The sequence below is a fragment of the Somniosus microcephalus genome, chromosome 6 (genome assembly GCF_052327205.1).
Source record: "Somniosus microcephalus isolate GS21.2 chromosome 6, FLI_Smic_1.0, whole genome shotgun sequence".
Classification (NCBI taxonomy): domain Eukaryota; kingdom Metazoa; phylum Chordata; class Chondrichthyes; order Squaliformes; family Somniosidae; genus Somniosus; species Somniosus microcephalus.
Window position 1 is genome coordinate 5,497,827 of NC_140992.1, and position 132,274 is coordinate 5,630,100.

Genomic DNA, 132,274 nt, shown 5'->3' on the forward strand with positions numbered 1-132,274 from the left:
AACCTGTCGTCCTTGTTTCCTTCCCTATCTATCCTGAATTCCTTGTAACTAGAAACATTACATTCCCATTCCTCCCGTTCTTTGAGCCATGCCTGTTATTGCCAGTATATCCATAGTTCCATGTGGTTACTTGTGGCTGGACCTCACCTACCTCATTTACCACTCCCTGTTCATTTATGTACATGCAATCTTAAACCAGAATGGACTGTTTTGCTTTTGCCCCTTTCTAATTCCTCCTACTTCTGGACTATTCTTTAAATGTGGTGAATAAGGTTGATGGGCTACAACCTCAATTAGCCGTGTGGCAATATGATGTTGTCGCAATAACCGAAACGTGGCTTACAAACGGTGAGGACTGGGCACATAATACTCAAAGGTACAAGGTGTTCAGAAAAGAGAGGGAAGGAAAAAAGGGAGGTGGGTGGCAGTGCTGATTAAGGAAGACATGCTAGTTTTGGAAAGGGAGGATGTTCGTGAGGTGACAAAGACAGAATCCATTTGGTTAGAGTTGAGGAGCAAAAAGAAAATGATCACGCTTTTGGGGGTATTCTTTAGGCCTCCAAATAATGAGAGAAATGTAGAGGAGAAAATCTGCAGGGAAATCGCAGAGATATGCAAGAGCTATAGAGTACTGATATTGGGGGACTTTAGTTACCCAAATATCGATTGGGATAATGCTAGGGTAAAGGGAAAGGAGGGGGAGGAATTTTTGTAATGTGTTCAGGAGAATTTCCTAGACCAATATAAATTTGGCCCAACTAGAAAGGAGGCATTGCTGGATCTTGTGCTGCGGAATGAGTTGGGTCAGGACGCCCAAGTGTCTGTGGGACAACACTTGGGTACGTGTGATCATCATACCATAAGAGTTTGATTAGCAATGGAGAGGAGAAAGGAACAATCTATAGTGGAACTTCTAACCTGGAATAGGGCTGTCTTCAATGGGATGCCCCTCAACTACATCATCCCTCTCCCGTGTTTTAATGCCAGAGTAAAATGGAACCAAAGACAGACTGGAAAAACTGTAACAGAACAATGAGTCATCTTTAAGGAGGAGATGTTCTGAATACAGGCTAGGTGCATTCCAGCAAGAGGTAAGGGTAAGGGAACCAAAGCAAGGGCTCCATGGATGATGAGGGAGATAGAGAAGATGATGTAAGAAAAAAGAGAGTGTATGATGCATCTCAGATGAACTCTTCAAGGGAGAACCAGACCAAATACAATAAGTTGAGAGGGGATGTGCAGATGATAATAAGATTGGCAAGAGAAAAGATGAGAGTAGAAAGGTTGTTAACATAAAAAGGATCCCAAAAATCTTCTACCTGCATGTAAGCAGTAAGCGGGTAGTAAGAGGCAGTGTGGAGCCTATTAGAGACAAAGAAGGTGATATGTGCTTCGAGGCGCAGGGCAAGGCTAGACTACTCAATGAGTCCTCTGTATCGGTGTTTACTGAGGAGGAGGATGCTGACAAAATATCGGTAGAAGTGGAAAAGGTAGAAGCAATGGAAGGTGTGAAAATTGATAGACAGAATGTACAAGAAAGGCTGTGTATGCTTAGAGTGGAAAGATCGCCTGGTCCAGATGGCTTGCATCCCAGGTTGCTAAGGGAATTGGAGGACAAAATAATAGAAGGGCTTGCCATAATTTTTCAATATTCCATAGATGCGGGGCAGGTGCCTGAGGATTGGAAAGTGGCAAGTGTGACACCATTGTTCAAGAAAGGGTGTAAGGACAATTCAAGTAACTACAGGCCGATCAGTTTAACATCAGTGGTGGGTAAAGTTTTAGAATCAATAATCATTGAAATAATTATCGTGCTCTTGGTGAGGTTTAAGCTAATTAAGGAGAGCCCATACGGATTTATAAAATTCAGATCATGTGTGACTAATCTAATTGAATGTTTTGTTGAATTAAAAAGGAGGGTTGATGAAAGGAATGTTATGGGTGTTGTCTACATGGGAAGGCGTTTGACAAAGTACCACATAGAAGGCTGGTTAACAAAATTGAGGCTCATAGAATAGATGGGTCAGCAGCAGCTTGCATAAGGAATTGGCTTAAGGACAGTAAACAGAGAGATGTGGTAAATGGCTGTTTTTCAGACTGGAGTGCTGTTCTTAAGGGTCAGTGCTGGGGCAACTTCTTTTTTGATGTATATATATATAAATGACCTGGATATTGGAATACAGAGTAGAATTTCTAAATTTGCCGATGACAACAAACTTGGTGGTTTGGCAAACAATGACGATGATAGCAATCGACTGCAGCAGGATATAGAAAGGGTAGCAGAATGGGCAGATTAATAGCAGATAGAATTTAATACAGAGAAGTGTGAGGTGATGCATTTTGGCAGAAGGAACAGGGACAGACAATATTCACTTAATGGCACAGTTCTAAAGAGTGTGCATGGACAGAGGGACTTAGGAGTTAATGTGAATAGGTCCCTGAGGGCGGCAGGACATATTTAGAGATTGGTTACCAATGCATATGGGATCTTAGGCTTCATATAATAGATATTGAGTGTAAAAGTAGAGAAGTTATGCTGAACTTTTATAAAGAGCTGGTTAGGCCACAACTGGAGAATTGCATCCAGTTCTGGTCACCACAGTTTAGAAAGGATGTGAAGCACATTGAGAGGGTGCCACGAGATTTACCAGCATGGTTCCCGAGATGGAGGATCTTAGTTACAAGGACAGGCTGGAGAAGTTGGATTTGCTTTCATTAGAGCAGAGGAGGTTGAGGGGTGATTTGATAGAGCTGTAAAAGAGAATGAAGGGTTTGGATAGGCTAGACGGGGAAAGGCTGTTCCCATTCGTTGTTGGTACAGGGACTAGGGGATAGAGATTTAAGGTATTGGGCAAGAGATACAGGGGGGATGTGAGGAAAAAGTTTTTTATGCAACGAGTGTTGAGGAACTGGAATTCGCTGCTGATGGAAGTGGTGGAAGCAGACACACTCAATGTTTTCAAGGAGAGACTGGATGGGCACTTGAGGGAAATAAACTTGCAGGCCTATGGGGATTGAGCAGTGGGATGGGACTCACTGGATTGCTCTACAGAAAGCCGGCACGGACTTGATGGGCCGAATGGCGATCTTTTGTGCCGTTATGACTCTATGACTCTATAATCAGATGCTATTTATCTCTCGCGGACCTTTGTGCAGCTTTTTATCTCCTCCCTCATGTTTGATTCTGGTGCCAACTCCACTGCCAAAATAAGTTCAGACCACTCCCCACAATGCTAGTTAAACTTTCAGCTAGGACATTGGTCTCATCTCTGTTGAGGTGCAACCCGTCCACCTTGAGCAGGTCCCTCCTGCCCCAGAACCAGACCCAATGCCCCCAGAATCTGAAGCCTTCCCTCCTGCACGGTTTTTATCCTACTATTCTTATGCTCACTGGCGCCTGGTACTGGGAGTAATTCAAAGATTACTACATTTGATGTCCTGCTTTTTAACTTCCTTCCTAACTCCTGAAACTCTGACTGCAGGACGTCATCCCTTTTTTTCCTATGTCAATGGGTCCCACGTGGACCACGACTTCTGATTGTTTCCCTTCCCACTTCAAAATATTCGGCACCCGCTCAGTGAAATCCGTTACCCTGGCATTAGGGAGAAAACGCTGCCTATTGAGTCTCCTATTCTCACTGGATTTCTAAATTTTGCTCTGCCTACTGTGCAGTCATTTCCCCTATAGTGCTGTGGATGTGCTGTAGACTGCACTCTACCAAGGTCTCTTCGCCCTCTCTGGTATTCAGCGCCGGAAACCGATTTGAGAGCACCACAATCCCGGAGGAGTCCTGTGCTGCTTGCCTCTTCCTACATTGCCGATTGGCCACCCGCTTAAGATCCTCCTGAACTCTCTGTAGCTGCCGGGGGACAACCTCCTGCAACGTGCACTTCAGGAAATGCACAGATTCCTTTATGCTCTACAGTGACTTCTGCCGCTCCTCCAGCACAGAAACTCTGAATTTGAGCAACTGGAAGCAATTCCTGGACACGTGGTTACCCAGGACACAAGAAGCGTCCTGGGGTTCCCACATATCACAGGAATTGCAGACAACGAGTCTCATCTGTTCCGTTATTTTGCTTATCAAATCCCTTTCTATCTAATTGATTACTTGATTATTTATATATTTCAGATTTGTGTTTTACTCTCGTCCTTTTTCATAGCTGCGGTTACAAACCCAGCTGTGAGTCTGGAATTCCCCCTTGTTTATGAGTGGTGTTACCGACCTTTACCCAATTATCAGAACTGACTTTGGAGCCGTTGCCACGAGCAACTAGTTATCTGAACATCTTTGGTTGGAGACTGACACACTATCGATCGCTGAGATCTTTCTGAAGCCATGCTTGCAGCAGCAGCACAAGTTGCAGTGAGCAGGAGCTGTGTGCAGGGCAATGGGTTGAGTTAAAATGCAGAGCCTTATCTGATTTGTACCTGGGCTTTCAGTAATGGTGCAATGTAAAAAACAAGAAATTAAAACCTGCTCAGTAAAACCGCAAGCAATCTCATTTTACAAGTGGAAAATTGTTTAAAAGTATAAGATTGCCTGCTTGTGTCTCTATATCCTGAATCAAACGGTCTTACCATATATGCAACAAAAACAACAATTTGCATTTGCATAACGCCTTCAATGTAGTAAAACGTCCTAAGGCGCTTCACAGGAGCACTATTAAACATAATTTTACACCGGGCCACGTAATGAGTTGTATCTATATATATAGATGAGTCTGTCTGTCTGTCTGTCTGTGTGTATGTCCGTGGTAAACTCAAAAGTTGTAGAGCGTACCTACACATATGTTATGTCAAAAGAAAGCTTATGATTAGGGGAGTGTCATAGGCCTATTTACTTTTAGGTACAGACAAAAATTGCACCGACAGTATACAAAAAACTTTCAAAAAACGGACAAAATCCGCTCATTTTAGCGTTAAGTGGCGTGATGGTTGACCAATCCTACGGGGGAAGCGCGGTGCGTCACGGGGGACGTTTCATGCGTGTGTGAGCGGGGCCTCTTCCTGTCGCCTGCCGTGAGTGCGGGAGCAGGAAAACCTGCCGTGAATGCTGGAGCGGGGAAACAGATACACAGACATCGACAGAGACAACCACGCGGCCCGAGAGCCCGAGAGACAGCGAGCATACACACACAGAGACACATACACCACGCGTCCACCCCCTCTCTCTCCTTCCCCCCTCCCTCTCTCTCTCTCCTATTTATCTACACAGAGAGAACAGCGCGGCCGAGAGACAGCGAGCGGGCGACGCGCCGGAGCGTCAGCTGAGCTGGGGTGACTCGGGCCGGGCCTGAGCTGCTGCGCTGTGCACGGCGCCTCCGGGTCACCAATGCCAGGCTCTGAGTCCAGACCCTTCCCCGGGGTGTCTTCTCTCTTCTCTATCTCCTTCCCTCACTCTCTCCTTCCCTCTCTCCCTCTCTCTCTCTCTCCTCTTCCCTCTCTCTCTCTCTCTCCTACCCTCTCTCTCTCTCTCTCTCTCCTCCCCCCTCTGTCATTCCCCCCCTCTCTTTTGCCATGAGTGCGGGACCGGGAAAACAGATACACTGGGCGGGAGCTCAGCTGAGGTGAGTCAGGCTGGGCCAGAGGTGCCAGGTCATGCACGGGGGCTCTGGGTCACCGCGGCCGGGCTCTGAGTCCAAACCCTTCCCCGGGGTCTCTTCCTCTCTTCTCTATCTCCTTCCTAACTCTCTGCTTCCCTCTCTCTCTCTCTGTCCTTCCCCCCTCTCTCTCTCTCCTTCCCCCCTCTCTCTCTCCTTCCCCCTCTCTCCCTCTCTCCCTCCCCTCCCTCTCTCTCTCTCTCCTTCCCCCTCTCTCTCTCTATCTCTCCTTCCCCCCTCTCTCTCTCTTTCCTTCCCCCCCTCTCTCTCTCTCCTTCCCCCTCTCACTCTCTCTCTCTCCTTCCCCCTGTCTCGCTCTCTCTCTCCATCACCCCCTCTCTCTCAATTCAATTCAATTCAATTCAATTCAAATCGCTTTATTGGCATGACAAGTTACATCTTATGTTGCCAAAGCATCAGAAAACATTCATGTTTGTTCACAAAAATACAGATCTATCCATACAGTGTATAAACAGATATATCCCTGAGTGTATAAATATATACTTTCATATAATTTATATATACTCTTTTCTTATATTTACTGGTTGTCCCTCTGTTTATGGCAAGCTGTAACATAGTGTGCCGCTAGTGTTATGCTATTTCTCTCTCCCCTAGTAGGTATGGGAGTTTTTGGTCGTCATTCAAATTTCTGAATTCCGGCACATTTTTGTGAATTTTGGGTAGAAATTCTCCCTTATGCCCTGATATTTTCTACAAGCTGTGAGGAAGTGCACCTCTGTCTCCACCACCCCTGACTGCAGTGAGAGCATATCCTGTCCTCTCTTGGTAGCGGGTCTGTCTGTGTCTACCTTTTTCGATCACCAGGTTATGTTCACTAAGTCTGTACATTGTCAAAGTTTTTCTCAGTTTGCTATCCATTACCATGGTCAGGTAATCAGCCATGTTGTATTGTCTGTTTAGGGCCAAGTAGCAATTGAGTTTGCTTTGGGTTTTTGTTGTTTCTGCCCAATATGACAGATATTTTTTCTTTTGCTTAGCGACGATTGTGTTCGGTCGAATTCTTTGTGTTACGCTGTCACTGTCCTGGGGCTGGTTATTGTTTTCACTGAGTCCCAGGACTAGTTGACTGAGGGTATTCTTCTTTATGGTCCTCTCTTGTCATTTCAGGGCTTCGTAGTGATAGCATTGGGGTTGCTCATTTCTAGGTGTTTCCAAAATTGGTGGCTCTTTTTTGGATAGTGATTATTAATGGATATTGACCTAGTTCTGCCCTGCATGCATTGTTTACGGTTTTCCTTTGAGTCCGGAGTATACTTTACAGAATTTTGCATGTAGGATCTCAATTGGGTGTTTGTCCCATTTTGCAAATTCTTGTTGTGTTAGCGGTCCCCACACCTCACTGCCATAAGAGTGCAATTGGTTCAATTACTGATTTGAAAATTTTGAGCCAAATGCTAATTGGGATTTCTATTTGGATTGATTTTTTAATGGCATAGAAAGCCCTTCTTGCTTTCTCTTTCAGTTCATTCACAGCCAGTTTGAAATTTCCCGTAGAACTGATTTTTAAGCCCAAGTATGTGTAGTTAGTGGTTTGTTCAATTTTGGCTGTTCCTAGTGTGAAATTTATTTTGGGTCCCTGATGTCTGGATCTTTGCTGGAACACAAGGACTTTGGTTTTTTGGGGATTTATTGTCATGGCCCAAGTCTGGCAGTATGACTCCAGCAGATCCAGGTTCTGCTGTAGACCCTCCTTAGTTGGTGACAGCAGAACCAGGTCGCCTGCATAGAGGAGGAATTTAACTTTGGATTCATATAGGGTGAGGCCGGGTGCTGTAGATTGTTCAAGTAGTTTTGCCAATTCATTTATGTAAATATTAAAGAGTGTCGGTGAGATTGGCGAGCCCTGCATCACCCCCCGCCCCTGTGGGAAGTATTTTGTTTGTTTGTCTCCAATTTTAACTGCACATTTGTTGTTTGTATACATTGATTTAATTACATCATATGTTTTTCCCCCTACCCCGCTTTCGATAAGTTTCAGGAATAAACCGCCATGCCAGATGGAGTCGAAAGCCTTCTGGAAATCTATAAAGCATGCGTAGATTTTGCTTTTGTTTTGATGAACGTGTTTGTCAATTAGGGTCTGTAGGGTAAAGATATGATCTGACGTTCTATAGTTTGGCAGGAATCCAATTTGGCTTTTACTCAAGACATTGTGCTCCTCAAGGAAGTTTATAAGTCTTTTGTTTATGATGCTACAGAATACCTTCCCCAGTTTACTGCTTACACAGATGCCTCGATAGTTATTTGGGTCGACTTTGTCCCCACTTTTGTATATGGGCGTTATGAGTCCTTTGTTCCAGATATCAGGGAAGTAACCGACACTCAGAACCAAGTTGAAGAGTTTTAGGATAGCCAGTTTCATTTTATCGTCTGTGTGTTTAATCATCTCACTTAGTATGCCGTCTGCCCCGCAAGCTTTTCCTGGTCGCAGGTCCTTGAGTTTTTCAAAAAGTTCTTTTTCTGTTATTATGGAGTCTAGCGGGTTTTGGTCATCTTTTATGGCCATTTCTAGCTTTTCCAGGTTTTTTTGCATATTTGGTGTTGCTCTGGCCTTAGTGTGTTTTTCTGGTATAATTTTTCAAAGTGGTTTTCCCATGTGTCTCCATTTTGAATGGCCAATTCGTCGTGTTGTTTTTTGTGTAATGTATTCCAGTTGTCCCAGAAACAATTGGAATCAATGGATTCCTCAATGGAGCTGAGTGTATTCTTAATATATTGCTCTTTTTTGGTTCTGAGTGTGTTTCTGTATTGTGTTAGTGTCTGACAATAAGTAAGGCGTAATTCCTCGTTTTCTGGATGTCTGTGTTTTTGGTTTGATATTTTTCTAAGTTTTTTCCTCATGTTATGGCAATCTGGGTCAAACCATTTTTCATAGTTTTTTGTTTTGGGTTTGTTCTTGCGAGCTTTCAAGTTTGACCTTGTTGCCAAATTATCAAAAATATTGTTTAGGTTAATCACTGCCCGGTTTACGCCTTCTTTATTGTGAGTGTATATGTTATCCAGAATGGTGTCCAAGAGAACTTGAGTTGATTCATTGCTAATTGCTTTCTGGTATTTTTCTGTGTCGTTTTTGGACCATCTGTACGATTTTTTGGTGTTGTACAGTTTACTGGGTTGTGTTTCTGTGTTGTTTTTTTCTGTCTTTTTAAGATACATAGTAATTTGACTGTGATCTGACAGTGTTGTTTGTGGTTTGACTGTGAATGCTCTGAAAGAGGATGGGTCCAAGTCCGTAATCATATAGTCTACGGTGCTGCAGCCAAGAGGTCTCCTCTGAATCTACCATTGACAATGTACAGACCCAGGCTTCGACAGAGCTGCAGGAGATGTTTTCCGTTGGTATTTGTCTGCTTGTCGCAGTTATGCCTGTATGGAAGGGAAGGGATATCGAAGTGGTTATTTCCGAATATGTAATTGTTTCCCTGATTATTGGTGAAATCTGGTTCTTCTCCAGTTCTTGAATTGAGGTCACCACAGATCAATACGTTCCCCAGGGCCTGGTATTGGATAATTTCCCCCTCAATGATGGAGAAGGTGTCCTCTTTAAAGTACGGGGATTCCATTGGGGGGATATAGAGTGCGCAAATGAAAACATCTTGGGTGTTAGAGATAATCTCCCTCTCAATTTTGAGCCACATGTGGTTTTCGCCCTTTTTTTATAAATTTGATGTAATTCCTAAGCTCTGTTTTAAACCAAATCAGTATGCCTCCGGAGTCTCTGCCTTGGGTTACTCCTGGTAATTTATTGGAGGGGACCACCAGCTCTGTGTACCCTTGGGGACGGCCAGTGTGTCCTTTTCCTTTATACCAAGTTTCCTGTAAAATGATAATGTCTATATCTTTAGTTTCATCTATGAACTCTGGGGTCCTACTCTTCATGTCGAGCACCGAAGAGCGTAGACCTTGGATATTCCAGATCGAAATATATATAATATAATATAATAAATATCTCTCTCTCTCCTTCCCCCCTCTCTCCCCTTCCCCCTCTCTCTCTCTCTCCTTCTCCCTCTCTCTCTCCTTGCCCCTCTCTCTCTCTCCTTCCCCCTCTCTCTCCTTCCCCCTCTCTCTCTCTCCTTCCCCCCTCTCTCTCTCCTCCCCCCTCTCTCCTTCCCCCCTCTCTCTCTCTCTCCTTCTCTCTCTCTCTCTCCTTCCCCCCTCTCTCTCTCCTTCCCCCCTCTCTCCTTCCCCCTCTCTCTCTCCTTCCCCCTCTCTCTCTCTCTGTTTTTCTCTCTCTCTACTTCCTCCTATCTGTCTCTCCTTCCACCTCTTTCTCTCTCCTTCCCCCTCTCCCTCTCTCGCCTTCCCCCTCTCTCTCTCCTTCCCCCTCTCTCTCCTTCCCCCCTCTCTCTCTCTCCTTCCCCCTCTCTCTCTCCCTTCCCCCTCTCTCTCTCCTTCCCCCTCTTTCCCTCTTTCCTTCCCCTCTCTCTCTCTCTCCTTCCCCCTCTCTCTCCTTCCCCCTCTCTCTCTCTCTCTCTCCTTCCCCCGCTCTCTCCTCCCCCCTCCCTCTCTCTCTCTCTCTCTCCTAACCACACTTGGAGTTACTGCAAACGGTTCCGGTCTCCATCTATTTCGTTCTGCCCTGCTGCTGCCCGTCAACCTGCTCGACGCCAATACTACCCTCCTCCTTGGCAGCAACTTGCATTCATCTGGCACTTCTCTCGACCGGGGTAGGGATGGGCAGCAAGGACAAGGACACTGAAGGCACAATTGGAAGAGATAGAATGTTAGGAAGGTGAGGGAGTGACAGAGAGGGGGAGGCAAGGGGAGGGAGAGAGAGAGAGGGGGAGGGAGGGAGAGACAGGGGGAGGGAGAGAGAGCGGGAGGGAGGGAGAGGAGAGGGGGAGGGAGTGAGAGAGAGGGAGAAGGGAGGGAGGGAGAGAGAGGAAAGGAGAGAGAGACAGGGGGAGGGAGAGCGAGAGAGAGGGAGGGAGGGAGAGAGGGAGGGAGAGGAGAGGGGGGAGAGGGAGAGAGAAGGAGAGGGGAGGGAGGGAGACAGAGGGGAGGAGAGAGAGCAGGGAGGGAGGCGGAGAGGTGAGAGAGAGAGAGGGGAGAGAGAGAGGGGAGAGAGCGGGGCAGGGAGGGAGAGGGGGAGGGAGAGAAAGGGTGAGGGCGAGAGAGAGGGGGAGGGAGGAAAAGAGTGAGGGGGTGGGAGAGGGAGGGAGGGAAGGAGTGCGGAGAGGGAGAGACAGGGGGAAGGAGGGAGAAAGTGAAGGGGAGGGAGTGAGAGAGAGGAGGAGGGGGAGAGAGGGGGAGGGAGGGAGTGAAGGGGAGGGAGTGAGAGGGAGGGAGAGAGAGGTGGAGGGGGGAGAGTGAAGGGGAGGGAGTCAGAGGGAGGGAGAGAGGGTGAGGGAAGGAGGGGAGGTAGAGGGAGGGGGGAGTCAGAGACTCCTGACCAGACTCAGGCACGGCAAGCTGTTGACCAGACGAGACATACCTAAGCCAGAGCCTCAGAGACTCCTGACCAGACTCAGGCACGGCAAGCTGTTGACCAGGTGAGATATACCCAAAACTGTAAAACCTGGAGTATATGGCTACTGGCGATCCCCATTAACAAAAAACGAAGTTAAAGAACCACCTCCTGGATGCTTAGGAAGAGTTCTTCAATCCCAACAGTTTTATAAAAAGTTTGATAAACATGGCAGAGGATTCTTCAGTTCCCTCGGCAATGCCAGGGACTCCAGCTAGTACAGGGATATGTGGGTCGTAGTGAAACACAGTGCAGCCAGGAGCTACCGATAATTCAAGAATTGAGCTTGCTGGGTGTTCCGATCCTCAGAAAAAGCAGATATATTTGCCATGGAGCCAAACTCAGATCTTGTTACAGAATCATAGAATCACGGAAGGGGGCCATTCGGCCCATCGTGTCTGTGCCGGCTGTCTGACAGAGCTACTAATAAGCCCCACTATCCCATTCTTTCCCCATAGCTCTGCAATGTTTTCCTTTTTAAGTAGGGATCCAATTCCCTTTTGAAAGTTACTGTTGAATCTGCTTCCACCACTCGTGCAGGCAATGCATTTCAGATTATGACAACTAGTTCCGTATAAATTATTTCTCTGCATAACCACCTTCCTCTTCTGGTCAATTACTTTAAATCTGTGTTCTCTGGTTACCGACCCTCCTGCCAGTGGAAACAGTCGCTCACTATCTAAACTATGAAAAAGCTGCATAATTTCAACACTCTATTAAATCTTCCCTAAACTTTCTCTGCTCTAAGAAGAACATCCCCAGCTTCTCTACCATCTCTATAACTGAAGTCTCTCATACCTGACACCAGTATTGTAAATCTCCTTTACACCCTCTCCAAGTCCTTGACATCCTTCCTATGGTGTGGTAACCAGAATTGGGCACAACACTCTAGCTAAGGTCTAACCAGTGATTTATAAAGTTTAGCAAAATGTCCTTGATTTTGTACACTATGCATCTATTTATAAAGCCATGAAACCCGTATGCTTTTTTAACAGCTTCATCAGCTTGTTTTGCCACCTTTAAAGATTTGCGATTGGGGACACCCAGGTGTCTCTGTCCCTTTACACATTTGAAATTGTACCATTTACTTCATATTACCTCTCCTCATTCTTACTTGCAAAATGCATCACTTCACACTTTTCATTAAATTTTATCTGCCAGATTAACAAGTTCTCTGGTATTATCCTTTTAGCTTTTGCATGGTATCTGCTACTTCCTTTATTGAAATGACTTGTTTTAGTCCTTCACATAGCAGGTTAGCAATTTAAATGTTTATACAATACAGCAGCCCTTTCAGAATTTCAGCCATTGCCCCACCATGCTTTTATAATGATTCAACGACGACTGATTGCCAATCTGCACATTCTACCTAACCATTCTCCGATATATAGAAACATAGAAACATAGATGATAGGAGCAGGAGTAAGCCATTTGGCCCCTTGAGCCTGCTCCGCCATTCAATGCGATCATGGCTGATCATCCAAATTCCATACCCGGTCCCTGCTTTCTCCCCATACACCTTGATCTCTTTAGCCTTAAGAAATATATCCAAATCCTTCTTGAATATATTTAATGAACTGGCCTCCACCACCTTCTGTGGTAGAGAGTTCCACAGGTTCACCACGCTCTGGGTGAAGAAATTCCTCCTCATTTCTGTCCTAAATGGCCTACCCTCTATCGTTAAACTGTGTCTGTTGAGTCTGTGCTTTCCAAATGTAGTTATGCTGAATAACTGGACACAGACAACAGAATACTTAAACAGGTCTTTAGTAACTGAGGGTCAGGGCTGAACTGAAATACAATTTGCTCCACAGGGTTTATATACCGGTGTGGTCACCACCGGTACTACAATATACAGGAGCCATCAGAAAGTAGTCCATCACCTTAAGGTAGTCTCTTAAGGTGGTACAGGTTACATACACTACAATTCCTCCCCTTTTAGCTTAACAGTGTACATCCCAATTTAAACATAACATGGATAACATATATACAACTTTCATACAAAACTGTTCAAAGATTCAGTCTCTGAGGAGGCCTCCTGATCCGGGCTGGATAACGCCTTTCAGGGGTCTCTGGTTCTCGTTGCTGGGGTGACTCATCCATTTGATCTCTTATGGATTGAACATCATCATGTACGTTCGAGTCTGAGGTAGATGCTACAGGCTCAATAACTTCTTCAACTGGTGTCTCTGCCGTAGACATGGGATCGACCCTTGTTCTCGATTCCACAAGTTGGTCAGCATGACGTCGTATTACGTTCTCACCAACGTCTACCATGTACATCAAGGGTCCTTGTCGGGCACGAATAGTTCCGGATTGCCATTTATCATTCCTATAGTCCCTGGCCAACACTGGTTGTCCTATTTCGAAACTCCGAGTGGCCTTGTTATTTACATGCTGGAATTGTTTGTTTTTGACTTCCCTACGCACATTGGGTTTTAACAAATCCAACCGGGACCGCAACCTCCTGTTATAGAACATTATGGCAGGGCTTTGATTTGTCACTGCATGCGTGGCGTTTCGATATGCCATCAGGAAATTGTCCACCTTGTGTTGTAGTGGAATATGGTCTTCGCTCATGGCCGTTATCGCCTTTTTGAACGTTTGTACAAATCTCTCGGCCAACCCATTGGTAACCGGATGATATGGGGCAGATGTATAGTGTTTCACCCCATTCTTTTTCATGAATTTCTGGAATTCTTCTGACACGAACTGTGGTCCGTTGTCTGAACATATTTGTTCCGGCAACCCATTCCTTGCAAATATGGTTCTTAGAACTGCGATCGTCTTTTCAGAGGCAGTGGTCGACATCTTAATCACTTCTGGCCATTTAGAATGTGCGTCTACCGCTATCAAAAACATGGAATCCATGAATGGACCTGCAAAGTCGATATGCACACGTTGCCATGGGGTTGAAGGCCATTCCCACGGATGCAGTGGTGCAATTGGAGGTGCGTTTTGAACTTTTTGGCACCCTGAGCAGCTTTTAGTCAGATCCTCTATTTGTTTGTCGATACCTGGCCACCACACATAAGCCCTAGCAAGGCCTTTCATCTTGACTCCCCCCAGATGACCTTCATGCAGTTCCTTCAGAACTCTCTCCCTTAATTTAGGAGAAGTCACACAACACCAGGTTATAGTCCAACAGCTTTATTTGAAATCACAAGCTTGTGACTTCAAATAAAGCTGTTGGACTATAACCTGGTGTTGTGTGACTTCTTACATTTGTCCACCCCAGTCCAACTCCGGCATCTCCACACCTTAATTTAGGAGGAATAATCACCCTTGTTCCATACATCAATGTTCCTTGACAGACGGACAGCTGTTCTCGTCTGGCTGAGAATGCAGGTAACAGTGGTTCGCCATGTGCTGGCCATCCCTTCACTGTCAAATCGTAGACCCGAGACAGTGTCGGGTCGTTTCGGGTCTCTCTCTCAATACTCGCATTGGTGACTGGTAAGCATTCGATGATGGTCGAGTGAAATATCTCGACAGGGTCAACTGCTGGTGCCTCTTCCGCTGTAGGTAGTGGCAGGCGCGGCAGCCCATCAGCATTACCATGTTGCTTTGTACCTTTGAATTCGATATCATATTGATGTGCCGCTAGGAAAAGGGACCATCTCTGAAGCCTCTGTGCCGTCATAACCGGAACACCCTTCTTAGGGTTAAAAATGGAAACCAACGGCTGGTGATCTGTCAGCAGCGTAAACCTTTGGCCTTGCAGGTAATGGTTACATTTCTTAACTCCCCACACGAGGCTGAGAGCCTCCCTATCTATCTGAGCATAGTTGCGCTCTGCGGAGATCAATGATCTGGATGCGAACGCGACTGGCCTTTCCAAGCCATTTGGCAACTTATGTGAGAGCACTGCCCCGATACCATATGGAGAAGCATCACAAGCTAAACGAATAGGCAGCGTTCGGTTAAAGTGAGCCAACACTTCCTTAGAGGTGATCAGTGCCTTGCTTTTTTGAAAAGCCCGCTTACAGTCCTCGCTCCACTTCCATGGTACTCCCATTTGCAAAAGAGTGTTCAGCGGGTGTAACACCGTGGATAAATTTGGAAGAAACTTGTGGTAATAGTTAATCAACCCAAGGAACGACCTCAACTGGGATACATTTTCCAGAGCGGGAGCTTTCACAACAGCTTCGATCTTGTCAGGTGACTTATGAAGCCCCTCCTGGTCAATGACGTGACCGCAGTACGAGATTCGCTTCTGAAAGAACTCACATTTCTGGCGATTAACTCTGAGTCCATATTCTTTCAATCTGGTGAGCACCTGCTCCAAATTCGCGAGGTGTTCCTTATCATCATCTCCTGTAATCAGAATGTCGTCCAGGTAGCATTGTGTGCCTGGAATTCCCTGTAATACCTGCTCCATGGCCCTTTGCCAAATCGCTGGAGCCGATGCCACTCCAAAAACCAGTCTCTTATACTGATATAAGCCCTTATGTGTGTTGATCGTGAGATACTGGCGTGACACTTCATCAACTTCCATCTGTAGGTACGCCTGCACCAGGTCTATCTTGTTGAAGTGTTTCCCGCCAGACAGCGAAGCGAACATATCCTCAATCCGCGGAAGCAGATATTGCACCGTGTGAAGAACCGGATTAACAGTGATCTTGAAATCATAAGAACCTAAGAACATAAGAAATAGGAGCAGGAGTAGGCCAATCGGCCCTTCGAGCCTGCTCCGCCATTCAATAAGATCATGGCTGATCTGACCCTAACCACCAATCCATTATCACAGAACCATCTCCTGAATCTAACCGAATTAGACACACGAAATAGGAGCAGGATCAGGCTACACGGCCCCTGGGCCCGCTCCGCTACCCACAGGGCCATTACCGATCTGAACCTAGACCCTTGGCCAAATTCCTGCCTGCTCCCCGTAACCCTTAATTCCCTTTACTTCTAGGAAACTGTCTATTTCTGTTTTAAATTTATGTAATGATGTAGCTTCTACAGCTTTTGGGGGCAGCATATTCCATGGACCTACCACCCTCTGGGTGAAGTAGTTCCCCCTCATCTCAGTTTTGAAAGAGCAGCCCCTTATTCTAAGACTATGCCCCCTAGTTCTAGTTTCACCCATCATCGGGAACATCTTCCCCGCATCCACCTGATCCGACCCCTTCACAATCTTATATGTTTCAATAAGATCGCCTCTCATTCTTCTGAACTCCAATGAGTAGAGTCCCAATCTACTCAACCTCTCCTCATATGCCCATCCCCTCATCCCCGGGATTAACCGAGTGAACCTTCTTTGTACTGACTCGAGAGCAAGTATGTCCTTTCTTAAGTATGGACACCAAAACTGTACGCAGTATTCGAGGTGCGGCCTCACCAATACCTTGTACAACTGAAGCAATACCTCCCTATTTTTATATTCTATCCCCGTAGCAATGAAAGCCAACATTCCATTGGCCTTCTTAATCACTTGCTGCACCTGCATACTAACCTTTTGAGTTTCGTGCACCAGGACCCCCAGATCCCTTTGTACTTCAGTACTTTCCAGTTTCTTGCCATTAAGATAATAACTTGCTCTACGATTTTTCCTGCCAAAGTGCATAACCTCACACTTTCCAGTATTGTATTCCATCTGCCAAATCTCTGCCCACTTACTTAGCCTGTCGATGTCCCCTTGCAGGTTTTTTATGTCCTCCTCACTCACTACTTTCCCTGCCATCTTAGTATCATCTGCAAACTTTGATATGTTACACTCGGTCCCCTCCTCCAAATCGTTAATATAGATTGTAAGGAGTTGGGGACCCAGCACTGACCCCTGCGGAACACCACTAGTTACTGATTGCCAGTCTGAGAATGAACCATTTATCCCAACTCTCTGCCTTCTGTTAGATAGCCAATCCACTATCCATGCCAGAATATTACCCCCAATCCCGTGATTTTTTATCTTCAGCAATAATCTTTTGTGTGGCACCTTTTCAAATGCCTTTTGGAAGTCTAAATACACTACGTCCACTGGTTCCCCTTTATCCACCCTATACCTTACTTCCTCAAAGAACTCCAGCAAATTTGTCAAACATGACTTCCCCTTCATAAAACCATGCTGACTTTGTCCTATTAAATTATGATTATCCAAATGTCCTGTTACTGTCTCCTTAACAATGGACTCCAAAATTTTACCTACCACAGATGTTAGGCTAACCGGTCTATAGTTTCCAGCCTTCTGTCTGCTGCCCTTTTTAAATAAGGGTGTTACATTAGCAGTTTTCCAGTCTGCCGGGACCTTTGTCGAGTCCAGGAAGTTTTGGAAAATTATTACCAATGCATCCACAATCCCTACCGCCACTTCCCTCAAGACCCTAGGATGTAAGCCATCAGGTCCAGGTGATTTATCCGCCTTGAGTCCCAATATTTTACCGAGTACCACTTCCTTAGTGATTTTGATCGTGTTTAACTCCTCCCCCCCTTTAGCCCCCTATTTGTCCAGTGTTGGGATATTCTTAGTGTCTTCTACTGTAAAGACTGATGTAAAATATTCATTCAGTGTTTTTGCCATCTCCATATTTCCCACCATTAATTTCCCGGTCTCATCCTCTAAGGGACCAACATTTACTTTAGCCACCCTTTTTCTTTTTATATAACTATAAAAACTCTTACTATCTGTTTTTATATTTTTTGCTAATTTACTTTCATAATCTATCTTCCCTTTCTTAATCAATCTTTTTGTTATTTTTTGCTGTCTTTTAAAGTTTTCCCAATCCTCTATCCTCCCACTAGATTTGGCTACCTTATATGCCCTTGTTTTTAGTCGAATACTATCCTTAAATTCTTTACTTAGCCACGGATGGCTGTCTTTTCTTTTACACCCTTTTCTTCTCAGTGGAATATATATTTTTTGGAAGTTGTAAAATAACTCCTTGAATGTACACCACTGATCATGTATCGTCTTACCCTTTAATCTATTTTCCCAATCCACTCTACTCAATTCCGCTCTCATACCTTCATAGTCTCCTTTATTCAAGCTTAGCACGCTTGTTTGAGATCCAAACTTCTCACCCTCTAATTGAATATGGAATTCAACCATGTTATGGTCACTCATTCCAAGGGGATCCTTTACTAGGACATTTTTAATTAATCCCGTCTCGTTACACAGGACCAGATCTAAGGTTGCTTGCCCCCTGGTCGGTTCAGTTACATACTGCTCAAGAAACCCATCCCAAATACACTCAATGAACTCATCCTCAAGTCTGCTCTGCCCAATTTGATTTGTCCAATTAATATGATAGTTGAAATCCCCCATAATTATAGATGTTCCCTTATTACAAGCCTCAACTATTTCCTGATTGATACTCCGTCCAACAGAGTTGCCACTGTTCGGAGGCCTATAGACTATGCCCACTAATGTTTTTTCCCCCTTATTATTCCTTACCTCCACCCAAACTATTTCATTATCCTGATCTTTTGACCCAATATCATTTCTCTGTATTACAGTGATTCCTTCCTTTATTAACATAGCCACCCCACCTCCCCTTCCTTCCTGCCTGTCCTTCCTGATCGTTAAATAACCTGGTATGTTTAATTCCCAGGCATTGTCACCCTGCAGCCATGTTTCTGTAATGGCCACACGATCATTCCCATATGTAGTTATTTGTGCCATTAACTCGTCTATTTTGTTACGAATGCTACATGCATTCAGATAGAGAACTTTCAAAGATGTTTTGTGACACTTAGTTCCTGCTTTTGCCCTTTTTATTACTTTACCTTTTACTCCATACCTTCTGCCCCTTCCTGACACGCTCTGGTTTTTAATTTCCCCACTGCTACCTAAGTCTATTACCTTCTCTGTTGTCATTTATATTATTTGATCTCTAGGAACCTCCCCCCCACTAGTTAGTTTAAAGCCCTCTCTACAGCCCTAGCTATATGATCCGCCAGGACTCTAGTCCCAGCACTGGCCAAGTGAAGCCCGTCCCAATGGAACAGCTCCCTCCTGCCCCAGTACTGGTGGCAGTGTCCCAGGAAGCAAAACCCATTTCTCCCACACCAGTCTTTGAGCCACGCATTTAACTCTCTAATTTTATTTGTCCTAGCCAAATTCGCTCGTGGCTCAGGTAATAATCCAGACCCTTGTGGTTCTGCTTTTTAATTTGGCCCCTAGCTGCTCAAACTCCCTCAGCAGAACCTCCTTCCTTGTCCTATCTATGTCGTTGGTACCAACATGGACCACGACAACTGGATCATCCCCCTCCCACTCCAATTTCTCTCCAGTCCAGAGGAGATGTCCTTAACCCTGGCACCGGGCAGGCAACACAGCCTTTGGGACTCTCGCTCTCGGCTGCAAAGAACTCTATCTATCCCCCTAACGATACTATCCCCTACCACTACAACATTTCTTTTAACTCCCCCCACTTGAATGGCCCCCTGCTCCACGGTGCTGTGGCCAGGTTGCTCATCCTCCCTGCAGTCCCTGCTCCTGTCCCCACAGGGAGTAAGAGCCTCGAACCTGTTGGACAAGTGCAAGGGCTGCGGCTCCTCCAACACTACCTCCTGGATCCCCGTACCTGCCTCACTTCTAGTCACACCATCCTGACCCTGGCCACGGACTACATCTGAATTAATTAATCTAATTGGTGTGACTACCTCGTGATACACAGAGTCCAGGTAACTCTCCCACTCCCTGATGTGTCTCAGTGTTTGAAGCTCGGTCTCCAGCACTTCAACACGGAGCTGGAGTTCCTCAAGCAGCCAACACTTACTGCAAATGTGATCACCGTGAGCATCAATGGTGTTCACCAGCTCCCACATATTGCAGCAGCAACACATCGCCTGATCTCGCATTCTATGTAATTAATTAAATTTATTAATATTATTCTTAAATATCCTCTGCCCCGATTCTAGATGGTGTATATCACACCTTAGAAACTATAAATCAAAGAGATTTAAGCTTAAAAGGGAGAAATACTCACCAACCAATCACTTTCCCGCTTTCTGGTGACATCACACTTGGATTAGTTTTTACCTCTCTCCTTCCCTCCGAGTTCAGAGACTGGTACACCTTACCTGGTCTCTGGGGACTTTTATACACCGCTCTGCCGCTCAGGTTTCCCGCCGATGCTGTGAGACCTTACCTGGTCTCTGGGGAATTTTATACCCCGCTCTGCCGCTCAGGTTTCCCGCCGACGCTGTGAGACCTTACCTGGTCTCTGGGGACTTTTATACCCCGCTCTGCTGCTCAGGTTTCCCGCCGACGCTGTGAGACCTTACCTGGTCTCTGGGGACTTTTATACCCCGCTCTGCCGCTCAGGTTTCCCGCCGATGCTGTGAGGCCTTACCTGGTCTCTGGGGACTTTTATACCCCGCTTTGCCGCTCAGGTTTCCCGCCGACGCTGTGAGGCCTTACCTGGTCTCTGGGGGCTTTTATACCCCGCTCTGCTGCTCAGGTTTCCCGCCGACGCTATGAGACCTTACCTGGTCTCTGGGGACTTTTATACCCCGCTCTGCCGCTCAGGATTCCCGCCGACGCACTGATCGCCACAGATGCGAAGCTTCCCAGGTTCCCCCGGCTTGTTGCTCAACGAACGCTTCATGACGGGAACAATGGGTGTGGCCCATTCACTCCAGTCCACCTTTGACAGTACTCCTGAACGTTCTAGTCCTTCCAGCTCTGCTTCCACAGCAGGTCGTATCGCATAAGGTACCGGTCTGGCTTTGAAAAATTTTGGGTTTGCATGTTCTTCAACCTTGATGTTTGCCGTAATTCCTTTCAGTTTTCCCAGTCCCTGTTGGAACACCTCCTTAGCATCGTCCAATATTTTGGACAGTCATTTAGGTTTGACGTCGTCCTCTTTACAGGAATCTACAGTTAGTGCTTGTAAGGAATGCCAGTCAATATTTATTCTCCGGATCCATTCCTGTCCCAGTAGTGGCGGACCTCCCTCAGGTAACACATACAAGTCCATTCCCTGACTTTCTTTACCATTGTAGACCACCTTTACCTTTATCTTTCCGATGGGGTATACTCTTTGCCTCGTGTATGTTTTCAATACAATCTCCGTATCCCTCAGGGGAATGTGTGAGAATAACCTTTTGTAATCTTGCTTATTCATGACCGTCAATGCCGATCCAGTGTCCAATTCCATCTTCACTTGGACTCCTGCTATCCGAAGCATGACCCAGATAGTTTGGTGGTCTGCTGTGTTACCCACATTATGTATTTTTAGAAAACCCAGTTCCTTACTGCTGGAGTCTGAATCCGTCTTCTGTTCATCCGATCTGTTCTCTGTCACCTTGTGTACTTTTTTGTACTTCTCCTGCGGCGACTTTTTGTTGCTGGTCTTCTTTCCTGACCGGCATACTCTCACTATGTGACCAAGTTTGCCACATTGCCTGCATTCTTTATCTTTGAACCAGCACTGGTTCTGATCATGCGTTGTCCTTCCGCAACGATAGCACTTTACTGCGCCCAATGCCATTTCATTGGTGCTGAATTCCGATGGCCTTTGCTGCATTTCTGCAGTGCCTCGTGCTGCTGCCTCGTGCGATGCTGCAATGCTGAAAGCTTTGTCCAGCGTAAGATCCTTTTCCTCTAGCAGTTGCTTCTGGGTTCCTTCCTTTAGTAGCCCACACACGAACTTATCTCTCAGAGCGTCTGCTAGTCCTGCACCAAACTGACAGTACTTTGATAACTTGCGCAGTTCGATTAAGAATTCAGCATTGCTTTCCTCTTTAAGCTGAATTCTTTTGTAAAATTTAAATCGTTCCGCTATCAGCAGTGGCGTGGGGTTTAAATGCTCTTGCAGGATAGTAACAATATCCGCAAAACCCTTTCCTACCAGTTTATCTGGTGTTACAAGGTGCCTTAATAACCCGTACATCTTCGCACCCATCGAGTTTAATAGGGTTAGTGCTTTCTTATCCACCGGTACCTCATTCGCTGTACAGTAAACTTCAATGCGTTCCACATAAGTGGCCCAATCTTCTACATCGCTATCAAAAGCAGTGATGTTACCCGTTTTTGGCATCCTTGTTGAGTTTCCTTTATTTTATTTTATTTTTCAAAATGGCGGCTTCCCGCGCTTGGTGGCTTTTCCCGCGCTTGTCTTCTTCCCCCGCCGACTAAAATGGCGATTACCGCGCTGTTGCCATTCTCGCCTCCCAGCGGTCCTTTATTTTCCCCGACGCTGCTGCTCTTGTTCCCCGCCGCTCCCGCGGTCCTCGTGGACATTAACGCTTTTCTGGCTGCTGCGCGTCTCTGCCCTGATTGCAGTCCGGCCCCTGACACTGGCTGCGGTCATGTTCTCCGCCCTTTCCTTCGTTTTCCGTCCCCTTCTCCCACTGACAACTCGGCCGACTTCCGCTCCGTGCCGCTCGATCGGGCTTACCCGCCGCTGTCGTAGAAGGGATGATCACTGCCTGTTGCTGATGGTGGACTTCGTGGCCAGCAAACCAAACCGGGTTCCCGATGGCCTCTCGTGCGATGCAGTGCTCAGCAGGATGATGAGGGCGGATGCCCCTTTTCGACGCCCGTTCTGAGGACGAAGCTTCCTTGGATGCAAAACTGCCGCTAGGTACGATCAGACTCGTCGCCACTGTTGAGTCTGTGCTTTCCAAATGTAGTTATGCTGAATAACTGGACACAGACAACAGAATACTTAAACAGGTCTTTAGTAACTGAGGGTCAGGGCTGAACTGAAATACAATTTGCTCCACAGGGTTTATATACCGGTGTGGTCACCACCGGTACTACAATATACAGGAGCCATCAGAAAGTAGTCCATCACCTTAAGGTAGTCTCTTAAGGTGGTACAGGTTACATACACTACAGTGTCCACTGGTTCTGGACTCCCCGACCATCGGGAACATTCTTCCTGCATCTAGTCTGTCCGGTCCTGTCAGAATTTTATAAGTTTCAATGAGATCCCCACTCATTCTTCTAACCTCCAGCGAGTACAAGCCCAATCGACCCAATCTCTCCTCATACGTCATTCCTGCCATCCCAGGTATCAGCCTGGTGAATCTTCGCTGAACTCCTTCCAAGGCAAGAACATCCTTCCACAGATAAGGCGAACAAAACTGCACACAATACTCAAGGTGTGGTCTCACCAAGGCCCTGTACAACTGCAGCAACACATCCTTGTTCCTGTACTCAAACCCTCTCGCGACGAAGGCCAACATACCATTTGCCTTCTTAACCGCCTGCTGCACCTGCATGCTTACCTTCAGCGACTGGACCACAAGGACACCCAGGTCTCGTTGCACTTCCTCTTCTCCCAATCTATTGCCATTTCGATAATAATCTGCCTTCCTGATTTTGCCACCAAAGTGGATAAACTCACATTTATCCACGTTATATTGCATCTGCCATGTTTCTGCCCAATCACCCAATATGTCCAAATCATCCTGGAGTTTCTCGACATCCTCCTCACAGCACACACGCCCACCCAGCTTTGTGTCGTATGCAAATTTGGAGATATTACATCTAGTTCCCTTGTCTAGATCATTAATATATATTGTGAATAGCTGGGGTCCAAGGACCCCACTAGTCACTGCCTTCCACTCGGAAAAAGACCCATTTATTCCAACTCTTTGCTTTCTGTCTGCCAACCAGTTCTCTATCCAAGTCAATACCTTGCCCCCAATCCCATGTGCCTTAACTTTACATGCTAACCGCTTATGCGGGACCTTATTGAAGGCCTTCTGAAAGTCCAGATACAACACATACACTGGTTCTCCCTTATCTATTTTACCAGTTACATCATCATAAAAATTCCAGTAGATTAGTCAAGCATGATTTACCTTTTGTGAATCCATGTTGACTTTGTCCAATCCTGTCACTGTTTTCCAAGTGCTCTGCTATAACATCTTTTATAATGGATTCTAGCATTTTCCCCACTACTGATGTCAGGCTTACCGGTCTGTAATTCCCCGTTTTCTCTCTACCACCTTTTTTGAATACTGGGGTAACATTGGTACCCTCCAATCCAAGGGTATTGTTCCAGATTCCATCGAATGTTGGAAGATGATCAGCAATGCATCTACTATTTCTAAGGCCACTTCCTTAATTACCCTAGGATGTAGATTATCAGGCCCTGGGGATTTATCGGCCTTCAATCCCATCAATTTCCCTAACACCATTTCCCTAAAAATACTGATTTATTTCAGTTCCTCCCTTTCATCAGACCCTATGTTCCCCGGCATCTCTGGGAGGTTATTTGTGTCCTCCTTATTTCCTCTGTCATTCAAAATTGGAGGCCATGAATCGTTTAAATCTCTTCCTGCATTTCTCTGATTGAGATCATGCACAGCTTCCGGGATCATAATAAAATAGTCAGCACAGTGATTGTCTGGGAATGCAACTAACTCACTGTAAAACCAACTGACATAAAGATGCTAATACCCTAAATTCACAGGCATGATGTGTACAATTAAGTGCTGTGACTTCTACCAAAGAGATTTTAGCCTAATCGGATCTAGGCTACTCATCTGTAATTTAAAATCTATAGGTTAAATTTCCCAGCACTGTTTGTGAATGCATAGACGTTTCCCCAATTTCTAATACTGCCATCTTAATTGCCATGGCCACACTATAAAAATACATAAATCGATGGGCTCCATAATGGAAATACTTGTAGCCTGAGGAAAAGCAAAACTGTTCAAACAAGCCGAAACCATTATTTGATACATTACATTAGCACTATTGTTCGTCCTCATATTTATGTATTTTTAACTCAATCCTGTTTAGGAAGATTGAATTTTAGTTTGTTTATTTCATTTAAAATGAAAAGTAGTGTTTCCAAGCCCTTTCTCATACACACGCACCACTCGGAGTCAAAGCAAGTCCACCTTAAATCTCCCGAGATTTTGGGGGCACCATATTGAGCGGAAGGTAATCCTCCAGAGCCATAATTTTATTAATATCTTGTATTTAATCGAGGTATTCTAAGATATCAAATATATTCATGTTGCACGACAATAAACATAACAACTCCACTTATAAGTCACTACCGATTTACTCTGAAATTACTCAATGTCTGTTCTAAATGATTAACTGAGAAATGCAAATTGTTACGTGACAAACCCAGTTTGGTGAACCATGTTCTCGGTGTTTACTGAAATAATTGGCTGCAGTAAATAGAAACAGAAAAGCAGTATTCATAATTTCATTAATGTGGTCACACACTCGAGTTGTGAACTGAAGTTAATCAGCATCAATTGCTCTAAATTAGTTCACGTATAAAGAAAATGGAAATCAACAACTAAAAATAACACTGATATATAACAATTGTTAGGACAGCTTACAAACACCTAGGTTACAAATTATCATCTTCTTTCTTAGGCAGTGTAGATAAACCATAAATCAACTGAATATAACTGATTAGCAGAAACCAGAAACACATCTGGCAAGATAAAATATTAAAAGTTTTGTAACAACCTGAACGTCAATTAAGCTAAGGCCTAGAAAAAGGTAAAGATATGCAGGTTGAGCAGGAGCGCACACAATCAGAGCGTGCAAGCTCCAATTTAAAGAATAGCAAAGAAATCCTATAGCCGGTAACAGTAGAAAAGCGACACGTTCCCGCCTCTTCTTTTCCTGTCTGAGATTAACCCTTTGCTCTGGTTTGAATTTTATCTTTCAATATCTATTCCAGTTTGATACTTAATACGAGTTGTTACTGATTTGAAACCTCATTCAGATGTATGAAATACTCCTTCTCAGGCGTGTAGGTGGAAGGTAGGAAATGGAGAAGCCCATGTTTGGTGAAGGCGACATTTCCAAGACCACACTGAAGGCGAGAATCCCATTTGTCGCCCAATATTTACACTGAAGGACCGGCCGACTTATCACTCTACAGCTAAGGATGAACTACAGCACTTGCAATCAATTTAGTAATTCTGTACACGTTGACATCGTTTTCTTCATTTCTGTAAATAAGATGACAGTTAAAATACCGAGACAGAGTCTGGTAACCGGAAATGGTCAAATAATTACAGAGCGACATTGTGGAGGCGAAATAAATGATCGTCTTTTCGTTGCTGAGGTGTTAAAGTGTCTTTAGAATTAAAGGAACACTTGCATGAGAATACACGATATCCGCACCCAAGATGAATTCGTAGTCTGATGGAGAGAGAGTCTGGTCATTACCCCAGGAGAGGGCACGGACTTTGACGCGGGGTCTGCAGGAAGAGGGGACATTGACAGAGACGTTCCGTTCTATTTGCTTCAGAACCTGCGGTTTGTCTGTAATGGTGACGTCTCCACCTGAAACAAGAGAAAGAATGACCCATCTCCGTTACTGGAATCCCAGGGAAAGCGCTCACAACCTAAACTCTGGTTCAAGCGAGCACCAGGTATCGCATTGTCTGGAGGAAAAGGTCCATGTACGGTCCGGTAACATTGCAGGTTGAAGGTGACCCATGAAGAGCGAATCCTGAGTCATGCCCTCTTGCCTCCACCAGAAAATATCCTTTGTGATGCCTTATCGGCCCGGCAGTATTCGGAGATCCTACGGTTGGACAAAGGCAAAGGCATTTCCAGTGGAGTGTTCCTGTCTAACGCTGAGGTGTGTGTTTGGCGGGGGTGGGGTTGGGAAACGAGAGGGGTACTGGCAACTTTCGACCGTTGCATAATTCCACCTTTTCATCTTTGCTGTGGTTGGCAACACAATACGGGTCATTAATACACGCGCGCACAATAGTGATTCATTAGTTCTAATTTTCTGCTGCTAGAGAAAGTTAGGCCTTGCTGCATCCCACTCCTAATCTGACTTCTCTGCCCTCGCTCTCCTACACTGGTTCAAAGAAGCTGAACGCACGCTCGAGGGACAGCACAGTCATCTTTCGATTAGGCTCTTTAAAACCCTCTGGTCTTAAAAATGAGTTCAACTTCTTTAGATCATAACCACTGCTCTTATTTCTCTGACAGCAGGGGCTGGAAATGCGTCTGATGCTGCCATTTGCACCTCTTCTGGAACCACCTTTTGTTACTTTGCAGTTCCCATTGTCATCCCCTCTTGCATTGCACCGTCACCCCTATTGTCAGTTAGCAATCCTACCCTCTTCTCTATCACAGGCTTTCCCCTTAGTTCTTTCGCCCGAGCCCACCACACTTCCACCCCCCACCCCGTTTTGTCCTTGGCGTATAAACTGCTAAATATCTAGCTTCTTCCACTTCTGAAAGTTCATAGACCTGAAACATTGGTGCAGAACTTGCGGTCAGTGGTGAAGCAGAGGCGACCGCCGCGGCCCTGAAGAAAGCTCCGCACGATCTCTGTGGTGAGAATGTATCTTTTTCGATGCTTAAGTGATTTCTGCGCAGTACAGTGGGGATTCCCTAGTGCGATCTGTTGTGACGTTAACAGTCTGTCTAAGCAGCCAAACTCTGCATTATTCTCACAGACAGGGAACCAGGAAATGAGAACGTGCTTTAGTCCCAAATTTTAATAAAAATGTTACAGTGAGCAACGTAAAACTTGGGGCTCACACATGGAGATAAGGTAGAATCTGAAATAGCAAGGACAAACATAATATTATATATATAATTGCTTTCTTAAATATTGTAATCTGTAACTTAACAGAGAAATTAGACAATCCTCAAAATTAAAATTAGTTTTTCAGGACCATAACTTTTGTTTCGCATTCATTACAATGTTAAAATCCCAGTTACACCTAATCCAACATGGCCTAACTTTTAATGGGGTAATTAAAAGCGATATTAACGCGAGAAAGACTAAGTTTTCATCAATTTCACTGATTTCCCTGATTACACAGATTGCCGGCTATGTGGGCGGGAGGCTGCAGGTGGGGCATGGCGCAGCCTGTGTTGGAGCAGTGAATGACTGGCCGCTACTTCAGGATTCCCACGATGCGCATGCGTTACATCCTGAAGTTGCAGTAAGTTTCAAAGTGGTAATAACGGCGAACGCTGCTACACTGCCACCGCAAAGCCCGGCCATATGATCCTCCCTCCAAATATGCTATTTGACCTGCTGAGTGATTTATTAATTTATAATTTTACTTTAAGCTTTGCTGCTCCCGTAAGTACACAGATTCCCCTTTACTCACCTAGAAGGACTGTTAGAATGCCCAAAATTTCAGTGCCTGCTCCCAGTTCAATCACTTTCCTGGGCGAGAAACTCAGATTATGTTCATCAAAGTACTGAAGCAGAACAGGAGCCTTTAAAAACAGACACACACTTAATGTTACTAATGATACACACAGATTATGCGAAGCGTTGAAGCAACGAAACAGCATCAGTAGATATTTTGCCAATGACACCTAACGCGCGACCAAACACGTCCCTGCAGGTAGCAAGGGACATATGTGGGGCCCAGTTGTCAGGTGGGCGGAGGGGTCACACTCACACACCACACAAATTTTGAGGAGGGAGCTGGTTTTCATGGACGAGAGCATCTGGTGTGACGTTGCTCCTGGGTAATCAATGAAGATTGTTTGACAAATAGGACCCGCCGATTTTATCAGAGTATCTTGGAGAAGTATGATGGAACCGATGACACACTTCACTGTGTACCGGCTGCCACCCGTTTCACAGTGAGTTGGGCTGTCCGCCTAAAATGTGCCTGGCGTATGTGGCTGAGCAGACGCAAATTAGATGGAAAAGAAGAAAATATGGGCCTAGAAATTCAGTATAGCCACTTTTGGGGCGGTAAAGTCGGGCGGCCACTAAAGTTTGCGCCCGGCGCAAAGTCGAGCCCCCTTCGCCGATATTCAGTTGCATCGCCCTAAGAGGTTGCTGCTGCGCTAAAACAGGCGATGCACGACTATCATTAGGCGCTAAGCCGGCAGCCTGGGGCGCTAACACCGGAAGTTGGGCGCAGGGCAGGTGCGGCGAGCTGCTGATTGCCGGCAGACACTCTGGCTCCGGTGAGCTCTTAAAGGGGGAGGGTGGATTTGTTTTTTTGAAAGGCCGAGACTAGTGTATTTGTGTTTTTGGGGAGGGCTTCTCTCCATCAGTTTGTTATGTGGTACCGGTCTTCTTCTTCTTCTTCTTCTTCTTCTTCTTCTCCTTCTTCTCCTCCTCCTCCTCCTCCTCCTCCTCCTCCATCTACTCACAAAGAAGGAGTGTTGCAAAACGGCTGCCATTTCTACTGCAGGAGTGCCCTTTAATTTGCGCTCCCCGCGGCCCGCCTCGGCTGTGTACCGTTCCACTTCACAGTCGTTCGGGCCGCCAGGCGCACAATGGGGCGGCGCGAGTGAAGTTCCGGTTCCGGGTGCACAAAGGGCGTTGCACGACGAAATGACGTCATGATCTGCGCGCGCAGATGAGCGCGCGCAATGACTTTGCGCCAGCGCTAAATGTCTACTGAAGTTGGGGTGAGGCGCAGATCACGCTGCGCCCAGGCGCTAAGCGCCTAGCGCTCGAGATCTACTCCTCCTAAGGCGCTAACGGCTGGCGCAGCCAACTGAATTTCTAGGCCATGGTCTCTGCCATATTACCGGTGCTTTGATGACATTAAATAATGGGCGCTGCTGCTATCTGTTTAGCCCCGGCATCTACTGTGCGGAGCTTGACGGAGGAGAAACATGTGGAAGAATCATCAAGGGACGTGTGCTCGGGCCCTCATGAGATCGGCGGTGTACGGGCCCTAGTCGTAGCAGTAAAATGTTCAAAGAGGAATGTGTGATTTTTTTCTTACAAGCCAATCAGCCGCTGCCAATTAAATGGAGTAATCTCCTGTGACAGGTATTCTGAAAGTCTAGCTTTTTGGGAGGCTGTAGCTTCATCCTGTGGAGGAAAAAAGAGTTGCAGGTGTTACCACTGACGCTCCCGTTTCCATTACGGCAAAGGACGGGAACGTTCATGTTACCAAATTAAATATTATAAGTCTGTAAATATATTGAATCGTTATTCCCGCTCGCAGGCCCTGTGTTTTTTTTAAAACTATTATTGTTCTTTGTAGTAGAATCTGCCTATATAGAAACATAGAAGATAGGAGCAGGAGTAGGCCATTCGGCCCCTCAAGCCTAATCCACCATTCAATGAGATCATGCCTGATCATTCATACTCAGTACCCGGTCCCTGCCTTCCCCCATATCCCTTGATCCCTTTAGCCTTAAGAAATATATCTAACTCCTTCCTGAATATATTTAATGAATTGGCCTCAACTGCCTTCTGTGGTAGAGAATTCCACAGGTTCACCACTCTCTGGGTGAAGAGATTCCTCCTCATCTCTGTCCTAAATGGCTTACTGCTTATCTTTAGAATGTGACCCCTGGTCTGGACTTCCCCACCATTGGGAACATTCTTCCTGCATCTCGTCTGTCTAGTCCTGCTGGAATTTTATAAGTTTCAATGAGAGCCCGGCTCATTCTTCTAAACTCCAGCGAGTATAAGCCCAATCGACCCACTCTCTCCTCATACGTTATTCCTGCCATCCCAGGTATCAGCCTGGTGAATCTTCGCTGCTCTCCCTCCATGGAAAGAACATCCTTCCTCAGATAAGGCGACCAAAACGGCACACAATACTCAAGATGTGGTCTCACCAAGGCCCTGTACAACTGCAGCAAGACATCCTTGTCCCTGTACTCGAACCCTCTCTCTACGTAGGCCAACATACCATTTCCCATCTTAACCGCCTGCTGCACCTGCATGCTTACCTTCAGCGACTGGTGCACAAGGACACGCAGGTCCCGTTGCACTTCCCCATCTCCCAATCTATTGCCATTCAGATAATAATCTGCCTTCCGCATTTTGCCACCGAAGTGGATAACCTTGCATTTATCCACATTATGCTGCATCTGCCACGCATCTGCCCAATCACCCAACCTGTCCAAATCATACTGGAATTTCTCAGCATCCTCCTCACAGCACACATGCCCACCCAGCTTTGTGTCGTCTGCAAACTTGGAGATATTACATCTAGTTCCCTCGTCTAGATCATTAATATATATTGTGAATAGCTGGGGTGAGTATTTCTACAGTCCAGTCGTTAAAACAAAAGTAAGGCCTCTAGTTTGGAGTAAGTTGTGTTTAAAGGGTAGTAAGGACCCTAGTGTTATTATATTCTTTAATTTAAAGGAAGTAAAGGGAGTAAATTAAGGGTTGGACATGGCAGGGCATCTTGGCAGCGTGGAGTGCTCCTCATGTGCTATGTGGGAAGTCAGGGACATTTTCGGTGTCCAGTGCGAACACATGTGCAGGAAGTTTCTCCAGCTGCAGCTACTCAAAATCCATATTTCGGAGCTGGAGCTGCGGCTGGAGTCACTGTGCAGCATCCACGAAGGTGAGATCTTTGTGATATGACGTTTAATGAGGTGGTCACTGCTTTAAATCTCATCATTCAAGAAACTGCTCGTGAAATAACACTGGACGGCCAGCTGGTGGCGCCATCCAAGGAGTATAAATACTCGGGCGTCGGCTCCAGCCTACAGGGACATTTTGTAAGACAAGGAACTAGTGAAGTACAACTAGACCTCCAAGTTCTGAAACAAGTTGATTAAAGCCTTGCTTTATGCTCAAACCAAGTGCGTAGTGAGTTTTATTACATCGATCACACAGCAGGTAAAGGGCTAGAAATTGACTTTGGGGCGGCCAGCTCGCTTGCGCCCAGAAATTACCGCTGCGCGTGGAGCCACTTGCGCCCGCCGGATATTCAGATTCAGCGCCCCAAGTCGAAGCCGGCCGCAAATCAAGGGTTTTGGCGCCCCTGCTTGGGACGCTGAAACTGAATATCGGCGCGCTAAGTGCCGCAGCGCCACCCACTGCGGAGCGGCAGGCTGTGGTACTGCAGGCCTTCCTCCCTCTCTTAAGGGGGAGGTGCCTGCAACAGCGCGATCGCCGCTCGCTGGTGCCGGCAAATGAGCCCGGCACCACGGAGAAGTGCCGGGCTCCCAGAAAGCAGCCAGCAATGCCATGGGGGGGCGGTGGAGGAGGCCGGGGAAGGAGGTGCGGGCAGGCGGCCGCCTAAAAAGCGGCCGGCCGCACACCCGCCTTAACTCGCCCCACTACCGCATCAGGTAGGCCCCGTTTTCTGGTCGCTGTTTGCGGCCGCCACGGAAGAGGCGGCCGCAACTCAATATGGCGTTCGGGGCGGTAGCGGGGCGGTAGCGGGGCACTGCGCACACCGATGACGTCATCGGTGGCGGTGCAGCGCTACTGGCTAACGCCGCTATTACCGCACCGCTGAATATCGGGGGAAGTTTAGCAAGTGGCGCAAAAGCCCTCTTTGGGCGAAAACTGGGCGCAAAGCCAGCCGAATTTCTAGGCCAAAGAGTGCACAGGCAGACAGGGAATGGGTGACAGCCAGGCAGAGTAAAAGAACTAGGAAGGTAGTGCAGGAATCCCCTGGGTCCATCTTCCTCTCCAACAGATTTTCCGTTTTGGACACTGCTGGGCGAGATGATTTTTCAGGGGAATGCAACAAGAGCCAAGTCTGTGGCACTACGAGTGGCTCAGCTGCACAGGGGGGAAGAAAATTAGTGGGCAAGCAATAGTGATAGGGGTTTCTATCATAAAGGGAATAGATATACGTTTCTGTGGATGCAGACGAGGCTCCAGGATGGTAAGGTGCCTCCCTCGTGCCAGGGTGAAGGATGTCAGTGAATGGCTGTAGGGCGTTCTGAAGGGGGAGGGTGAACAGTCATAGGTCGTGGTTCACATTGGTACCAACTACATGGGTAGCAAGTGGGATGAGGTCCTGCAACAAGAATTTACGGAGCTAGGTATCAGATTTGAAAGCGGGACCTCAAAGGTTGTAATCTCTGGATTACTCCCAGTGTCACGTGCTAGTGAGTATTGAAATAGCAGGATAGAACAGATGAATGCGTGGCTAAAGAGTTGCTGCAGGAGGGAGGGCTTTCGTTTCCTGGATCACTGGGTCTCCTTCTGGGGAAGGTGGGAGCTGTACAAGTCGGACAGGCTGCACCTGAAACGGAACGGGATCAACTACCTTGCAGTGCGTTTTGCTAGTACTGTTGCGGGGGAGGGGACCTGTCACCCCTGATCCCCTCTAACTTCTACCGCTGCACAATAGAGAGCATCCTGACAAACTGTATCACAGTATGGTATGGCAGCTGTAGCTACTATGACCGGAAAGCCCTGCAGCGGGTAGTCAAAACTGCCCAACGCATCACCGGCACCCGGCTATCGACCATAGAGCACATATACCAGAAACGATGTTTACGGAGGTCACGGTCCATCATCAAAGACCCTACCCACCCCAGCCACAGTCTGTTTGCCCTCCTGCCATCTGGGAGATGCTACAGATGCATTTGCACCCGTATGACCAGATTTAGGAACAGCTTCTTTCCCAGGGCTGTCATCCTACTGAACTCCACAAATAAACTCTAAAGCCTGCACATCTGCCAATGCACTTTATTATGGTTATGTTTATGTTAATGTATTACAAGCCAAATGTATGTTGAATGTTTAAATGTCTTAATCTAAATGTACACTCTCAGGAGTCGCAAGCCTACATTTCGTTGTACTGCACTTGTGCACTAACAATGACAATAAAAGTTGATCTGATTTTGATTTGATTTGATTTGATTTGATTTTGATTTGATTTGATTTGATTTGATTTGATTGCTTTGATTTGATTTAGATTTGATTTAAACTAGCTTGACAGGGGGATGGGATAAGGAGTGGAGCTATAGTAGGGAATGATGCACAGCCAAATATAGAGGAAAAAACAATTCAGCCTGGTAGGCAGAGCAAATATGTAACGGCACAAGGGAGTATGGAATGGCTGGATGACATTCATTTTAAAGCAAGGAGTCTTGCGAGTATTGCAGATGAATTGAAGCTCTTGATGAACACATGGGAGTCTGATATTGTTGCTATCACAGAGATATGGTTGAGGGAGGGGCAAAACTGTCAGCTCAATATTCCGGGGTATAGCATCTTCAGGCGAGACAGAGGGATGTGTAAAAGAGGAGGGGGTGTCGCACTATTAATCAAGTAGTCAGTTACTGCTGTAAGGAGGGATGATATCATAGCAGCTTCCTCTAATGAGACCATACAGGTAGAATTAAAAACAAAAAGTGGCCAAGCACTTTGCTGGGAATGTACTGTATGCCTCCAAACAGTCAGGGGGAGAGAGAGGATCAGCTATGTAGGCAAATCTCAGAGCAGTGTAGAAATAACAGGGTAATAATAGTAGGGGATTTCAAATTCCCCAATATTAACTGGGATAGTCAGAATGCGAAAAGCTTAGAGGTTGTGGAATTCTTAAAGTGCATCCAGGAGAGTTTTTTGAGACAGCATGTGGAAAGTCATACAAGAGAGGGGGCGGTACTGGACCCAGTTCTAGGGAATGTAACCGGGCAAGTGATAGAAGTGTCAGCAGGAGAGCATTTTGGTGACAGTGACCATAATTTGGTGAGATTTAAGGTAGTCATGGAAAAGGACAAAGATGGACCGGAAATAAAGGTTCTAAATTGGGAGAAGGCTGATTTTAATATGTTAAGACAGGATCTGGTCAAAGTGGACTGGGATCAGCTACTTGTAGGAAAATCCACATCAATGCAGTGGGAGTCTTTCAGAAAGGAAATAGGGAGAGTACAACGCCAACATGTTCCCATAAAGGTCAAGGGAGGGAACCACAAGCCCACAGGAACCCTGGATGTCAAGGGATATACAAGGATGGATTAGGGAAAAAGGGGGGCTTTTGGCAGATATAAAGGACTAAAAACTGTGCAAGACCTAGAGGAGTATAGAAAGCGCAGGGAATACTTTAAAAAGAAATTAGGAGAGCGAAGAGGGGGCATGAAAAAACACTGGTGGGCAAAATAAAGGAAAATCCCAAGGTATTTTATAAGTATATTAAGTGCAAGAGGATAACCAGGGAAAGAGTAGGGCCCATTAGGGAACAAAGTGGCAATTTGTGTGTAGAGCCAGAAGGTGTAAGTGAGGTTTTAAATGAATATTTTGCAACTGTGTTCACTATGGAGAAGGTCAATGTAGGCATAGAAATTAGGCAGGGGGATTGTGATATACTTCATCAAATTAGCAATGAAAGGGAGGAGGTACCAGCGGTTTTAGCGTGCTTAAAAGTGGATAATCCCCAGGCCCAGATGAGATGTATCCCAGGTTGCTGTCTGAGGCAAGGGAGGAGATTGCAGGGGCTCTGACACTAATTTTCAGAACCTCTCTGGCCATAGGGGAGGTGCCAGAGGACTGGAGGACAGCTAACGTAGCACCATTATTCAAGAAGGGCAGTAGGGATAAACCAGGGAATTACAGGCTAGCGAGCCTAACATCAGAGGTAGGGAAATTATTGGGAAAAATTCTGAGGGACAGAATCAGTCTCCACTTGGAGAGGCAAGGATTAATTAAGGATAGTCAGCATGGCTCTGTCAGTGGGAGATCATGTCTAACCAATTTGATTGGATTATTCGAGGGGTGTGTGGATGAGTGTTGTACAGTTGACGTAGTCTACATGGACTTCAGTAAGGCTTTTGGCAAATTCCTGCATGGGAGACTGGTCAAGAAGTTAAGATCCCATGGGATCCAGGGCAATTTAGCACATTGGATGCAAAATTGGTTAATGACAGGAAGCAGAGGGTGATGGTCGAAGGTTCTTTTTGTGACTGGAGACCTGTGTCCAGTGGTGTAGCGCAAGGGTCGGTGCTGGGTCCCTTGCTGTTTGTAGTGCACATTACTGATTCAGATATGAATGTAGGAGGTGTGATCAGTAAGTTCACAGATGACACGAAAATTGGTGGCGTGGTAAATAGCGAGGAGGGAAGCCTTAGGCTTCAGGGTGATATAGACCGGTTGGTCAGATGTGCAGAACAGTGGCAAATGGAAATTAACCTGGAAAAGTGTGAGGTGATGCATTTTAGGAGGACTAACAAGGCAAGGGAATGCTCAATGAATGGTATGCCCCTAGGAAGGACAGACGATCAGAGGGAACTTGGTGTGCATGTACATATATCCCTGAAGGCAGCAGGACAGGTAGATAAGGTGGTTAAAATGCATATGGGATACTTGCCTTCATTTGCTGAGGCATAGAATATAATAGCATGGAGGTTATGATGGAGCTGTACACAATGCTGGTTAGGCCACAGTTGGAATACTGTGTGCCATTCTGGTCGCCAAACTAAAGGAATGATCTGATTGCATTGGAGATGGTGCAGAGGAGATACACCAGGATGTCACCTGGACTGGAGTGCTTGAGCTATGAAGAGAGACTGGACAGGTTGGGGTTGTTTTCCTTAGAGCAAAGAAGCCTGAGTGGGGACCTGAATGAGGGGCATAGATAGGGTAGATATAAATGAACTTTTCCCCTTAGTAGAGGGGCCAATAACCAGGGGGCATAGTTTCAAGGTAAGGGTCAGGAGGTTTAGAGGGGATCTGGGGAAAAACCTTTTCATCCAGAGGGTGGTTGGAATCTGGAACTCATTGCCTGAAAGGGTGGTAGAGGCAGGAACCCTTACAACATTCAAGAAGCATTTAGATGAGCATTTGAAACGCCATAGCATACAAGGCTGCGGACCAAGTGCTGGAAAATGGGATTAGAATAGACAGGACTTGATGGCCGGCGCAGCCACGATGGGCCAAAGGATATCTTTCTGTGCTGTATAACTCTATGACTCTATGGGGTAGATTTTCCTCGAGCCGACAGGCGGGGTTTCAGGCATGTGGAGGGGGGGAAATCCTGAAATCGGGGGTCCCGACACCAACCCGCATGAAACCCGCCTCCATGTAAGTGTCACAGGAGGTGGGTCCCTGCCCCGCACTGGGACCCGCCGACCCAAGGCGGGAAGGGATTAGTGCCAATTAACTGCCTGTTAACAGGTAGTTAACAGGCAGTTTTTAGCCTAATCCCTATTTTGAGGGGTGTCGTGTGGGATTCCCGACGGCCCCAAACCACGCCTTGTTAGAGCAGTCGGGCCGTCGGGTTGAAGGACTTGGAGGGGTCGTGATGTCGATGTTCAGGTGAGTGATGGGTGCATGATTGCAAAGATAAGTGTGTTTGGTGTGTCTAAAGTGATTAAAGAAGTTTAAATTACCTGTACTTACCTTTACAGCCGTTCCTCCTGTAGGTTTCGGGAGTCCATCACTCAGCCGGCACTGAAAGCAAAATGGCTACGATCTGTCAAAAGTGACAGCCTTCAGCTTTCATTGCCGGTGAGACTTCTAGCTCGGTCTGTGAAGAAGGCCTCAGGTTAGAAGTCAGACTGGCAGTGTTTGACAGCTTCAAACAGCTGTGAAACACTGATATTTCATCTGTCAAAAGCTCTTGACAGATAAAATTTCAGTCTTTGACGTCACCTGTTGCCGAGTGGCCCTTAATTGGCCTGCTGAGCCCGCTGGGCGGGCTCAACAAGGTCAATCAAGGGAAAATCGCGCAGATTGGCCGGACGTCGATGTAGGCGGTACTGCAACCCGAAAGTTGAAGTCCCGCCTCCTTCCTGACAGTTTAAGGAAAATCTACCCCTATGACTCTATAGGCCATTTGCCACGCTGAGCCTGCTCCGCCATTTAATGAGTTCATGGCTGTTCTGATCTTGGGCTCAGCTGCATTTCCCCACCCCCTCCCCATGACCCTTCACTCCCATATTGTTAAAAATTCAGTCTAGCTTCGCCTTAAATATATTCAATGACCCAGCCTCCACAGCTCTCTGGGGCAGAGAACTCCACAGATTTCCGACCCTCTGAGAGAAGAAATTCATCCTCATCTCAGTGTTAAATGGGTGACCACTTATACTGAAACTGTGCCCCCTAGTTCTAAATTCTCACATGAGGGGAAGCATCTTCTCTATATCAACCTTGTCGAGCCCACTCAGTATCTTATCTGTTTCAATAAGATCACCTCTTATTCTTCTAAATTCCAATGAGTATAGGCCCAACCTGCTCAACATTTCTTCATAAGTCAACCCCCTCATCTCAGAAATCAACCTCGTGAAACTTCTCTGAACTGCCTCCAATGCAAGTATACCCCTCCTTAAATAAGGAGACCAAAGCTGTACGCAGTTCTCCAGGTGTGGTCTCGCCAATAAACTGCACAGTTGTAGCAGGACTTCCCTGCTTTTATACTCCAACCCCGTTGCAATAAAGGACAGCATTCCATTTGCCTTCCTGATTAATTGCTATACCTGCACGGTAACCTTTTGTGTTTCATGCACAAGGGCTCCCAGGTCGCTCTGAAATGTAGCATTTTTCATTTTTCCCACCAAAGTGCATAACCGCACACTTTGCCACATTATACTCCATCTACCAAATGTTTGCCCACTCACTTAGACTGTCTATATCTCTTGCAGATTCTTTGTGTCCTCTTCACAACTTGCTTTCCCACAAATCTTTGTATCATCAGCAAATTTGGCTACATTACACTCAATCCCTTCATCCAAGTCATTAATATAGATTGTAAATTGTTGATGCCCCAGCACTGATCGCTGTTTTCTGTCAGTTAGCCAATCCACTATCCATGTTAATATATTACCGCCATTACTGTGAGCTCTTATCTAGCAGAACCATTAACAGCGACTGTGTGGCTGTTAATGGTTCCAACACCATCATCAAGTTTGTGGATGACACCACGGTAGTAGGCCAGATCACCAACAATGATGAGTCAGCCTACAGGGAGGAGGTCCAGCATCTCATGAAGTGGTGCGCAGATAACAACCTGGCCCTTAACATCAAGAAAACAAAAGAAATCATTGTGGACTTCAGGAAGTCCAAAGGCGGAAGTCACACCCCCATCCACATCAATGGGGCTGTGGTGGAAAGGGTGGACAGCTTTAAGTTCCTCGGATTCCACATCATGGAAGACCTCTCCTGGTCCCTTAACACCTCCTCTCTGGTGAAGAAGGCCCAGCAGCGCCTATATTTCCTAAGGAGGCTGAAGGGATGTAATCTGTCACCCCTGATCCTCTCTAACTTTTACCGCTGCACTATAGAGAGCATCCTGACAAACTGTATCACAGTATGGTATGGCAGCTGTAGCTATTATGAACGGAAAGCCCTGCAGTGGGTAGTCAAAACTGCCCAATGCATTACCGGCACCCGGCTACCGACCATAGAGCACATATACCAGAAACGCTGTCTACGGAGGTCACGGTCCATCATCAAAGACCCTACCCACCCCAACCACAGTCTGTTCGCCCTCCTGCCATCTGGGAGATGCTACAGATGCATTCGCACCCATACGACCAGATTTAGGAGCAGCTTCTTTCTCAGGGCTGTCATCCTACTGAACTCCACAAATAAACTCTAAAGCCTGCACATCTGCCAATGCACTTTATTATGGTTATATTTATGTTAATATACTACAAGCCAAATGTATGTTGAATGTTTAAATGTCTTAATCCAAATGTACACTCTCGGGAGCTGCAAGCCTACATTTCGTTGTACTGCACTTGTGCACTAACAATGACAATAAAAGCTGATTTGATTTGATTTTTTTTTAGTACAGTAACCTTTTTTGTGGCACCTTATTGAATGCCTTCGGGAAATCCAAATACATCACATTAATTGGTTCCCCTATACCCACCCTGCTCGTTGCATCCTCAAAGACCTCCAGCAAATTTGTCAAACATGATTTCCCTTTCATAAAAACATGCTGACTCTGCTTGACTGTATTATGATTTTCTAACATCTGGGGACTTGTGCCAAATTGGGAGAGAAGTCCCACAGACTAGTCAAGCAGCAGGCTGACATAGTCATACTCACAGAATCATACCTTTCAGACAACATCCCAGATTCCTACATCACCATACCTGGGTATGTCCTGCCCCACCGGCACAACAGAGACACCAGGGGTAGTGGCACAGTTGTATATGGGAGGGAATGGCCCTGGGAGTCCTCAACATTGACTCTGGACCACATGAAGTGTCATGGCTCCTGGTCAAGACCGGGGAAGGAAACCACCTGCTGATTATCATACACTGCTCTCTGTCAGCAGATGAATTCGTACTCCTACATTTTGAATACCACTTCGAAGAAGCACTGAGGGTAGCAAGGGCACAGAATGTACACTGGGTGCGGGACCAAAATGCCTTTCAACAAGTGTGGCTCAGTAGCACCACTAATGACCGGGGTGGCCTACTCCTGAAGGATATAGCTGCCAGTCTAGGCCTGCGACAAGTGGTGAGAGAACCAACACGGGGGAAAAACCTACTTGATATCGTCCTCACCAATCTACCAGTCCCAGAGGCATCTGTCCATGACAACATTAGTAGCAGTGACCACCGCACAATCCACGTGGAGATGAAATCCCATCTTCACACTGAGGACATCTTCTCTCGCATTGTATGGCATTATCACCGTGCTAAATGGGATAGATTCAGAACAGATGTAGCGCTAAAAACTGGGCGTCTATGACGCCCTACGGGTCATCAACGGCAGCAGAATTGTATTCCACCACAATCTGTAAGCACATGGCCCGGCATATCCCTTATTCTACCATTACCACCAAGACAGGGGACCAACCCTGGCTCAATGATGAGTGCAAAAGTGCATGCCAGGAGCAGCAACAGACTTACCTAACAATGTGGTGCCAACCTGGGGCAGCTGCAATGAAGGACTACATGCATGCTAAAAGTGGAAGCAGCATGCTATAGACAGAGCTAAGCGATCCCACAATCAATGGATGAGATAAAAGATCTGCAGTCCTGCCACATCCAGTCGTGAATGGTGATGGACAATTAAACAACTAACGGAAGGAGGAGGCTCCATCAATATCACATCCTCAATGATGACGGAGCTCAGCACACGAGTGCATAAGACAAGGCTGAAGCTTTTGCAACAATCCAGCCAGATGTGCCCAGTGGATGATGCATACCCGCAGCTTGCTGAGGACCCCACCATCACCGAAGACAGTCTTCAGCCAATTCGAAACCGCAAAGACTATATGCCCTGGCAAAATCCCGACTGTAGTGCTGAAGACTTGTGTTCCTGAACTAGCCAAGCTGTTCCAGTACATCTACAACACTGGCATCTACCCGACAATGTGGAAAGCTGCCCATTTATGTCCGCAAAAGGCAGGTTCCAGAAGTTGGCTCACCACCACCTTCTCAAGGGCAATTAGGGATGGGCAATAAATGCTGTCCTTGCCAGCAACGCCCACATCCCAGGAAGGAACGAAAAAAAAGAAGCACGCCATTCGTTCCAACTGGTTTATGCCGCCGTTTGTGCTCCACAGTAGCCTCCTCCCACTGATCCTCATCTAACTCCATCAGCATACCATTCTATTCCTTTCACCCTCGCGTGCTTATTTAATTTGCGAATAAGGTTTAATATGAATGATAGCAAAATACTGCAGATGTTGGAAATCCGAAATAACAACAGAAAATGCTGGAAGAACTCAGCAGGTCAGGCAACATCCGTGGAGAGAAATTTGAGTTGACGTTTCGGGTCGAACCCTTCTTCAAAACTGGAAAGAAAAGAAATGAGATCGAAGGCAGGGCTGCGATCAGACAAAAGAAGTGAAAGAAACAAAAGAGCTAGACAAGATGGTAATAGGCTGAGATTAGGTGTAAAGAGTACTGGCAGGGCAAGAGATAGCTGCCAGGTGTGAGAGAGAAACAAAAGGAAAGGGTGGGGGGGGGGGGAAAAGGAGTGGAAAAATTACCAGAAAAAATGTGTAATAGGGGCCGAGGTTATGATCTGAAATTGTTGAACTCGATATTGAGTCCGAAAGGCTGCAGAGTGCCGATTCGGAAGATGAGGTGCTGTTCCTCGAGTTTACGTTGAGCTTCCATGGAACAATACAAGAGGCCAAGGACGGTGAGGTCCGAGTGGGAATGGAGCGGTGAATTAAAATGACAGGCTACTGGAAGCTCGGGGTCACCCTTACGGACTGAATGGAGGTGTTCCGCAAAGCGGTCACCCAATCTGCGTTTGGTCTCCCCAATGTAGAGGAGACCGCATCGTGAGCAGCGAATACAGTACACTAGATTGTGAGAAGTACAAGTAAATCGCTGTTTTACCTGGAAGGGATGTTTGGGGCCCTGAACAGTGGGAAGGGGGGAGGTATAGGGGCAGGTGTTACATCTCCTCCGCTTGCATGGGAAGGTGCCGGGCGAGGGGGAAGGGCTGTTTGGGGTGATAGAGGAGTGGACTAGGGTGTCTCCGAGGGAGCGGTCCCTACGGAATGTTGAAAGGGGAGCGGAGGGGAAGATACGTTTGGTGGTGGGTTCACTTTGGAGGTAGTGGAAATGCCGGAGGATGATCCGTTGAATGTGGAGGCTGGTGGGGTGAAAGGTGAGGACAAGGGGAACCCTATCGTGGTTCTGGGAGGGAGGGGCAGGGGTGATGGCAGAAGTGCGGGAGATGGAACTAACACCGTCGAGGGCAGTGTCAATCACGGTAGAGGGGAATCCTCGGTTGCGCAAAAAGGAAGACATGTCTGAAGCACTGGTGTGGAACGTGGCATCGTCGGAGCAGATACGGCAGAGATGGAGAAACTGGGAGAATGGAATAGAGCCCTTACAGGAAGCGGGGTGGGAGGAAGTGTAGTCCAGGTAGCTGTGGGAGTCAGTGGGCTTGTAGTGAATATTGGTCGATAACCTATCCCCAGAGATGGAGCCGGAGAAGTTGAGGAAGGGAAAGGAAGAGTCAGAGATGGACCATGTGAAGGTGAGGGAAGGGTGGAAATTGGAGGCAAAGTGAATGAAATTGTCAAGTTCGGGGTGAGAGCAGGAAACGGCACCGATACAGTCATCAATGTATCGGAAAAAGAGGTGAGGGAGGGGACCCGAGTAGGACTGGAACAAAGATTGTTCCACATAGCCCACGAAAAGGCAGGCATAGCTAGGACCCATGCGCGTACCCATGGCAACACCTTTGATTTGGAGGAAATCAGTGGAGTTAAAGGAGAAGTTGTTCAATGTGAGAACAAGTTCAGCCAGGCAGAGGAGGATGGTGGTGGATGGGGACTGGTCGGGCCTCTGTTCAGGGAAGAAGCAGAGCGCCCTCAGGCCATCTGGGTGGGGGATGGAGGTGTAGAGTGATTGTACGTCCATGGTGAAAAGGAAGCGGTTGGGGCCAGGAAACTGGAAACTGTTAAAGTGGCAGAGGGCGTCCGAAGAGTCGCGGATGTAGGTGGGAAGAGACTGGACAAGGGGAGAAAAGATAGAGTCAAGGTAGGAAGAGATAAGTTCCATGGGGCAAGAACAGGCTGAAACGATGGGTCTACCAGGGCAGTCCTGTTTGTGGATCTTGGGAAGGAGGTAGAAGCGGGCTGAGTGTTGAGTAAAGAAATGAACGTTGAGTAAAGAAATAAAACGGCAACGAACTGACCACCCGCAACCTCCAGAAGGAATTCAGAATGACCAGTTGGTCAGTAACAAACAAATCCTGGGATACGTATTGCGCTGTGTCAAGAAAAATGCGTAACATGAGGATGAATGTGTGCGTGTATCAGTGCTAACAGCAGCGGAGAAGGCAAAGCAGGTAAGAGAAAGGAAGGCAGAGACGGTAAAAAGAAACATGAGATTACAATCAAAGATGGCAAGGCGTAATAAGCAGAGATGTGAAAATAGTCTGGCAGAAATGGCGCGGGAGAGATGGAGAAAAGATTGTTGGTTTTCTATTAAAGCATATTCTCATCTCCTCCCTGATGTCATGGCAGACAATGGCTACAAACTTGATATGTGATGATAAGTGCTCAACCTTCAATTTGCCATCCTGGAACTTAACATCCAGGGATATACAATATTTAGGAAGGATCGGCAAAAAGGTAGGGGAGTTGGGGTAGCATTGCTGGTAAAGGAGGGGATTAATGCAATGGAAAGGAAGGATATTAACTCGGATGAAACGGAATCTGTATGGGTAGAAATGAGAAATAGCAAGGGGAGGAAAACGTTAGTGGGTGTGATATATAGGCCTCCAAATAGTAATATGGAGGTGAGGGAAGGCATAAAAAGGGAAATTAGAGAAGCGTGCGATAAGAGCACAGCTGTCATCATGGGTGACTTTAATTTACCTATTGATTGGACTACCCAAATTAGTAAAAATTCTGAGGAGGAGGAATTCCTGGAATGTTTTCGGGACGGTTATCTGGACCAATATGTCGAGGAGCCGACTCGAGATCAGGCCATTTTAGACTGGGTATTATGCAATGAGAAGGGACCTATCAGCAATCTTCTTGTACGAGGCCCCTTGGGTCAGAGCGATCATAATATGATCGAGCTCTCAGTCGAGATGGAGTGTGAGGAAATTGAATCAGAGACTAAGGTCCAGAACTTAAATAAAGGGAATTACGAGGGTATGAGACGGGAATTGGGTAAGATTGATTGGGTGGTGTTTCTGGGGGGATTGACAGTGGATAGACAATGGCAAGCATTCAAAGATAGAATGGAAGAATTCCAGAACATGTTTATACCGGTTTGGCATAAAAATAAACCTAAAAAGGTGACTCAACCGTGGATAACGAGGGAAATTAGGGACAGCATAAAATAAAAAAAAAGGGCATATCAACTGGCAAAAAAAAGCACCAGACCGGAAGATTGGGGGCAGTACAGGATACAGCAAAAGAGGACAAAGGGATTAATCAGGAAGGGGAAAATAGAATACGAAAGTAAACTTGCAGCAAACATAAAGACAGACTGCAAAAGCTTTTATCGGTATATCAGGAGGAAAAGACTGGTAAAATCCCAAGTCGGTCCCTTGCAGTCCGATTCGGGAGAATATATAATGGAGAATAAGGAAATGACAGACCAATTAAACTCATACTTTGGTTCTGTATTCACAAAGGAGGACACAAATAACCTCCCAGGAATATCGGCAAACATAGGGACTAATGGGAGGGAGGAGCTGACAGAAATTAGTATCTCTAGGGATATGGTGTTGGGTAAGTTGAGGGGACTGAAGGCCGACAAATCCCCGGGGCCTGATAAACTACATCCTAGGGTACTTAAGGAGGTGGCCCTGGAGATAGCAGATGCTCTAAGGATCATCTTCCGGAACTCCATTGACTCGGGAACAGTACCCGTGGATTGGAGGGTAGCTAATGTTACCCCAATATTTAAAAAGGGGGGTAGAGAGAAAGCAGGGAATTATAGACCAGTAAGCCTTACATCGGTTGTGGGCAAAATGCTAGAGTCCATTATTAAGGATAAAATAGCGGAGCACTTGACAAATGGGGAAAGGATCGGACAGAGTCAACATGGATTTACAAAGGGTAAATCGTGTTTGACTAATCTGCTGGAATTTTTTGAGGAAGTAACTGGTAAAATAGATGGGGGAGAGCCAGTGGATGTGGTGTACCTTGACTTCCAGAAAGCCTTCGATAAGGTTCCACACAAAAGATTATCATGCAAAATTAAGGCTCATGGGATTGGGGGCAAAGTATGAACGTGGATAGAGAACTGGCTGGCGGATAGAAAACAGAGAGTTGGAATAAACGGCTCGTTTTCGGAGTGGCAGGCAGTGACCAGCGGGGTGCCGCAAGGATCTGTCCTGGGACCCCAGCTGTTCACAATATATATAAATGATCTGGATCAGGGAATTGGATGCAATATTTCCAAATTCGCTGACGACACTAAACTAGGAGGAGGGGTGGGCTCTGATGAGGATGTCAGGAGGCTACAGTGCGATTTGGACAGGTTGGGGGAATGGGCGGATACGTGGCAGATGCACTATAATGTGGATAAATGCGAGGTTATCCACTTTGGGGGTAAAAACAGGAGGGTAGATTATTATCTAAATGGCAATAGATTGGGAGATGGGGAAGTGCAGAGGGACCTGGGTGTTCTTGTGCACCAGTCACTGAAGGAGAGCATGCAGGTGCAACAGGCGATTAAGAAGGCAAATGGTATGTTGGCCTTCATATCAAGGGGGTTCGAGTATAGGAATAGGGATACCTTACTACAGCTGTACAAGGTGCTGGTGAGACCGCATCTGGAGTATTGTGTACAGTTTTGGTCGCCCCATCTGCGGAAGGATGTTCTTGCCATGGAAAGAGTGCAACGGCGATTCACCAGGCTGATACCTGGAATGGCGGGAATGACCTACGAAGAGAGATTAAATAGTTTGGGCTTGTACTCACTGGAGTTTAGAAGATTGAGAGGGGATCTCATCGAAACATATAAAATTATGGCAGGCCTGGACAGGCTGAATTCAGAGAGAATGTTTCCAATGGCCGGGGAGCACAGAACCAGGGGCCACAGTCTAAAAATAGCGGGCAAATCATTTAAAACAGAGATGAGGAAGAATTTCTTCACTCAAAGAGTGGTGAGCCTGTGGAATTCCCTGCCACAGAGGGCTGTGAAGGCTAATTCAATAAATATTTTCAAGAGAGAATTGGATATATTTCTGAAGGCTAAGGGGATTAAGGGTTACGGAGAAAAGGCGGGGACGGGGTACTGAACTGATAAGATCAGCTATGATCTCAGACGAAGATCAGCCATGATCTCATTGAATGGCGGAGCAGGCTCGAAGGGCCGAATGGCCTACTCCTGTTCCTATCTCTATGTATCTATGTATCTATGTATAAACATAAACTTAAATAATTTGCACAGTTGAATATTTCGTTCTTTTTAAAATGTGCAACTCACTTCAGTCCTCCATAGCTGCTGTAAGATGTTGAACTCTGTAGGACGCAGTTGATATGCCCCACACACTGACAATGATGCACATAAATGGTAAAGAGAGTCAAGAGCAGAATATGTACCTCGTCTTTTATGAACAAGTTTTCAAAGTATGGGATTTTGACACAATATTGCGAGATCACTAACGACCAACGTAAAAGCTACAACAAATAGCTGAATACGGATTTCTTTGTGGTGATGTTTATGTGTGTGCGTCGGGGAAGAAAGTAATTTGCTGCATTTGGATCCAGTGTTTTATATATTATGCATATTAATCGGGGATGTGGTTGAACATGAAAATTAGGCAGCGGTTACAGATAACTAGAAGAATATTCCGCAGTGAAAACAACAGTAGCAGTGAGAGAGTCGGAGTGAGAATGAGGGAGTATAACAGAGATTAGAGAGATATTATATAAGAACATAAGAAATAGGAGCAGGATTAGGCCATACGGCCACTCGAGCCTGCTCCACCATTCAATAAGATCATGGCCGATCTTCAATCTCAACTCCACTTTCCTGCCATATCCCCATATCCCTTAATTCCTCTGGAGTCAAATAAGCGCGAGAAAAAGACAGATAGCGATTGGAGAGTAACAGTGATCTAGAAGGTACATGAAACATTCGTCTTTGTGGGAGGAAATGCCACTTCATGCTAGTGCTCATATTTTGCTATAGTTCGCACTAACGGTGGATTTTAATTTAGGAAGCGAATGACACAGATAGACAGGGTGAGTTTAACATAAAGAGAGAAAGAGTAAAATAACAATGAGAAAAACAAAGAGACAGAGTAAGAATAAGAAAGCTCGGGTAACAATTAAGCACACGGGAGGGAAGTGTGCGTCTCACAGAAAAGGCTCCTACAGACTTTATAAAGTAAATCATTGTTATTTCCCATCCAGGTGTACGTGAGGTCGTTCAGTGAAGTAAATGGATCTACTCTAATTAAAGTTGGAAGCCCCCACCTTACAGGTTATGCAGTATTCCTGAATATAATTAAATAAATCAATAATAATAATGAAATACAATAATTAGATACACAGTTTTTTTTTGACCCGCTGGAGTCACAGACTCCGTCAGAGCTTAACGACAACAACCTCCTTGAACCTAAAGGGCACATTGGAGGTAACGCAGTTGCCGTTGGTTTGACAATACTAAATCCAATACTAAACACAATGCACAAAAATTGACTAAGGAATTTCCAGGAAGAACGCAGTGGAACTTGGGGAAATTTCTTTATCATGTCATTCAGCCTTGAAATCGCAACATGCGTTTCTTGACGAACGCACATCCTGTAAACCAGTGGCATGATGTTTCTCAAGCATTACTATGTTACAAGTATTGCAGTTGATTGTCCAAGCCCTGAAAAATTGCGAAGGTCAGTAATAAACATGGTCGAGGACCCAGAAGGAACTGTATTGTCGTGTCCCCAATATTCCATCAGCCTAAAACACGTTGAGGATTAATTCAACGCCATATCCATCCATTAAGCAGGCAGGATTAATTTTATCTCAGGCGACTAGCTCGTTGGGTGAGTATTATATTGCGCAGGTCCCAGGCATAGGCCGCTTGGGCTGAATTCAACTTCCAGTATCGGGTAAACGGGGAGCTGGAAAAAGGCCCACCAAATTAAATCTGCCTCCAAACCGCTGCATTTTGCTTGATGGGGATATCACTTGCGATACCGGAAGGGTTTGGAACGATAATACCGGTGTTTATAGTTTTACCGCCGCTGGCCAGAAGGGAAATAATTGTCTCACCAGTTAAAGGGAAACACCACATTCTGTGTCGCAGAAACAAGGACAGCAATGTCAGAAGAAGCCGTAGCATGGGGAGATGTTCATCAACTAGAGAGGTCCCCATAATTCAGATGTTTTTTAAAAGCTAGCAAATGCTTATTATAGATCCTGTTAGCTTTATGCGTTTTCTTTTGCAGATTATTGCAATGCCATTTACACTCAGCCTCTATTTTTCATAGGAGGAATGTCGTCGTATGCGTACCTGAAGAGGATCCTCTGTTTCACTTCATAGGGGATGCCTTTCAGGTAGTAGCCCGCCACGAGAATGACCGACTAGACAATTTCACTGAAAAATTAGCTGCGTGGCCTTATCTTCGGCCACATTATTGCCTACCCATCATGGCATCTTACTTGTACAAACACGAGGATAAAGGCACCGACTTTCAGGACGTTGCAACTGAGTCAGAGGGGTTTTCACCGGGCGAAGCACTGAGCACAAGTAACCGTGACGAGCTGGGAGTGAAAGTGAGGGAGATGGTGCTTCATCCACAGAAAATGGAGAAACGACCACCCTTTGTTGACGAGCCAAGGACCCAGAGTTCAGAGGTCATGTCTTCCATCGAATATCAATGTCATGTTCAGGCAGCCGAGACAGCTTTGATACATATGGTTGAGAAGATGGAGGAATGGGAAGAGAAAATTGCTTGTATCTCTAATAGATTGCAGAAAATTTGCTGCCACCTGCAGAACACCACGGAGACTGACAGGCCAGATATGTCTGGGACATCAAGACACTAGGAAAGCTTCTAAAGACATTGATAAATTCCAGATAACATTGCTGCCATAGATGCCTTTTACCGGGCACTTTCACAGAGCTTCAAGGACCTGGTTGGGACAATTCGGTCTGTGCTCACACCGACCACATCGTTGAGTATAGAAGATTGAGGGGTGATGTGATCGAGGTGCTTAAAATGTTAAAAGGATTCGATAGAATAGATACAGAGAAATGTTTTCCACTGGTGGGGAAATACTAAACAAAGTGGCGTAATCTTAAAATAAGAATCAAGCCATTGTTGATGGGAATCAGGAAGCGCTTCTCACACAAGGAGCAGTATAAATCTGGAACTCTCTCCCACAAAATGATATGGATGCTGAGGACAAACGGAGCTTGCAAGAGTGAGACCGATATATTTCTGTAATATCGGGGTATCAAGGGAAATGGCGTAAAGGCGGTAAATGGTGCAGCGTAGCCATGCCCTAATTGATTGGTGAGCAGGTTCAAAGGATTGAATGGCCCACACCTGTTCCTAACAGAAGCTCCTCCGAGCCTTTGCCCAGTATCATTGGCTGCAAGGAGTGGATGCAGAAGTCACTGCCTCTTTGGAGAGTTACATGGAGCCTGCTGCTTTGTGAACTCTCCAATGCTTTCAGACGGGGAACGTAGATCTTGCATCACTTACCATTATAAGAGATAGCCTGACAGATGTGCATCCCTTGGCATAGCTGCTACCAAGAGACAAGAGCTTTAAAGCTACAGGGGACCATCCCAACCACTCCTCTGTCTCTACCATATCACACTCAGGAAGCACCTCGTGAAGTTGTATATTGGGAACACACGCAAGTAAGTTAGCTGGCAAAAAGGGTAGTTGTAGTGTTCAAACGTTTTTGATGATAGGGTGATTTTTGGAGCATATGTTCTTCTCTGAAATAAAGTCTGGTCGTTCATATCAAGTTCTGCATACATTTCTTGAGTATTCGTTTTCTTTTGGGGGCTTTGAATGAAGAAATCTGGTAGAAGGCTTAATCAGTGAGGGACATGGTGAGGGCGCGGTGGCGTGCGGGGTGCGCGGTTGAGGGGACAGGCAGGAGTCGAGTGCCGTTTGCGTGAATTAACATTTCCTTTTTGAATGTATGGGGCTATCAGTTGGACCCTTCTTTCTCCAGATGGTGGTTGTTTTGTCCCATGACCATTATCTGGCAGCTTCACATGCCCTCCTCGCCCGAAGGGACTGCTTCGTTGTGTGGAATGTATGTACATGGGCGGCAGGGCATGTGCCCTCTGACTCGTTATCTGAGACCAATATTCATGTACGAGCCTTGCCAACGACTCTGGTTAGTTCGGCAGGCTTGTCTGTGAAGTGTCTTATTGAGTTTTTGACGTCAGAGGCGCGGTATAAATTCCTATTGTTGTTTTCCGTTGTGCTATTGATCCTGAGTCTTGAAATCACTCCGTAACCATAGCAAAAGGCAGGAACTCTGGTCACTTTTCATTTCCGTAAACTTTAACTTGAAAAGCCGTAAGGAAAATACACTTCCGCATCAAACGGAACCTTCCCGATATATCTATCTCATCAACCATTTGACCAATTGGTTGATTCAGTAAATAGGAGTCTACGCACCATACATTTTAACCTGACAAAATAGACGGGGAGCTCATTTTAACTTTGGTGCGAGAGTGTAAAATGGGCGAAATGGGATCTACACCCGTTGTACACCTCTTCCGATTCCCGTTTCTACTTAGAAAGGAACGCAACCCAAGAGAGTTGTATAACCGGTGGCCAACCCGAAATTGCCCATTTTACACTATCGACAAAAGACACAATTACCCCACGGTTTTTTTAAACAGATATTTTCTTATTGTCACCAAGAATGCTATCAATTGGTGTGACGTAGGGTGTAACTTATTAATCACATCGCCCGGCTGGTAATAGTAACTATAAATGCAGGTTTCAAGTTGTACTTATCCATCACTAATCAATATTCTACCGTCTTCAGGGAAATGCAATGAAATTAAACTTTTCCACAATGCGGCTAAAGAAAATGTTACGATATCGGGGGAATGGTTTTATTTCCATGATAGGTGGATTATACAGCATGGGATTTAATGTAGCTTCAACCAGAAATAAATCCATTTTACTGAAAGGAGGCGGTAGATTGAAAAGTCAAAAACGCGTTAAAATGACAGCTGTATTTACGGAATCAACATTGGAACCGATGGGATTCTCTGCCTCGAGGGACACAGCCGGTTATCTACCCAGAACTGGCGATTCAGTTAACAAGTCAGCAGCTTTACTTTTCTCGCTGACGTTTTACTCCGCCCGATAAAGCGTATGATTTGCAGCTGAGAAGGGATGGAAAATTGAAAATAATAATCAGATCTATCTGTCTATAATGCGTTTAGTTGTCAGCAGTTTTCATACAATATGGGACGTGTCTAGTTGCTGCTCCATTTGACTTGCTTCTCCCCTATGCTCCTGACGCAACAGTGTCTCTTGCTTGTATAATGCTGGCTTTTAACTTCACTTTGACATATTAAAATGCGCGCGTGTTGGAAAAAGGAACCGATGGGAATAATAATGGACACACTTAAGAAGTTACTACACATCGGGAACCGTAGTTTTTAAAGATCCCATAGATTCGGGGTTTTATGTTAAAAGATAACCGACTTGCCAATTGGCCTCTTAGTAATTTTTTTAAAGCCTTGGCATTCTGACAGTAGGTCGGTATCTGCACGTGCGCTATTGTGAATAGGGGTTGGTATTCCTGAACACAGCCCGGTATGGGCCGACGAGTTTTGCATGCCCCTGCCAGTTGACTTCGCTCTTAAGCAAGTTATGCTGTTAAATTGATGCCCATGATATAAAAAAGGCACTATTAAGTCTTCCTTTTTAGAAAGTCTGAAAAGGCTCGTGAAAGCGCCTCGCCCGTTCCCACATTGGGTATGGGGGCCTTGGGGATATACACTGAGTATGGGGACATTGAACATACACATTGGTAGGGGGACCTTGGAGATACAAGCAATTTATGTATTACGTTCAGCCTATAGTGTTCACTGTTACAGTAAGTTCCTGAACAAATGTCCATTTGTGTGATGCCCTAAATTATGCTGAATTTGAAATAAATGCTAACACTTTTGCTAGTGAGACTTTGTCACCTGCTACATGTGTTTCAATGTGTATGAGGGATGTAAGTGCTGATGAATGTAAGAAGCTACCATCCCTCCCCTCAGTCAGCATTAAGCATTCAATGATCAGGCAACGCACAGTTAGATTGGGGCAACCATATATCTGTAGCTCAGAAGGAGGTCCAGGTTCCAGGCGTAGGAGCACACATTACATTAAATATTCACTGATCCTCTAACTGGAACAGGCAACATTCATACAAGGAACTGGAGCTTCGGATTCACAAGAATCAAATAATACCAAACGGCGGAAAAACCATTTGTTACAATGTCGTGTTGTAATGTAGGAAAACCAGAGCCCTGGTAACAATTTTAAGCTTTGAGATTTATACTCAGTTTTTAATTCTGAGCTGGCAGTGACCAGCTTGTTGCTTGTAGCCATTCCTGCAGAACGTTGTGTACCTCACAGCTTGCTCGCCCTCTAATCTTGGATCTGCTGTTGTATTTGCAACTGTCGCAGTATAACTGTGTTGGTTATGTTTTGAAATGATCCATCTCCTCCCCCACACCCCGGGACATTGGCAAGGGAGGAAATAGCGGAGGCTCTGACCGTCAGTTTCCAATCGTCTCTGGCGACAGGCGTGGTGCCAGTGAACTGGAGCAATGCTAACGTTACATCGTTGTTTAAACAGGGAGAAAGAGATGGACCGCGTAATTACAGGCCAGTCAGCCTAACCTGGGTGGTGGGAAAATTATTGGGAAAAAATTCAGAGGGAAAATATAAATTCAGAAAGGCACGCATTAATCAAGGACAGTCAGCACAGATTTGTTAAGGGAAGGTCGTTTCTGAATCACTTGATTAAATATTTTGAGGAGGTAATGAGGAATGTCGATGAGGGTAGTGCATTTGATTTAGTCCATATGGATTTTAGCAAGGTATTTGAGAAGGTCTCAATTGGCAGGTTGGTCAGAAAAGTAAAAGCCCATGGGATCCAAGGGAAAGTAGCAAGTTGGATCCAAAATTGCCTCAGTGGCAGGGAGCAAAGTGTAATGGTCGACAGGTGTTTTTGTGACTTGAAGGCTGTTTCTAGTGGGGTTCCGCAGGGCTCTCTACTAGGTCGCTTGCTTTTTGTGGTATATATCAATAATTTAGACTTCAAAGTAGGGTGCATGATTAAGAAGTTTGCAGCTGATACAAAAATTGACTGTGTGGTTGAGATTGAGTAAAATAGCTATAGACTGCATGATGATATCAATGGATTGGTCAGGTAGTCTGAAAATTGGCTAAAGGAATTTATTCTGGAGAAGTGTGAGGCAGTGCATTTGAGGAGGTCTAACAAGGCAAGGCAATACACAATAAATGGTAGGACACTGAGAAGTGTAGAGGCACAGAGGAACATTGGTGCGCATGTCCAGCGATCCTAGTCATAGCAGGACGGGTAGATAAAGCGGTTACAAAGGCATACGGGATAGTTTCCTTTATTAGCCGAGGCATAGAATATATGGGTAGGGAGATTATGCTAGAAATGTATAAAACACTAGTTAGGCCTCAGCTAGAGTAGTGCATACAGTTCTGGTCACCACATTACAAGAAAGCTGCGATTGCACTAAAGAAGTTAAAACGGAGATTTACGAGGATGCTGCCAGGACTGGAGAATTTTAGCTATGCTGGGTAGGCTGCGATTGTTTTCTTTGGAACAGAGGAGGCTGAGGAAGATTTAATTGTGGTGCATAAAATTATGAGGGGCCTAGATAGAGCAGATAGGAAGCACCTATTTCCCTTATCACAGAGGTCAATAAGCAGGGGGCATAGATTTAAAGTAATTGGTAGAAGCAATAGAGGGCAGTTGAGGAGAACTTTGTTCACCAGAGGGTGGTGGGGGTCGGGAACTCACTGCTTGAAAAGCTGGTAGAGACAGAAACCCGCATCACATTCAAAAAATGCTTGGCTACTTACTTGAAGTGCCATAACCTTCCAGGGTACGGACGAAGAGCTAGAACCTGGGATTAGTCTGGATAGCTCTTCTTCAGCCGGCGCAGGCACGATAGGCCGAATGGCCTCCTACTGTGCCGTAAATTTCTAAGTTTCCAAGATTTTATTAGAGGTAGAATTAAGTGATGGAACATCGGGCGTATATTAAGCTCTAACTTCCTGGTTCTGCCGAAGGAGGGATTCCAGACTGTAATGCTGGGTGCTGAAGGCACAAACAGCCTGTGGGTTTAGGTCCAGGTACGGTGGTCTGAGGGTTCGCAGCCAGGCCGGCTGCTGTGGCTGTTGTAGCTGGGCGTCTGGCTGGTCGCTTGGCTGGTCGTTTGGCTGGTCGTTTCACTGCTCAAGTGTCGACATTTTAAAATTTAGCCAATAAAATTGATATACCTATCAATTCATCCAATGAAAAGCGACGAGTTAAGAAAGTAACTATAGGTTTTTATTGGCTAAATAACAGAGCCCACCCTCGTGGGTGATCGGATACAACAAGGAGGGATGCCAGCCAGTCGACTACCTTTATACCTGGGCAGGTAGGTGGAGTCATGGGCGGAGTCAGCAGTGGTCAGCCCAGGTATAGCAGCGTGACAAGAGGCGACCTCGTATAGTGATACAACAGTGTGAACAGTGATAACCATAGAGTAACGATATAACAGTGATAACTATAGTGTAACGATAGTGAACGATAAAAGTGGTTTACCACAGATGGATACTGGAGATTAAACTGAGTCGGGGGAAATCCTGGACATGTGAAGGTATGAGAGGCTTCTAGATACATAAGAACGTCCACAGTAGAAAAAAGAGCTCACGTCTGTCACTCAGCTCCTCCCATTAAAGAGGTAGCATCACTAAAATGTTATGGTGTGATTGCTCCCAAATGGGTGATTAGAAATTCCACAGACCCACTACATAAATTAGCATAGGACCCTTTAATGTATTTCTTTATTTCATTGGTCTACCGTCAACATTTGGTAATTTAATGTTATATAGCTGATGGCTGCTACCTGCTTCTAAATGCATTGCCCTACATTTTTCCACGTTAAAATCCATCTGCTACATATTAGTCCATCTGTGTAACTCTCCCGATCTGAAGAGAATCGACTTCCTTTCTGCTTGTTATCTGTCCACATATTGGCTTCGAATGTAATTACCGCACCTGATGGAAACCAGACAGGGGGTTCCAAAATTGGATTGGGGCACTTACCCACTCTATCCTGCTGCAATTTAACTGAATAAAATTCTGGTCACAATGCGGCAAGGATGTACGTCCCAAGCCCGCGGGGACATTTTAAATTTGCAGTTCGGGCTCCGATGATGTCATGAGGGGCCGATCTACTATTTTAACCCGAGGGCTGAACTGGAGAGCAGTGATGGCTTCCCTGCCAGGCCAAACCTGCCGGGAGCTGGATCGAGGCCCAGAAGAGGTACAGAAGGGTAAGCTTCTTTAAAAATGTTTACATTTCCTTGTAAGCCAGTGGGTGCAGGAGTGCTCCTCCAGGCCCCAGAAAGGAACAAGGGCCTCTCTAACAACTACTTTGCCATCCCATTCTAATCAGCATGCCCCTCCTCAGAATCATACTTCACTGCTGGGCACCCTTACCACGGGTCCACGGCAGCAGCATCCTACTTCACGAATACCTGCTCCCACCCGCCAGCATGGTCTTTCTTGATTGCCACTTTCAGGCCTGAATATGGAAATGAGACCCGGGAGCTAGTATCTCTCTGGTCCTCAGCATGCACGTTTGTAGCTTACAGCAGCTCTGGCAGGCTCCATGGAAAACGATGTAAAATCAAGGACTATGGAGAACTGGTATTGGAAGGCAGCCAAAAAGTGCAAAAGCGAATTGGCCACCAGTTTTACACTACGCCTATTTTTCGCTAGCTCCAATTTTGCTCTATTACCGAAGACCAATTTCACCCCCCTCCATAGCATTCATGAATATTGTGAACAGTAGCGCTTAAAAATTGAAAATAATTTGAAAATTATTACTGTTTTCCCATTGATTACTACTCTACATCTTGTTGATTATTCAAATCCCGGTCAATGCAACCCATGTTTTCACATATGCCTAGCAAATTAGATTGCTCGACGGGATTCACATGAGGACATTTGTTGAATGCCGTTTAAAAATTCAAGTTACTGTGGATCTTCTTCCGCATAGTCCAAAGCAGAAAAGGTAGGTGTTTAGGGCCTATATAATCACAGAATCACAGAAATCGCAGAAACCCCACAGTGCAGATAGAGGCCATTTCGGCCCATCGAGCCTGCACCGACACATATCCCACCCGATCCCAGTAACCCCTACACCAACACATATCCCACCCTATCCTGTAACCCCACGTATTTAATCCCCCTAACACTAAGGGTCAATTTATCATAGCCAATCAACCTAACCTGCACATCTTTGGACTGTGGGAGGAAACCGGAGCACCCGGAGGAAACCCACGCAAACACGGGGAGAATATGCAAACTCCACACAGACAGTCGCCCGAGGCCGGATTCGAACCCGGGTCCCTGGCGCTGTGAGGCAACAGTGCTAACCACTATGCCACCGTTAAGAGGGCACTATTAGCAAAAATATATTACCCCGGAATCTGTAATCTCATGGCCCGACATGTCCCTCACTCTGCCATTACCATCAAGCCAGGGAACCAAGCCTTGTTCAATGAGGATTGCCGAAGTGTGTGCCAGGAGCAGCATCAGCCATACCTATAAATGAGGTGCCAACCTGGGAATCTGCAACACAGCACTACCTGCATGCTAAACAGTAGAAACAACATGCTATAGACAGAGCTAAGTGATCCCACTATCAACAGATCAGATCATAGTTCTGCAGCCCTGCCACATCCAGTTTTGAATGGTGGTTGACAATTAAACAACAAACAGGAGGGGAAGGTTCCATAAATATCCCACCGTCAATGATGACAGAACTCAGCACACGACAGCAAAAGACAAGGCTGAAGCGTTTGCAATCATCTTCAGCCTGAAGTGCCGAGTGGATGATCCACCTTGGCCTCCTCCTGAGGCCTCCACCATCAAAGAAGCCAGACTTCACCCACATTGATTCACTCCACATGCTATCAAGAAACGTCTGAGCGCACTGGACAGAGCAACGGCTATAGGCCCTGACAAAATCCCAACCGTGGTGCTGAAGACTTGTGTTCCAGGACTATCCATGCCGCTAGTCAAGCTGTTCCAATACAGCTAAAACAATTGCATCTACCCGACAAAGTGAAAAATTGCCCAGGTATGTCCTGTCCACAAAAAGCAGGACAAATACAATCCAGCTAATTACCGCCCATCAATCTACTCTCAATCATCTGCAAAGTGATAGAAGGTGTCGTTGCCAGTGCTATCAAGTAGCAGTTACTCACCAATAGCCTGCTCACCGAAGTTCAATGTGGGTTCTGCCAGGACCACTCGCATCTAGACCTCATTTCAGCCTTGGGCAAAAAAGCAGAACTCAGATGTCGGTAAGAGTGACTGCCATTGTCATCAAGGCAGCATTGGAACGAGTGTGGCATCAGGGAGCCCTAGTGAAATCGAACTCAATGGGAATCAGGGGGGCACTCGCCCCACTGCTAGAGACACATCTAGCATAAAGGAAGATGGCTGTAGTTTTTGGAGGCCAATCATCTCAGCCATAGGGTAATGCTGCATGAGTTCCTCAGGGTTGAGTCCTAGGCTCAACCACCTTCAGCTGCTTCAACAGTGATATTTCCTGCAAAATCCTAAGGCCAGAACTGTGACTATTCGCTGATGATTGCACAGTACTTTGTTCCGTTCGTAACTCATCAGATAACGAAGCAGTCTGTGCCCGCATGGAACAAGACCTGGGCAACATTCAGGTTTCAGCTGCTGAGTGGCAATTAACATAAGCACCACACAAGTGCCAGGCAATGGCATTCTCCAAGATGAGAAATTCCAACAACCGCCCCAACACCTTCAACAGCATTACCATCGTCGAATCTCTAACTATCAACATCCAGGGGGTCACCCTTGACCAGAAATTTAATTGGAGTAGCCACATACTTTTTTTTATTCGTTCATGGGATGTGGGCGTCGCTGGCAAGGCCAGCATTTATTGCCCATCACTAGTTGCCATTGAGAAGGTGGTGGTGAGCTGCCTTTTTGAACTGCTGCAGACCGTGTGGCGAAGGTACTCTCACAGTGCTATTAGGGAGGGAGTTCCAGGATTTTGACCCAGCGATGAGGAAGGAACGGAGATACACTTCCAAATGAGGATGGTGTGTGACTTGGAGTGGAACTTGGAGGTGGTGGTATTCTCATGCGCCTGCTGCCCTTGTCGTTTTAGGTGGTAGAGGCCGCGGGTTTGGGAGATGTTGCCGAAGAAGCCTTGGCGAGTTGCTCCAGTGCATCTTGTAGATGGTACACACTGCAGCCATGGTATACTGGTGATGGAGGGAGTGAATGTTAACGCCTGTGAATGGGGCCCCAATCAAGCCAGCTGCTTTGGCTTGGTGTCGAGCTTCTTGAATGTTGTTGGAGCTGCACTTATCCAGGCAAATGGACACTATTCCATCACAACCTTGACTTGTGTCTAATAGATGGTGGAAAGGCTTTGGGGAGTCAGGGGGTGAGGCATTCGCCACAGAATACCAACCTCTGACCGGCTCTTGTTACCAAAGTATTTATGTGGCTGGTCCAGTTAACATTCTGGTCAATGGTGGCTCCCAGGATCTTGAAGGTGGGGGATTCGGAGATGGTAATGTCGTTCAAAGTCAAGTGGCGGTGGGTGGACGCTCGCTTTTTGAGACAATAATTGCCTGGCACTTGTGTTACACGAATGTTACCACTTATCAGCCCAAGCCTGAATGTCGTACAGGTCTTGCTGCTTTCGAGAATAGACTGCTCATTGTCTGAGGAGTTGCGAAATGACACTGAACATAGAAGAAGGAAAAGATAGGAGCAGGAGTAGGCCATTCGGCCCCTCGAGCCTGCTCCGCCATTCAATGCGATCATGGCTGATCATCCATATTCAGTACCCGGTCCCTGCTTTCTCCCAATACCCCATGATCCCTTTAGCCTTAAGAAATATATCCAACTCCTTCTTGAATATATTTAATATACTGGCCTCTACTGAATTCCGTGGTAGAGAATTCCACAGGTTCACCACTCTCTGGGTGAAGAAATTCCTCCTCATTTCTGTCCTAAATGCCCTACCCCTTATCCTTAGACTGTGTCCCCTGGTTCTCGACTCCCCGACCATCGGGAACATTCTTCCTGCATCTAGTCTGTCCTGTCCTGTCAGAATTTTATAAGTTTCAATGAGATCCCCTCTCATTCTTCAAAGCTCAAGCGAGTACAAGCACAATCGACCCAATCTCTCCTCATACGTCATTCCTGCCATCCCAGGTATCAGCCTGGTGAACCTTCGCTGAACTCCTTCCATGGCATGAACATCCTTCCTCAGATAAGGCGACCAAAACTGCACACAATACTCAAGATATGGTCTCACCAAGGCCCTGTACAACTGCAGCAAGACATCCGTGTTCCTGTACTCAAACCCTCTTGCTATGAAGGCCAACATGCCATTTGCCTTCTTAACTGCCTGCTGCACCTGCATGCTTACCTTCAGCGACTGGTGCACAAGGACACCCAGGTCTCATTGCACTTCCCCTTCTCCCAATCTATTGCCATTCAGATAATAATCTGCCTTCCTGTTTTTGCCACCAAAGTGGATAACCTCGCATTTATCCACGTTATATTGCATCTGCCATGCTTTTGCCCAATTACCCAACCTGTCCAAATCATCCTGGAGTTTTTCGGCATCCTCCTCACAGCACACACGCCCACCCAGCTTTGTATAATCTGCAAATTTGGAGATATTACATCTACTTCCTTTGTCGAGATCATTAATATATATTGTGAATAGCTGGGGCCCAAGGACCGATCCTTGCGGTATCCCACTAGTCACTGCCTGCCACTCGGAAAAAGACCCATTTTTTGCAACTCTTTGCTTTCTGTCTGCCAACCAGTTCCCTATCCAAGTCAATACCTTGCCCACAATCTCATGTGCCTTAACTTTACACGCTAATCTCTTATGTGGGACCTTATCAAAAGCCTTCTGAAAGTCCAAATACACCACATCCACTGGTTCTCCCTTATCTATTTTACCAGTTACATCCTCAAAAAATTCCAGTAGATTAGTCAAGCACGATTTACCTTTTGTAAATCCATGTTGACTTTGTCCGATCCTGTCACTGTTTTCCAAGTGCTCTGCTATTACATCTTTTATAATGGACTCTAGCATTTTCCCCACTACCGATGTCAGGCTTACCGGTCTGTAATTCCCCGCTTTCTCTCTACCACCTTTTTTGAATAGTGGGGTAACATTAGCTACCCTCCAATCCATGGGTACTGTTCCAGATTCCATCAAATGCTGGAAGATGATCAACAAATCATCAACTATTTCTAGGGCCACTTCCTTAAGTACCCTAGGATGTCGTTTATCAGGCCCTGGGGATTTATCGGCCTTCAATCCCATCAATTTCCCTAACACCATTTCCCTACAAATACTGATTTCTTTCAGTTCCTCCCTTTCATCAGTCCCTATGTTCCCGGACATCTCTGGGAGGTTATTTGTGTCCTCCTTTGTGAAAACAGCTCCAAAAAATGTATTTAATTGGTGTACCATTTCTTTGTTCCCCATTATAAATTCCCCTGATTCTGACTGCAAGGGACCTACGCTTGACTTCACCAATCTTTTTCTCTTCACATATCTATAAAAGCTTTTAAACTCAGTTTTTATGTTCCCTGAAAGCTTACTCTCATATTCTATTTTCCCTTTCTTAATTAATCCCTTTGTCCTCCTTTGTTGAATCCCAAACTACTCCCAATCCTCAGGTTTATTGTTTTTTCTGGCCAATTTACATGTCCTCTCCTTGGATCTTATGCTATCCTAAATTCCCTTGTTAGCCACGGTTGATTCGGCTTTTTTGTTTTATTTTTATCCCAAACTGTGATGAACACTGTGCAGTCATTAGCAAGCAACCCCATTTCTGCCCTCATGTGGTCATTGATGAAGCAGCTGAAGATTGTTGGGCTTATGACACTGCCCCGAGGAACTCCTGAAGCGATGTCCTTGGGCTGTGATGATTGACCTCTAACCATCTTCCTTTGTGCTAGGTATGACTCCAGCCAATGGAGATTTTCCCCCCTAATTCCCATTGAATTCAGTTTTACTAGCGCTCCTTGATGCCACACATGGTCAATTGCTGCCTTGATGTCAAGGGCAGTAACTCTAACCTCACCTCTGGAATTGAGCTCATTTGTCCATGTTCAGACCAAGGCTGCAATGAGGACTGGAGATGAATGGTCCTAACGGAAACCAAACTGGGCTTCAGTGAGCAGGTTATTGGTGAGTTAGTGCTGCTTTATAGCACTGTCGATGACACCGTCCATCACATTGCCGATGAGTGTGAGTAGACTGATGGGGCGGTAATTGGACAGATTGGATTTGTCCTGCTTCTTGAGGGCAGGACATACCTGTTGGAAAAGAGGCCTGTATGACAGCTGTACTGGAACAGCTTTGCTAGAGGCACGGCTAGTTCTGGAGCACAAGTCTTCAGCACAACAGCCGGGATGATGTCGGAGCCCATAGCCTTTTCTGTATCCAGTGCGCTCAGCCGTTCCTTGATATCACATGGAATGAATTGAATTGGCTGAAGACTGGTTTCTGTGGTGGCGGGGACCTCAGGAGGAGGCCGAGGTGCATGATCCACTCGGCACTTCAGGCCAAAGATGGTTGCAAATTCCTCTGCTACATCTTTTGCACTTATGTGCTGGGCTCCAACATCATTGAGGTTGGGGATATTCATGGAGCCTCTTCCTCTGGTTAGTTGTTTAATGGTCCACCACCATTCACGACTGGATGTGGCAGAACTGCAGTGCTTTGATCCGATCCGTTGATTGTGGGCTCGGTTAGCTCTGTTTATAGCATGCTGCTTCTGCTTTTTAGCATGCATGTAGTCCAGTGTTGCAGCTTCCCCAGGTTGGCACCTCATTTTTAGGTACGCCTGGTGCGGCTCCTGGCATGCTCTTCTACAATCCTTATTGAACCAGTGTTGGTCCCCTGGCTTGATGGTAATGGTAGGGTGAGGGATGTGCCGGGCCAAGAGGTTACAGATTGTGGTGCAATACAATTCAGCTGCTGTTGTGGCCCACAGCACCTCATGGATGCCCAGTTTTGAGCTGCTACATCTGTTCTGAATCTATCCCCATTTAGCATGGTGATAGAGCCACACAACACGATGGAGGGTGGCCTCAGTGTGAAGACGGGACATCATCTCCACAATAACTGTGCGGTGTTCACTGCTCCCAATGCAGTCATGGACAGATGCATCTGCGACAGGTAGATTGGTGAGGGCGAGGTCAAATAGGTTGTTCCTTTGCGTTGGTTCTCTCACCACCTGCTGCAGGCCCAGTCTGGCAGTTATGTCCTTCAGGACTCCACTAGCTCGGCCAGTAGTGGTGATACTGAGCCACAATTGGTGATGGACATCGAAGCCCCCCATCCAGAGTAAATTTTGTGCCCTTGCTACTCTCAGTGCTTCTTCCAAGTGATGTTCAAGATGGAGGAGGACTGTATACCACTGTACCTCCACCCCTGCTGGGTCTGTCCCGCCGGTGGGAATGGATGGTGATGGAGGAGTTTGGGACATTGGCTGAAAGGTATGTTTCTGTGAGTATGACTATGTCAGGCTGTTGCTTGACTAGCCTGTGTGAATGCTCTCCTAATATTGGCACAAGTCCCCAGATGTTGGTGAGGAGGACATTGCAGGTTCGACTGGTCTGGGTGTGCCAATGTCATGTCCGTAGCCATTGCTGAGGGCGATGTCGGGTGGTCCGTCCGCTTTTATTCTTATTGTTTTTTGTAGTGTTTTTTTACAACTGAGTGGCTTGCTAGGCCATTTCAGAGGGAAGTTAAGAGTCAACCACATTGCTGTGTGTCTGGCGACACATATAGGCCAGACCAGGTAAGGATTGACAGATTTCCTTCTCTAACGGACAATATTGAACAAGATGGGTTTTTACTGTGGCTGCATGAGCAGGCCAGAAGCTATGTATTCTGTTGAGATCTACTCACCTCCTGACTCCTCAAATCCTTTCCACCATCTACAAGGCACAAGTCAGGAGTGCGATGGATTACTCTCCACTTGCCTGCATGAGTGCAGCTCCAACAATACTCAAGAAGCTCAGCACCATCCACGACTAAGCAACCCACTAGATTGCCCCCCCATCCACAACCTTAAACATTCACTCCCTCCACTACCAGCGCAGTGTGCCTGCAATGTGTACTATCTACAAGATGCACTGCAGCAACTCGCCAAGGCTTCTTCAACAGCACCTCCAAAACCTGCACTCTCTACCATCTAGAAGTACAAGGGCAGCTGGTGCATGGGAACACCACCTCCAATTTCTCCTCCAAGTCACACACCATCCTGACTTGGAAATATGTTGCCGCTTGTTCATCGTCGCTGTGTCAAAAAATTCTGAAACTCCCTCCCTAACAGCGCTGTGGGAGTACCTTCACCACACGTCCTACAGCGGTTCTAAAAGACGGCTCACCACCGCCTTTTCAAGGGCAATTGGGAATGAGCAAGAAATGCTGGCCATGCCAAGGACGCACACATCTCGTGAATGAATAACAAATAAAAATACAGAAGTGCATTTTAACCAATTAAATGTTTTTTGAAATGCAGTCACTGTTATACTATAGGAGTACCATGTGTGTGCAGGATAAACACCAGCTGGCTGAACTGAGCGGCCTGTTTCAACGTCGTAATATTAAATAAATCTATGTAATTTGAATCTTAATAAGACGAAAAGAAATAGGAGCAAGTGTAGGTCATTGAGCCTGCTCTGCCATTCAATAAGATCATGGCTGATCTTCTACCTCAGCTCAACTTTCCCACCCTATCCCCATATCCTTTGGCCACCCCTTCATCTCTTTAGCGCCCAAAGCATTCGACAAAAATTGCCTCCCTTGCTCTTATGCGCCAACCCCTTTGCAATAAAATACAGCAAAACATTTGCCTTGCTAATTGCTTGCTGTACCTGCATGTTAACTTTCTGTGATTCCTGTACATGGAAACACAATTCCCTCTGCATACCAACATTTGATTGTCTCTCACTTTTTAAAAATTATTCCGCTTTTCTATTCTTTCTAACCAAGTGGATAATTTCACATTTCCCCACATTATATTCCATCTGCCACCTTCTGCCCATTCACGTTACCTGCCTATATGCCTGTGCAGCCACTTTGCATCCTCCACACAGATTAATTTCCCACCTAGCTTTGTATCGTCAGCACACTTGGATATATGACACTCGGTCCCCTCATCTAAGGCACTGACAGAAATTGTAGATAGTTGAGGCACAAATAATATTACGATTTTCTAAATGCCCTGTTAGTACGTCCCTAACAATATATTCTAGCATTTCCCTACTACTGATGCCAGGCTACCTGGATTATAGTTCCCTGTTTTCTTTCTCCCTCCTTTCTTGAATAACGGGGCTAGAATTGCGACTTTCTGGTCCACGGGCACTGTTCTACAATCCAGGGAATTCTGAAGATTAAAACCAATGTAATGAATGCTCATTACATTTAAAGTCTAAGAACACGGTTATTATTTCAATGTATTGTGATAGTCACTTAAGTTCATTTCGCAGACGCTCAGTTAATTTAATGTTATTTTTAGAATGTTATATATTGTCAAAATATTTGGGTCATTTTGTCCAATAGTTATAAAAAAGATATGCTCCAAGAATCTGAAGGATTTATTATGGAAATACAGTATACTATACATTTTGCAAAGTGTAGATGAGCAGAGAGAATTTGGTGTCCATATAAACAAATCCTTACAGGTGGCAGGGCAACTTGATAAGGAGATTAGAACACCATATGGTTTATTTGAGTTTATAAATAGAGGAATAGAATATAAAAGCAAAGAGACCAAGCTCTAAATGTAATAAGCACTGGTTAGGCCTCAGCTGGAGTATTGTGGGCAAATCTTGGCACCACACTTCAGGAAAGCTATAAAGGCCTGAGAAAGAGTACAGAGGAGGTTTACCAGGATGTTACCAGGGATGAGGGACTTCAGTTATGAGGATAGTTTGGAAAAGTTAGGACTGTTCACCTTGGAACAGAGACGGTTAAGAGGTGACCTAATAAAGGTTTTCAAGATGATGAATGGTTTTGATAGAATAAATAGGGAAAAATATTCCCTCTGGCGACTGATTAAATAACTAGAGGTCATACATTCAAAATAATGTTGAAAAAGCTCTAGTGGGGAGATGAGGAGAATGTTTTTCAGTCAGAGAGTTGACGGGATATGAAAGCTTCTACCTGAAATGTGAAGGAAGCTGATACAATGCATAATTTTTAAAGGGGATTGAACAGGCATTTGAGGATGAGGAACTTACAGGGTTGCAGAGAAGAAGTGGGATTCTGGGACTAAGCACGACTGCTCTTTCAAAGAGCCAGCACAGTCACGATGGGCCGAAGGGCCTCCTTCTGTGCTGTCAGTTTCTAGGATTGCATGATTATTTTATGTAATCAAAGTAAAAAGTGCTGGGAAACATTCTGCAGGTCAGGCATGATCAGTAGAGAGAGGAAACAGATATACCGTTTCTGGTCATTGACCTTTAATCAGAACTGGAAAAAGACGGGTGGAGAAGAAAAACTGAAGTAAGGTCTGTGCTGCGGTGGACGACAGCAGTGATGAAATGACAAAACGGATAATGGTGCAAGGCCAAAGTGGTGAAAAACGGGCCAATAAAGGAACAAAATATGTGTCCATAGGAGGGGTAAATGGCAACAGTGGAGCCATTAGCAGCATCTGCTGTCCGAGGTGGTTATGATCTAAAGTTGTTGAACTCAATGTTGAGGCTGGAAACTTTTAAAGTGTCTAATCAAAAGATGAGAAGCTGTTCCTCGAGCTAGCATTGGGCTTCATTTGAGCAGTGTAGAAGGCCAAGTAAAGAGAAGTCAGAGTGGGCATGTGAAGGGGATTTAAAATGGCAAGCGAAAGCAAGCTCAGTGTCACTGAATGGAGGTGTTCAGCTCAGTGATTAGCCAATCGATGTTTGTTCTCCACAACATAGAGAAGGCCGCGTCGTGAGCAACAAGTGCTGTAAACTTGGCTTGAAGAAATACAAGTAAATCGCTGCTTCACCTGGAAGGAGTGTTTGAGTCCCTGGACGGTGGGAAGGGAGGAGATGATGGGGCAGGTGAAATAAATAGGAGGTTGCATATCCTGCGCTTGCATGGGAAGGTGCCAGGTATTGGGAGTGATGGAAATATGGACCTAGGTGTTGCTGAGGGAGCGCTCCCTTCGTAATGTTGGACGGGGAGGTGAGCGGAAGATGTGTTTGGTGATGCCATCGTGCTGGAGGTGAAGGAAATGGCAGAGTATGATCTAGTGAATGTGAAGGTTGGAAGGATGGAAGGCAAGGACAAGGTGACCCTGTTTTGGTTATGGGGGGGAGTGGAATACATGAGGGTGAAAATACTGGAAATGGTACTGACATGGTCGAGGACCCTGTCACCCATAGTGGACGGCAATCCTCGGTTGAGGAAAAATAAATACATATCGAAAGTAATCTGTGTGGAAGGTGGGACCGTCAGAACAGATGGGATGGAGACAGAGAAACTAGTAGAATGCAATAGAGTTCTTACAGGATGCGGGGTAGGAGAAAGTGTAATCATAGTAACTGTGGAGTCGGTTGACGTACAATAGATATTGGTGGACAGCCTATCGCTTGAAATGGAGATAAAGGAGTCACGGAAGGAAAGAGTACAGTCGAGATGACAATGTGAAGGCAAGGAAGCAGTGGAAATTAGAAGCCAAATTTATGACATTTCCAGTTCGGGCGAAAGCAGGAAGCAGTTTTATATTAATCTGTTGTGTTATTAAATCGAAACTTTATATTTATTTCTTTTTGGGTTGTGCGTGTCACCAGCAAGCTGCATTTATTGCACATTCCTTGTTCCCCTTAGGCCATTAAAAGACAAAAATATACCGTGTGACTTGAGTTACGCTTAGGCCAACGAGATAAGTGTGGCAGGTTCCCCTCCCAGAAGGACATTAGTGAACCAATTGGGTTTTCACAACAAAGTGGTCATTTTCTGGCGCTGGCCTGCAATTTCGCAATATCCAGAGTACTAAAAGAGTTAGCCATGGAAATAGTGGATGCATTGGTGTCATCTTCCAAAATTCTATATATTATGGAACAGTTCCTGCAAATTGGAGGGTGGCAAATGTAACCCCAGTATCTAAAAAAGGAGGGGGGAGAAAACAGGGAACTACAGACTGGTTAGCCTAACATCAGTAGTAGGAAAAATGCTTGAGTCTATTATAAAGGATGTGATAATAGGACACTTACAAAATATCACAGGATTAGACAAAGTCAACGTGGATTTATGAAAGGGAAATCGTTTTTGACAAACCTACTGGAATTTTTGAGGATGTAACTGATAAAATAGATAACGGAGAACTAGTGGATGTGGTTTATTTGGATTTTCAGAAGGCCTTTGATAAAATCCCACATAAGAGGTTATTGTGCAAAATTAAACCACATGGGATTGGGTTTAACATACTGGCATGGATTGAAAATGGATTAACAGACAGGGAACAGGGAGTAGGAACAAATGGGTCTTTTTCGGGGTGGCAGGTGGTGATTGGTGGGGTACCACAGGGATCAGTGCTTGGGCCCCAACTATTCATAATATATATCAATGATTTGGATGAGGGAATCAAAAGGATTATTTCCAAGTTTGCTGATGAGGTGGGATTGTGAGTTGTGAGGAGGACGCAAAGAGGCTTCAACCGATTTAGACTAGTTGAGTGAATGGGCAAATACATGGCAGATGCAGTATAACGTGGATAAATGTGTAGTTATCCACGTCATTAGGAAAAACAGAAAGGCAGAGTATTATTCAAATGGTGATAGATTGGGAAATGTTGATGTACAAAGGGACCTGGGTGCCCTTGTACACCAGTCACTGAAAGCAAACATGCAGGTGCAGCAAGCAGTTAGGAAGGCAAATGGTATGTTGGCCTTCATTGCAAGAGGATTTGAGTACAGGAGCAAGGATGTCTTACTAGAGTTATAAAGGGCTTTGGTGAGACCACACCTGGAGTACAGTGTGCATTTTGGACACCATAACTAAGAAAGGATATACTTGCCATAGAGTGAGTGCAGCGAAGTTTCACCAGACTGATTCCTGGGAGGGCAAGGACTGTCGTATGAGGGGAGATTGGATCGACTAGGCTTGTATTCACTACAGTTTAAAAGAAAGAGAGGGGATCTCATTGAAACGTATACAATTCGGATAGGCCTAAACAGACTGGATGCAGGGAGGAAGTTTCCCCTGGCTGGGGGTTTTAGAACGAGGGATCACAATCTCAGCCTATAGGGTAGAACATTTAGGACTGAGATGGGGAGAAATTTCTTCTCAGAGGGTGGTGAAACTGTGGCATTCTCTACCTCAGAAGGCAGTGGAGGCCAAGTCACTAAATATACGTAAGAAAAAGATAGATAGATTTCTAGACATGAAAGGCATGGGAAGAGAGCGGGATTATGGTATTGAAATAGAGGATCAGACATGATCATATTGAATGGTGGCGCAGGCTTTAAGGGCCGGATGGCCTACTCCTGCTTCTATTTTTCTATGTTTCTTTGTTTCTATTATGAACTCAGAACCTGTGGGTTTCCAATCCTCTGCCATAACATTTAGGGTACGGTAAGATGTGCTAATTAATTCCACCTCCAACAAAAAGTAGTCATTTACAACAATTTGCGTAGGGCAACTGCGATTTCATCACACTGTTTAAAGAAATATAATTGTAGTAGGTCAGTATGTGAAGAAGCACTCCTGCGCCCCTGAAAAGTGGGATGAGTGGTGTACGTTCATGAAAAACAGGAAGTGTTTGTTGATAGAATTAACAGCGATAACTATAACAAATAATTGAATCATCTCTCTCTACACTCAGATATGTTACTTACAACAGCACACGACTGATTTAATTTCAACTCAGTTGGGGTGAAATTCAACTTCCGCGACGGTGCATCATGGCGTAGTAGATACGTCCTTTCCGATTTTACTTTAGCGGAAATGTCTGTCCGCTACCTGCCGTTGTGCGACCCCCACCGAAGTTGAATTTCACTCCAAATCACATTTATATAATAGAAACATTTCTAAATATTACATTGTATCCAACCGAATGACAGTTATACATAAAAATCTAAAAGGGCATGTATAAGACTTCGCTGTGAGTAAAACGAATCTTCACCCTATTTAGCCAGCTAATTTTGGAATTCCTCCCTGTTAGCGTATTTCTTAGTGGTTACCGTCGCAACAAAGGATTGTTCATTCGCCAACAATAGCTCGGCTTATGATTTACCAGTTGTGGTTTTTTTTATAATAGCAAGCTTTAATACACAGACTGATTTGGTCTTCCATTTATATTAAGTGATAAGTAAATAATACAGCCTGGTTGCCAGGCTCCGACTACGCCGAGATCGCGCTCCGACCCAATAGAGCAACACAATTCTGGCCTCCCGCACTCCAGGCCCTCAGCGAGGCTCAATATTGTCTCCAGACCTCGTAAACGTTCTGCATTAAAAGGGCAACCAGGTTCTTTTCTTATACTATAATACAACTTTGGCCTGTGCTTACAAAATATGTAGGTACGAATACATAGGTTGCACGTTTAGCTGAGGCCGCATTTTTAGGTGTTTACCCAGCTTCTAATCCTTTCAGCCTTTTGCCCTTGTTCTACAAGCTTTCTTAGTTATACAATAAGAGCGTAGGCCCAAATCTTTATCTCCTGCTGGTATGTGGTGTCTTGCTACTCGTCTCTTATCAGGGTATGACCCATTTTCTTGACCTGGGTGTTTCCATTCTCTGCTGTTGCCTTTCCAAACTGTCTGTTGCTCAAGATTAAGATTTCCCTTTCTCCGGCATTTGCTCTAAAACTAAAAATGTTAAAAGAAAGAATTGCTGGTTTAACTTCACCATTTAACTCGCTTCTTAAATTTTCTAATACTGCCCGTTGGAGTATCTATGCTTTCTCGAAATGTTTTGCCTCAGCTTGTCTCTGTTGTATTCAGATCCCTCCTATTATTGCGCCAAATTGTAATAATCTGTTGTCTCTACAAATCACATGACAGATTAATCCAAATTCTTCTTTCTTTTTACCTAAAGAAGTCGTCTTAGAATATTTTGTATGTTAAATTTTCCCTAATTTATATTTTTGCCTTTTGGTTCACCTATTGTTCTTGAGCCCTGATGTCTAATTAATCTCCTTAGAATGAGGTTCCCATCTCCGAGGATGATTGTGTTCAATCACACCATCCGTCTGCAGTCAATTCAGAGTACAGTAGCAGCTTAATTAATTTCCCGTGAAAGTATTAGCCTTGGGCAACATATCAGGTCTATATATATCTTACAAAGAATCACTCGCTCATAGTCGAGTAGATGTGATATTCAGTTGCACAAAATGAATTGCCGATTCGGTCCTTTTTTCTTTCTGTGCACCTGTGTTCTAGGGAAAATTGACAAAGTTTGCAAAGTTGAAGGGAAGTTTAACTTGCCCGGATTGGTAAATGATAGCTTAATAACAATTGGAGGATTGTTTCCCATTCACTTTAGGGTTGTGAAGCCAGATTTAAGATTTAAAACCCAACCGGAATCGCCGCGCTGTGAAGGGTGAGTTGAAATTGAACGCATACGATTGGAGGTGAAGAATCATGCCTTTATCATATCAAAACAGACTAAATTACAAATTCGGCACACTAATATCTTCACTAAATCTTGACGGGAATTTATATCTTAATGTAGTTGATTATTAAAATGTAAACATATCAATTGATATTTGATCAAATGATCCTCATTTGTCTGAATTAGGGGGCGCGTGTGGGCGTGATCAAAAGAAGTTGCAGCATAGCTACATTTTATTTAAAACCGCATATGAAGGGCCAAGACGCATACCTAAATTCTTTGTAAAAGATGAAAGGATTATGAGCGGATAGAAGCTGGTGGTTAGCTGAAACTAAATCTGGTATTTAAAAGTCGGCACGTTATTGAGGGAGGTAAGGAGATCCAAAGTTCTGGGGAAGGAAGAGAATGAGCCTTTGGGACGCTGTAGTTGGAGATTAGCAGGAACAAGTGAGGAAGTTTAAGTGAGCACTGGGCCAAGTAGTGTTGATGTGATAGACGCTAGTATTATTATAATGGATGCTGGTCCTGATACAATGGGTGAAAACGCGTTCCGATGTCTATAAATGCTGAAGGTAAAGGGTGAAGTAATTCTACTGCCGGAGACATTTGTTCTTGTACCCTACGCTACAGCTGCAGAGAAACATAGGATTAAATCAAGCAGTGAGCCAAAAACTGAAGGTGCTCCAAATCTGAAAGTAAACAATGCACATTGTGGCATTTGTGGCGAGAATCTGACATTTTACGCGTAGTCTCTTCATCCGAGCTGGATTAAACTAAAATGTGTATTTTGTGCGTCTTACTTTGGAATGTGTGCTAGTATTTCAATTGCCACCCGTGCATAAAACTGGCGTTGAGTATCGGCCGCTCGTTTTAGAAACCGACCAGTTTTACTTAAAGGAAAATCTGGCGGTTTCTATAACAGACGCCCTACTGGCTTTGCCAGTTTATGCACGGGAGGCTAGGTAAAAATCTACCCCGTGTAAATTCACGGCATTGGCCAACAATAAATCTGATAGGGTGATGTTCAACCCCGATAAAACATTACCTTAGGCCACGTCTTATAAATTGAGTAGTTTATATTCATTGGAAAATTATTTACATTCAAATAATTTTAATGTTTCTGAGTTAAAACGGGGAAAACAGGGATTATATTAAAGTACTTAGCATAAATAATTACCATATGGAGAGCAGTGTATCGGAGCCTATATTTTCTGCAGTTTGTGGTAGTGGAGTGCTCAGTTAATGGCTTCCTTACTAAATGATGCCATCACGAAAACCGTCTATTTCCACATCGCAACATTGCCCCACTCCGCCCTGCCTCAGCCCATCTGTTGCTTAAACTCTCATCCATGCCGTTGTTACCTCTAGACTTGATTATTCCAACACTCTCCTGGCTGGCCTCCCGTCTACCATCCTCCATAAACTTAAGTTTATCCAAAGCTCTGTTTTTGCGCATGCCCGGTTTAAATCACTCCGCCATCGGTGACCGTGCCTTCAGCTGCTGAGGCCCTAAGCACTGGAACTACCTCCCTAAATCTCTCCGCCTCTCTATCTCTTTCATTCTTTAAGACGCTCCATAAAACCTACCCCTTTTGACCTATCTGCCCTAATAACCCTTTGTGTGGCTCGGTGTCAAAGTTTGTTTGATAACGCTCCTGTGAAACAGCTTGTGACATTTGGCTAAGTTGTATGCGCTATATGCCAGCTGTTGGTGAAGATCATTCGCGATAACTCGTCAACACTTATAAGGATAGAAATAGGAATATCCATTAATGCATAGCATTCTGCTTAAATGTCTTAGAATATTCCCACAATTTGAAAGTATGCTAAATATGGTCTTATTACTAGATTCTGAACTAAACAGGAAAAACATTGACTATACATTTTAAAACACATTCCTGTGATGGTGTATCATTTTTATTATATCATGTTAGACAAAATAGAATATATTTTCACCTTCACCACCTGGCCCGTGAACTGACGGAGCGCAGCACCCGCCATTTATACAATTGGCCCGATTTTCCTCTCCGTTGACTTCAGTGCCGTATTGCTATCACTCGTTCTTTGTCCAGCGAAAAACGTTACAAATACTCTCCATCACCTTGCCACTGAAGCGATAAAGATAAAAGTTATCCTCAGTGAATCACCTGATGACAGTATGTTCAAGAGATCTCAGACATTTAGTAGGAGATTTTGGATTCGGCGCGGGAGAAAGATTGGCAGGCTACAGATCGTAATATAGAACCTACCAAATTTTAATTTGTATTGAGTTCTCTGCCCCAACCTCCTTTTTATTTATATAGGTCACATCAATCGACTAAATTCAGAACTTTTACCTGGGCAGGAGCGCAGCAATCAAATCATGAAGAACGTTGCAATAACTAATATATGACCCAAAACGAAAGATTTTCCGCTTGATGCCTGGGATTAAACTGCTATTGCCGATCAGTGGATCGTCAGAGAAACTGCCTGCTTTTCAATGGGAATGGGAATCAGGCGTTTTCTGTAACGAGCGTCAGTTTTACTCCAGGTGGCAAGTTGAAACCCCATAACAAATAGTCTGATTAGACAGTATACTAACAAGCGTTGGCCTCGCATGCCTCATTTGTTGGACATATTCTGAATGCACAATCAATACATCCTTTAATTAAAAAAGAACATTTGGAAGTCTAATGTGAAAATAGGCCAATTAGCTTATCATGATTGCTCCATCAGGAGTCCATGTCTGATTATTTGATCTCGACCAGCCCCTCCTTCCACTCTTGATCTCCTACATTAATGAAGGTTAAATTCCTTCCCTTGAACCACATAAACATACCAAGCCGTGCTGTTAGTAACTCTAACTATCATCTCTGACTTCTCAACTGATATGGATGTACCTTCTCTCAAAGGGATCAATTGATCAATTTAGCTTTTGTTTAATTTATTGTACAGTGTAGGTAGTGGACACGGCCATATTCGATATGCTTGCGTTTGCATACCAACATGAATATGTACTCAGGTGGAATGTGTTGGTTAGTTTCAATTTCAGAGCATTTCGGTGGGTTCAGACAATGATATATACTATAGATGAAATAAACAGGGACCACAGCCTGCTTCCAAATATAACCCTTGGTTACCGGATCTTCGACTCCTGCGACACACACTTTCAGGCTCTGCGAGCTGCTGTTACACTTATCAATGGGCAAGAGGAATCGGTAATCGATTACGACTGTGCTCCTTCAACACTTGCCATCATTGGAGACTCTGGATCAACCCAGTCTATGGTCGTAACGCGGATGCTTGGAATTTTCAGAATTCCAATGGTACAGTATTTATAATTTATTTCCAATCTATTAAGAGAATTATGTTACTCTCCAATCTAGCACGCTTGACTACTAATGCTAGCTGTGTTTAACCCGTTTTTAATAGTCCTTGACTCATTACAAATATGCGTGCCAAATTGCCTTCGAAAGAAGGTCTTGAGGGCGCGCACCTTGACTGCAGTAGTGCGGTTGCTACAGTTGACCTCAGTACCTCTTGATTAAGTAACGAAACATTCAGTAAAGGTGTTGCTCCTGCTCACCCTGTTTGTGTCTGAAGGTTATCTAAGAGCAGGACTCTTCTCAGTTGTCGTGCTGGTCGTGCCCAACCCCCTGCCCTCCTCTCTCCCTCTCTCTCTAGTTTCACACGTGAAGAATGGCGCCGCACGAAACACTATGGCCTTTTAAGTGTAGTCCAGTATTTGCCAGTGTCTTCAGGAAAGGTTTAGGGGATAGAAGAGCTTTACCTTAAAAGTCGAGTGCTCAAATTTTCCGTGTTTAGTAGATTTTTCCCCAGAAACATTGGGGTAAATTTCCAACTACCAGCCTTGGCATAAACTTGACGTCCTTATTTAGCAGCCCACCCGGTTTTCATGATCATTTATTTCAATGGAACTACGATAGTGCGCATTATATAAGTAGCTTCCTTCCAACAACGCCGTTTTTACGCTGCAGCCGTAAGTTGAAAATTATTCGCAGTAATTAACTCGCGGGTCATTTTATTTTTTGGCGGCAGTGCAAACTGGGCACTATCGCATCAACCGCCCCTTTATGTCCTGCCCGATTTCACTTTCCATTGACATCATAGATCCAGGGATAGCAATGGCACGGAAAATACTCTTGGGTTATTTGAATAAATGTTGCCCCTTTCGAATTTAACTATAAAGTGGAAGGGGAGAGTTAATCCCAAACTTTCGTACAATTGCCCGGCTGGACGTTTGGTTAAAAAGCTCTCCAACTTAATGAAATTAAGCCTTTCGAACAGGCTGAAGCAAAATGACTGAAAATCATGTTTGGGAGTAGGATGGGAAGCCGCTTGGCCCCATGAGTTCTGACATTGCGATGTTTCCTAAAAACCAACCCCCTTTAAACTAATATCAAACAGCAGCATGTTTCTTGCAAGATCATCTTAATTCCAGAACCTTGGTTTATAAACATACTTTTCAGCGTGGAGCCAAGTGTTGTAGGCCAGGCAGGACCCAAGTTCAGTCTCTGGTTTATGTTAGCATGGCCAGCTGGGAAGCTGTAAGGGCTTTCCAATTAGACTCAAGGGGGTCAGATGTTGACTTTGTGCGATGAAGCCGATGTTAATATAAAATCGGGAGAGATGTATAATGTGCTACCGACTCACCATCACTAGTTCTACACTTTCGCACAGAGTAAACATCTACCCGGGGCAAATTTTAACTTTTGTTGCTGGACAGAAAACGAGGGTGGTTTTACACCATACCCAATTTTCATTCCCAACAATGAAAAGGAAAACCGAGCGAGATGCAACGGGGTCACCCGTTTTTGCGCAATACAAGCTGTAGCCCATCAGTCATTCTTAACACCATACACCCGTACTAGCACGATATTTCTTTCCACTGATGTCTGCTACTGCCCATTTCACGGATCACCCCCGTCACCAAATTTTAATTCTAGCCGAGTTGTGTTTATCTCAGCACATCTGAAAGTGTGTGCTGAACGGGATAAGTTTAACTTTTGGCCAGAGTATAAGTAGGACGATACCTGATCGAGCGGCTGTTACACATCTCTCCCGATTTTCGGACTGCCGATCCGATCCCGTTTACACATTCGCCAATAGCTTAAATTACACGCATTGTAATGTTAAAGGAAGATTTCCTAATGGCAGTTGATGGGAGAGAAATGGGGCCGTCACTATTTCTGTTGTGTTCCTAAATAAACATGCATAACTCAGGTGTGGATATATCATTATTAGCGGGCCTATTGTTGGTGGTTGCACTTCCTTGTTGACTGAAGGAAAAGTTTTCCATATATTTTCATTATTATGCCGAGGCTTCCAATAACGAAAACTGGTGGTATCTCTATGGAGCTATATTTATAAGCAAATGATTGAAAACTTGCATTTAAATATTTCATTTATTCTATGTGTTGACATTTGAAAGGTGGCATGATCATAAATATCAAGTTTCACAGGGAACAGTAGATTATCACTTTGGTCCTCTGCAGGTCAGCTACTTTTCTACGTGTGCCTGCCTGAGTGACAAAGCAGAATACCCTGCGTTTTTCCGAACAGTGCCAAGTGATTACTTTCAAGTCAGGGCTTTGGCACAACTTGTGAAACATTTTGGATGGACCTGGGTGGGAACAATCGCGGGAGATGATGCCTACGGTCGGTATGGTATTCAAATGTTCAGGGAACAAGTTGAGGCTTTCGGAGTGTGCATCGCGTTCTCTCAAACTATTCCAAAAGTGAGCTCCAAGGAGAAGATTGAAGCGATAGTCAACACAATACAAAAAAGCCGTGCCAAGGTAATTCTTGTCTTCGCTATTGAACAAGACATGGAGACCGTGGTTCAGGAGGTAATATTTCAAAACATTACTGAAATCCAATGGATAGCGAGCGAAGCGTGGGTGACGTCAGGTATGCTTTCCAGCCAGGACAATTCAATTTTGATCGGTACGCTAGGATTTGCACTCCGTAGGGCAGAGATACCAAGTCTTCAACAATTTCTCCAGAAGATACGCCCTTCCACGGCTCCTCAAAATGCTTTTGTAACAGAGTTTTGGGAAACTTTATTTCACTGCTCATTGCAAACTTCGGGAAATAACACAAATCAGTGTACGGGATCAGAGGACTTAGAAACCAGCGAAAATATGTATTCTGATGTATCACAACTCAGAGTGTCATACAATGTATACAACGGCATCTATGCAATAGTTCACGCCCTTCACGATCTCCTCTCATGTGAAAACGGGAATGGACCGTTTGGAAATAATAGTTGTGCCAATAACAAGGATATGAAACCATGGCAGGTAAGATATCAGTGCCGGGATGATAAAAGTTGAATTCAAAAGACCGTTGTATAACAGCAAAACTTAAGTATCCATTGCAAGGATATTGTATGTAAAGTAAGCAAACTTTGCCCAATTAATATTTGTTTATCTTACTTCACAGTAGAAAACACAACAAACATAACGGAAATTGTAGGGAAACAAGGGCCGCATGAGAGAGAGGAACTCAAGGTGATTCATATTAGTAAAGAAAAAGTACTGGAGAAATTGATGGGAGTAAAACGCACAAATACTGGGTACCTGACGGCCTACTTTATATGGGTTTTAAATACATGGCTACTGAGATAGTTTATGCATTGTTTTTGATCCTCCAGATTTCCCTAGATTCTAGAACGCCCCCCGTGGATTGGAAGGTAGTAAATATAACGTCGCTATTCAAGATAGCATGGAGAGAGATTTTAGGGACGATAGGCCGTTTAGCCTAATAACAGTAGTAAGGAAGCTGTTAGAATCTAGTATTAGTGAAGTGGTAACAGGACGGCAGGACCAATAATATAAATAAGCAGAGTAAAAACGGTCTTATGAAAGGGAAATTGTGTTTGACAAATCTATTAGAAATTTTTGCTGGTGTACCTAGCAGGGTAGATAAGGGGGAGCCAGTGATGTGTTATATTTGGATTTTCAAAAGGCATTCGATAAGGTGCCACACAGAGGTTGTTATGCAAGATTAGGGCTCATGGGATTTGGGGTTCCATATTAGCTTGCATGAAGGATTGGTTAACGGACAGAACACAGGGAGTTGGAATAAACGGTTCATTTTCAGGTTGGCGGCTTCTAACTAGTGGGGTGTCGGAAGGATCACAGGCTGGGCCTTTGCTATTTATAATCAATATCAATTACTTAGATGAGCGGACCGAGTATAATGTATCCATATTGCTGAAGATGTAAAGCTAGATGGGAAAGTAAGCTGTGAGGAGGACGCAAAGAGGCTGCTCAGGTTAAGTGAGCAGGAGAGATGGCGGCAGATGGAGTATAATGTGGGAAAATGTGAAGTTATCCAGTTTGGTAGGAAGAATAGAAAAGCAGATTCTTTTAAAAGATGAGTGACTTGTAAATGTTGGTAGGAAGACGAATTTGGGTGTCCTTGTATATGATTCACAGAAAGTTAACATGAAGTTACAGCAAGCAATTCGGAAGGCAAATTATATATTAGCCTTTATTGCAAGGGATTGTAGTATAAGCGTAAGGAAATCTTGTTGTAATTATGTAGGGCTTTGCTGATACTGTACCTGCAGTACAGTGTACAGTTTTTTTCTCCTAATCTAAGGAAGGATATACTTCCCTTACAGCGCGGGGGTGGTGGGGGGGGGGTGGAGGGGCGGCAAAGAAGGTTCACTAGATTGATTCCTGGGATGAAAGCGTTGTCCAATGAGGAGAGATTGCGTAGAATGGAACTATATTCTCTGGCGTTAAGAGAATGAGAGGTGATCTTTTCGAAAAATATCATTTTTTTATTCGTGCATGGGATGTGGGCGTTGCTGGCAAGGCCAGCATGTAATGCCCATCCCTAATTGTCCTGGAGAAGGTGGTGGTGAGCCACCTTCTTGAATCGGTGCAGTCCATGTGGTGAAGGTACCATGGGGTGCCAATCAAGAGAGCTGCTTTGTCCTGGATGGTGTCGAACTTATTGTGAGTTGTTGCAACTGCACTCATCCAGGCAAGTGGGGAGTATTCCATCACACTCCTGACGTGTACCCTGTAGATGGTGGAAAGGCTTTGGGAGCCACAACGTCAGACACTCGCCACAGAGTATATAGCCTCTGACTTGGTCTTGTTGCCACTCTATTAATGTGGCTGGTCCAGTTAAGTTTCTGGTCAAGGGTGACCCCCAAGACGTTGATGGTGCGGGACACAGCGCTGGTAATGCCGTTGAATATGAGGCGGCTGTGTGTTAGACTCTCGCTTGTTCGAGATGGTCATTGCCTCGCACTTATGTGACGTGAATGTCACTTGCCTCTTAGCAGCCCAAGCCTGAAGGCCGTCCAGTTCTTGCTGCATGTGGGCATGGACTGCTTCATTATCTGAGGAATGGCAAATGGAACTGAACACTGTGCAATCATTAGCTAACATCCCCTCTTCTGAACTTATGATGGAGGGAATGTCATTGATGAAGCAGCTGAAAATCATTGGGCCTAGGGTACTTCCCTTGGGAACTCCAGCAGTGATGTCTTAGAGTTTCACTGGGTAGATGCTGAGAATCTATAACTAGGGGTCAGAATAAGGGGTCGACCATTTAGGACAAGGATGAGGCGAAATATCTTTACTCAGAGGGTTGTGAATCTTTCAAATTCTCTATCCCTGAGGGCTGTGGATGCTGAGTCTTTGATTGTATTCAATACTGAGATAGGTAGATTTTTCGACACTAAGTGAATCAAGGGATAAGGGGATAGGGCGGGAAAGTGGAGTTGAGGGTACGGTAGCATAGTGGTTATGCTACTGCACTAGTAATCCAGAGGCTGGACTAATGATCAACCGAGATGGGAATTCAAATCCCAGCTCGGCAGCAGGGGAATTTAAATTAGTTAATTGAGTAAATGTGGAATAAAAAGCTAGTGCCAGTAATGGTGACCATAAAACTAGCAGATACTCGTAAAAACACTTCTGGATCAGGAATATTCTTTAGTGAAAGAAACCTGCTGTCCTTACCCTGTCTTACCTATACGTGACTCCAGATCCACAGCAAAGTTTTTGACTATTAACTGCCCTCTGAAATGGACCAAACCGTTACAAAGCTGTATCATGGACTGCAGTGGTTCAAGAAGGCGGCTCACCTCCACCTTCTCAAGGGCAATTAGGAATGGGCATTAAATGCTGGCCTTGGCAGTGATGCCGTGAATACATTTGAGTTTTTTTGAGGTTGTAACTTGCAGAATAGATAAGGGGAAACCAGTGGGAGCGGTGTATTTGGATTTTCAGAAGACATTCGATAAAGTGCCACACAAGAGGTTATTAAACAAAATTAGTCCTCAAGGGATTGGTGATAATATAATAGCATGAATTGAGGACAGAAAACAGAGAGTATGAATAAACGGGTCATTTTCTGGTTAGCAGGCATTAACTAGTGGGGTACCGCAAGGATCAGTACTTGGGTCTCAGCTATTCACAATCTACATCAATGATTTGGATGAGTGGACCAAATGTAATATATCCAAATTTACTAGTGATACAAAGCTGGTGGGAATGCAAGTTGTGAGGAGGATGCAAGGTGGCTTCAATGGGATATAGACAAGCTAAGTAAGTAGGCTAGAACATGGCAAATGGAATATAATATGGAGAAATGTGATGTTATCCATTTGGGTAGGAAAAACAGAAAAGCGGGTGGTGAATCTTTGGAATTATCTACCCCAGAGGGCTGTGGAGGCTCAGTCTTTGAGTATATTCAAGACAAAGATCGATAGATTTTTGTATATTAAGGGAATCAAGGGATATGGGGATATTTTCAGGAAGGTGGAGATGATGAATAATATCAGCCATGATGTTATTGAATGGCGGAGCAGGATCGAGGCGCCGTATGGTCTACAGTTACACTTATTTCTTACTTTCTTATGTTCTTAATATGTTTTCATTTACTTCTTAAAGCTTCTGCACTACCTGAAACACGTTAAATTTACAAACAGATTTGGAGAGGAAGTGCTATTTGATGCAAATGGAGATCCCATCCCATCCTATGATTTAATCAACTGGCGGAGAGATGCCGACGGTTCTTTTCAGTATGTAACGGTGGGTCGATTTCGTGGTTCTGCTGATTCAGATCCGAAGCTCCAAATAGAGGAAGGAAGTATTGTTTGGAATAAGGGTAAGACAGAGGTAAGTCTACTTCATGACTGAGTCTGGCCGATTACCTTATTGTGTATTCAATAACGTTTGTCAAACATGTTTTATCACGTTAGCAAATGCTGAACATGATAATATGAATTACGCAACGAACATTTAATACTTTAAGAAACATGACTGTTATACTTGATTTGAAATAGAACCAAAAGAGGACATAAGGAACTTACATTTCTATAGCGCTTTTCACGATCTCATGAGGTCTCAAAGCGTTATACAGCCAATTACTTACTTTTGAATTATAGTCACTGCAAAAAGACGTTTAAATCATACATATCTCCGTCTACAAGCAGTACCTTCTCAATCTATGTAAGTTAACGCAAGCTAAGATAGAGATGTAATGACAACTGATACTTTCTGGTACAAAAGCAAAATACTGTGAATGATGGAAATCTGAAATAATAACAGAAAATGCTGGAAATACTCAGCAGGTCAGGCAGCATCTGTGGAGAGAGAAACAGAGTTACGTTTCAGGTCGATAACGCCCCGTCTGGTACTTTCAGGTGATTAGCTCCACAAAATCTTGATTGGCTTTTGAGAGAAAGCTAATTCCACCTGTGTACCTCTATGTTGTACAAAAAGCCCTGGTCGTTTTCCAATAAATAAGCAGAGCGACGAATGGGAGGTAATTTGAGAGAAGTGCTCTTGGCTATGCAGGGCAAAAGCTACAATTTCAGTTGGTTTCTGCTGCAGTACAATTTTATCATACGATTAATGGACTGACGGTCTTGGAAAAATGATGTTTTATTTAGACAGCAAGAAAACACCTGCAGTTATAGAGTGGCTTTCACGACCTCCGGACGCTCCAAAGAGCTTTAAAGTCAATCAAGGACTTTTAAAGTGTAGTTACTGCTGTAATGCAGGAATGCATTTGCGCTGCTCCAATAAATGCTTTACATTTTTCGACATTGAAGTCCAGCTACCAGTCGTTAGGCAATTTTCTAAATTTCCCCAGATCCCAATGACTGGAATCTAGCTAGGTCACTTGATTACGTAACTGAATGTCTTCTAAAAGCTTTATACTAATACGCACAACAAGTGTTCTCTTTCGTGTCGTTTACATGAACAGTACGAACTGCAGGAGACCCAGAAAAAAACGTTGTTGAACTGCACTAGTGAACGTTTCAAAGGCACAGCTTTTGTTCATGAATCACCACTTGCTGTTGTTACGCCACTTGTCAACTAGGGACCCCCGATTTTGCAGTCAGCAGCAAGTGAACGGAGCTCGCCGTTCATTGCACTTATACTTGCCCAGAGATATGCTGTGGACTTTTGCATTGCGACGGAATGAGACTCCACGCTTGTAAGAGTAACTTTTAAGTGCCAGAGAGGTTGTTTGGTACTAATTAAGACTTCAAGCGCCGTTAAAAATTAACGTACACTTGAATGGACAAGCTCTAGCTTTTCTGGCGTGTTTAGTGAGTATCTAATGGATAAGTATCCAAACAACAGCCCTCTGCATCTATAAGACGGAAAACAGAAAGTAGGGATAAACGGGTCATTTTCGGGTTGGCAGATTGTAAATATTGTGGTGCCATAAGGATCAGTTCTTGGGCCTCAGGTATTTACAATCTATATCAATGACTTAGATGAGACAACAGAGTATAATGCAAAAGTATCCACTTTGATAGGAAGAATAGAAAAGCAGAATATTTGTTAAAGGTGATAGACTAGTAAATGTTGGCATTCAGAGGGATTTCGGTGATCTTGTACACGAATCACAGAAAGTTAACATGCAGGTACAGCAAGTAATTAGGACGGCAAATGGTATGCTAGTCTTTATTGCAAGCGGGATGGAGTATAAGAGTAGGAAGAATTGCTGCATTTATATAGGGCTTTTGTGAAACCACACCTGGAGTACTGTGTACAGTTTTGTTCTTTTTAGCTAACAAAGGATATACTTGATTTAGAGGGGGTGCAACGAAGATTCACTAGATTGATTATTGGGAAGAGAGGGTTCTACTATGAGAAGAGATTGAGTAGAACGGGCCTATATTTTCTGGCGTTTAGAAGAATGAGAGGTGATCTCATTGAAACTTACAAAATTCTTGCAGGGCTTAACCAGGTAGATGCAGGGACGGTGTTTCCCCTGGCTGGGGAGTCTAGAACGAAGGGTCACAGTCTCTCAATAAGTGATCGGCCATTTAGGACTGAGATGTGGAGAAATATCTTCACTCAGAGGGTTGTGAATGTTTGGAATTCTCTACCCCATAGGGCTATGAATGCTCAGTCTTTGAGTATATTCAAGACAGAGATCATTAGGCCTCAGCTAGAGTACTTTGTACAGTTCTGGCCTCCACATTGCAGGAACAATGTGATTGTACTAGAGAGGATACAGAGGAGATTTACGAAGATGTTACCAGGACTGGAGAATTTTAGTTAAGGAGAAAGATTGGATAGGCTGTGGTTGTGTTTCTTTGGAACAGAGGAGGCTGTGGTGAGACTTTGACTGAGGTGTATAAAATTATGAGGGGCCTAGATGGAGTGGATAGGAAGAACCTATTTCCCCTAGCAGCGAGGTCAATGACCATGGGGCATAGATTTAATGTAATTGGTAGAAAGATTAGAGGGGAATTGAGGAGAACCTTTTTCACCCAGAGGGTGGTGGGGGTCTGGAACTCACTGCCTGAAAGGGTGGTAGAGGCAGAAACTCTCATCACATTTAAAAAGTACTTGGATATGCACTTAAAGTGCTTTAATCTACAAGGCTACAGACAAAGAGCTGGAAATTGGGATTAGGCTAGATAGCACTTTTCGGCTGGCACAATATGGTCCTTCTGTGTCGAAAACTTCTATGATTCTAGGATTCTATGATAGATTTTTGGACACTAACGGAATCGAGGGATAGGGCAGGAAAGTGGAGTATGTGGTATAGATCAGCCATGATCTTATTGAAAGGTGGAACAGGTTCGTGAGGTCTTATTGCATACTCCGTCCTGCTCTTATTTCTTATGTTCTTATGTTCTTATAAATGCTTTTGGAGGTACTGATATAGTGAGGCTGATGGAGAAGCAGGGCAACTCGGACAGCAACATCCTTATTTCTGCATTTAACTGTGCATGTGCGATTACTGGAATTTGCTGTCCTAGTTACTCCATAATACCGCTGATAGCCTCTCCATAATTTTTATGGTAAAGCCTTGAGGGGTAACCACATAACATCATGGGAATTAATAGACAAAAATACAAGGCCCATCCAGTTCACCATCTGCTATCCTGGCCTGATTCAACAATTCTGGTGTTGATGGCAATTCATAGCAATCAATATCTATCAATCGGGGTATTTCTTTTTATTTCCCGCAATAGTGCGAAACTGGTGAAAGAGAATTACTAGCCCATTTTACTGCTAATTCTTTTAAATGGAAATCAATTCGGGACAGATCTAAAATCTGCTGCCGATTCGCTATCAGCAGTTTTACATTATGGCACAGTCAAAGCTCCCCCAAATAACGCACAACAGACCCAGACATGAGTAAAAAATCCACTGGTAGAGGACGTTGGGAACCATAGGACTGTGTTTACTCCTAATCTCGCTACACTTAACAAACTACAAGTCGCAAATTACTCATAAGCTTTATCAGAATATTTTATGATATTCTGAAAGAAATTTATCAAATTTCCATTTGAATGAAACAGCAATATTTGCTTCCATTGTATTCCTGAGGAGCCTGCACCTGAGCTTTACCACTGGCTCATTGAAATAATGGCCTTGATTCTGACTCAGGTTAGAATCCATGGCAGGGAGCGGGGGCAACCGACCGAAAGAAACATTTGCATCCTAAAGCCAGGTGTGATTTTAGCTCCTGGGTCGCATTTCTATGATCTCGATCGAGCCGATAGGATTCACTGCATGGCTTATTAGTGAACACTGCCATCCGCCAGCTAGGTCCCTGGCAACCAAATAAGTATCGGGAAGGGGAATCACAATCTGGGTGCAAAGAAAGCAATAAAGAGACTGTCCTGAAGTCTACTAATGTTGTACCACTGCTCATTTCTCTTTATTTTGTAGTAATGGCAGCCTTTCGCCTTTGCTTTTTAAGCAGGGAATTCTATTTAAAGTACTACTGAGCTGTTTTGCCAGGGCTGACCCTGCAGCAATGGTCAGTTTCAGGATGAAGTAATAAGAGACAATAATTAAACAGGTGACATTGAAAAATTTCTAGTTCTAAGGTCAGGCGAGAATTTGCAAATGACTCCATATAAGGGTGAGAATTTCCGGTGGGGTGTTCCATCATTTCCTGTCGAAGTTAAGAAAAGGCTCGGAAGAACACCCGGAAGTTTAGATCAACTCTGATAGAGCAAAATTGGCGGCCTTGGCACTTGCATTCAGCGCCGCCAGGGGGCGCTAATGGGGCGCAAATTGCTTTGCGACTGGGCGCAACGCTGAAATCGATTCCAGCTATATTGGGCGGGAGTTTTGCGGCGGAGCTACGGCGTTGTGCCCAATTACCATAGCAAGGAGATTGTGATGTCATCGCCGTGTTCATCGCCCCAATAGCGCCCCGGTCCCGAAATGTACTTCCGTCCCCTTCAGCAGCGCCAGTCGAAATCACTGATAGCTGTAGGAGACGTGCATCAGACGTCCAACCACTTCTGGGGCGATGATTAAAGGTGAGGTGTCCGAGGGAAGCAAAAAAAAACTTACCTTTCTTGTTACGCTTTGCTTCACGGACCCTTTAAATTGCGCCGCCGCCCACTACCACTGATGGAAAACTGCCCCATGATCCTGTAGCACATATCACCCATGATAGGTTAGGGGGCGCATGGGTAGTTTGCGACCGGGGTGCAAACGGGATGCTGCGCGCGGAGAGAGCAGCACTACTGGCTACCGCTGCTGCTAACCTCCTGCTGAACTTCGAGGAAAGCGTTAGCAGCACCACGCCCAGACTCTAGGGGATTTGCACCACGTTAGCGGCCCCAGGGGCGCCAATTGGTGTTGCCAAACAACCCAATGTCTTACAAGTTTAGAAATATTAGCGCCTGGTGCTAATTTCCCAAACGTTTAAAATGTTGTGCCCCAAATTGGGCTGTAATGAATTTATCCCCGTAAGTCTCCTCTTTTCCAGAAGAACTCAACTTCTTGATAACTTTTGCATAATTTATTCACTTTTATATTCAATTCACAGGTTCCTCAATCCACATGCAGTGCAGTCTGTGTACCAGGGACACGGAAAGCCATTAGAGAAGGCCAGCCTGTTTGTTGCTTTGATTGCATACCTTGTGCAGATGGCGAGATCAATAATCAGACAGGTGAGGAGATGACAATCATACAACATTATTTGCTTTACTCAGAATGGCACTGCTTATATTATTTCTCTGATAAATAGAACCATGTCAATCACCAGTGTTTTACTATTTTACTGGGGAATATTAGCGTAATAATCAGTGCGGCGGGAATCTCGGAGCGGCGGCGGGAATCTCGGTGGTGTTGGTGAGTATTTAAGGTGAGTCCGAGGGCCAGGTAGGCCTCAGTGCGGCGGGAGTCTCGGAGCGCCGGCGGGAATATCGGCGGCAGTGGTGAGTATTTAAGGTGAGCCCGATGACCAGGTAGGCCTCAGTGCGGCGGGAGTCTCGTAGCGGCAGTGGGAATCTCGTTGGCGGCGGCGAGTATTTAAGGTGAGCCCGAGGGCCAGCTAGGCCTCAGTGCGGTGGGAATCTCAGCGGCGGTGGCAAGTATTTCAGGTGAGCCCGAAGACCAGGTAGGCCTCAGTGCGGTGGGAATCTCGGCGGCGGCGGCGAGTATTTAAAGGGTGGCGGAGACCAGGTAGGCTTACTATTCTCCAATCTGCAATCTCAGAGAGAGAGAGGGAAGTAAAAAGTAATCGAAGTGTGATGTCACCAGAAAGCAGGTAAGTGATTGGTTGGTGAGTATTTCTCTCTTAAACTTTAACTCTGTGGCTTGTATTTTCTAAAGTCTCTGTGGTGTAGCGGGGATTGTTTGTAAACCAGGGCCCTTCATTATACCATTTAACTGTAGTGTAATTCGTGGAATTGATTTGATTTAATTTAATTGCAATTAATTAAAGGGTAAGGCATGGCAGGACAGCCCGGTGCCGTGGTATGCTCATCCTGCGCTATGTGGGAATTCAGGGAGACTTCCTGTGTCCCTGACAACTATGTGTGCAGGAAGGGTGTCCAGCTGCAGCTACTGGCAGACCACATTTTGGCGCTGGAGCTGTGATTGGATGCATACTGGACCATTCGCGAGGCTGAGGATGTCGTGGGTATCGCGTTTGATCAGTTGGTCACACCGCAGGCAAAGGTTGGACAGGCAGAAAGGGAATGGGTGACCAACAGACAGAGTACTAGGCACAGGCAGGTAGTGCAGGGGTCTCCTGTGGACATCTCAAACAGATACACCACTTTGAGTACTGTTGGGGGGGATGGCTTATCAGAGGAAGGCAGCAGTAGCCAAATTCCTGGCACCAGGGGTGGCTCTGCTGCACAGGACGGGAGGAAAAAGATGGGTAGAGCTGTAGTAATATGGGATTCTATTGTAAGGGGAATAGATAGGCGTTTCTGCTGCAAACGAGACTCCAGGATGGTGTGTTGCCTCCCTGGTGCAAGGGTCAAGGATGTCTCAGAGCGGCTGCAGAACATCTTGGAAGGGGAGGGTGAACAGCCAGTTATCGTGGTGTGTACAGGTAACAACGATATAGATGAAAAACGGGATGAGGTCCCAAAAGCTGAATATAGGGAATTAGGAGGTAATTTAAAAATTAGGACCTCAAAGGTAGTAATCTCAGGATTCCTACCACGTGCTAATCAGAGTAGAAATAGAAGGATATTTCAGATGAATACGTGGCTAGAGGAATGGTGTGAGGGGGAGGGATTCAAATTCCTGGGACATTGAAACCGGTTCTGGGGGAGGTGGGACCAGTTCAAACCAGACAGTTTCCACCTGGGCAGGGCTGGGACCGATTTCCTATGGGGAATGTTTGCTAGCGCTCTGGGGGAGAGTCTAAACTAAAATGGCATGGGTTGGGAATCTGAGCAGGGGGACTGAGGAAAGGGAAACAAGGATAAAAGCAAAAGATACGAAGGAGAAAAACAAAAGTGGCAGTCAGAGAAATCAACAGTTTAAATCAAACATGGCCACAGTAAATAATAATTCTAATAGGTCTAAGAGCGTTAAAAAAAAGCCTGAAGGCTTTGTGTCTTAATGCGAGGAGCATTCGTAATAAGGTGGATGAATTAGCTGCACAAATAGGGGTAAACGAATATGATTTGATTGGGATTATGGAAACATGGCTCCAGGGTGGCCAAGGCTGGGAACTCAACATCCAGGGGTATTCAATATTCAGGAACGATAGGCAAAAAGGAAAGGGAGGTGGGGTAGCATTGTTGGTTAAAGAAGGGATTAACACAATTGTAAGGAAGGATATTAGCTCTGATGATGTGAAATCTGTATGGTAGAACTGAAAAATACCATGGGGCAGAAAACGTCAGTGGGAGTGGTATATAGACTTCCAAACAGTAATGCAGAGGTTGGGGATGGCATTAAAAGGGAAATTACAGAAGCATGCAATAAGGGCACAGCAGTCATCATGGGTGACTTTAATCTGCATATATATTGGACTAACCAAATTAGTAACAATACTGTGGAGGAGGAATTCCTGGAGTGTTTACGGGATGGTTTCCTGGACCAATATGTCGAAGAACCAACCAGAGATCAGGCCATCTTAGACTGGGTATTATATAACGAGAAATGATTAATTAGCAATCTTGTTGTACGAGGCCCCTTGGGTCAGAGCGATCATAATATGATCGAATTCTTCATTAAGATGGAGAATGAAGTAGTTGACTCAGAGACTAGGGGCCTGAATTTAAATAAAGGAAACTACGATGGTCTTAGGCACGAGTTGGGTAGGATTGGTTGGGCAATGGCACTCAAAGTGTTGATGTTGGATAGGCAATGGCAAACATTCAAAGACCGCATGGATGATCTACAAAATTTGTTCATCCCAGTTTGGCATAAAAATAAAACAAAAAATGTGATTCAACCGTGGCTAACAAGCGAAATTAGGGATAGCATAAGATCCAAGGAGAGGACATATAAATTGGCCAGAAAAAGCAGTAAACCTGAGGATTGGGAGCAGTTTAGGATTCAACAAAGGAGGACAAAGGGATTAATTAAGAAGGGGAGAATAGAATATGAGACTAAGCTTGCAGGGAATGTAAAAACTGACTGTAAAAGCTTTTATAGATATGTGAAGAGAAAAAGATTGGTGAAGTCAAGCATAGGTCACTTGCGGTCAGAATCAGGGGAATTTATAATGGGGAACAAAGAAATGGCGGACCAATTAAATACATATTTTGGTTCTGTCTTCACAAAGGAGGACACAAATAACCTCCCAGATATGTCGTAGAACATAGGGTCTGATGAAAGGGAGGAACTGAAAGAAATCAGTATTTGTATGGAAATGGTGTTAGGGAAATTGATGGGATAGAAGGTCGAAAAATTCCTAGGGCCTGATAATCTACATCCTAGGGTACTTAAGGAAGTGGCCCTAGAAATAGTAGAAGCATTGCTGATCATCTTCCAACATTCGATGGAATCTGGAACAGTACCCATGGATTGGAGGGTGGCTAATGTTACCCCACTATTATGAAAAGGTGGTAGAGAGAAAACGGGGAATTACAGACCAGTAAGCCTGACATCGGTAGTGGGGAAATTGCTAGGGTCCATTATAAATGATGTAATAGCAGAGCACTTGGAAAACAGTGACAGGATCGGACAAAGTCAACATGGATTTACGAAAGGTAAATCGTGCTTGACTAATCTACTGGAATTTTTTGAGGATGTATCTAATGAAAAAGATAAGGGAGGACCAGTGGATGTGGTGTATTTGGACTTTCAGCAGGCTTTCGATAAGGTCCCGCATAAGAGATTAGCGTGTAAAGTTAAGGCACATGGGATAGGGGGCAAGGTATTGACTTGGATATGGAACTGGTTGCCAGACAGAAAAGAAGGAGTTGGAATAAACGAGTCTGTTCTGAGTGGCAGGCAGTGACTAGTGGGGTACCGCAGGTATCGGTCCTGGGACCCCAGCTATTCACAATATATATTAATGATCTAGACAAGGGAACTAGATGTAATATCTCCAATTTGCAGACAACACAAAGCTGGGTGGGCGTGTCTGCTGTGAGGAGGATGCCGATGAACTACAGGATGATTTGGACAGGTTGGGTGATTGGGCAAAAGCATGGCAGATGCAATATAACGTGGATAAATGTGAGGTTATCCACTTTGGTGGCAAAACAGGAAGGCAGATTATTATCTGAATGGCAATAGATTGGGAGAAGGGGAAGTGCAACGAGACCTGGGTGTCCTTGTGCACCAGTCGCTGAAGGTAAGCATGCAGGTGCAGCAGGCTGTTAAGAAGGCAAATGGTATGTTGACCTTTGTAGCGAGAGAGTTTGAGTACAGTAACAAGGATGTCTTGCTGCAGTTGTATCGGGCCTTGATGAGACCACATCTTGAGTATTGTGTGCAGTTTTGTTCGCCTTATTTGAGGAAGGATGTTATTGCCATGGAAGGAGTTCAGCGAAGATTCAGCAGGCTGATACCTGGGATGGCAGGATTGACGTATGAGGAGAGATTGGAACGATTGGCTTGTACTCGCTGGAGTTTAGAAGAATGAGCGGGGACCTCATTGAAACTTACAAAATTCTGACAGGGCTGGATAGCCTAGATGCAGGAAGGATGTTCCCGATAGTCGGGGAGTTCAGAACCAGGGGTCACAATCTAAGGATAAGGGGTAGGCCATTTAGGACAGAAATGAGGAGGAATTTCTTCACCCAGAGCGTGGTGAACCTGTGGAATTCTCTGCTACAGAGGGCGGTGGAGGCCAGTTCATTAAATATATTCAAGAAATATTTGGATATGTTTCTTGAGGCTGAAGGGATCAAGGGATATGGGGAAAAGGCAGAGACAGGGTACTGAGTTTGGATGATCAGCCATGATCACATTGAATGGTGGAGCAGGCTCGAAGAGCCGAATGGTCTACTCCTGCTCCTATCTTCTATGCTTCTATGTTTCCTATCGATGCAGACAAATACCTTTAAAATTGTAACAGAGAAATTTGTGCCCATACTGTCAGATTTCTGGCTGAAGATATGAATTCAGGGGAACACTTTTTGGGCGTGATCTGTTGCACCTGATCAACCTTGAAAGACGATGGCCTAGAAATTCACTAGCCTTAGCGCCGCTTTTGAGGCGCTAGAGGGACTAGCGCCAGAGTTATGGCCAGTTGAAAAATTCCCTGGGGCCCTAAAGCGGCGTTGCACCGGTAGCGCTGCGCCGGCACCGATGACATCATCGGTGTGCGCAGCGTCCCGGTTGCCATGCCGACGGGCCCCAGCGCCGAAATTCAGTTGCGGCCGCCTCGCCCGTGGCAGCCGCAACTAAGACTCTGGCAACAGAGTCCAACATGTGTTTGCGCCGGCGCATTAAAGGCCCCGTGGCGGCCGGCCGCTTTCCCGCCGGCCGCCTGCCCGCAGCTCCCTCCCCGGACTTCTCCCCCCCCCCCGGAACAGATGCAAGCCCGGCACTTGTCCGAGGTGCCGGGCTCATTTTTAAACAGATTTGCGCGGGCCGCGGCCGGGTGCAGGCAGCTCCTCCTTAACGGAAGGAGGAGGCCTGCACTTCCCCAGCCTGCCGCACCGCATCGGGTGCCGCAGCGCCGGAATTGCGGCGCTAAACGGCAGTTAGCGCCCTTTTCCAGGCGCTAAGACCCTTCAGTAGCGCCGGCAGCCGTTTGGGCGCGGCGCTACTGAATTTTTGGCGCGCGCAGGGGGACTTAGCGCCGGCACTAACTTCCGGCGCTAAAGCCCTGGCTAAGCCAAAACCCAATTTCTAGGCCGATGAATTTAGAATTGGCAGCCGGCGAATTCTGAGTGTCCGCGTAAAACCAGCATTTGGCATCTTGTATCTGCTAATGCTGGGCCTATCACATGGTTTCCGCTTAGTGCTCCGCTCCTTTTCTCCCGGACTACAATGCCCAATCATTGCTCCCTAATGTGCATGGAGCCGTGAAATAACAGGTAAGTTTTACTTTTTTTAAATCTTAGTGGTTGAGCCAAATGTTGCAGGAGGACTCCCCTTGTTTCCACAGCAATATTGGGGGCTGTGGTTACCCTCGCTCCCCTCCAGCTTGCCTGCCTCACCCTATCCCCACATAGTTCGCCTCCTGCACCCACTCCCTAAATAACTACAAGTCAGTTTGGGAGCTACCGATTTTGAGAAGGCGACTGGCGTAGTATTGGAAGAGCCGATTGGTGTCTGCCGCTTGCCAGTTTTATAGATGAGGCTGGAGGCCCGATTTCCACGCGCATGCAGAAGAAAACCAAACTCAAACAAACGTGCTTTAGCATTCCTGAATTTAAAAAAAATGCAATTAGCAGTTTTGTCTCCTTCTATTACCCAAATAATCAGTACTGAGAGTTTCCCTCATCGGTGTGGATCAGCCGATTTTTAAAATGTATTTAAGGGATGTGGGCATCGCTGACAAGGCCAGCATTTATTTCCCACCCCTAATTGTCCTTGAGATGGTGGTGTTGGGCCTTCTTCTTGAAGCGCTGCAGTCCGTGAGGAGAAGGTATACATCTTTGTAGCGATTTGGTACAACTGACTGGCTTGCTAGGCCTTTTTTTTCAGCGGGGAATTTAGAGTCAACCACCTTGCTATGGGTCTGGAGTCATATTTGCACTAGACCAGGTAAGGTAAGCAGATTTCCCTCCTTAAAGGACATTAGTGAATCAGATGGGTTTCATTAAGCAGTCATTCCCGGTAGGGCAGAACCATCTGGCCTTCTGAATTGACAAATACAGGCCCAGACAGTCTGTCTGAAACCAACAGAAAACTGTAGCCCATCAGCTGACCAGTTAACAACATTCCACAATGAAACATAAAAAAAATTAGAAGCCTGGAATTTCCGCGGGAGATCTTCCCATCCACAACCATATGTTCGGCAGAAGATCGGTGGAAAATCTCAAGCCGTGGCATTTGATCTGGGCTTGAACCGATGTTTCGTCGAAGTTACCACGGGAAACACGCCTAGAAATTCAACGACAACGTGTTTCCGACTAGAAGCAAGAAAGATCACCGATCACCACATAGTATCCCAATATTAATCAGAGCTTTCAGGAGAAAAGAAGGACTTGATGTATATCCACTGAATCATTACACTTGCAAACGGTTTCATTTTTACTGAACGTTTTATCTTGGCTTTTCCTCATTTACAGATTCAATAGAATGCATGAAATGTCATTCAGACTATTGGCCCAATTCGCTGAAAGATCAATGCCTTCTAAAAGAAATAGAGTTCCTCTCCTTCGGGGACGCGATGGGAATCTCACTGGTGACGATTGCATTACTTGGGACTTCACTCACGATTGCTGTTGCAGCAGTGTTCACATATTATCGGAACACGCCGATTGTTAAAGCTAATAATTCCGAAATAAGTTTCCTTATTCTCTTTTCCTTAGTGCTGTGCTTCCTATGCTCGCTAACATTTATTGGCCAACCGACAATCTGGTCTTGCATGCTCCGACACACGCTTTTTGGCATTAGCTTTGTTCTCTGTATTTCTTGCATTCTAGGCAAAACAATCGTGGTGTTAATGGCTTTCAGAGCAACACTTCCAAACAGTGATAGGATGAAGTGGTTTGGACCTGTGCAACAAAGAACAGTTATATTATTGTGTACCTGTTTGCAAATTATAGTCTGTGTCCTCTGGTTAACGACAGCGCCACCTTCCCCGGTAAAAAACACAAGATATCAGAATGCAAAGATTATCCTTGAATGTGATGTTGGCTCAATCAAGGCGTTTGCATTTGTTTTGGGCTACATCGGCTTCTTATCATCTTTGTGCTTTTTGCTGGCGTTTTTTGCCCGTAACCTACCAGGTAATTTCAATGAAGCTAAATTTATAACCTTCAGCATGCTTATCTTTTTTACAGTTTGGATAACTTTTATCCCTGCTTATGTGAGCACTCCCGGAAAATACACGGTCGCTGTAGAAATATTCGCAATTTTGACGTCCAGCTTTGGTCTTCTGTTCTGCATATTCGCTCCCAAATGTTACATTATCTTACTCAAACCTGAAAAAAATACCAGAAAGCATCTTATGGGCAGAACGGCGACTAATAAAAAGTTTTAGAATATCTCCTCAGCTATGCTTTATTTTATTCTATTTTATGTAAACTTCGTTAAACTCACTTCAGACAGAAATTAGACGGTAGAGATAAACGGGTGGTTACGCAGCGGCTATCTGCGATACGCCGCTCTTACATGGGGACATAGGAACAGGAGAAGGCCATCAGCCCCTCGAGCCTTTTCAGCCATTCAATGAGATCATGGCTGATCTGCGACCTAACTCCACATACCTGCCTTTGGCCCATATACTTTAATAACTTTGGTTAACAAAAATTTATCAATCTCAGAATTACAAATAACAATTGATCTCTCATCAATTGCCATTTGCAGAAGAGAGCTCCATACTTCTACCACGCTTTGTGTGTAGAAGTGTTTCCTAATTTCACTCCTGAAAGGCCTGGCTCTAATTATTAGACTGTGCCCCCTTGACCGAGACTCCCCAACCAGCTGAAATAGTTTCTCTCTATCTACCCTATCTGTTCCCCTTACTATCTTGAAAACGTCGATTAGTTCACCCATAACACTTCCTAATTCTAGGGAATACAACCATAATTTGTGTAATCTCTCCTCGTAATTTAATGCGTGGAGTCCGGGTATCATTCTGGTAATCCTACGCTGCACTCCCTCCAAGGCCTTCCTAAGGTGTGGTGCCCAGAACTGCTCACAGTGCTCCAGGTGTGGTCTAACCAGGGTTTTGTATAGCTGCAGCATAACTTCTACCCCTTGTATTCTAGTCCACTAGATATAAAGGCCAGAATTCCATTAGCATTTTAAATCATTTTCTGCACCAGTTCACGACATTTTAATGATCAATGTACCTGGACCCCCAAGTCTCTTTGGACCTCCACTGTTTGTAGCTTTTCACCATTTAGAAAGTACTCTGTTCTATCATTTTAGTCCAAAATTCATGACCTCACATTTGCCTACATTGAATTCAATTTGCCAAAGTTTTGTCGATTCACTTAATCTGTCGATATACCTTTATAATGTTATGCTTTCTGATGTAAGAAAAAGGAGACTTACCATCAAGTAACTTTAAAGTAAGCTTTAAGTAACTTATAAACACACTATATACACACTATATACACAAGAGAGGTCTTTACCATGCCTCTGGTAGAAGCCTCTTACAATACTGAACAGACCAGTATTTATACCAGTCCAACAGGAAGTGACATGACAGGAAGTGAGGTATGTACACAGTTCATAGTTCATAGTTCACAGGAAGTGATGACATAACTTCCCGGAAGTTATCATTTTTATCACATTCTTCCCTCCTGCAGGATTAGGAGGCTGTGGTCTACCTTTTGGTCCGCAGCCGCCGAACAAGGAAGAGTCGCACCCGTTTGGATTCCCGTCGTAGAGGGTCGCTGGTCCCCTTACATGCGGTTGGCCATTGGTCAGAGTCTGTGTGGCCTGGATTGCCCTGTGAAGGGTCAGGGAGATCATGGCTTCGAGTACGAGCCCCAATAGGTTCAAAGTCGGACTGCCTCTGTTCAGAGGGAGGTGCAGAGCTGGTCTGTGGCGGATCAGTACTTTCATGCACGGTACTGGGAGGGTCGCAACCTTGAGCACGGGGTTCTACCAGCACCAAGCTAGTTGGTGTCCGATCAGGATCCTGGAGAGGGGTACCCGATAGGTCCCAAGAGTTTCCTGGTGAAAAGCATCTCCACAAAAGAAGCATTCCTTCCTAGATTGCCAAGAGGCTGCTAAAGTGGGGTCGTCCTCCTCTTCTTCATCAGAATTATCAGAATTAGATTCCCCCATGATAGGGTTCACCTGAGACCGCTTGAATTGTCTGGTTGCAGCTACAGCAGCAGATCGAGATCTGGGCAGCTGATAGAGGTCTGCATTTCTCTTTGCCAAATCCAATGAACAAGCTAGGTCAAAAGCTTTTTGTAGCTCAAGTGTTTTACTTTCTAGTAGACGCTGGCGTATAAATGGAGAGGCAAACCCGCAGATGAAAGCATCACGAATCATTTCTTGGCGGTACAGCTCAGCTGAGGCTGCCTGAAAGTTACAATCTACGCTGAGCCTGCGAAGTTCTTGCAGGAATTCGTCAATTGATTCCCCTGGCCCTCGTCGGGCTGTGACCAGTAGATGTCTAGCATAGACCTCATTTGGGGTCTTCGCATACAGTTTCTTAAGTGCCCGAATCACCTCTTCGTAATTATCCCAGTCATCAACATATTCGAACACTTTTGGGGTCACATAATTGACAAGTATCTTCAATTTAGCAGGAGCATCCGCTTTACATTCATCCAGAAAATTCTCAAAAGTACGATACCAATGCTTCCATACCCTGCCAGCTGCTGGTGTATTCGGGTCCAAGTCCAGACGAATAGGTCTAAGGATTTTCTCCATGATGGGTGGTTCCCTGGATCCTTAACTTCCGAGTTTGTCTGAAGGTCTAGTATTTGTCAGTGTAAATACTAAGTTACTTAAATTGATGTAAGAAAAAGGAGACTTACCATCAAGTAACTTTAAAGTAAGCTTTAAGTAACTTATAAACACACTATATACACAAGAGAGGTCTTTACCATGCCTCTGGTAGAAGCCTCTTACAATACTGAACAGACCAGTATTTATACCAGTCCAACAGGAAGTGACATGACAGGAAGTGAGGTATGTACACAGTTCATAGTTCATAGTTCACAGGAAGTGATGACATAACTTCCCGGAAGTTATCATTTTTATCACACTTTCATAAGAACTTAATAACATAAGAAATAGCAGCAGGAGTAGGCCAATCGGCCCCTCGAGCCCACTCCACCATTCAATAAGATCATGGCTGATCTGATCGTAACCTCAAATCTACTATCACTCTACATCCCACCCAAACCCATGTGATCGCCTGTGAGAGGCGAAAAACCAGATAAAAAACCCAATGGCCAATTTGGGAGAAAAAATCTGGGAAATTCCTCTCCGACCCATCTAGGCGATCGAAACTCGTCCAGGAGATCACTCTGTCCCTATATTTTCTACAGTACTTACCTTCTGTAAAAGGTGATCTCCACCCCAGCCAGGAACAGGAATGGAACCATCTCCTGAAATCTAACACATAATTAGAACACAAGAAGTAGGAGCAAAACCAGGCTACATGGCCCCTGGGCCCGCTCTGCTACCCACAGGGCCATGACCGTTCTCAACCTAGACTCATGTCCAATTTCCTGCCCGCTCCCCATAACCGCTAATTCCCTTTACTTCTAAGAAACTGTCTATTTCTGTTTTAAATTTATTTAATGATATAGCTTGCACAGCTTTCTGGGGCAGCAAATTCCACAGACCTACTACCCTCTGAGTGAAGAAGTTTCTCCTCATCTCAGTTTTGAAAGTGCAGCCCCTTATTCTAAGATTATTTCCCCTAGTTCTAGTTTCACCCATCATTGGGAAAATCCTCACCGCATCCACCCGATCAAGCCCCTTCACAATCTTATATGTTTCAATAAGATCGCCTCTCATTCTTCTGAACTCCAATGAGTAGAGTCCCAGTCTACTCAACCTCTCCTCATATGTCCACCCCCTTATCCCCGGGATTAACCGAGTGAGCCTTCTTTGTACTGACTCGAGAGCAAGTATGTATTTTCTTAAGTATGGACACCAAAACTGTATGCAGTATTCCAGGTGCGGTCTCACCAATAGCTTGTACAACTGCAACAATGCCTCCCTGTTTTTATATTCTATCCCCCTAGCAATAAAAGCCAACATTTCTTTGGCCTTCTTGATCACTTGCTGCACCTGCATACTAACTTTTTGAGTTTCGTGCACCAGGACCCCCAGATCCCTTTGTAATACAGTACTTTCCAGTTTCTTGCCATTAAGATAACAACTTGCTCTATGATTTTTCCTGCCAAAGTGCATAACCTCACACTTTCCAGTATTGTATTCCATGTGCCAAATCTCTGCCCACTTACTTAGCCTGTCTATGTCCCTTTGCAGGTTTTTTATGTCCTCCTCACTCGCTACTTTCCTTCCCATCTTTGTATCATCTGCAAACTTTGATATGTTACACTCGGTCCCCTCCTCCAAATCGTTAATATAGATTGTAATGAGTTGGGGACCCAACACTGACCCCTGCAGAACACCACTAGTTACTGATTCCCAGTCTGAGAACGAACCATTTATCCCAACTCCCTGCTTTCTGTTAGATAGCCAATCCTCCACCCATGCCAGAACATTATCCCCAATCCCGTGATTTTTTATCTTGAGCAATAATCTTTTGTGTGGCACATTGTCAAATGCGTTTTGGAAGTCTAAATAAACTACGTCCACTGGTTCCCCTTTATCCACCCTGTATGTTACTTCCTCAAAGAACTCAAGCAAATTTGTCAAACATGACTTCCCCTTCATAAAACCATGCTGACTTTGTCCTATTAAATTATGTTTATCCAAATGTCCCGTTACTGTCTCCTTAATAATGGACTCTAAAATTTTACCAACCACAGGCTAACAGGTCTATAGTTTCCAGCCTTCTGCCTACTACCCTCTTTAAATAAGGCTGTTACATTAGCAGTTTTCCAATCTGTCGGGACCTTTGCTGAGTCCAGAGAATTTTGGAAAATTATTACCAATGCATCCACAATCCCTACCGCCACTCCTCTCAAGACGCTAGGATGAAAGCCATCAAGTCCAGGGGATTTATCCGACTTGAGTCCCATTATTTTACCAAGTACCACTTCCTTAGTGATTTTAATCGTATTTAGCTCCTCCCCCCCCAGAGCCCCCTGTTTGTCCAGTGTTGGGATATTCTTAGTATCCTCTACCATAAAGACTGATACAAAATAATTGTTCAGTGTTTTTGCCATCTCCATATTTCCCACCATTAACTTCCCGGTCTCATCCTCTAAAGGACCAACATTTACTTTAGCCACCCTTTTTCTTTTTATATAACTGTAGAAAGTTTTGCTATCTGTTTTTATATTTTTTGCTAATTTACTTTCATAATCTATCTTCCCTTTCTTAATCAATCTTTTAGTTATTTTTTTGCTGTCTTTTAAAGACTTCCCAATCTTCTATCCTCCCACTAGATTTGGCTACCTTATATGCCTTTGTTTTTAGCCGGATACTATCCTTAATTACTTTACTTAGCCGCGGATGGCTATTTTTTCTTTTACACCCTTTTTTCCTCAGTGGAATATTTTTTTTTTGGAAGTTGTAAAATAACTCCTTAAATGTACACCACTGATCATGTACCATCTTACCCTTTAATCTATTTTCCCAGTCCACTCTACTTAATTCCGCTCTCGTACCTTCATAGTCTCCTTTATCAACTATATTGCCTACAATGTTGCCTATCTTTGTGCCATCGGCAAATTTGGATATGTGGCTATTCATGCCATCATCTAAGTCGGTAATGAATATTGTGAATAGTTGAGGCTCCAAAACAGATCTCTGCGGGATACCACTAGTCACATCCTGCCAATTACATACATAGAATCATAGACTGGTTACAGCATGGAAGATGGCCAGTCGGCCCGTCGAGCCCGCACTGGCTCTCAGCTAGTCCCACTCCACTGCCCTTTCCCAGTAGCTCTGCAAATTGTTTTCCTTCAGTTACTTATTCAACTCTCTTTTGAAAGATAAGACTGAGTCTGCCTCCCCCACCCTTTCAGGCAGTACATTCCAGATCTTAACCACTCGCTGTGTAAAACTTGTTTTTTTCTTACATTGACTTTGGTTATTTTGCCAATCACATTAAATCTCTCTATCTACTTTGTCCAGATCCCTCATGATTTTGAACAACTCTATCAAATCCCCTCTCAAACTTCTCTGCTCCAAGGAGAACAACCCCAGCCTCTCCAGTCTATCAATGTAACTGAAGTCCCTCATTCCTGGAATCATTCTCGTAAATCTTTTCTGCACCTTCTCTAAGGCCTTCACATCCCTCCCAAAGTGTGGTGCCCAGAATTGGACACAGTACTCCAGTTGGGGCCGAACCAGTGTTTTATGCAGGTACATCATAATTTCCACATTTTGTACTCTGTACCTCTATTGAGGGACCCCGTTTTAACTGCTTTCTCAACCTCTCCAGCCACTTCCAAAGATGTGTGCATGAACACCAACAGGGCTCTCTATTCATGCACCCCTTTCAGGATTGTACCGTTCAGTTTATATGTCTGCTTCTCATTCTTTCAACCAAAATGTATCACTTCACACTTTCCTGCTTTAAATTTCATCTGCCACGAATCCGCCCATTTCACCAGCCTGCTTATGTCTTCCTGAAGTCTATCACTCCCCTCCTAACTGGTCACTATAATTCCAAGTTTTGTGTCATCTGCAAATTTTGAAATTGTACCTTGTACACCCACATCCAAGTCATTAATATATATCAAGAAAAGCAGTGGTCCTCGAACCGACCCCTGGGAAACACCACTGTATACTTTCCTCCAGTCCAACAAACAACGTTTAACCAGTACTCTCTGTTTCCTGTCTCTTAATCAATTTCGTATCCATGCTGCCACTGTCCCTTTTATTCCATTGTCTAAAACTTTGTTGGCAAGTCTATTATGTGGCACTTTGTCAAACGCCTTTTGGAAATCCATGTACACCACGTCAACCGCATTACCCTCATCAACACTCTCTGTTACCTCATCAAAAACTCAATCAAGTTAGTTAAACACGATTTGCCTTTAACAAATCCGTGCTGTCTTTCCTTAATTAATCCACACTTGTCCAAGTGACTGTTAATTTGATCCCTGATTACTGTTTCTGAAAGTTTCCCCACTACCGGGGCTAAATTGACTGGCCTGTAGCTGCTGTGTTTATCTTTATGTTGAGATACCACGGCAAACGTGGGAGTCGAGACCAGAGCCAGTGAAACAGTACAGCTTTTTATTTCAGCCTCATGGCAAAACAGGAACTAGAAAAGCCCGCGCATCCACTTAAATACTTCCCAGACAGGAAGTGCTCCCGGCAGCCTGTCCCTGCGGGAAACAAGTTGCTGGAGGAAAGGGCCCCCAGCTGGGGGCTTCTGCTTAGACTGTCTGTGCCGCCGTGAGCGGATTATGTCCAGTGGTGGCGTGTCGCCACAGAGCTCCCCCCAGAATCTGCTTAGGAGGAGTGGACGAGTCGTGACGGTGGTCTAATGGTTCTGCCGCCGCGGCTCTGAGTGGTCGCCGGTCTGGTTGGTTGGGTCGGGCGGTTCGCCGCCGGCTGTGCTGGCTTGCCGGGGGGACGGCCTCTAGTTGGAGGCTGGGCCACGGGGACCTGTTCCCCTGGTTCGGTGTGTGCTGGTTTGAGCCGGTCAATGGAGACTGTGTCGACCCTGTCGCCGAGTCGCAGCATGAAGACCTTGTCCCCGGTTTGTAGTACCTCGTACGGTCCGTCGTACGGGGGTCGCAGGGGCCCACGGTGCGCGTCGTGTCGCACGAAGACGAAGCACGCCTGCTGTAAATTTGGCGGGACGTGAGGTGCGAGTTCGCCGTGTCGGTTGACCGGAAGTGGGGCGAACTGCTGAGCGGAAGAGAAAGAGTTGAGCCGCTGCTGTTCGGCCGACCAAGGCTTGGTAGGCTCCGGAAGGAATTCGCCTGGGACGCGCAGCGGTTGTCCGTAGACTAACTCCGCTGCCGAGGACTGGAGGTCTTCCTTGACCGCGGTGTGTAGGCCGAGTAGCACCCATGGCAGGCGGTCAGTCCAGTTACTGTCCTGCAGGCCGGCGCGGAGTGAGGCCTTGAGTGACCTGTGGAAGCGTTCACAAAGTCCGTTGGCCTGCGGGTGGTACGCCGTGGTGCGGTGGAGCGTCACCCCGAGGTTGCGTGCTGTGGCCGTCCAGAGTTCGGAGGTGAACTGGGCGCCTCTGTCGGAGGTTATGTCGGCCGGCACACCGAACCTCGCAACCCAGGTGTTAACGAACGCCCTGGCAATGTCGGCTGTGGTGGTGGAGGACAGCGGCACTGCCTCAGGCCAGCGTGTGTAGCGGTCGACCATCATGAGGAGATAAGTTTGGCCTTTGATGGCGGCAGGGGACCGACGATGTCGACGTGTACATGGTCGAAGCGGCGGCTGGGTACCTCGAAGTCTCCCAGGGGTGCTTTGGTGTGCAGCTGTACCTTAGCCCGTTGGCAGGCGAGGCAGGAGGTGGCCCAAGTCCGAACATCTCTGCTGAGGCCGCGCCAGACGAAGCGCTTGGAGAGGAGTTTGACAGATGCGCGGGAACCCGGGTGAGAGAGCCCATGGAGCGCGTCGAAGATGCGGCGGCGCCAGGTCTCAGGGACGACCGGCCTGGGGTGGCCGAGTGTGACGTCGCAAGTGACTGCCGTGGCTTCGGGCCCGTGCACGACCTTGGCTAGGCGTAGCCCTGGCAGGCTGGTAGCCGCCGAGAGGAGGTCTGGGTCCATGAGCTGGTCCACTGCTAGTTGTGCGTAGTCGACCGCGAGGTGATTCGCACAGACGGCGGGACAGGAAAGGCAGTCGGCGACCACGTTGTCTCTACCGGAGACATGCTGAATGTCCGTAGTAAACTCGGACACGGCCGCGAGCTGGCGTTGCTGCCTAGCGGACCAGGGTTCGGTGTGCTTGGCCATCGCGTATGTGAGTGGCTTGTGGTCCACATACGCGGTGAAGGGGCGGCCTTCCAGGAGGAACCTGAAATGGCGGACCGACAGGTGGAGCGCGAGAAGCACGCGGTCGAAAGTGGAGTATTTGACCTCCGGGGGGCGCAGTTGGCGGCTGTAGAAGGCAAGTGGCTGCCATGCGCCATTGACCCACTGCTCAAACACGGCCCCGACCGTGTGGTTGGAGGCGTCGGTGGTGAGCGCGACCCGGGCATCGGCCCTCGGGTGCGCGAGCAGAGTGGCGTCGGCGAGCGCGTTTTTGGTGGCGTCGAAGGCGGCTGCCGTGTCAGTGGTCCAGGCTACGTCCATCTTGCCGGATTTTCCTCGGAGGAGTCGTATAGGGGCTTCATGAGGGCTGCAGCTCTGGGGATGAACCTGTTGTAGAAGTTCACCATCCCGAGGAACTCCTGGAGGCCCTTGATGGTTGTGGGGCGGGGAAATTGCTGGACGGCCTGCACCTTGTTGGGCAGGGGGACGGCCCCAGCAGGGGTGATGCGGTGACCGAGAAAATCGATCTCGGTTAGGCCGAATTGGCACTTCGCCGGGCTGAGGATGAGCCCGTGTTGGGCTAGGCGCCTGAACAGGATGCGAAGGTGTTCGAGGTGTTCCTGTTTGGAGGAGCTGGCCATGAGAATGTCGTCTAGATAGACGAATAGGAAGTTCAGGTCCCGGAGGACTGAGTCCATAAGGCGCTGGAAAGCCTGTGCTGCATTCTTGAGGCCGAAGGGCATCCTCAGGAACTCGAACAGGCCGAATGGGGTGATGACGGCCGTTTTGGGGATGTCCGCGGTGTGTACGGGGACTTGGTGGTAACCGCGCGCCAGGTCGACTTTGGAAAAGACGGTTCATCCGGCCAGTCGAGCCGAGAAGTCCTGGATGTGTGGCACTGGGTATCGATCGGGGGTGGTGGCGTCGTTGAGGTGGCGGTAGTCCCCGCAAGGGCGCCAGCCTCCGCCGGGCTTGGGGGCGATGCGGAGGGGCGAGGCCCAAGGGCTGCTGGAGCGGCGGATGATGCCGAGTTGTTCCATGGTGGTGAACTCGGCCCGCGCGATTTCCAGCTTGGCCGGGTTGAGTCTGCGGGCGTGGGCTGAAACTGGGGGGCCGGTGGTGGGGATATAGTGTTCCACACCGTGCTTGGCGGCTTTGGCCTAAAAGGTCGGGTTAGTGATGGCGGGAAACTCAGCTAGGAGTGCCGAGTGGTCGTCCGTGGCTCTGGCGAGGCAGTAGGTCGTCAGGCCGGCCGAACGGGCCGGGGTAAAGTCGCCGGGGATGGGGGCCATTGTGTTGATGTCGACGAGGCGGTGCCTCGGAATGTCGACAAGGAGGCCGTGGGCGCGTAGGAAGTCGGTGCCGATGAGTGGGCAGAGGACCTTGGCTGTGAGGAACTCCCAGCGGTAGCGGCGGCCCGCAAGGTCGAGCGTGACCATGCGGGTGCCATATGTGCGAATGTCAGAGCCGTTGGCTGCAGCCAGTGTGATACCCCATGTGCCGCGTTGGATCTCGAGGGCGCAGGCGGGGGTGATGCTGTGCTGGGCCCCTGTGTCGCACAGAAATCGGCGGTTGGTTCTGTCGTCAGTGACGTACAGTAGGGGCTCCTTCTGCCCCGCGGCCATCACGGGGGCCGGTGCGGGGTGGGGTTTGAAGGTACACGGTGGCGTGCAGCGTTGAGCCCTAGCGCCAAAACGGGTGTGGTAGTAGCAGTGACCCAGAGTGGTAGGGCGGTCGGGCCTAGCGGCCCGGGAAGACCGCGTGGTCGTTGCCGTGAGGTCGGGCGCGACGTCGCGAGCGGCCTGTGCAGAGAGCAGCCGGTCGGCCTTTTCGGCTATATCATTCAAGTCTGTGGAGTCGGACTCCACAATGAGCGGGCGGATGCTGGCGGGGAGCTGCCGAATGAAAAGCGTGCGAAAAAGGGCGCCGGGATTTTTGTCGTCTGAGAGGGACAGCATGTGGGAAAGCAGGTCTGATGGTGAAGCGTCACCAAGGCCGGGGAGGTCCAGGAGTTGGCAGTGGCGCTGGTAAGAGGACGTTTGAAATTTTTTAAGTAGCGCAGCCTTCAGATGTTCGTACTTGCCCTCCGTTGGTGGATTCTGCAGCGCTGCCCAAACCTTGGGGACTGTAGCGTAGGTGAGCGAGGCGATAAGGTAGTCGTACTTCATGGCGTCGACTGTAATGCCTTTCAGCCGGAATCTGGACTCAGCTTGAACGAACCAGGCTTCGGCGAGGTTCTCCCAAACGTCTGGTAATTTAACCGTGACTGCGTTTGTATCCACCATGCTAGCTTAGGATTCGTCCTGAGCGTCGGGGTCACCCGTGTTGAGATACCGCGGCAAACGTGGGAGTCGAGACCAGAGCCAGTGAAACAGTACAGCTTTTTAGTTCAGCCTCATGGCAAAACAGGAACTAGAAAAGCCCGCGCATCCACTTAAATACTTCCCAGACAGGAAGTGCTCCTGGCAGCCTGTCCCTGCGGGAAACAAGTTGCTGGAGGAAAGGGCCCCCGGCTGGGGGCTTCTGCTTAGACTGTCTGTGCCGCCGTGAGCGGATTATGTCCAGTGGTGGCGTGTCGCCACATTTACACACTTTTTGAACAATTGTGTAGCATTGGCAATTCTGCAGTCCTCTGGCACCACCCCGTAACTATGGAGGATTGGACTATTATGGCCATATTACACCTACCCATTGTCCCTGCTCTCTGTCTCCTGCTGCCATGCCAATTTCCCCTTATGCTTAATGTAATGGGCAGGGCATGTAATGGGTGGCCGATCCGATACTGCTCATTTTGAGGTACCATACAAGACCAATCTCTATCACAATCGATTCCAAGTTTTACTGAGCAAAACATTTTTAAAAACAGCTAAAAGTGATACTGAAAATTCCGCAGAAAAGTGCTAATGTTAATTAAGTGCTAGATAAATATTTATTAATGCGAAATAATAAATATGTACAATACACTTTCTCGTATTCAAACTTGTTTACAGCATTATTGTTGGAAAATACGATAATTTACGAGCATTTTAATTCCACTGTTTGAGCGATTTGTAGAATACCTTGGTTGATATGCGTTATTGAGTTACAGTTTCAAATAAAAGTACGAAATTAGTTAAATAGATTAAAGAAACAGCGAAAGATTTTAGGTTATATAGCAGCATAACATCTATCAGAAAACTTCCCAAAATTGCTTCAAAAAGACAATGGTCTATTTAATTTATGATTGGTGTTATTTATTGAGGGAAGGACAGCGACTAGGACATTGATCTCTTCTTGGAATTGTACTGTGAGATATCTATTTATCACTAGAATATGGGAACAGTTCCACATTTCCTCTGAAGGGCGTTTCCACATCCTCCCCTGAATTTCTGTATGGCATAGATCCATGGCAAGCGGCTGTCCATCAGTGGCTCACCCCGGTGATCACTCCTCATGGAAAGCCCTGAGAGTGAGTTCACCAGGTTATTTTATCATGGGAGAGATCACAGCCGAGCGCAATCTGATTCTCAAGCACATCCACAGATGCACTCTTTCCAAGGTCACTTCATTGTGATCAACAGTGAAAACTTCAATGGTTTGAGGAGAAGGCCCATCACAATGACTAGCACTACCTAATCAGAATAACTAAGGATGTGCAATAAACTAGATTGTGACAACTTCTCCCCATCCCAATTTTTAAAGCTGCTGATATTTCCTGCCTCTGATCGCAAGCGTGCAGAAATGAATTGTAGCATTGTTACAGTTGTTACAGTTGTCTCCCACCTGTGCCTTAACTCGGTCCAGATCTACCTTTGCACCGTGGTCTGTGTCACTCAGTTTCTAGCAGTACACGTAACAAGTGAGCCATCAGGACATTAATTTACCATACCTTATGTTCCTATTTTAATTTACATTTACTTCAGATAAGAAAGCTGACACAACATAGCGATCTAAAAGTGAGAGAGTTGCAGAATATTTAAAGTAAAGCTTTAAGAAATAGCTGTTACATTTTAAGGCTCTTTGTCCAGTTAATTATATCATCTGATCAAGAACAGATATTTCTTGTAAAATGAATTCATAGTGTACAATTCATTTTTTTGGATTATAAAGATATAAGTTAGTAACCGACTCAAAGCTGAATTCTAAAGTTTAGGCCCAGGCGTCTAAAACAAATAGCTAGCATTCGCAAAAGGGCAGAACAAATTCTTGTCTGATAGTCATCCATGCATCACCCAGCCTCCGTCCTTTTTCAGTCTTCACAAAGTTTAAAAACATAAGAAATAGGAGCAGGAGTAGGCCATTCGGCCCTTCGAGCCTGCTCCGCCATTCTACGAGATCATGGCTGATCTTCTGCCTCAACTCCATTTAGCGGCCCTATCACCATATCCATTGATGCCCTTACTAGTCAGAAATCTATCGACTTCTGTTTTGAATATACTAAATGACTGAGCCTCCACAGCCCTCTGGTGTAGAGAATTCCAAAGAGTCACCACCCTCTGTGTGCAGAAATGTCTTTAATCTCAGTCACGAATGGCCTATCCTTTATCTTGAGGCTGTGGCCCTGGGTTCCAGACTCCCCAGCCAAGGGAAGCTTTCTCCCAGCAACCAACCTATCAAGCCCAGTAATAATTTTGTATGCTTCAGTAAGAGCCCCCCTCATTCTTCTGAATTCAAGAGAATGCAGGCCCAGTTTACTCAATCTCTTCTCATACGACAGTCCCGCCATCCCAGGAATCAATCTCGTGAACCTCCGTTGCACTCCCTCTACGGCAAGTATATCCTTCCTTAGGTCAGGAGAACAAAATTGTACACAGTACTCCAGGTGTGGTCGCATCAAGGCCCTATATAATTGAAGTTAGACTTCTTTACTCTTGCACTCAAATCCTCTTGTACTGAACACCAGCATACCATTGGCCTTCCTAATGGCTTGCTGCAACTGCACATTCACTTTCAGTGACTCATGTACAAGGACACCCAGGTCTGTTTGAGCATCTGCATTCCCCAATCATTCGCCATTTAGGAAATAATCTGCATTTCTGTTTTTTCTACCAAAGTGGATAACTTCACATTTATCCACATGATATTCCATTTGCCATGTTCTCGTCCACTCACTGAGCCTTTCGAGATCCCCCTGATGCCTCTTCACGTCCTCTTCACAACTGATGCTGCTACCTAGCTTTGTATCATCAGTAAATTTGGAAATGTTACATTAATTCCACTCATCCAAATCATTGATATGGATTGTGATTAGCTGGTATTGTCGAATGTTTAATATTCAATTGGTGCACAGCAAGGTCCCACAAAAACAGAAGAGTGAATAACAGGACGATTTGTTTCTTTAGCGTTCGTTGAGGTAGGGCACTGTCAAACCTCCTGGCAAAAGCGTCATTGGAGCTTTAACTTCCAAGTATGCAGGCGGACTGGCATTTTTTTAATAACTCATGCAAAAGACGGCACCACCAGCACTAGTGCTCTCCCTCAGTAAAGCAGAGAGTTGTTTTGAAGAATATGCTCAAATCCTGTTGTAGACTTTGAATCTAAGCCCTTTCAGCTTTCTGTATAAATCAATCAAATTTTCCACAATGATCAGTATCGGGGATGCAATAAACTTATGAAAGGGAAATCCTGTTTGACAAACCTACTGTATTTCTTTGAGGATATAACTAGTGGAGTAGACAAAGGGGAACTGTTAGATGTGGTGCATTTGGATTTTCATAAGGCCTTCGATAAGGTCCCAAACATAAGGTTGGTGAATGAAATTAGTGCACATGGAATTGGGGGTATATACTAGCATGGATTGAGAATTGGTTAACAGACAGAAAATAAAGGAAGGGTAAACGAGCCTTTTTCAGTATGGTGATTAGTGGGGTACCACAAGGATCGGTGCTTGGGCCCCAGCTCACAATCTATATCAATGATTTGGATGAGCGGAATAAATGTGACTTTTCCAAATTTGCTGATGATACAAAGCTAGGTAGCAGCATCAGTTGTGAACAGGACGTGAAGAGGCATCAGGGGGATCTCGAAAGGCTCAGTGAGTGGACGACAACATGGCAAATGGAATATAATGTGGATAAATGTGAAGTTATCCACTTTGGTAGAAAAATCAGAAATGAAGCGGCCCTGATGATGTCACATGATGACACATCATCAGCCGGTTTCCTTATGTGGCCATGCGCAAATTGTTTTTGACATTTCTGCTGTCAGTGCTCTACAGCATTGAGGTATTGCAAACACTGATCTCCCATGACTCACTCCATATGCTTATGGAGGGTGTCACAGCACGCAGGGAGGTCCTCTTCCCTTCCCATGGACGGAAGCGAACTCCCCAGGAGATCAACGCCGCCTGATTGCACATTGCACAGGAGAACACAAACAGGGGTGCCGTTAGGAGAGCCAGGCTGCAGTTGTGCAATTCTTTCAATGATCTCAGTAGATCACAAAACATTACTGCAAAGACTCACTCAACCTCATCCTGCTGTGCCACTCATCACATCCCCATCACTCTGCCTTCCCTACCTTACCCCTGCACAACCTTACTCACACCAACTTACCTTGCACCTCCACCCATTCCTCCCTATCTACATTATCAGTTCCCCATCTCAATAGCCAACACTCACCCTCATCCTAGTCCAATCTTAACAACTAACAACACACTAGGGTAGGCACTTGAGTGTTTTAGCCAATGCACATGTGAATTTTCGGCTGTCAAATATTGAAATCTTCATTTCAACACTTTGCGTTCATGGAAAGATTTGTGTGCACCGTTGGAAGTGGCTTCGTGAGTTGCAGGACATGGTGACACATAATGGTATGACTGCAATGGGGAGATTGTGAAAGAAATGGCTTGGGCATTGTAGGGATCCTTTATGCTGTTGGTGTGGGGTGGTGCCAACCTGGTGCATTATGTGGCAGACAGGGTATACAGCTTCAAGTGAAGTAAATCTGGCTATGGTAAGAACATCCCTGGCGTCCTGGGCAGCAGTATGGTCGGGCACTGTTGCCCTGTGTCCTGTGTGGCATCAGCTGATTGCGGAGAGGGTTGGTGTTTTTTGGCGCTGCTGTGTGCCTGGTGCTGCTGGTGTTGGGCTTTATCTTGGTGGGATTCTGAGGACCAAGGTGAGATAGTTTAAATGGCACCGATGCTGATGTAATAGATGGCAGGTGAAGTTAAAATTACGGAAGCGTATCTGTCAATGGTCAGAGAGGTTGTTCCAATAACGTGGCACTAGACAGTGAGATAGCTCCAAATCCTTTCAAGCAGCATAAAGCTCAATCTGTCTTCCAAATGCAACACGCAACAGTTTTTGAGCTTGGAAAGTGAATAGCTATGAGATGGGATCGTTTATACCACTTTTGCAGCTGTGAAGTAATCAGATAATTCAGTGCTGAATCTACTCACGGCCGGCTGAGCTGACGTGACCACCTAGCAGCCTATATCCCGTAGGGGAACATTTAAAGCTGAAAGACAAGATTAAAATAGTAGTTAAGTGCCTCTTAACAATCTCTTAATGATCTAAATTGACTTCCCCGCCGCTTGGTGTCGGGATTGTTCAGGGCTGACAGACCGGGCATCTGGGAGACCAGCATGGAGGCCAGTTGACAGTGGGATACCCGACCCGCTGTTAAAAAAAATCCCACCCGACCCGCCACCGAGCGTACCCGCTGACCCCTACGAAAAATCACCCCCCAGCATCCACCCTGTCAACTCCCTTAAGAATTTGATATGTTTCAATGAGATCACCTCTCATTCTTCTAAACGCTAGTGATTATAAACCTGGGCAAATCAATCTCTACTCATAGGACAATCCGCCTCATCCCAGCAATGAGTCTGGTGAACCTTCGCGGCACTCCCGCTGAGGCAACTATATCCTTCCTTAGGATGGTCAAATCCAAGATGGGTAGAGTTCAAAATTAATATATTTTTATAAAGCTAAACGTTGGTGCGTCCAAAAATAGAGTTTCATTGGTAAATAGATTAAAATGAACAGAAACCGAAACGGGAGGCATATGATTAAAATCAGGTACAACATTATTCACGGCATATACACGATGGGCTGAATGGCCGCCTTCTGTGCCGTAAAATTCTATGATTCTATGATTCAATTGATGAGGATTGTGAGGAAAATAGAAAAAGTAGTGAGCAGGCGAGAAAGGGAGGTTGTAAGCGTTAAAAGGAATGTGGCAAATAAGATGAACAGTAATAAAATCGGAAAGAGCAAGTGTTTTGAAAAGCATATAAGAGTAAAATAGTTAAGCTGACCTTAGGATCAGTCATGATTGAAGAAGGGAGCCTACTTTTGGAGGATAAAGTTACGGCAGAGATAGTAAATACATATCTTGCATTATTTGTTGAAAATAGGGGAAACTGAAAATGTTCTAGAGCAGGCTCTGAGGAGGCTCAAACATTCAAATTGTTCGAATGGCCTGAAGAGTATCCGCAGAATCACAGCACATAACGATCATCACAGGAGGAGGCATTTCGGTCCATCGTGGCTGTGCCTGCCCTGTCCAATTAGTGACACTACTATCCTCTTTCTCCAAAGCCCTGAAAATGTTTTCTATTGAAGTATTTACCATATTCCTTTCTGAAAGTTATTATTGAATCTGCTTCCATCACACTTTCAGGCATTGTATTCCAGATCATAAGAACGCACTGCATTAATATTTTGTCACATGTGTCGCCTCTTGTTCTTTTGCCAATTAACTTAAATCTGTGTCCTTCAGTTACCGAACATTCAGCTACTGGAAACAATTTCGCATTATTTACTCTATCAGAAGCATATGAATATATATATCCAAATCTCCCCTTAACCTCCTCTGTTCTAAGGAGAAAAATCCCAGTTTCTCCGCTCTCTCCACGTAACTAAAATATTTCATTCTTGATCGTAAATCAGACCTGCACCATCTCTAAGGCGTTGACATCCTTTCTAAAATGTGGTGCCCAGAATTGGCTACAGTACTCCAGTTGAGGCCTAACCATTGTTTTCTGAAGGTTAAGCAGAACTTCATTTCTTTTCTAGTCCTCTATTAATAAAGCCAAGCATCCCGTACGCCTTGCAAACAGCCTTCTAAACTTGTCCTAACCAAATTAGTCACAATACTGAGGAGGAGCAATTCCTGGAGTGTATACGGGATGGCTTACTGGACCAATATGTGGAGGAACCAACTAGAGATCCAGCCATCTTAGACTGGGCATTAGGTAATAAGAAAGGATAAATTCACAATGTTATTGCACGAGGCCCCTTGGGGAGGAGCGATCATAATATGATAGAATTCTTCGTTAAGATGGAGAGTGAAGTAGTTGACTCAGAGACTCGGGTCCTCAGTTTAAATAAAGGAAACTACGATAGTATGAGGCGAGAGTTGGCTAGGAGGGATTGCAGAATGTTACTTAAAGAGTTGATGGTGGATAGGCAATGGCAAACATTTAATGATCGCATTGAAGAATTACAGAATTTTTACATCTCTGTTTGGCATAAAAATCAAACAAAAAAGGTGACTCAAACGTGGCTAACAAGGGAAATTAGGATAGCATAAGATCCAAGGAGAGGACATATAAATTGGCCAGAAAAAGCAGCAAAACTGAGAATTGGGAGCAGTTTAGGTTTCAGCAAAGGAGGACAAAGGGATTAATTAAGAGGGGGAAAATAGAATATGAGAGTAAGCTTTCAGGGAACATAAAAACTGACAGTAAAAGCTTCTACAGATATGTGAAGAGAAAAAGATTGGTGAAGACAAGCGTAGGTCCCTTGCAGTCAGAATCAGGAGAATTTATAATGGGGAACAAAGAAATGGTGAACTAATTAAATACATACTTTTATTCTGTCTTCACAAAGGAGGACACAAATAACCTTCCAGAGATGTCGGGGAACATAGGTTCAAATGAGAGGGAGGAATTGAATGAAATCAGTATTTGTGGGAAATAGTGTTAGGGAAATTGACGGAATTGAAGGCCAATACATCCCCAGGGCCTGATAATCTACATCCTAGGGTACTTAAGGAAGTGACCCTAGAAATAGTAGATGCATTGCTGGTCATCTTCCAAAAATCTATAGACTGTGGAATAGTTCCCATGGATTGGAGGGCGGCTAATGTAACCCCACTATTTAAAAAATGTGGTAGAGAGAAAATGGGGAATTATAGACCGGCAAGCCTGACATCAGTAGTGGGGGAAATGCTACAGTCCATTATAAAAGATGTAATAGCAGAGCACTTGGAAAACAGTGACAGGATTGGACAAAGTCAACATAGATTTACAAGAGGTAAATCATACTTGACTAAACCACTGGAATTTTTTGAGCATGTAACTGCTACAATAGATAAGGGAGAACCAGTGGGTGTGATGTTTTTGGACTTTCAGAAGGCTTTCGAAAACGTCTGCCATAAGTCATTGGCGTGCAAATTTAAAACACATGGGATTGGGGTTAAGGTACTGACATGGATAGAGAACTGGTTGGCAGACAGGAAGCAAAGAGTTGGAATAAATGGATATTTTTCTGAGTGCCAGGCAGTGACTAGCGGGGTACCGCCGGGACTGCTGTTCGGACCCCAGCTATTCACAATATATATTAATCATCTAGACGAGGGAACTATATGTAATATCTCCAAGTTTGCAGACGACACAAAGCTGGGTGGGCGTGTGTGCTGTGAGGAGGATGCAGAGAAACTCCAGTATGATTTGGACAGTTTGGGTGATTGGGCAGATGAATGGCAGATGCAGAATAATGTGGATAAATTCGAGATTATCCACCTTGGTGGCAAAAACAGAAAGACAGATTATTATCTGAAAGGCAATTGATTGGGGAAAAGGGAAGTGCAACGAGACCTGGGTGTCCTTGTGCACCAGTCACTGAAGGTAAGCATGCAGGTGCAGTAGGCACGTAAGAAGGCGAATGGCATATTGGCCTTCATAGCGAGAGGATTCGAGTACAGGAGCAAGGATGTCTGGCTGAAGTTGTACAGGGCCTTGGTGAGGCCACATCTTGAGTATTGTGTGCAGTTTTGGTCGCCTTATCTGAGGAAGGATGTTCATGGCATGGAGGGAGTGCAGTGAAGATTCATGAGACTGATACCTGGGATGGCAGGAATGACGTATGAAGAGAGATTGAGTCGTTTAGGCTTATATTCGCTAGAGTTTAGAAGAATGACCGGGGACCTCATTGACACTTATAAAATTCTAACATTACTAGACAGACTAGATGCAGGAAGGATGTCCCCGATGGCGGGGGAGTCCAGATCCAGGGGTCACAGTCTAAGGATAAGGTGCAAGCCATCTGGGACTGAGATGAGGAGGAATTTCTTCACCCAAAGAGTGGTGAACCTGTGGAATTCTCTACCACAGAAGGCAGTTGAGGCCAACTTATTAAATATATTCAATAATGAGTTAGATATATTTCTTAAGGCTAAAGGGATCAATGGATATGGGGAGAAAGCAGGGACAAGGTACTGAATTTGGATGATCAGCCATGAGCTCATTAAATGGCGGAACAGGCTCGAGGGGCCGAATGGCCTACTCCTGCTCCTATCTTCTATGTTTCTATGTCCTGCTACCTTCAAAGACTTGCATTAAATTTCATCTGTCATGTGTCTGCACATTACATCAGTATGCCTATGTTCTCTGGAAGTATGTTACTAACCTCCACAATGTTTGCTATATTTCAGAGAATCATAAGAACATAAAAAATAGGAGCAGGAGTAGGACATACTGCCCCTCAAGCTTGCTCCGACAATCAATACGATCATGGCTGACCTACAACCTCAACTCAACTTTCCTGCCTTAACCCCATATCGCTTGATTACCCTAGAGTCCAAATATCTACCTTTCACAACATTGAGAATAGTCCACGACTGAGCATCCACAGCCCGTTGGGGCAGAGAATTCCAAAGATTCGCAACCCTCTGAGTGAAGAAGTTCCTCCTCGTCTCAGTCTAAAAAGACTGGCACTTTATCCTGAGACTATGCCCCCTAGTTCTGGACTCACAAGCCATGGGAAATAACCTCTTAGCATCTATCATGTCAGTATCCCTCGGAATCTAATATGTTCGGATGAGAGCACCTCTCATTCTTCTAAATTCCAAAGAGTATAGGCCTTATGTACTCAATCTCAGCTCATTGGAGAACCCTCTCATCCCAGTGATCAGTCTAGTGTACCTTCGTTGCACCACCTCTAAGGCAAGTATATCCTTCCTTAGATAAGGAGACCAAAACTGTACACAATACTCTAGGTGTAGTCTCATCAAAGCCCGGTACAATTGTAGCAAGGCTTCCTTACTCTTGTACTCTAACACCCTAGTAATAAAGGCCAACATGCCATTTCCTTCCTAATTGCTCGATGTACCTGTATGCTAACTCTCTGGGATGGAGTTTGTCAATGGGGGCGCGATGGCGGCAGGATGCTGGTTGTTGGGTTTAATCCCGCCCCTGACGATATCCAGCCAAACCACTCTATTTTCCCTTGATTGACCTTGTTGAGCCCGTGCGCTTAGCCGGCCAATTAAGGGAAAGCTGGTGAAAGTGTATGACGTTTCGTCTGTCAAAAATTTTTGAAAGATGAATTGTCAGCGTTTGGCAGCTTTGAGAATCTGTCAAACACTGACAATCTCTGTTCTGAGGTGAGCCCTTGTACTGAAGGCTCACCAAACCGCTTTCCTCGGCAGAAATCAGATGGCTGTTGCATTTGGGAATGCAGCAGCCATTCTGTCATCTTGCCATTGAGATGAAGCAGCTCAGGATGCCCAAGGGTTGAAGCCTGCAGGAAGAATCAAAGGTAAGTAAACGTTTTCTAACACTTTACAATCACTTCTCATAATTACATCTCCATACCTGCAACCATGACTTACCTCCACAGCGGACTTTTCGACGTCTCCCATTCCCGCAGACCAACTGCTCACCTCACTGACCCTGGCGAGGTTCGCAGCCGTCGGAAAGCCCGCACTTGCAGGGGTTAAATGGGGATACGTCTCTTAACTTCCTGTTAACTATCTGTTAACAGGCAGTTAATTGGCTGTAATCTCTTTCCCGCCTCGAGGGTTCTTGCGCGAGTCAGGGACCTGCCTCCCGGGAAGATGGCAGGGAGGTGGATTGGGAGCTCGTTCTGTATCCGCTCTCAGGTACCGCCATTTTTCTGGCAGTTCCGCCCCCATACCCGCCTCCCCACAGCTGGGAAAATTCCCCACTCTCTGTTTCTTGTGCGAGGACATCTAAATCTCTCTGTACACAAACATTTAATAGCTTCTCTCCATTGAAAAAGTATTTTCTGGTTTTCTATTCTCCCCAGCAACGTGAATAACCTCAACATTTCACCACATTATACTTCATCTGGCACCTTATTTCTCAATCACTTAACCAGTCTATATCCCTTTGCAGGCCATTGGCGACCTCCTCACAACATCCTTTCCCACCTAACTTTGTTTCATCAGCAAATATTGCACTCGCTTCCTTCATCCAAATCATTAATATAGATTGTAAATAGATGTGGTCCAAGCACTGATCCTTGCGGCACACAACTAGTTACCCTCTGCCAATCTGAACGTGACCCCGTTTATCCAACTCTCTGCTTTCTGTCCATTAACCAATCCTCTATCCATGCTAATGTATTACCTCGACTTCCATGAGCCATTATCTGTGTGTAACAACCTTTTGTAAGGCACTTTGTCGAATGCCTTTTGGAAATCCAAATACACTACATCAAATGGTTCTTCTTTATCTACCCTGTTAATTACATTCTCAAAAGCTTAAATAAATTTGTCAAACACGATTTCCCTTTCATAAAACCGTGTTGACTCTGTCACATCATAATGGCCCAGAAATTCGGGTCGGGGGCTTTCCGCGGGTGCAAGCCCCCGACCTGCACTTACCTAGTGCGCCGGCCGTTGAGCTGTGGGCCCGCATGGGATCCGATCCTGGGCCTCCTCCAACTGCTGGTGCGAGGGGCTTGCACATCCCAGGGGCTCAGTTAGTTTGATGCATCCCCTGGGATCACGTGGACAATGGAGAGCAAATGGTAGCAGGGAATGCTTCATTCATTAGTTTGACAGGAAGAGCTGTCAAACCTATTAATACTATATGCCCCACAACATCTCTAAAACTTTAAATAATTTTTTTTAAATCACATTTTTAAAATAAATATAAATTATGTGAAATAACTATTTTAAACAATAATTTAAATTTTTGAAAAAATTTATTACATTTTCTAACGGGGCTAAAAATAAACTTAACTTTCTTTAGATATTTAAAAATAATAAACCTGTGGAAAAAATGTAAAATTTTAATTAATTCACAACTTACCTTGTTAAAAGCAGGCCTTGCAAAAAAGCGTAAGTTCGATGCGCACGCACTGCCTCTCCAGCGTATGCGTTCCACCTGTCAACCCCTTCTTTCAGGGGAATGGAAGTGCCGGTTTCCCATGCATGCGCAGTGCATGCACGAAACCGGCACTTTCATTGGGCCTACGCGTGAGTAGCCAGTGCGTACTCACGTGTTGGGTCCCGAATTTCTGGGCTACAATCATTTTCTAACTGCCCTGTTACCAATTCTTGATGTCAGGCTAACTGGCCTGTAATTCCCTGTTTTCTCGCTCCCTTCTGTCTTGAATAGCGGGATTAAATTAGCTACCTTCCAATCCATTGGGACCTTTCGAGAATCTAGAATTTTGGACGATCACAACCAATGCATCCACTATCGCTGCAGTCACTCTTTTAGAACACTAGGATGTAATCTATAGGGTCCAGGGGATTTGTCAGCTTTAAGCGCATTCGTTTCCCAAGTACATTTTCACTACTGATATTAATAACTTTAACTTCCTCACTCTCAATAGCCCCTTGGTTCCCTACTATTGTTGGTAGACATTTTGAGTCTTCTACTTTTAAGGCAGGTGCAACATATTTATTTTAGCTCAATTACATTTCCTTGTTCCCCAATAGAATTTCTCGTGTCTCTGAGGGTCCAGCGCTTGCTTTTGCTACTCGCTTCATTTTTACATACTTGTAGAAGCTCTTACAATCTGCTCTGATATTTTTGCTAATTTATTCTCATATTCCATTTTCATCCTTTTTATCATTTTATGGTCATCATTTGCTGGTTTCTAAAGCTCATCCAATCATGAGGCTTACTACTATTCTTCACAATATTATAAGCCTCTGCTTTTAAGCTAATACTAGCATTAGCTTCTTTAGTTTTGGATCACTTTTCCCGTGGATTTTTATTTTTCCGTGGAATGTATATTCGTTAAGAATATTGGAATATTTATTTAACTGTTTTCCAAAGCTTATCTACCATCATAACTTTTAATCTAGTTTCCCTATGCACCTTAGCCAACTCGCCCCTCATACCTACATAATTGGCTTTATTTATTTTTAAAACTCTAGTTTCGGACTCAAGAATATCACTCTCAAACTTAAAGTGAAATTCTATCATATTATGACCACTCTTCCCGAGAGAATCATTTACTATGCGATAACTAATTACCCCTCTCTCATTACACAAGACTAGATCTATAATAACCTTTTCCATGGTTGGTTCCATGACAGATTGTTCTCGGAAACTGACTTGAATGCATTCTATGAACTCGTGCTTCAGACTACACTTGCTATTTGATTTGCCCAATCTCTATGAAGATTAAAGTCCCACATAATTATTGCTTGTTACCAGCTCCTATTATTTCTCGATTAATACTCTTTCCGACGGTATAGCTACTATTAGGGGGCCTATAAACTACTCCCACCATTGTTTTCCGCCCCTTCTTATTTCTTGATTCTACCCATACTGATTCTACTTCCTAATCTTCCAAGCCAAGCTCCTTTCTCGATACTCTCCTTAAGTCATCCTTAATTGTCAGGGCTACCTCATATCCTGTTCTAGCCTGCCTGTCTTTTTGAAGCGCCAATTACCCTGGAATATTTAATTCCCAAACTTGTTCACATTGTCTCTCTAATGTCTATTATATCAAAGCCATATTTCCCTATTTGTGCGACTAAATCATCTATCGTATTACGGGTGCTTGGTGCATTCATATAAAGGGCCTTACATTTTAAATTAATGCCAGTATAACCTGCTTTGAACTTATTTGCTGATGTACTGTAACTTTTAAAATCTCTGTCCCCTCCTTTCCCACACTGCTTATTTTAGTCAATTCACTGCACTGCTCTATTTCCTTGAAATTTCTCTTTAGATTACTAAATTTCCCCTCACCTGCTCCCAACACCACCTTTTTAGTTTAAAACACTATCTACAGCTCTAGCTAATCAATTCACCACGACACTGGTCCCAGCCCGATTTCAGTGGAGTCCGTCCCAACAGAACAGCTCCCTCTTTCGCTAGTACTGGAGCCAGTGCCCCATCAATTAAAACCCCTTCCTCCCACACCTCTCTTTGAGACACGCATTTATACCTCTAGTCTCATTGTCCCTATGCCAGTTTGTGCGTGGTTCAGGTAACAATCCAGATGTTATTACCTTTCTGAGTCTGCTTATTAATTTAGAACATACCTCCTCCAACTCCCTCAGCAGAACCTCGTTCTGAGTTCTACCTCTGTCATTGGTTCCTACCTGGACCATCACAACTGGATTGTCCCCCTCCAACTCCAATTTCTTCTCCAACCATGAGGAGATATCCTGAACTCGGGTCCCGGGCAGGCAACACAGTCTTCAGTACTCCTTGTTGCAGCTGCAGACAACACTATCTATTTATCTGACTATACTGTAGCCTACCACTACCACATTAATTTTTAGTCCCACCACTTGAATGGCCTCCTGTACCACGGTGCCGTGGTCAGTTTGCCCATCCTCCCTGCAGGCCTTGTTCTCATCCATACAGGTAGCAAGTAACTCGTACCTGCTGGTCAAGGTCAGGGGCTGAGGCTCCTCCATCACTATATCCGGGGTCCCCTTAACTTTCTGACGTGCAGTCACACACTGCTGTCCTTGAACATTGACTAACTTTAAAGTACTACTTAACCTAAGGTGTGTGACTGCATCCTGGATCAAAGTGTCCAGGTTAATCTGCCTCTCCCTGATGCATTGCAATGTCTGCAGGTCGGACTCCAGCTCAACCAATCTGAGCCGAATTTCCTCGAGCTGCAGTAAGTTACCATAGCGGTGATTGTTCGGCATCTCGTTGGTCTCCATCAACTCCCACATGCTGCATTTATGTTATACAACCTGCATTGCCATCTCTATCAAAACTTATATAATTCCTATAATTAGTTACAGTTTTTCATTCAAACGAATATTTAACGTTTCATAGAAACAAAGAAGATAGGAGCAGGAGTAGGCCATTCGGCCCCTCGAGCCTCCTCCGCCATTTAATGAGATCATGGCTGATCATCCAATTGAGTACCCTGTCCCTGCCTTCTCCCCATATCCCTTGATCCCTTTAGCCTTAAGAAATATATCTAACTCCTTCTTAAATATGTTTAATGAATTGGCCTCAACTGCCTTTTGTGGTAGAAAATTCCACAGGTTCACCACTCTCTGGGTGAAGAAATTCCTCCTCATCTCTGTCCTAAATGGCTTACCCCTTATCTTTAGACTGTGACCCCTGGTTCTGGACTCACCCGCTATCGGGAGCATCCTTCCATTGCCTCTCCATACTTGCAACCATCACTCACCTACACAGAGGACTTTTCGACACCTCCCATTCCCGCAGACCAACTGCTTACCTCACTGACCCTGGCGAGGTTCGCAGCCGTCGGAAAGCCCGCACTTGCAGGGGTTAAATGGGGATAAGCCTCTTAACTTCCTGTTAACTACCTGTTAACAGGCAGTTAATTGGCTGTAATCTCTTTCCCGCCTCGAGGAGATGGGTTCCTGCGCGAGTCAGGGACCCGCCTCCCGGGAAGATGGCAGGGAGGTGGATTGGGAGCGCGTTCTGTATCCGCTCTCAGGTTCTGCCATTTTTCTGGCAGTCCCGCCTCCATACCCGCCTCCCCACAGCTGGGAAAATTCCCCACTCTGTGTTTCTTGTGCGAGGACATCTAAATCTCTCTGTACACAAACATTTAATAGCTTCTCTCCATTTAAAAAGTATTTTCTGTTGTTCTATTCTTCCCACCAACGTGAATAACCTCAACATTTCACCACATTATACTTCATCTGACACCTTATTTCCCAATCACTTAACCAGTCTATATCCCTTTGCAGGCTTTTTGCGACCTCCTCACAGCATCCTTTCCCACCTAACTTTGTATCATCAGCAAATATTGCACTCGCTTCCTTCATCCAAATCATTAATATAGATTGTAAATAGATGTGGTCCAAGTACTGATCCTTGCGGCACACAACTGGTTACCCTTTGCCAATCTGAACGTGACCCCGTTTATCCAACTCTCTGCTTTCTGTCCATTAACCAATCCTCTATCCATGCTAATGTATTACCTCGACTCCCATGAGCCATTATCTGTGTGTAACAACCTTTTGTAAGGCACTGTATCGAATGCCTTTTGGAAATCCAAATACACTACATCAAATGGTTCTTCTTTATCTACCCTGTTAATTAAATTCTCAAAATCTTTAATAAATTTGTCAAACACCATTTCCCTTTCATAAAACCATGTTGACTCTGTCACATCATAATGGCCCAGAAATTCGGGTCGGGGGCTTCCTGCGGGTGCAAGCCCCTGACCTGCACTTACCTAGTGCGCTGGCGATTGAGCTGTGGGCCCGTAGGGGATTCCGATCCTGGGCCTCCTCCAACTGCTGGCGCGCGGGGCTCAGGTAGTTTGATGCATCCCCTGGGATCACGTGGGCCATGGGGAGCAAATGGTAGCAGGGAATGCTTCATTCATTAGTTTGGCAGGAAGAGCTGTCAAACCTATAAATGCTATATGCCCCACAACATCTCTAAAATCTGAAATAATTTTTTTTTAAATCACATTTTTAAAATAAATATAAATTATATGAAATAACTATTTTAAACAATAATTTAAATTTTTGAAAAAATTAATTACATTTTCTAACGGGGCTAAAAATGAACTTAACTTTCTTTAAATATTTAAAAATAATAAACCTGTGGAAAAAATGTATAATTTTAATTAATTCACAAAATTACCTTGTTAAAAGCAGGCCTTGCAAAAAAAGCGTAAGTTCGATGCGCACGCGCTGCCTCTCCAGCGTATGCGTTCCACCTGTCAACCCCTTCTTTCAGGGGAATGGAAGTGCCGGTTTCCCGTGCATACAGAGTGCATGCACGAATCCGGCACTTTCGTTGGGACTACGCGTGAGTACCCAGTGCGTACTCACGTGTTGGGACCCGAATTTATGGGCTATAATCATTTTCTAACTGCCCTGTTACCAATTCTTGATGTCAGGCTAACTGGCCTGTAATTTCCTGTTTTCTCCCTCCCTCCTGTCTTGAATAGCGGGGTTAGTTTAGCTACCTTCCAATCCATTGGGACCTTTCGAGAATCTAGAATTTTGGACGATCACACCCAATGCATCCACTATCGCTGCAGTCACTCTTTTAGAACACTAGGATGTAATCTATCGGGTCCAGGGAATATGTCAGCTTTAAGCTCATTCGTTTCCCAAGTACTTTTTCTCTACTGATATTAATAACTTTAACTTCCTCACTCTCAATAGCCCCTTGTTTCCCTACTATTGTTGGTAGACATTTTGAGTCTTCTAATTTTAAGACAGGTGCAATATATTTATTTTAGGTCAATTACATTTCCTTGTTCCCCAATAGAAGTTCCCGTGTCTCTAAGGGTCCAACGCTTGCTTTTGCTACTCGCTTCATTTTTACATACTTGTAGAAGGTCTTACAATCTGCTCTGATATTTTTGCTAATTTATTCTCATATTCCATTTTCACCCTTTTTATCATTTTCTGGTCATCATTTGCTGGTTTCTAAAGCTCATCCAATCATCAGGCTTACTACTATTCTTCACAATATTATAAGCCTCTGCTTTTAATCTAATACTACCACTAGCTTCTTAAGTTTTGGATCATTTTCCCGTGGATGTTTTATTTTTCAATGGAATGTATATTCGTTAAGAATATTGGAATATTTATTTAAATGTTTTCCAAAGCTTAGCTACCATCATAACTTTTAATCTAGTTTCACAATCCACCTTAGCCAACTCGCCCCTCATACCTACATAATTGGCTTTATTTAATTTTAAAACTCTAGTTTCTGACTCAAGAATATCACTCTCAATTTCCTTTTGTGGTAGAGAATTCCACAGGTTCACCACTCTCTGGGTGAAGAAATTCCTCCTCATCTCTGCCCTAAATGGCGTACCCCTTATCTTTAGACTGTGACCCCTGGTTCTGGACTCACCCACTATCGGGAGCATCCTTCCTGCATCTAGTCTGTCTAGTCCTGTTAGAATTTTATAAGTTTCAATGAGATCCCCTCTCATTCTTCTAAACTCCAGTGACTATAAGCCCAATCGACCCAATCTCTCCTCATACGTCGTTCCTGCCATCCCAGGTATCAGTCTGCTTAATCTTCGCTGCACTCCCTCCATGGCAAGAACATCCTTCCTCAGATAAGGCTACCAAAACTGCACACAATACTCAAGGTGTGGTCACACCAAGGCCCTGAACAACTGCCGTTAGGCATCCTTGTTCCTTTACTCGAATCCTCTCGCTATGAATGCCAACATACCATTTGCCTTCTTAACCAGCTGCTGCACCTGCATGTTTAACTTCAGCGACTGGTACACAAAGACACACGGGTCTCGATGCAATTCCCCTTCTCCCAATCAATTGCCGTTCAGATAATAATATGCCTTTCTGTTTATGCCACCAAAGTGGATAACCTCGCATTTATCCACATTATACTGCATCTGCCATGCATCTGGCAAATCACCCAACCTGTCCAAATCATACTGGATTTTCTCAGCATCCTCCTCACAGCACACACGCCCACCAAGCTTTGTGTCGTCTGAAAACTTGCAGATATTACATCTAGTTCCATCGTCTAGATCATTTATATATATTGTGAATAGCTGGGGTCCCAGCACCGATCCCTGTGGTACCCCACTAGTCACTGCCTGCCATTCGGAAAAGACCCGTTTATTCCAACTCTTTGCTTCCTGTCTGCCAACCAGTTCTATATCCAAGTCAGTACATTACCACCAATTCCATGTGTTTTAACTTTACATGCTAATCTCTTTTGCGGGAACATATCAAAAGCCTTCTTAAAGCCCAAATACACCACATCCACGAGTTCTCCCTTATCTATTCCACCAGTTGCATCTTCAAAAAATTCCAGTAGATTAGTCAAGCACGATTTACCTTTTGTAAATCCATGTTGACTTTTTCCAATCCTGTCACTGTTTTCCAAGTGCTCTGCTATTACATCTTTGATAATGGACTCTAGCATTTTCCCCACTACAGATGTCAGGATTACTGGTCTATAATTCCCCGTTTTCTCTCTACCACATTTTTTGAATGGTGGGGTTACATTATCTACCCTCCAACCCATGGAACTATTCCAGAGTCTATTGAATTTTGGAAGATGACGAGCAATGCATTTACTATTTCTAGGGCCACTTCCTTAAGTACCCTAGGATGTAGATTATCAGGCCCTGGGGATTTTTCGGCATTCAATCCCATCAATTTCCCTAACAACATTTCCCTACAAATAGTCATTTCATTTAGTTCCTCCCTCGCATTAGACCCTATGTTCCATGACATCTCTGGGAGGTTATTTGTGTACTCCTTTTTGAAGGCAAAACCAAAGTATGTATTCAGTTGGTCAGCCATTTCTTTGTTCCCCATTATAAATTCCCCTGATTCTGGCTGCATGGGACCTACGCTTGACTTCACCAATCTTTTTCTCTTCACATATCTATAGAACCTTTTACAGTCAGCTTTAATGTTGCCTGCAAGCTTACTCTCATACTCTATTGTCGCCCTCTTAATTAATCCCTTTGTCCTCCTTTGCTGAATCCTAAACTGCTCCCATCCTCAGGTTTGCTGCTTTTTCTGGCCAATTTATATGTCCTCTCGTTGTATCTTATGCTATCCCTAATTTCCCTTGTTAACAACGGTTGAGTCACCTTTTTTGTTTTATTTTTATGCCAAACAGGGATGAACGAATTCTGTAGTTCCTCCATGCGATCTTTAAATGTTTGCCATTGCCTCTCCACCGTCAACCCTTTAACTAACGTTCCCCAATCCATCCTAGCCAACTCGTAGTACCATCGTAGTTTCCTTTATTTAAATTCAGGACCCTAGTCTCTGTGTCAAATACTTCACACTCCTTCTTAATGAAGAATTCCATCATATTATGATCGCTCCGTCCCAAGGGGCCTCGCACAATAATATTGCTAATTAATCCTTTCTCATTACATAATACCCAGTGTAAGATGGCCTGATCTCTAGTTGGTTGCGGTTTCAACAGAGTGCTGCGAGTTGGGTGAGTCAATTGGGTGAGTCAGGGAGGATTAACTGGTTGCTAAAATGAAACTTTTGTTTGTTTCACATTTACTGTTACTGTCTACTGTTTAAATTCACAGAATCACAGAAACCCCACAGTGCAGATAGAGGCCATTTCGGCCCATCGAGCCTGCACCGACACATATCCCACCCGATCCCCGTAACCCCTACACCAACACATATCCCACCCTATCCCCGTAACCCCACGTATTTAATCCCCCTAACACTAAGGGTCAATTTATCATAGCCAATCAACCTAACCCGCACATCTTTGGACTGTGGGAGGAAACCAGAGCACCCGGAGAAAACCCACGCAAACACGGGGAGAATGTGCAAACTCCACACAGACAGTCACCCGAGGCCGGATTTGAACCCGGGTCCCTGGCGCTGTGAGGCAACAGTGCTAACCACTATGCCACCGTGCATTCTAAATTCTAAATTTCCCAGCTGTAAGCAGGGTTACAAAAGGGTATACAATGCCTACAATTCATAGCAGCTGAAGGCAGTTAATTAGGAAAACTACATTAAGCTGGTTTTCCTGTAGCTGGGCTCAGGAAGTCTCCCTTGTTTCAGGGCCTATAAAACAGGCTTTGAAGTGCGATTTTGCACTGAGTGTGGTTTCAACAGGGTGCTGCGAGTTCAGTGAGTCAAAGTTAGTTGAGGAGTGGAAGGAGGAGCTCCCTTGCTTCGCCTTTGTTTTTCCTAACTTTTCACCCTGTAGGAAGAGGCCAGTGTTGGGAGCAGCAGGAGAGTAGTGAGTATTTAAACTCACTTTTGTGTGCTTTTTCTCAAAGGCTGGTCAATCTCGCAGACCGGCAGTGGCATTCTAGAGCCACGCCATGATTCAAAAAGTGACACGAGCAAGAGGAAGCAGCTGATTGGGTCTGCACGGCCAGCTGAATATTTATACTACTCTATAGTTTGACAGTTAAAGTTAATAGTTTATATAGTTTAGGAGGTCTTAATTTTTGTGGTTATAGTTTCTAAGGTCGCTGTTGTGTATCGGGGAGTGCTAGTAACCAAGGGCCCTTGAATATATATTTAATTGTAGTGTATATCATTCAATTTAATTTTTAATTTTAGTTAATTTAGTTTAAGTTATTAATTCAGTAGAATTATAGTAGCTAATACTCTCCCCATTTTGAATTTAATCCACTTGCCTAAACTAGAGAGCAAAAGAGCTGTATCTCTCACCAACCAATCACCTACCTGCTGTCCTGTTACTCCTTGTTTTTTTTTGTTTTTCAATTGCAGCTCAACTCCCTTTATGCCACCTTCTCCGCTGCCACCGCTTCTGCTCAGGTCCGTGCTCTGTCCTGAGCGTTCTCCGCTGCTCCCTTTATGCCACCACCTCCGCTGCCACCACTCCCACTCAAGTCCGCTCGTGTCCTCTGCAAACTTTGAAATTATGCCATGTATACCCAAATGCAGGTAATTATTTTATATCAAAAAGAGCAGCGGTCCTCATACCTTCCCCTGGGGAACACCACTACTCTCAGCATTCTTTACTTTATCTAAATTCTTATCCACACAGCTGCTGTGCTTTAAACCTTCAATTTTGCTAACAAGTCTATTGCTTGGTAATTTATCTAACGCCTGTTGAAAGTTCATAAACACAACATCAACTGCATTACCCTCATCCACCATTTCCATTACTTCATCAAATAACGCAATCAAGGTCGTCAAACATGATTTGCCGTTATCAAATTCGTGATGGTTTTTATTTATTTCCCCATTCTATTCCAAATTCCTCTTAAATTTGTCCCAGATTAATTAGGAACCCGATATTTATAATAAGCTTCATTTTTCTGCTGCATTTTAATCTCTCTAGTTTTAGTCGTCGAGGAAGATTTAGCTTTGGACACTGTTCCTTTCCCTTTCTTGGGAATGTATCATGTCTCTACCCAGATATCTCCTCTTCGAAGGCCTACCATTGCTCATTTGCTGTTTTAGCTGCCAATCTTTGATTTCAATCCACCTGGGCCGGATGCCTGTTCAACTTACTGAAAATCTTTTAGTTGAATATTTTTACATTTGATGTTTACTTGTCTTTCTGCATAACTAGTTTAAACTAATGATGTTGTGATTATCTTTTCCAAATTCTTTCCAACTGAGACATGTTGCACTTGCAACACTTCATTCCCGGGAATTAGATCCAGCACTGATTCCTTCCTCAAGTACTGGTCAAGAACGTTTTCTTGCAAAATTTCAGGAATTCATCCCCCGCTTTGCTGTTTACAATGTTAATTTACCAGTCTGTATTAGGATAATTGAAGTTCATATTATGACTGCTGTAACGTTTATTCCATCTTTCTGCAATTTGCCTTCACATTTGCTCCACTACATCCTTCCCACTATTTGGCGGCTCATAGCATACACCCAGCAGCGTAATTTTTCCTCTATTATTCCTTACTTCTAACCAAACAGATTCTGTATTTACATCCTGAAGTTCATCATCCCTTTCTAGTGCTGTAACATTATATTTGATCAATACTGCCAGCCTTTCATTTTACCTTCCCTATCTTTACTGACTAAATTGTAGCCAGGAATATTAAATGCCCATTCCTCTCGATTGAGCCAGCTTCTGTTATTGCCACTAAATCATAAGCCTATTTAGCTACTATTGCCTGCAACTCCTCAATCTCATTTACCACGCTTCCAGCGTTTACACACGTGCACTCTAATCACATTTTATTCAGCCACGCATTTTCCCTTTCTGATCCCTCCGATTTCTGAACAACTCTTTATTCTGATGCTGTTTTTCTCTTCCAGTCCGCTGTGTACCTTGTATTTCGTCTCTAATGCTTCATTCTTGTTCCCCTCTCCTTGCCAAATTAGTTTAACCCCCTTCCATAGCACTAGTTAACTTCCCTGTGAAGGCATTGGTCCCAGCCCTGTTGAGGTGCAATCCATCCATCTTGAAATCTTGAAATCCATCTTTACTGACCCAGAACTGCACCCAATGCCCAAGCAATCTGAAACCCTTTTCTCCTGCACCATTTTTCCAGCCATGCGTCAATCTACCTCAACTTATTCGTCCTATGCACACTTGTGCGTGGCACTAGAAGTAATCCAGATATTAATAAATTTGAGGTCCTGCTCTTTAACTGCCTCCCTAGCTCCTGAAATTCTGTCTGTAGGATATCAATCTTTTTTCCCACCTACATCATTGGTTCCAACATGGACCACCACTCCGGTTGTTCCCCTTCCCCCTGGTACCAAGGAGGTCAAACACTAAGTGGGACTCACACCTGTGGTTCCAGCAACGCTTGTTTATCACCCTGACAATCGAAACCACTGCATTTTTAAACTTTGCTCTGCAACCCGTGCAATCATTTGCCCCACCGTGCCGTGAACGTGCTCTAGACTGCACCCCGGAGCTGTTGTCACTCTCATCTGAGCTTGAAATCGAGCAATTGAAGGTAATTCCTGCACACATGTTTATCCAGTCCTGGAGTTCCCACCTGGCACAGGAATTGTAGGCAACTGGTGCCAGCTCTCCCATTACTTTGCTTAAAAGTCTATTAACTTATCTTTGACATGCGTGTGTTTTATGTTTTGTATCCCCTTGCTCCTATTTATTATTAATTATTTGTTTATACTGGCCTGTAGTTAATGCAATTCGGATCACTTAATTATGTTAACTTCTACTTAGTTAATTTTAATTTTATCCACTTAGATTTAATTAATTACACTGATTAATTACTTATTTACTGTTGTCCCTTGGTTTAAATTACTAAGCATCTCCTTCCACCTCTGCAACGATTCCCACTCTCACCAAATTCCCATCGCCATTCTGTTTAGCAAGCCACTGCATTGAGCAGATTTACCCAACTGTGTTTTCATCCCGCTCTGTGCAGACAGGTCTCTACTTCAGTGGATAGCTCTCTAATTTGTATCTTTTAGAAACAAAGGCCTAGAAATTCGGTATGGCCCCGCCAGGTCTTTTGCGCCCGAAATTTTGCGCCCGCCAGGATTCCCGTAGCGCCCGCCTAAAATTCAGTTGCGATGGGCCAAGACGGCGGCGGGCGCTATTGCAGGGTTTGGCCGCCTCGCTAGGGGCAATGAATGTCACTTTCAGGCGTGCAGCTCCCGCTGCGGCACCCGATGCGGTGCGGCAGGCTGGGGTACTGCAGGCCTCCTCCTTCTCTTAAGGAGAAGCTGCCTGCAGCCGTCAGATCACCGGTGGATTCCCCCGGCAAATGAGCCCGGCACCACGGAGAAGTGCCGGGCTCGCGGGACTCAGACATCAATGCCGCGGGGGGGTGGTGCAGGAGTCCGGGGAGGGAGGTGCGGGCAGGCGGCCGCCGGGGAAGCGGCCGGCCGCCGCTCCACCTTTATGCGCCGGCCTTTCGGAGCTGCAAGACCCCGTTTCACAAACGCTGTTTGCGGCTGCCACGGGCAAGGCGGCCGCAACTGAATTTGGCCATCGGGCCGGAATAGCATTGCAACCGGGGCACTGCGCACACCGATGACGTCATCGGTGCCGGCGCGGCGCTACCGGCTAACGCCGATGTTAGGGTCCATCTGAATTTCGGGCGATAAAAAACTTCAGGCGCAAACCACTTTATAGCCAATAAGTGGGCGCAAACGCGACTGAATTTCTAGGCCAAACTATTTACTGTTGGTCAGTCAACTGCCGGCCACAATAATTAACAACTACTCAGGGAGCCACTTAAAGCTGATTGACTGCGCACTGCCTCTGACTTGCAGTTTTAAAGTAAAGTTTATATTAAGAAAAAATGTTTAAATCAGACTGATAACAACACACCAGTGAATTCCCACTCTCACCAAATTCCCGTCGCTACTTTGTGTAGTAAGCCACTCCATTTAGTAGATCCAGCCAACTCTGTACGCACCTAGAACTGTGCTCACAGCTATTCTTTGTAACACATTTTTTCAAGAGGGGGAAGAAGGCTAATTGGATCACTACGCAGTAGTTAATCTAACTTGAGATGGACAATATTAAACTCCCAATTTTAACCTAACCTGCCCAGCGGGAAGGGAACCAGTTCAGGTATGCATCCCACCGAATTTTACTTTCGCTTGAGTTACAAGCTTCCTGTGAGATCAACTACAATCTAAGAAATATTGTATAAAGATTTATCATAATTTATATTAATTGGCGTATTTCAGGTGAATCTTCCTCTCCTCTCATCATGTTGTAAAATTGGATTGGGGTTTACGATCTATATCTAGAGTTCTATATATGTACCCTTATTTTCTATTCCTATTGTGCCAGCTTTCCAGTTCTGATCTCAACGACCTGAAACTCTGTTTCTCGCTCCACAGATGCTGCCTGACCTGCTGAGTATTTCCAGCATTTTCTGTTTTTATTTCAAATTTCCAGCAACTGCGGTATTTTGCTTTTGTTTTCCAGATTTACTCAGGAGTGGTTAGATTCGAAGCACAATGGTAGCTGATATTGTTTATTCTGTTCATCCCGCTGCTTCCAGGATTTGCCAGTGCAAGTGACCGAGAATGTGTAATATGTCTGCCTGTGTGTGCTGGCTGCATTATAATAATACTAGCTGAAGTGCCCGGTGGTGCCGAGGCTTTTTTGAGGGCCTGTTGTTGTTGCAAGAGAGAGAGAGAGCGACTGGGGGGAAGAGAGAGAGCATGGGGGGAAGAGAGAGAGCGGACTGGGGGGAAGAGAGAGAGCGACTGGGTGGGAAGAGAGAGAGTGACTGAAGGAAGAGAGAGAGAGCGACTGTGGGGAAGAGTGAGAGCGACTGGGGGGAAGAGAGAGAGCGACTGGGGGAAGAGAGAGAGCAACTGGGGGTTAGAGAGGGAGCGACTGGGTGGGAAAGAGAGGAGCGACTGGGGGTGGAAGAGAGAGAGCGACTGGGGGGTGAAGAGAGAGAGCGACTGGGGGAGAGAGAGCGAGGGGGGAGAGAGAGCAACTGGAGGGGGAAGAGAGAGAGCGACTGGGAGGGAAAGAGAGAGAGCGACTTGGGGGGGAAGAGAGAGCACGACTGGGGGGGAAGAGAGAGTTCGACTGGGGGGGAACTTGGCCCGATGGACCCCTGCGAAGGAAGAAAGTAAGCTCTCCCTCCCTGTCCCACCCCCTCACTCTTTCCCTCCCTGTCCACCCCCTCACTCTTTCCCTCCCTGTCCACCCCGTCACTCTCTTTCCCTCCCTCACCCTCTCTCTCCCTCCCCCGTCTCTCCTGCTTTACTCTCCCTCCCCCTCTCCTCATGCTCTCCCTCCCTCACCATCTCTCTCTCTCCTCCTGTCTCTCCCTGCTTTACTCTCTCCCCCTCTCTCTCCCTCCCCCCCCTCCCCCTCCCCCTCTCTCTCGCCTCCCCACCCTCTCCCCTCCCCACTTCTCTCTCTCCCCTCCCCCCCGCCCTCTCTCTCTTCCCTCCCCCTCCTCTCCCTCCCCCCACCCTCTCTCCTCTCCCCCTCCCCCCAACCTCTCTCTCTTCCCTCTCCCCCACCCTCTCTCTCTTCCCTCCCCCCACTCTCTCTCTTCCTCCCCCACTCTCTCTCTTCCCTCCCCCACCTCTCTCTCTTCCCTCCCCCCCACCCTCTCTCTCTTCCTCCCCCACCCTCTCTCTCTTCCCTCCCCACCCTCTCTCTCTTCCCTTCCCCCACCCTCTCTCTCTTCCCTCCCCCCACCCTCTCTCTCTTCCCTCCCCCCACCCTTTCTCTCTCCCTCCCCCACCCTCTCTCTCTTCCCTCCCCCCACCCTCTCTCTCTTCCCTCCCCCCACCCTCTCTCTCTTCCCTCCCCCCACACCCTCTCTCTTCCCTCCCCCACCCTCTCTCTCTTCCCTCCCCGCCTCTCTCTCTTCCCTACCCCGCCCTCTCTCTCTTCCCTCCCCACCCTCTCTCTCTTCCTCCCCCACCCTCTCTCTCTTCCTCTCCCTCCTTGCCCCTCTCCCTCCCTGCCCTCTCCCCTCTCCCTCCCTATTTCTCTGTCTCTCTGACGTCTGTTCCCCTCTGTCGCTCTCAGTTTTTCTTCTTGCGTGGTGCTCAATTTGCTACACCAGGCCCCGCCGTCTTCCCGCTCTCGGGCCAAGCTAAGAGCCGGGCTCTGGCCCCACACCGCCAGGATCAGCACCGAGGAACCCGCCCGCCGCCCAATGTGAACGAAGACCCTCCTTACCTGTCA

The 132,274-nt window shown here is 45.3% G+C and overlaps 1 protein-coding gene and 2 pseudogenes across 1 annotated transcript; 2 read left to right on the forward strand and 1 right to left on the reverse strand.

Moving 5' to 3' along the window:
• Positions 1–25,908: 25,908 nt before the first annotated feature.
• Positions 25,909–38,183, reverse strand: LOC147115391 (EEF1A lysine methyltransferase 3-like; annotated as a pseudogene).
• A 10,502-nt stretch (positions 38,184–48,685) lies between these two features.
• LOC147115392 (extracellular calcium-sensing receptor-like) lies at positions 48,686–94,259 on the forward strand. The gene is made up of 8 exons (XM_085989569.1): positions 48,686–48,992; positions 70,754–70,913; positions 73,945–74,230; positions 76,421–76,797; positions 76,870–77,227; positions 80,846–81,073; positions 86,223–86,346; positions 93,343–94,259. The coding sequence occupies exons 1-8, from the start codon at positions 48,686–48,688 to the stop codon at positions 94,257–94,259; spliced, it is 2,757 nt and encodes a 918-aa protein (XP_085845695.1).
• Positions 87,131–88,066, forward strand: LOC147115393 (uncharacterized; annotated as a pseudogene).
• Positions 94,260–132,274: the final 38,015 nt, after the last annotated feature.

What these genes read in the sequence shown, in the direction of transcription:
- LOC147115392 (XM_085989569.1), top strand. Translation starts at nt 48,686, where the DNA reads ATGGCATCTTACTTGTACAAACACGAGGATAAAGGCACCGACTTTCAG. An exon ending in ATGGGAAGAGAAAATTGCTT is followed by an intron (nt 48,993 to 70,753) that starts GTATCTCTAATA and finishes CCTGTGTTCTAG; the next exon opens with GGAAAATTGACAAAGTTTGC. An exon ending in ATATTTCAAAACATTACTGA is followed by an intron (nt 76,798 to 76,869) that starts AATCCAATGGAT and finishes TTCAATTTTGAT; the next exon opens with CGGTACGCTAGGATTTGCAC.